The 124,103-nt window shown below is 39.2% G+C and overlaps 6 protein-coding genes across 8 annotated transcripts; 1 reads left to right on the top strand and 5 right to left on the bottom strand.

Annotated features, from left to right (window-relative positions):
• Positions 1–11,283: 11,283 nt before the first annotated feature.
• On the bottom strand, positions 11,284–60,639 carry LOC134616588 (retinal-specific phospholipid-transporting ATPase ABCA4-like). 2 transcript variants are annotated; one of them, XM_063461470.1, is made up of 51 exons: positions 60,621–60,639; positions 60,376–60,433; positions 58,999–59,111; positions 58,638–58,731; positions 58,300–58,441; positions 58,064–58,203; positions 57,292–57,419; positions 56,921–57,118; positions 52,109–52,198; positions 49,256–49,493; positions 48,194–48,333; positions 47,460–47,576; positions 42,496–42,693; positions 40,827–41,032; positions 38,784–38,960; positions 37,637–37,859; positions 36,743–36,964; positions 36,011–36,215; positions 35,804–35,896; positions 35,143–35,340; positions 34,492–34,669; positions 34,021–34,152; positions 33,748–33,887; positions 33,527–33,664; positions 32,959–33,140; positions 32,654–32,759; positions 29,401–29,606; positions 28,804–28,858; positions 28,456–28,515; positions 25,450–25,610; positions 25,060–25,184; positions 24,865–24,963; positions 23,654–23,935; positions 23,392–23,424; positions 23,151–23,256; positions 22,986–23,060; positions 22,530–22,699; positions 20,625–20,802; positions 20,387–20,502; positions 20,043–20,190; positions 17,345–17,468; positions 16,444–16,573; positions 16,183–16,303; positions 15,432–15,494; positions 15,047–15,153; positions 14,208–14,349; positions 13,786–13,920; positions 13,390–13,493; positions 13,096–13,188; positions 12,688–12,937; positions 11,284–12,204 (listed from the first exon to the last, which is right to left on the bottom strand). In XM_063461470.1, the coding sequence occupies exons 3-51, from the start codon at positions 59,062–59,064 to the stop codon at positions 12,088–12,090; spliced, it is 6,951 nt and encodes a 2,316-aa protein (XP_063317540.1). In that variant the 5' UTR covers positions 59,065–59,111; positions 60,376–60,433; positions 60,621–60,639; the 3' UTR covers positions 11,284–12,087. The 2 variants fall into 2 exon arrangements, with proteins under 2 accessions (XP_063317540.1, XP_063317541.1); XM_063461471.1 differs by lacking the exons at positions 28,456–28,515; positions 60,621–60,639 and having other exon boundaries at positions 60,376–60,512.
• LOC134616590 (E3 SUMO-protein ligase ZBED1-like) lies at positions 43,098–45,625 on the top strand. Its single transcript, XM_063461472.1, has 3 exons — positions 43,098–44,351; positions 44,528–44,780; positions 44,951–45,625. The coding sequence occupies exons 1-3, from the start codon at positions 43,234–43,236 to the stop codon at positions 45,365–45,367; spliced, it is 1,788 nt and encodes a 595-aa protein (XP_063317542.1). The 5' UTR covers positions 43,098–43,233; the 3' UTR covers positions 45,368–45,625.
• Positions 60,640–61,161: 522 nt separating the features above from the next.
• On the bottom strand, positions 61,162–94,224 carry LOC134617215 (rho GTPase-activating protein 29-like). 2 transcript variants are annotated; one of them, XM_063462418.1, is made up of 22 exons: positions 94,086–94,224; positions 93,087–93,478; positions 78,590–78,733; positions 74,390–74,489; positions 74,002–74,074; positions 73,690–73,750; positions 72,929–73,078; positions 72,269–72,333; positions 72,050–72,160; positions 71,783–71,863; positions 71,272–71,439; positions 71,000–71,137; positions 69,157–69,344; positions 67,672–67,838; positions 67,034–67,168; positions 66,561–66,659; positions 65,793–65,956; positions 65,462–65,650; positions 64,830–64,967; positions 64,335–64,570; positions 63,475–63,775; positions 61,162–63,130 (listed from the first exon to the last, which is right to left on the bottom strand). In XM_063462418.1, exons 2-22 carry the CDS (start codon positions 93,385–93,387, stop codon positions 61,871–61,873), a joined length of 4,269 nt encoding a protein of 1,422 aa, XP_063318488.1. In that variant the 5' UTR covers positions 93,388–93,478; positions 94,086–94,224; the 3' UTR covers positions 61,162–61,870. The 2 variants fall into 2 exon arrangements, with proteins under 2 accessions (XP_063318488.1, XP_063318489.1); XM_063462419.1 differs by lacking the exons at positions 78,590–78,733; positions 93,087–93,478; positions 94,086–94,224 and adding an exon at positions 75,392–75,669.
• Positions 94,225–95,087: 863 nt separating this feature from the next.
• LOC134617130 (activin receptor type-2B-like) lies at positions 95,088–107,706 on the bottom strand. Its single transcript, XM_063462323.1, has 11 exons — positions 107,264–107,706; positions 103,743–103,950; positions 101,795–101,910; positions 101,248–101,399; positions 100,929–101,072; positions 100,621–100,764; positions 99,784–99,932; positions 99,462–99,576; positions 99,178–99,316; positions 98,808–98,938; positions 95,088–98,500 (listed from the first exon to the last, which is right to left on the bottom strand). The coding sequence occupies exons 1-11, from the start codon at positions 107,313–107,315 to the stop codon at positions 98,306–98,308; spliced, it is 1,545 nt and encodes a 514-aa protein (XP_063318393.1). The 5' UTR covers positions 107,316–107,706; the 3' UTR covers positions 95,088–98,305.
• A 2,512-nt stretch (positions 107,707–110,218) lies between these two features.
• LOC134616259 (gamma-crystallin N-A-like) lies at positions 110,219–112,587 on the bottom strand. The gene is made up of 4 exons (XM_063460989.1): positions 112,549–112,587; positions 112,102–112,350; positions 111,569–111,714; positions 110,219–110,428 (listed from the first exon to the last, which is right to left on the bottom strand). The coding sequence occupies exons 1-4, from the start codon at positions 112,567–112,569 to the stop codon at positions 110,293–110,295; spliced, it is 552 nt and encodes a 183-aa protein (XP_063317059.1). The 5' UTR covers positions 112,570–112,587; the 3' UTR covers positions 110,219–110,292.
• A 3,253-nt stretch (positions 112,588–115,840) lies between these two features.
• On the bottom strand, positions 115,841–124,074 carry rheb (Ras homolog, mTORC1 binding). Its single transcript, XM_063462542.1, has 8 exons — positions 123,777–124,074; positions 122,909–122,980; positions 120,499–120,566; positions 120,301–120,383; positions 120,137–120,193; positions 119,988–120,035; positions 119,493–119,574; positions 115,841–116,857 (listed from the first exon to the last, which is right to left on the bottom strand). Exons 1-8 carry the CDS (start codon positions 123,826–123,828, stop codon positions 116,765–116,767), a joined length of 555 nt encoding a protein of 184 aa, XP_063318612.1. The 5' UTR covers positions 123,829–124,074; the 3' UTR covers positions 115,841–116,764.
• Between the last annotated feature and the right edge of the window lie 29 nt (positions 124,075–124,103).

Raw genomic sequence — 124,103 nt, forward strand, 5'->3', positions numbered from 1 at the left:
GCGATCACATAGCACATTGTTATATACCAGCTAGTCCAACTTCAGTAACCCTACCTACAAACGTCACTGCTGATTAGTTTCTAAACAGTTGAAAGTGATATCAGAGCTGTGCGTTTTAATTTTTTCAGAAATCTCTCAATCAGAACATGGCATATCATGTTTAGGTGGAAACTAGCGAGCTAACTTCCTGCTAACTTCTAACTCCGTTAAATTTAATTAATTCTGTTTTCATGGAAGCCTGGATGTTAAACTTAATTGTTACACCTGGTAAAGCAGCAATGCTGAACATTTTACTAAAGATGAAAGAATTTGGACAGTTTTTACCTCTCAGTGATGCCGCATGTTTGTTTGACTTTGGGACCTGAAGCGGACGGAGCTTTGGACCCAGATTGCTCCACGAGGCTCCTGACTACGATAGCCGTAATGCTTCGACAATCCAGCAAGCGGTGCGGCTTCGTAGCTTACCAAAGTCGTACTATAACATTTTTTTGACAGATTTTTGAGCGCCATGTACCACATAAAATTGCTTCGAGGTCAGTAAGCACAACCAGAATTCATACATAAGGTGCACCGGATTATAAGGCGCACTGCCAATTTTTGTGAAAATTTAAGGATTTTAAGTGCGCCTTATAGTGCGGAAAATACGGTATATATGAATACAGTACTCAGTACAGTACTCCATTATCTGCCATCTAAATGTCTTCAATATATAATCCACAGCAGACAAAATGGGCAAACTTATTTTTTTCTGAATTTAAATTTTTAAATTTTTTTTTTTTGAAGTTAGATGGTAGTCATCTAACTGGTCCTGGGAGGGCACTTTGGGAAGTAAGCTTCTACAGCTGTCAGGACAGGTGCACTGAGATCTTTGACTGACAGCTGAGCATGTCAGGGCATAGACAAACAGGCCCTTCTCGCAGATTAACTTTCAAGCCAGAGAGATTGATCTGCGCCAGCGACTGCCAAGGCCTTCGTGTGGGTATTGTAAAAAGAGATTGGATCTATTCTTTCAAGGAAAGAGCTCCCGGGGTTGTGAGAGAAAGAGCATGATAAAAGAAATATGGCAGTTTTATTAAATCACTTACAATCACTGCCTGAAATTTGCTCTCTCTCACACACACACACACACACACACACACGGGCACATATATATATATAAAATAAATAAAATCACACATTTTGTCAGGGTCAGCCTATTTTTAGTTCATTCAGAAGACAGTTGTCTTGAAAGTTTAAAAAACCCTGAGGAAGTCATAGCTGGAAAAGTTCTGAAGCACAATATGAATTAAGTGCAGCAAAGATCAGTCTTTCTCATATTGACATCCTTTCAAAAATATTATTTTCTTTAATATTTTCTTTATCTTTATTTAAACTGAAAATTGAATGAAACATCAGATGCTATCTAGTTGTATTTCTTGTAGATGAACAGAGAATTTTCCTGTTTCTATCACCTAAAACTAAAGGCGTTCATTGTTTTCGGTGTTTGTAGTGCTATCAGTTGGATCTTGCCTTTTCAAGTAATGAATTGTATTCTCCTGCAGCTGTATTCTCAATGCCAGCTCTGACCTTTCACACACGCACTCAAAGCACTCTTATACTACAAGCCAAATTGACTGGTTCTCACACAAATTCATACAATTTATTCTATAAAATATCTCTCACTCACACACACACACACACACACACACACACACACACACACACACACACACACACACACACACACACAATTAAGATGCAGACTGGGGGAGTCAGGCATCAAATCTTTGGGTTTCTAGTACACAATCTGCTCTAGTACTACACCCCCCTCCCATTAGCATGGGTTAGACTAGACTCACAGATTAAACTCACACTGTGAAGCATTTTTTTAAAGCATTGCAGCCACGACCTGAATCTTGGATTCATGAACCCAGCAGTGACCATGTTTTGATGATAGTGTGGTAAGTTATCAGCTCATGATAACGAGCATGATTAGCAATGTGCAAAGCGAGTGCATTGGACACAGACACAGATACCCAATTAGCAGAAACTAAAAAAAAATACAAATAAAATAGTAAAATTTCACTCAACAAAACTGAGCTAGACACTGCTTGAATCTTCTGTTAGTACAGTTAACCACACAGTAAGACATGCTAACCTTTGGATAATTGCATTAAAATGCTCCATCCATAAATCTGAATATATTCTAATGACCACCATTTCAGTGTTAATATGTTAAAACAAAACGGCTTTCACAGTTATCACACACTGGTTATTAAATTCAGACATTTTCTTAGTTCATGTTTGAGATTTTTTCGTTCTAATAAAAAGCATAGTCTGCTGTGAGAGGAGGAGTGTTTACACAAACTTGTCTAATATTTGATGAAACAGGAGCAACATGCTGAACATAGTCAAGAGAAACTGAAACTAAAGTGCTGATACTAACTAACTAACTAACTAACTAACTAACTAACTAACTAACTAGTACTTATCTGACACCAATACCAATATTGTTATTGACACTGACCATACCTGGCTTTATTTGATCACTGGAGGTTGCGACTTGATTAGCACAGACTGAAGTTAGGGGGCAGCAGTCAGCTTGACTTTCTCTTTAGTTTAATAAAAAGATCACAAATTATTTATGTTTACAGCTCCAGTGTTTACAGTGTTTATGCCAAGTTAGCTTCCATTATACTTCATCCATCTAACTTTAAGCAAGAAAGCAACCAAAAAAAACAAAAAAAACTGTTTATATCTGAAACTTGAATGAACCCTTATCGTTAGCAATGCAGACAAACACTTGACAGGGACCTGCAATAAGCTACAATAAGTATGATGGCGCCCTGTTAACCTTATTGTCTCTGACATTAGAAGACTAATTGCATCATCCTCATTATGCTCAGCTACTACAGAAGGAAGGTTAGGAGGGACAGATTTTATGAGCCTGCTCTGCATCAGGACAGACTGAAGCCAACTGTGAATGTTTACATCTGCTATTTCTAAAAGCTGTCACTCAGCGACTATCACCAGACTGTTATGTAAATGTTAGACTAGACTCAAAAACTACAATCAACATGTGCCATTTAGTGGACATACCACATTTTTTTAATTTAATTTTTTTTTTTTTTTTTTTTTTTTTTTTTTTTAGCGAAAACTGACTTGTTCTGACTTTCTCATTATTTAATGGGCTAAAATTAAATCAATTAGGCATTCATGAGAGATTCACATGTATTCCCCAGGCAAATGAATTAATTATGTTCCGTAAATGAGGTTTGAGTGACCTTTAACAGGGAACTATTCATAGTTCAGTTTCCACAATTGAATCTATGGTTGAGCTAACCTATTATGCACTTTGTGGAGTATCTAATAGAGCATTCAAAATCTGAATATTTCAGAGCGTCCAGTGACAACACAGTCTGCAAGACTGACCTAATTACTGTCAATAATACTATATCATACAGTATCTGATAGTGCAAGTTGTTCCATCCATACTGGAGCCTTTGAGCTATTAGCCAAATGAAAAGGTATGTTTGACTGGTAGCTGATCATTTTACCCCAGATATATCTTGCTTCTTCATTTATTTTCTATCTTGCTTAAAAAGGAAGTGTAACTCTTGAGATTTAAAAAACAAAAAAAAAATTAAAAGTCTTTTGCAAGAATGACCTTACCAAAACCTCCTGAAGCTCCTGGAGAAAACTCCTAGGACCCTCTTGATGTAAGGCTACAGTGCTAACCAGTAAAAATATAAAATAAAATTGGAAACAAATGGGAAAAAAAAACAATGGCTAATGGCTTACCTCCACCAATACTCTCCAACACCACTTTGTTTAATTATAGTAAACAGGAAATGGTCAGCACATACAGACTACCTTTCAACCTAAGCACTACTCCAAAACATTTTAAGAAGTTTGTGATTTACCTATTCAGCCACACACTCACACTTCAGTGGCCACCCACTCTACCAGCTGAGCCACAGCTGCTTCAGCCCATTTTTTCCATTTGCATGACAGTGCCTCCCTTGAGATTTAACTGAATCATCCTTACATCACAAAGACTTGTTTAAAAATACTTCCTTGTGTAATGCTTGCCAAAATATGGCATGAGTGAAAGCAAATTTAGTGTCTTATCAACATTCAGATGAATCATTACAGTATTAAACAACCAAGGAAGCTTGGTAGGTAGGTAGACCTATAACAACAAAGGTGAATCATTTTCCATGCAGTAATATAGTGCATACAGAAGTTTTGAGAAAATTCTACACAGACGTTTTCATTTTTTTATGACCTGCAGGTGAGGCCAAAGAACCCCCCCACTTTCTGAGATTTTTCCTAATCAATAGGCCAAGAACAGCACTTGAAGGTAGCTCTTCCAGATCCATCTTTTTCAATCATCTTCTATTACCCCTGGGGTCAATACCTCTACCTTTTGGAGGCAACAACAAAGTTGTTCACCCCCGGGAGTAACAGCATGGAGCTGAGGTGATGTGAGGAAGCTAATGAATGTATTTGTCATATCTCTAATGGCTCACTACATCACTACGGCACCTTGGCTAGAGATTTATGGTAATCATGGCTGCAGAGAAGCAAACGCATTCTGTCTCAGGATTTTGAGTTTCTGTGTGCCGAGCTGAGCTGATGAGACACCTTGGGAGAACATTAAACTGATGGCACCAAAGTGTTTCCTGAGCCACAGTTGTGAAAATGTTGACAGTGTGCCACAGTAAATGATAGCCTAAACACACAGAGTTTTGAAATTGGTATTCACATCAGCAAGAGTGCAAGAATGGCAAACTAATGATGAGCCAACTCTACTATTGATTAAAGCTGGCTTATTTTTGTCCCTGTGGATGACACAAGCCCACACACCCAGACCAACATTATCTCGCTTGCTGACAAGATGCCTTTAACGATACAAACTCCAGAAACTTTTTTTTTTTTGTCCCTATTTCACCTAACAAACCCAATCCATCAGCATAGCTTCATATTCTTCCGTCAGTCCCACGAGTCCTAAGTGACTTCACTTTGAGACTGTTTTTTATCTACAGTGTGCATTCTGAATGCTAATGCCCTACTGTTTTGGATTTTTGTGAGTGAAGGGCACACCTAAAGAACTCGACAAGATCAAGTTTTCACAAAAATATGACTGATTACGAATAATAAAAGTAATTCACAAAAGCATAATTTTCACAATTATTTCTGTGATAATCATCCACCAGAGCTAAAATTCGAACAACATAAGTTACATTTTATGCAACATGAAAAATATTTAATGTGGGGCAGTTGTGGGAGGGTTAGAGAGAAATATTTGCTCAAAATCTCTCAAGAGCGGCTCCTGCAGCTGAGACAAAAACACACATATAGGCAAGAAGATGCAGGCTGGCTGCACAGTGCTGATGTACTTTAAAAGCACACTTGATCAGCAATTCCTTCTATGAGCCCACACATCCCTCAGACTTCAAAAGACACCTCCTGAAGGTTCAGGGCACAGAACTGAGTCGATAACAGTGGAATGCCTCAGAAGAAATATTTCACTTTGTTGACATAAGACATTGGTTGGATATTTTCATAAAATTATTGCCCTCGTGTGGTTGATTACAGGGCACATTTTTGACAAAAGCATCTTCAAAAACAATGTAAAACTTTCACAGCAGTCACTGAGTTCTCAGAAATATAATACAGAGTGCTCATCACTTGCTGCATTCTGGAATATATCTCGTACCAAACGTTTGACTCGGTCAGTACAGTCACAGATTGATTATCAACAAATGACTGATGATTCATGGAAACGCCATGATTGGGCTAATTTAGGAAACAGCTGAGCCTTTGCTCAGACTGTATTGATAAATGTGTTCCCCCTCACTTGTCTGATTCTGGTCCAATACACTGAAGGTATGAATAGTTTATTGTAAAGGCTGATTTATGTGCTGCTTTCTTTATCCTACTGTGTTGCTCTGAATAATTAAAGCATGTTTTATGACAAATGCCAATTACAAAGTACCCGACACATCGTCCTTAGTAACACACATGGCCACCAACTTATTGTTATTACAATAAAGACTTAATTTCATGATTTTCTTTTTTCTCGTTTCAGAAACAGTCTTATAACATTTTGGTCACACAGAAGACTCATCAACAAGCAGTTACAATGTTAACAATATACTGAGTGATTTTTATCACTCATTTGGTTTTGTGTTTCTGGCCACTTGGTAAATGTAAGTCTATTCACTCTGTTTTAGGTCTTTACCATCCCACCACTATGTTTGGCAAGCAGATACTGAGTCTGCAATTGAGCAACTGGAGCTTCTGGTGTAGCCAGAATATGGATTGCAGATGACAGAAATCCAGTTTGGTGATTATGAAAAACTCAATTATAGCAGCTTTAAATTTTAGCTGAAGAATCAGTCAAAATGCAATAACTGGAACAAAACTAGAATGACTACACTGAACTACATTTGCAACATTTAAAGTTCTTTATATGTAAAGTTGAATTATTGATTCAAATTAAAGCCCGAATAGTTGAGATAAAAGCAAAAAATGCAAATAAACTGAAGGATCTCCGTTAAAGTGAGTTTAAGTTCTAGCTTGGAAAATATATGAATTCTGCTTCAATGTGAAAGTTGTGAAATACTTTTTGATTCAAAGGTAAAGACCTTATGTTTGAGAGCAGCTGAGATATCTGAGACATCACCTGGATTACCACCTAAAGCTGATGATCACTCAGTTTAAGGAATGAAGGCAATGAAAATGCCACTGGATGTGTAAATGCTGACAAACACGGAGTATGTAGAGTCAGATGAAAACTGTTGAAATGTCAGCTATGGAGTAAATGATAAATACAACTGAAATGTCGGTGAGCAAAAAAAATATACTGTCAAATCCAAAAATGCAACACCTGACATTTTATCCACTTACTTTAGGTACAGATGGTCAACCAAGTGTTGCAACACTATATCTGTTATATATGCTCAAGGATTGTGCTGCTCAACACTTACAGATAGTTGCTATCATATATACACTGTTTAAAAAAAAATGTAAAGGAACACTTTGAAAGCAAATTAAAAGAGTGGGAAAAATTGGAAGATGCTAATCCAAAAAAGAAGGGGGAAAAAAAGAAAAACTAGTCAGTAAAATACAGTCAATAATAATGAGGAGGGAAAAATATCAGAGGCCTCCACCAGTAAAACCATTGCTGTTATGGGGGGGTATTAACATGGAAGCAGCTGAAACTGATTAACTAAGGTCCTTTTGTCCACAGAAATCAAGCCCCTATTTCCTCCTATAGGAAGCTGGATCAGGTGAGTCAATCCCAGACTCTTGCAGTCCACGTGCCAAAGTATTCTTGGGTAAGATGCTGACCCCACATTGCCCCCATTGCATTTATGTGAATATCAGAATGTGCTTAGGCATAGACAAAAGTGTTATAGGAATATTTGTGTGTAGGAATTACTCACTTGTAGTAGAAAGTGTGGAATTTGAGTGGAAAGGTGCCGTATAAGTATCAGTCCAATGTCTGGCTCTCCTTTTCCCATTCCTAACTCTCTCACATAATAAAAATAATGTTCACCAACTTCGATACACAATTTTCATCAGCTTAAGACGGAAGCGCTGTCTTTCATCCAGAAGTTTATTCACTCCCCTCTCTGAACACAGATACACCACTAACCTTCTCTGAGTCCATCCTTCAACTATGCTCCCAATTAAACTTGTGACACAAAATAGCTGCCACTCTGACCCACAAGTTTAAAAAAAAAAAAAAAAAAAAAAAAAGAAAGAAAGAAAAGATTAAAAAATAGCATTAAACTCAAAAGGACCCCTTGTCCACTGCATGCAGTGAGACATGACTTAAGCTTTGCATGCAAATTACAAATCATCAATGGATCACTAAAATTTGCTCACTAAAACAATCTGAACGCATGCAGAAGATATTTAAACACTCTGTCCTACACCTTCTATAATCCTAATGGTCACTGTAGCACATTTGAAAACGTCCATTTCATTTCAGGTCCACAGCAGCAGCATGTAACAGTGGCTTCTCTTACTCTTAACTTTCTCAGCGTATCCACTGAAGTGGCAAAGCTCCCTAAGACCCATAGCAGCCACAATACTCACTTTTCCACAGGCACAGTAACACCCCCTGTGACTAGTTAACTAACATTTCAAATTGTTGTTGAGCCCTTTTTCATTTAAAGTGCGTGAGTGCTCCTGATTGCATCACACTGCAGGCAGCTTGAACATCTAAAGATGCCATTTCTACATGTTTTAATGATGCTGTTTGAGAAGGTCTTGATAAGTTCGTCACTGTGTATTTGTCTGACACCAAAGGGTTAGCAGAAATCAGTATCAGATAGTAAGCCTTGTCAGATTTGTTTAAATTGTACATTTATTACCGTGGTGTGTTTCACACAAGAGTATTTATCTTTGTTGCGGAAAATCTTGTGTGGCTGCTGGTGCACATACACAACACTTTGCAAGAATATCTGATAATCAGACGTAAGCATCACATGGATTGAGAGATTTTTTACTGGAAATAACAGGAAACCTCTTTTTCAAGGGCTTGAAAGACTATTAAATTCCAGTTTTAGGCAATTGGCTGACAGGCATGATGGAAAAGAGACAAATTAAAACAAGCATCAAGAAGAGAAGTTTGACATTAACAACAGTTCCAGTAGAGTGATTTTCTTTCCACAAGATCAGAAAAAAGGGCTTTAAATAAGAGAACAACTATGGCATGACCTGATGGTTGATCTGATCACAAAAGAGGATATTTCAATTATGTAACATGTTTAATTTCTTGTAACTCAGTATAATGCTCCCATTTCAATATGCTGCTATAGAAAATACAGTATTTGTTACTACATCATATGGAGAAAAAAAAAGTTTTGTGAAATACAGTTTATGATACCCAACATGACAGAAAGAGGCGGCTGTGACAGATTGGAAACCTGTACCCTGTCTCTTGGCCTGTGACAGCTGGGATAAGATGTATTTCTGGCCTTGAGTTGCAGTGGAGAAAATAAAGATAAATGAATAAAATGAAAGTTAAAATGTAATAATACAGGTTTAAGTTTTCCACACTGTTCTGTATATTCAAAATGCAGCTTCTTGATTCAGCTGCACTGAAGATAATCTCAATGTTTTTTAACTCGGCCTCATTCAGGATTCAACAACAGGCATCCAGAAAGTATTCACAGAGCTTCATTTGTTCCGTATTTTCTTATATTAACACCTTGTTCCAAAATTCTTTTTTTTTAACCTTGAAAGTCTACACACAATACCTCACCATGACAAAGTGAAAACATTTTAGCTTGAAATTCTCTACAAATTTGTAAAACATAAGATAAGATAAGACTTTATTGATCCCACGGTGGGAAAATTCTTACGTTACCTCAGCTCAGGTACTGATAGCAGAAGGAAAATACAAAAAATACAAACAAATATAAAATAAGTAAGATAATACACTATATACAACGGTGGCATACACGGTATGTGATTATGGATATGGTTGTGGAAATATGCAAGACATACATTTAACTATTCTACCACTACTATTCCTATGTAAGTAATAGATATCTATAAGTATAGACATAAAGAAGTAAAATGTAACATGTACATAAGTATTCACAGCCTTTGCTCAGTACTTTCTTGAAGCACCTTTGGCAGCAATTACTGCCTCAAGTCTTTTTGAGTGTGATGCTACGAGCTTGGCATTCCTATTTTGGGGCATTTTCTCCCATTCTTCTTTACAGAACCTCATGAACTCCATCAAGTTTGATGGGTGGCTTTAGTACACAGCCATTATCAGATCTGTCCAGAGAGTCGTGCCGAAGTTACTCCTTTGTTATCTTGGCTGGGTGCTTAGAGTCATTGTCCTGTTTGAAGATGAACCTTTGTCCCAGTTCAAGGTCCTGAGCGCTCTGCAGTTTCATCAAGAATATATCTGTATATTGCTACATTCGTCTTTGCCTTGAGCCTAACTAAGGGCCTTCAACCCCAGTCGCTCAGCCTTAGTTCTGGGAAGAGTCCTGGTGGTTCCAAAATTTGGTTCCATGTAAAGATGATGATCTTCTGCAGATCTGTACCTCAATATAATCTTGTCTCTGATGTACAGACAATTGTCTGTAGACAGGATTGAACTTCATGGCCTGGTTTGTGCTTTGACATGCACTGCGAACTATCTTATGTCGACAGATATGTGCTTTTCTAAATCTTGTCAAGTCACCTGAATTTCCCACAGGTGTACTCCAGTCAGGTTGTAGGAACATCTGACAGATGATCATTTGTCATTTTGTCTTTTATTTGTAATATCCATCCATACATCCATTCAGGGTTGCAGGGGGGCTGGAGCAGATCTCAGCTACCATAGGGTGAAAGGCAGAGTACGCCGTGGACAGGTTGCCAGTCTGCTGCAGCGCTAACACAGAGACATTTGCACTCGCATCCACACCTATGGACAATTTATAATCACCAATTAACCTAACCCCACTAGGTGCATGTCTTTAGACTGCAAACATGGGGAGACTCTGCAAACTCCACACACAAAGGCCCTGACCAGATGGTGGATTTGAACCCAGGATCTTCTTACTGTGAGGAAACAGTACTAACCATCGTACTGTATTTGCAAGAATTTCAAGCAAACTTTTTTTTCCCCACTTTGTCATTATTGGCTATTGTATGTAGAATTTTGAAGTGAAAAATGAATTGAATCCATTTTGGAATAAGGCTGTAACATGATGTGGAACAAGTGAAGTGCTGCGAATACTTTCCGGATGCACTGTTGATGCATGACTTGTTTGCTCTCCCACAGCGTGCTACTCATGCTCATCAGCCTCATCCAGATGACCATATGGGCAGAGAGTGAGCATCAGATCCCCACCAGAGAATTCATTAGCAGCCTTGAAATTGCACAGTGCCATCATCCTTCTGTTTCTTTGAGGTAGCCAATGGAATTCAGACTTGTGGGCGGCCTGAGGCAATGACACCACCACTCGCTGAAGGAGAACAGTAATTGGACTATGTGTCAGATAAATCCAGGTTGTGACAAGCCACTCAGCACAGTGTCGCCTTGGCCCCCGATGTAAAGCTGTCTCATAGCCACTGACTCAACTGATCTGTGTAGTTGCTTCTTTAGCTTTAGAATGGAGGTCAGTGGAGTCACTGTAGGTCAGCAATGTGAAAAGCCTTTCAGTTCCTCTTTTTGAGCATCCCACCATAACACCAAGGAGCTTTGAAAGAAGCACGGGAAGGCTGAAATATTTAATAGGAAATACAGCACTTCACATTTACATTACACCACACTTCATATATAGCTCATGAAACTCCTTTATTTGTGACTGATGGAAGTGCATATCAGCTAGAAGGGACTGCACAGAGCATGTGGAAAGCATGTTAAACAGATGTCAGTTGCAAAATAGATTTCCTCTTCAGCCTTGCTATGCTTCTTTATACTTTTTTTTCCAAGAGGAAAACATTGTGCTATTTTGTACTGACACGAGGAGACAAAGCAGCACGTAGATGTAAAAGACAGCAGAAAAAAGTAATAAAATTACAACAAAAAATACTGACAAGAACAGAAGCAATCGTAAACATGTTTTGCATTTAGACAGTTCAACAATACATTGCATGAGTCTTCATTTAAATATTATATATAAAAGTGACAGTTGTTCATTATAATAGACAATAAAAATAACGCTTAACAGGGTATTTGTTAGTGTATTCATTAAACATACAATATGTACACTTTTATACAAGCCAGTCAGTCTACGCAGAAAAAACTCAATTTCCAGAAGAATCTTTTGTTTAGCTTGATGTTTAAAGTAATTCAGAAAGTGTCAAGTCAAAGCAATGTGTCAGACATTATTGATTTTTAAAAGTTATGTAAGATGAATCTCCACTTGCAGCCAAGAGCTTGTCAAGTTTGACTGTAGCTCGAGAAGCGAACTCTTCCACGGGTCAGTTTGGCAGGGAGCTGGTCACATTCACCTCTACTCTAAAAAAAACCCCAGCTAGCTAGCAAAACATTTAAAGTTGTTGTTGAATTTCGGTGTGTGTGACTTTACAGTATATTACTGCCCTGCAGAGTAACACCTCTACATTTGTATGACTTTTTCATGTTTTCCTCTTCACCGGTGAGATCTTGATGTCTTTTCTTCCACCTGCCGTTCGTCTGTGTAACGTTAACTCCTCGTCCTCTCCAGCCTGTTGCTTAGCAAAGTTGACAAACACCTGAAAAACCGAAAGTGCGCCAACATTTTACTGCAAGTGATAAATTATAATGCATAGGATTGAATCAGAATTTATTTATATCCAGCAATACATAAGTGATATTTAAATGTCAGGCTTACAACAGCAGTTATTAGCAGATTATGAATATATTTATCAACAACTATAATCTCTCCTATGGAGGGGAAGATGTGTATACACAGATGATGTTTAAATAAACCATGGTATTATATGAAATATGTTTTCATAAGAGAAGCTCTAGCTGTTCGTGATAAAACTCCATTACATGCATAATATGTTTAGTTATTTATGTACTCTTTATAAATGACAAAAATTGGAACCTAAAGATTGAATATTTTCATCTATGAATGCAGCGTGTTATTATGTCTGGAGGAAACTGACAGTTATTGCCTCCTGGTCATGGGACAAGTAGCCTTACATTTTATTAACACAGTGTCATTTCTCATTGTTGTATGTCATCCAAACCTGATCCAGTGTTGTCTGGGAAACAGAGTAGTCTTCGATGCTGAGCCTGTCTTTATTGGCCACCACCAGCTGAAATATCCTCGCTAGGGAGGATGAGGCGATCTCGTACTGCAGCGTGTTGTAGTGCTTCTCCCGCTGAACGCAGCCAGGGAAACTGGTCTCCATAAAGCTCTCGACAGGCTCCAGCTCTGGGGACAAGCCTGCTTTAGCTGGCTTGATTTTCATCGTGACCACGTAGCCATCACCAAATCTAAATGAAGGAAACACAGTATCAAAACATTCAACATGTTTCCTTATGTGCTCTTATCATTAGTATGTGACTTTATTGGTTGATATTAGCTAGAAATTGCCACTGTGACTAAATGACCACTTATATATTTAAATAGTAACAGTCAAAATATGTCTTACTTGTATTTGAGATGCTGAATGGTACCCAGACACTTGAAGGTTCCATTGACCATGATGGCCAGTCGAGTGCACAGAGCCTCACACTCCTCCATGCTGGAAAAAAAACAACAATAATCCATCTTTATTTTTACTGCTGCTGTTTCATGTTTATGAGCAATACATCATCATTTCATGGACCTCTGTGGCAAAATCAAGTGAATGCAAATGTAGCCATGAGTTCATCAACAGTTAACCGTTTGGTCAGCTGGTGCAGCAAATGTGTCCAGAGGATTTTAATTTCATTATTAGGCGAACCTGTGTGATGTTAGCACCACGGCCCTGCCATCCCGAATCACACTCATGATGGCATTCCACAGGAAGCGTCGAGAGTGGGGATCCATCCCTGTCGTGGGTTCGTCCTAAACGCACAGAGCCAGAAACAGCCAACTTGAATCTCTGAGCACATAATTCCATGCAAACAGAGACCAAAACCTTTTCTTTATCAGCATATGGCAAAGATCTCAGATTTATGCCAATTTGAACTGATCTGCACAGTTGCTTGCCAGTGTATAAAACATTCGAGGCCAGGCTTGACTGAACCCATATGGCTTCCCATCTGGATTCATAGAGCATTTCATTGATAAATCCCTGCATAAAAATTTAAAAACCCAAACAATGGGCTCATGAGCTTTTCGTCACTGGCTAACTCACCAGCAGCACCAGGGCCGGGCAACCAATCATTGCGATAGCTGTGGAGAGTTTGCGTTTGTTGCCTCCACTGTAAGTCCCCGCACAACGGCCTGCATATTCTGACAGACCCAGCTTCTGAATGCCCCACTCTGCAACCTAGATGGGGCAAAAGATTCATCTTTAGTGGCTACTTGAATCCAAAGCAGTGATCTTTTATAATGGACAACCCACCTATTAAGATAGCATTTCATAAAATATAAAATGCATGAGCAAAATTAGTACAGAAAAGAAGAATGGGCAAATATTTAAAAAAAAAAGAGAACAAAACCATTATGAACAAAGCAGATTTCTACTGCTTTGCTGAACTAAAGTGTCACTGGATTAGCCGAGTGAAAAACATCCTTAGCCTGTTCGATATGTAAAGCAGCTGGAGTCCAACTCACTCTGGGGATCTCTGACTCGGGCACCCCTCTGAGACGAGCGTAAAGGTAGAGATGTTCTCTGCCAGTAAGAAGCTCATCGATGGCATCAAACTGAGGGCAGTAGCCCATGTTCTGGTGCACATCCAGAATCTCTGTCAAGATGCTACAAAATAGGACAAACAATGCAATTCAGTGCAGTGGGCTGACGGAGCACCTAACATGGTAGGAATAACAAAACATCAATCAATTCCAGAAGGGACAGATCTATAATGATTATTTAAGAAAGCTATCCGAAGAAGCTCAGAAGCTGATTCCTCTCAATAGAAAGGGACTAAAACATTGCTTACCTAATCTTCTTGTCAAGTGTATTTAATTTAATGCCCATATTTGTCAGACAATAATTACTATCATTTGACACATCGGTGCTTCACACTCTTTGAATCCCTAGATTTTTGTTCAAAGACATTTTCCACTTAACTGAGAAGGTATTCTGAGGGGAAAACTGTGAATTTTCAAATAACTGGCATGAAACTCCTTGACAAAATGAGAATTTAGACTTTGAAGTCTAATTGTTATTCAAGCCCTCCTAGGCTGCATTTTTTTTCCAAATCAGAGTATCGCAGTGATGAGTTTAATAGTCTGATGGTGTTAACACACAGGTAATGTCAGGTTGACCTTCCCGTATTCAAACTGTCTTATTCAGTGAACTGTTTCTGGTTTTCACCCATCTGGAACTGTGTGCAGGATAAACCAAGAGCAAAGTTTTTCCCTTTTTCTAATGAATTCCATTCGATGCAGGCCTGAACAGATTTTGTGTTCTATTATCCAGGGACCATGTTTTTTGAATAAACTTTATGTACCTGTAACCAGCCACAGAAGCCTCTCCAGAGGTGACATCAGTGTCACCAGTCAGCATTTTGAAGGTTGTCGTCTTCCCAGCTCCATTTACTCCCAAGAGACCAAAGCACTAACAGGAAAAACGCAAACAGGCTTATGAATGCACTTAAATAAACTCCCATTTATATAGAATGAAACTCATATTCCATCATATTCGATCAAGCTTGATTAGACTAACTAGAAGAGATAAATATAGAACTGCACATTGCGAGGCATATTACCATGCCGCTGTAATGCTCTAATGCCATATCAGTTTGTCAGTTTATTTGAAGAGATGCAGAAAGAGAAAACTAACAGCAAATAGAAAAGAGTAGTAGGTCTCAATATAAATGTCCTCAGTGACTTTACCTCTCCTGCAGGGACTCCCACACAAATCCGGTCCACAGCTGCCCTCTTCCTGCCCACATACGTCTGTGCAGAGAAGGCAGGGAGACATTTAAGTTGTGTAGTGCTGCTCGAACAATAAGAAATTATATTTAAAAAAGGTGGTGGATTTTTTTGGAAAATATTTAAATTCATGTTTAGCATTGCATTAAGTTTGCTATCCAGTATTTATTAAGAAAAGTTCTATGATTCTGGTATCAGGAAAGCACTCTCGCAATACTTGAGACACAAACAAAAACACTCCCAGCTTCTTTCCTGCTCCGTCTCCATAAAGGGATTTACTTATCTTATTTGTGGGCTGTTTTGCATTATAATCTGAATTTCACAACTTTTATTTCTTTTTCAGGTACTTGCATGATGAGACCTGTAGCTGGTAGAAACATTGCTAATGAAATTAAAGGGAGCTGTAATTCCAATGTGTGGCGACCTTTTCTATATTCAGTACTTATCCCACTGGAGTTTTTTGAATGTTCCCACGAATACTAACCTTTAGTGCCTTCCCCTCTTTTTTTAATTTTTCATTTAACTGGATGCTGATGTGAATACAAATGAAAGGATGTCTGGAAATAAATTAAATTCTGAAACTGAAAATGAATTAAACAAAACTGGCCTGGAAGAAACCTTGAAACTTCTATTTCATACAGTCTTATAATCCAAAATGCGCAATGAAATATCACAATAAATATGAAATTAGTCGTTTGATTAAAATGTATACCTTAGAGAGGTCCCTGATCTGCAGAATGTCAGCCTTGCTCCCTCCATCGTAAATCCTCTGCCTCTCTGCTGCGACATCATCATCCTCATCTTGTGCAGGACTCTGCTTGTAGTCTGACAACCTGGGAGGTTTGGAAAAAAATCATCAGCACTGAAGCTTCTAGTGCAAAAGAGCTCCTCTGCTCTAAATTCTAACCCTATGGTTAAGTTACTGTTGTTTATTTAAAATTTTAAGCTAGTGTGCTTTTAGCTGTGTTCTTACCAGTGGTCCAGGAAGAATCTGTACTGGATCAGAAGATTAAGAATAAAATAAACAAAGCCTTCCACTGCCATGAAAGCAATATTTTTTCCCACAAAGTCCCATCGGAAAGGGTCCAATGTGTAATCTTCACCTGGAAACAGACGAGGTCCAAACTCAAAATTTGCTACAATTTTCAGTGAGTGAAAGGGTACTTTATGCATAGACAGTACAGATGGTACAACACTACGCTTAATCTAGCCTAAAAGATCTACACGTCATCATCCTGGGTCGGTGACCCAGCCTTTTGTTGTTGTTGTTATTGTTATTATTATTATTATCTCATGTTTTGGGGTATTCTGATTATGTATTTGGGGTTGGATGTTTCAGTTCTTTGGTTACGGTTTATGCTCCCAGTCAGTTTCATGTTCTTTGTTCCGTCAGTGTATACTTCCTGTTTTACTTTGTAGATCCATGTGTGACTTCACTGTGTTCAGCTTGTGTCTTCTTGTCATTATGTGAATTAGGGTCAGCTGTGCTTCCCTCCTGTGGTCACGTCGTCTGTGTAACTCTGTGTTTTCTCTGTGTCCCTCTGCCCGGTTCATCACTCCGCGTTCTTATGGTTTCAGGTTAGTTCTTTAGTTTTCCCCAGTTTAGGTTTTGTTAACTCCCCATTCTGCTCTTCCTGTTTTTGCCACTTTGTCACTCGCATCACAGTCTATGCCTGCATCTTGGGTCCTCCTTCTCAACACCACACGACTGCTACCCCAGCCATGACACTACAGTGTGGTATTAAGAGTACAAACTACTAGAAACTACGAGAACCCAAGTTAGCAATTTTGTAAAAATTTGCTTGAATATTTTCACAAATCACACAGTATGGAATTTTATCAGCTAAAATGATGGATAGGTACACAGTACATACCAAAGCGGGCATAGACATCAGTAACAGCCTGGTTCATGGCCATGTCTATCAGCCCCCGTCCCAGGCAGAAGTGAGGGAACACCAGCAGGACTTTCTTCAGCCCCTCATTGAACACAAGCAAAGACTGGCCACACAAAAACACACATATACACATTGAGTTTAAGTTACCTCAGACATCTAAATATAAAAATATATCACATAATTGCAACATCTTCTCTAAAGTGTTTTGAAATGCATCAGATGTTCTAAGAATGAACAGCTCATATAAATGACCAGGAAATGCAAATATTCTACTTTGGTTTTGAGGGAAAGTTGAGGACCTAAGATATATTCATCCACTTATCCAGGTCATAGGGTCAGTAGTCTAGGCAGAACTGTCCAGGCCTCCCTCTCCTCAGTCATCTCCTCCAGCTTTTCAAGCTAGCCAAGAGACATCTCTCTAGCATGTCCTGTGTCTATTCTAGGTTCTCCTCCCAAAACACCTCATATAAGTGATAATCAGCTGACATTTCACCCTCTTTTCACCCGAGTTCACACAACATACAGCCAGTGATTGATGATTACAAAATCGATCATCTATCCTGGTTTCAAGTGCACTTCTCAACAGTGGAATCCACAGATGGGGTACAAAGAAGGCCCAATAAGGTCCACAAGCTAAGGTCTGGCTGCCACTCTTCCAGGCCGAGGTTCTGGTATCCATAGTCCAGGTGAGGTTCATTTGTTTCTTTTTTCTGTCTTTCTAATTGCTAGGTCTGCGCCTGGACCAATTTAACTTGGGAGACATAACCAGGGGCTCCCAAATCAAATTGGTCTAAACATAGTTTCTCCTTGTTAAACTTTAAAAAGTTGCTGAAATTTTCTTCAAAGTAGACCCACCACCCAGTCATGCTTGACACTGGAGCAGATGTCTTTTCTTATGTTAATTGCACATTTCATATAAGAACAGCCTTCCTCAGCTGTTTCCTATTTTTCTCCCAAAGAACAAGACTCTAGAAACTAAGAAAGCGATACTTTCTTTCAGCTGAAATAAAACCTCTTTCTTTCCAGTGATCATTTTTATGTCTTGCTTTGCCTACACAGATAAGTCTAAAATATAGCAATTTTTTAATGGGTTTTAAACGTATTCATGTAGAAAGCAAACAGTTTTTTCACCATAGAAATGCACAAAGTCTCTGAAATCCTTGGAAATATCAGGCAACAAAAATATAGCCCATTTGACCTTCAGGTTCTCTGATGATTCGTATGTCATGAGAAGCTGTGTACAGATGTGCACTGGACAGAACCATCTGGAGGGAAGGACAATCTCCATTTTTTTTGAGCAGGCAGTCACCTGTCACGATGAGAGCACATCTGCACATATGTGCCCTTTCCCTCCAACTTCAGTTTCCTTCTGCTTCTCTTTTTCCTTTATTTTCCACTTGCCAGCATAGGTGTTGGCAGTTGTTGTGGTCAACTTACATGTTCACACCAAACTGTCAATCAGGAGTCTAAAAGCCCTGCAGTTATTAGTTATCCCCTGCCCTGCAGACCAGCAGCTTAACTTCCCTCATGCTTCCCCAGCTGTGCCAAACAATTGATCAGCTTTTGTGTAAGCACCTACTATATAGCTGTTTTATAAAAGACAATTCCACTTAACTGCTTCAGTGTAAGGCTTCTAGTGCTCTGCGTGGCAGCTAACTGTCACATTGTCCTGACTTAGTATAGATCTGCACCTAATGTCATGAGTAACACCCGTGCTTTCCTGCTATTGTGCTAAAAAGCCATATACTCTCCAACAGCACTCCCCTGACACTAATCCCAATTCTGATCATTCTGTCCCTGCTGGTAAACATCAGCTGCCATGTGTTCAAATCCTTTGGGAGCAGCCATGTATTCAAAAAATATGGTTAAAAATATATTTTAGTCATTCAGCCATCAGGGAGCAAGAATAAAATAACAATAATATTCACTCAGTAATATTACAATACATATAATAATATTATATAATAGATATTATGACACCATAATATTGCTATATTATAATATTTTAGAATATAAACAGTCACTGTTACAAAATACTGTTTGGTGACAGTTTTATCACTGTATTGTTTTATGAAAAAGCTTTTGTGTGAGTTTAATAAGGAACATTTGTGTTCTCATGTCTTTCTGCATTCATGTGTGGGTCTGTTCTTGCTCTTCTATTTATCTCCTTTCCCACTGAAGAATTCTGATCCAATCTTACTTCCAATTTTCAAACTCAAATCACCTCAGTCTTTGATCCCCAGTCAAACCATCACCTGCCGTTTCGTCCAACTCATCCTCCAGTGTCTAGACTTTACAGGTCTTGTCCTGTTTCCTATCTTCATTCAGAATCCTGTTTTGCTACTTCATCAAACCACCATCTATTAACTTTTCATGAATTATTCAGTTTATTTCACAAAAATTATATTCTTTGCTTTCAAATGTTCTCTCACTATTGTAAAACATTTGTGATGTTTTATAAATGTATGCGATTCAGCTGTGGCAAACAGCATGGGCTGCTTCATTCCAAAAGTAATAGCACTGAAAATGTTGCCCTGTAGTTACTGGTGAAGCTGAACTGGAATGTGAGTATAACTGTGCAAATGCAAAACATAATGTAAGATGTAATGATTAATTCAAATAAGCATTAAGTGCAGTGAAATGTTAGAAGGCTACATGATTTTTAATCAGTACATACCCGATTGTTTTCAAACAGCTCCAGGATGAAAGTGATGGCACTGCTGTTGATGCCTATAAACAGGTTGATGCAGGACAGAGACACATACGCTGTACTCGGGATGTTGAATATGTAGGACAAGGGATACATCATGGGTGTCACTGACCACCTAAAGGCAAGAGATTAAAAGACAAAAACCAACATATTTTTAAAAATTCTCAATTAAAAATATTTTCTTCTTTGTTTTTACTTTTACTTTTAACTTTTCTTTTAACTTTTTGTCAATTATTTAGCTATTCAGTTATTGTTATACCATAGCAACAGCACAACAAAACTGAACCAAATTAAATTAAACAACAGCTTACCCATACAGCAAAAGGAGTGCTATTAGTGCTGGCAGGTTGGATGGTGATGTGTAACACTTTTTGTCAAAAGCCATGAAAATGCCAACTACCATTGCAGAGCTGAGAGTGTAGTTCACCTAGATAAACATGAAGAGTGAGTAAGAAGACAGAAATCCAATATTATAAAAAATAACTCTGATATAGGATATATTAATATAGAGTTGTTATATTTCACTGAAGCCATTCTAGCTTCACTTACCATGTCCCAAAAGAAGTTGGTCACCCAGTAAACTACAGGGCTGACCCCACTAACGAACTGCAGGTGCTTGGCTTTGGTCACGCGCTCCTGTATGAGGTAGAGGACGAAGCTAGCAGGGATGAAGGACATGGCGAAAATAACACAGATTGCCACCACGGCATCGACTGAAGTGGTCAGCCTGATGGAGGAAGCAGATGAAGTCAGTTCTGTATATTCGGGGGTTTGTTATTAAGAGACTAAAAACAATGCTGAATCCATGCTAATTCACAAATGGTTTGAGGCTTTAGGTTTTCTCAGAATTAATAATGAGATAATTAAAAATAAAAGCAATTTTGGGCCATAAATATATCTTTACAGTACTGTGCCAAACTCTTGAGCCACACCCCATTTCTTTATCTTTTAGAAAATATAAATAAAAATGGGAAATAGGTACAACAATTTATTGGATCAGACAGATAGGCCAGATGTGTCTCTTTGGTCCTGTGTCAGGTCTTTGCTGGATTTTTTCATAACTCTTAAGGACATAATTATCACATACTATTCATCTGTTGTAGACAGTTTTATAGACTTGCCACTTCTTCTTCTGTCCTCCACTTGTCCAGTTTTCTCTTCTTTTTTTTAGACACACTGCACATCATGTGAGACATGCTGTGATTTCAGCTAACAGATCATTGGGATTTAACTTATTGGTGCAACAATATGTTTTCATGTCTGTCAAACTCTGTTTTCTTTGGCATTTTTACAGATTGAACTAAAGAAATGGGAAAAAATGATGTGTTTTTGTGACAGGCTGCTAGTAACAAAGTGCTAAAAGATGCAACTTAAAATTGGTTCTTTGCCAATTTGTCTGTTATGTGTAAACACAACAATATTCCTTCATCCCTTGAATAAGGTGCATTTTTTATGATTTAATGTTTCATAAGTCAGTGTTAAGTGGTTAAAAAATATATTCCTCTGAAAATGATCAGTTAGCTGAATTGAAAATGACTGAAAAAGAAAATCTTTCAAAGGCCTTCAGAAAGCTTCAGAATGTAGTGCTCAAGATCACTTTTAAAAGAAATTCTGGCTCATTGGAAACAAAATACAAAGAAATGAAAGGTGGCTTGAAACCTTTGCCCAGTACTTGAACTTACTAGATATGTTAAGCCTACCGAAAAGACAGCCCATGTATATTAAGCTAAATCCAAATAATGTGATACTTCACAGCTTAACATTAGAAACACAGACAGTAACTTGCGCCTTTAGGTTCTGATTGTTCAGTTTCTTTTCATAATAAGAGAAACAGGTCCCAAAATGATAGAACAAAATAAAATCCTGGTCTGTACAAATGCATTTTTGCAGTGGACTTCAAAGACTATACGGAGAAGGTGGATTTAAAATCATGTGTGGTTTTTGAAGTCCTATTCTGAAAATATGGACTTGAGCATGTTGGCTTTCACCATGCTGAAACAAGACGTGATGAGTAAGACGTGAATTTGACGGAGCCTGTTCCTAATCACATCCTGATTTAACGTCCAATTTACACTAATGTGACTAAATTAAATGGCATCATAATTTATAAAATGAAAATGAAATTTGATAAATAAGAAACTGAGACAGTAAAGCCACCAGGAAAATGTTTATAGTCACTAGGAAGTAGTAAATCAAGTGAAAAGCGGGGGTCATTAAATATGGTATGTATAATAATATGCTGTATGTGCTAGTCATATATAGGCAATCAGTCTTCTTTTTGCATTTCACTTTGTGGATCATTAGAAAAGATCATAGGTTTAAGGCACTTCCCACAGATTTCTACCTATGTCCATCTTTTATACAGTCTATGGTTGATTTACAGACTACACAAACACATGCATTTAAACACAGCTAAAAAAAAAAAAAAAAAAAAAAACTACAGTTATTACTCACACAGTGACTTCAGAAAGCTGCTCTTTAGTGAGGTTTAGTGGGTGGTTGATGGCAGTGATCCCGAACTCTACAGGGTTGGCATTTGTGGGTAGGAAGGCTCGCAGAATAGCATTATTAGCCACATTGATGAAGGCCACCATGGCGTGCCAGCCTTTGTTATTATACCACACCTGGCAGAGAAGAACAGAACTAATTGAACACATCTCGCAACTGTTTGATCAGCCTGTTATACAACATAGAGCATCTGCAAATGTAGTCTTCAGAATAAATTTACAAGTGGAAAACATTTAAACTAACTTACAGGAATCAATCAATGACATGACAGACAATCAGAAAGTGAAAGCTTTGTAAAACAGAATCAAAGTATTAGACTGTCAAACTGCTTGCGTTTACAGTAATTTCTGCCACTCTGCTATTTGTGGAAAAACCCACTCTTCTATCAAGCTGCACACCTACCTTTATATTGAATTCACTTTCCATATATCGTAAGAAAGTGCCAATGTCCCTCAGGGCAAGTCTGCTATAGTAACCCTGCAGACAGCAGTTCATTATTATTAATTTTTATTGACTTATTTCAAACTTGCATACTCGATCTGTAAATCATAACACAAGAATAATCACCCCAGTGATGTTGAGCATCCGTCCCAGCTGATGAAAAACGTTCCGGATGTCTTTAGGGTCCACATCCAGGATGGGGAGTTGCCCTCCAACTGACAAACCTCCATATCTGAGGACAGAAGATATCCACTCACATCACAGTTCCTCACATCAGCATGTCTTTAACACATTGCTGTATCGTTGTAACAAACGACAAAACAAAAATGGGGGAAAAAAACATTAAACAAAGAAATAAAATCGTTACCTTTGTTCATTCACCCAGTACTTGCTCTTCAAACTGTGAAAAGAAATGTAGTTTTCATTAAGGAGAATGATCATTACTATTTGCTATTTGCCTTTCTTTTTCAGCTCTTTGTTTTTTCTTTTGCCTTAAACCTTTTCTCCTTTTAATTTCCTTTAGGACATATTTTCCAGCTCTGTGAGGGTTTTTAACACACTTGTATTTCTTCTTTAAATCCACCTGGTTTTACCTTTTGAGTACAGCTTACATCTACATTCAAACTCACCTAGTTCTAATAAGGCTGGGGTAGGTTTTGACCAAGTAGTCAGAGATGTTCCTGTCAGTCAGATCCAGCATTGTGTCTCCCGTTGGCTCCAGTCGCTGGCGAGGGGGCAGACCTCCTGCACCATCTGGACAGATGGGCATCATGGTCAGTTTGTTACTTGTGCTGCACTGGCAGGAAGGTGATGGGTTTCTCTGGTTCCATGCAGGACTTTGTAAGATGTTGCTAACCGCTGGGGAGACATCAGGATACTCCCACTCTGGGGTCCTGTTACTGCAGGGAACTCTGGAGGGAGAGGAGTGAAGAAATTAAACTGCAAAGGTAAAATCACTCATGTGGTAAAGCTACTATCTATGTACTGTATATACTTAGTTGTAGTTTTAACCATCCACTGTATATAATTCAGCCATTGGATTATTCTTTTTTAATGAAGCTTTTTTTGCTTTTTGCAGTTCTCCAATAAATAATTTAAATGAAGTTTAAGCAAGAGTTCAATAAGGGTTTTTTTTTTGCTGCCCTAAATTCTTCATTATTTAATTTTTGTCAAAATTCTAAATTTTAATTTTGCAGCTCTTGTCCACTTTACTTATGCTCTCCAAACCTTTCCTGCTTTTCGAATTCATTGTAATATCTCACTGTGCCTTTCATCCCTCCTCCTCCCCACACCCAGCTCATTCAGACTGTCCTTGGAGTCTCATCCTAAGTCTCCATCAGCCATCTGCTCACTCTATTTCAACGCCAGCAGCATCTAGAGATTGAGTGGTCTAGTCACTACCTCCCACCTTTATTCGGGACTCCCCTGTATAATGCTACTTGTCATTGTACTGAAAAAAAAAAGTTCTGTTCTTACTGCTTTTGCTTTTTTTTTTCCTTCCAAACTTCTTGGAGCTGACTGTTATGATTTTGAGTCTTCTGGATTAATAAGTCAAAATGGAAGTATGAATCTTAAAATTAAAATATTTGACAACAAATTTGAATATTTTTTTAAATGAGTTTAATGTTATTCCAGATACAGATTCTGCAGATTTGCTTCTATTAAAAAAATACATATGTTTTTTTTTGTTTTGTTTTTTTTTTGTATCCATATGGATACAGTATAAAGATGTTTGTTTGACTATATCGTTTCCTGGCATGGTATGAGCCCTAAGAAAATAGGCATCAGTGCTCTAAGATGTAGCAGAAGGAGTGTTGTTATCTCTAGTCATAATGCTCACCCTAGGGGTTCTCCTTCCATGCATCGCGTGCCCAGGCCTGGTGGCTTTAGCAAGCGCTCTATAAAGTGTTTCATTTTGGGATCATATGGCCTCTCATTGCTAATACAGTGATGAAAAAATACAAAGAAGAAAATTAAATTGGAGAAAAAATTCCATCCAACATGTAACTGAAAGATTTATCTAAAGCCTTCACACCTGAAGAAGGTGAACTGCTGTCCGTACATCCAGGGGCTCAGAGCGAGACTGGGATACTCTCCAAAAGGAGGGACAATCATGGTGAAGATCAGTGCTATCAAGACAAAACTGGCAGGAAGGACGATCTGGAATCAGACAGTCACAAGCATAATAACAACAGTTTAGAAAATGTTTTGCAAAATAAGCGGACAGTTTTGCAGATACATCCAAACAAATTTGGCTCAACAAATGTTCTCAATAAACATATTGTATCTGTTAAAACCGTCAAATTCATTCAAATGGGTCTCTCAAGAAACTCACACCAGTCTATTCAGTTTATATGCTCCACACAATGCAACCACAAAGCCATTTCACTCATCACGTCATTCCCATGTTTATGAGATCCTGTACCTGTGCCAAAAAGTCTTTCTGGCTTCGTGTGGCATGGTGGAACCTCTTTACCAGCAGAGCATGGAACTGTTTCAGGATCAGAAATCCACCTTTCACCTGCCTGGAGCCCTTTCCTGCACTGCTGTCTGATGACTGGTTGGTGGGGTTCACTCCATTATGTTCTGTGTTCAGCAAGAAAACAGTAAGCAGCACTAAAACCATATCTACAGAAAACAAAGCATTTTAGATGAACAGCATAATCTACATGTGGGAACAGGCTGTGAATGAGTGTTACTGCTAAAATCCACTGAGCAAGGCATCTAAAGTATTCTGAGGATTATGACTATATTTTCTGAACACCACAAATGCATGAATGCGAGTAAATATATGAATCTGATGCAGCACTATAAATAGAAAAGAGCATATAAGCAGCAAAAACAGACACTAAATTCTAACTAAGGCAGCCTGTACCTGGGCCATTCAAACTAAGTGAGGCTTAACACAAAAGGATTTAAATGGTCACAGAAAACATGTTCTGAGCTTGAATAGTGCTTTTTTGCATACTTGTCACACTTAGATGTTTCAAATCATCAAACTAATTTTAATATCAGACAAAGAGTAAATAATAATCAATTGTTGATTTCTTGTTGAATCAAGAATACACTTGACAAAGTGAAGTGGGTTGAAAGATTTTAAAAAACAACACAACTGGGACTCCAGTGAACCACAGTGAGCACCATTATGTGCAAATTGAGTGAACTGTGGTGCACTTTCCCAGGAGTGGCCAGCCTACCAAAGTAATTGCAAGAACTTCGGGCCTCACTTGTTTCAGAGTTCATGATTTAACAATAAGAACGAGAATGGGCAAAAATGGCATCTACTGAAAAGCTGCAGCGTGAAAACCACTGCTGACCAAAAAAGAACAAAAAGGCTGATCTAACACCAAAAAATATCTTGATGATCTCCAAGCGTTTTGTCTGTGGACAGACCAGACAAAAGCTGAACTTTTTTGAGGGTTTTCATGGCGGCTTTGCTACTTCAGGACTTGGATGACCTGCCATAATTGATGAAACCACGAATTATGCTCTCTACAAGAAAATGCTCAAGTAGACTGTATGGCCATCAGTTTGTCCCCTGAGGTTGAAGCACATGTTGGTTGTGCAGCAGGACAACGATCCAAAAGAGCACCAGCAAATCCATCATTGAATGGTTCAGGTAATAAAAATAAAGGTATTCTATGTAAATTTGATTGAGATTCTTTGCATAATCTTAAAGTTGATGCTCAAAACCATTCCAATGAGCTGAATTCAAACAGTTCTGCAACAGCGTCCAGGCCAAAATTCCTCCACAGTGATGTGAAAGACTCATTGCCAGTTATTGCAAACACTTGAATGCAGTTCGTGCTGCCAAGGGTGACACAAACAGTTATTAGGTCAGGGGGCAATTATTTTTTCACACAGGGCTAGGTAGGTTTGGATAGTTTATTTCCCTTAATACATAAAATCATCATTTAAAAACTGCATTTCATATTTAATTGGGTTGTCTTTATATTCAAATTGTTCAGTGGTCTGAAATATTTAACTGTGACAAATATGCAGTAAAATAAGAAATCAGAACAGGGGACAAAAAAATTTCACAGCAGTGTATAACAGTTTTCATCATTTTCTAATTTGATTTACCTCAGGGTTATCATGTCAGATGGACTAAAACCCTTTATCAACAACATTTTTCATTTCATATTCAGGTGAATTGATTTTATAATGTTTCTAATCTGCTTTGAATTTATTATGTCTCTCATTATAATCAGTTACTTGTATCCCCCGTCCATAGCTACTAGGATACTAGTTCAACATTCTGTCTACTATTTTGCTGTTTTAGACTAATTTTCTTGTAAATCAATAACTAACATTATTCTGTACTCTCAGGAAACAATTCCAACTTTTGTACAAGCTTTTATCTTTCCATGTCCAAATATTGTTGTTTAAAAAAACTGTTAGCCATACTTTGATTAGTAATTTTAGCATGTTTCATCTCTTCCTCAACTAAGGCTTGTAGTTGTTAATCCGCAGTCTATGAATTAGCCATACTATTTATTAATAGTTTAGTTAGCCATACTTTTGAAACCGAAGGGATCGCTGTGTGGTTCTGAATCTCTCTGAGCTATTATAAACAGTAAGATGGAGATGGATGTAAGCTTTCTTAGCAGCATGTTCACTCGTCGCACAACTTCCTTGTTCGGACCCCCTGTGACTTCACTAACCAATCAGAAGCCAGGAATTCCTATCCTCAGATAAATGCGGGAAAACCAGCTAGATAGATTCAACACATAAATATTATTGCTTTGAAAGTGCATACATAAAGATTCAAATATGTAAACATGTAAATATCAAATATAAATGGAAATGGGTATATAATTATCTCTGAAAACCTCATCTAACCCATGTAGAATTTATTTCTACACTTTACAATTTTTCTACACCTGCCAAAGAGGTCATGTAATTAGTTTGGTTTGTCTGTTTGCTAGAAGAACTAGACTTCTACTCCAACATATATGTGCACTTGGAAAAAGAAAAACTGCTGTTCTCAAGAAAATATCATAAACTGAAATGGATCCAGATATCTTTCTGGGTCTATGAATTCAATTCATAGATAATATGTATGAAATTTTCAGTGTTGACTAAAGTACCCAGTCACTTTTACATTTTAATCATGTATGCATTCCCTTTGGCTGTTATTTTTACTGCTTACCCATTACCTAACTTTTTGAGGTCACTTCTTTAATTAATGGTTATAGTACCCCTAGCTACTGGAAAGGTACTCCCTGGGGTACTTGCTTCCCTGGTTGGGATAAATGCCTTTCAGAGTGTTATAAATAACTGTCCTTATGTGAAAACTCCCACATAAAAAGTTAGGAATAAAATATTTAATCGATGAAAGAAAAAAAAAGATCTGATTGGCCCAGGTCCAGTGACAAAAAACAGCATTTATATTGCCAGAGTTCAGTCTAATGGTTCTTAACGCTCTGACCTTCATCTCCCTCTATGCCAACTTTGCTGCCATTTTTTCTCCCTTGTAACATCCACTGTTCTAGAGGTAGGACACATAAGTGAAACAAAAAACACACACATATACACACAAACTAGAGGGTTAAAAAAAGACAAATGAAGCACCACACCACACGTGAAATCTAAACAAGTACTTTGGCTGCTTTTATAGTCACAGTTGTATAATCTACTTCGAGGATATGCAACACTAACAGCCTAATAAAAACAGGTGTGAGGCAAATGGATTAACAACACGTTAGAGAGACTGGGCAAAGGGTCAGAAATTCAATTCCAGCAAAAGGCCATGGAGAATATCAGTGGTGGTATTTACCAGGAGTGGTGGCATTATTCGCAGCTTCTCCGTCTGCAGTGACCTTTATGAATATCTGCAGAGAGAGAAAAAGAACTTCCTTAACTTTCAAAACTTTTCATTCATTTAGTATAAGTTCATCCTTTATGTTCTGAATATATTGTACCCTTTTTTCTTTTTTAATTTTTAACTGACAAATCACTAGAACTGTGTGCAGGTAGAAAGCAACAGCAGAAAAGAGAAAAGAAGAAAGAGATGCAGGATCCAAGCCTAATAAAGACATTAGCTGAAATCTTATAGCACTTGGTCTTTTAAAAAAAAACTTTACAGATGTATTAATATAGTTAAAATGCTGCAGAGGCATGTAATGTTTAAAAGTACACCATTTTTCTAATCCATCCAATGAAAACAAATGTTGACCTTTTCAGAGCTTTTAAAAGTACTAAGAAGGGCAAAAAAACACACTTCTCTTACAATGTCTGGCTCTTTATTTCATTTATCAGAATTTTCAAACAGGGTTTATCAAAATTCAAACTTTTCAAAATTAAATATAAATATATATTCTGAAGACTCTTAACTATGCTATCCACAGTATCAACAAACAACAGACATCCGTACCTCCTCTAGTGATGTATCAGAGATGCCAAAGCTGCTTAGACCCATATCAGCAAGTGTCTCCTCCAGCTCCCTAAACAGGCTAGCATAGGCCCGATGTTTAAACCCTTTACTGGGGAGCAAATAGGTCAACTCCTGTCCAATCATCTCAATCAGCTTGGCCTCGGGGACATGGTGGTGGATAAGACTTGTGATGCTGTCTACATCCCCTGGAAAGAGGACAGAAATTCACATATAAATGAGCTACTTAAGAGCAAAGTGTTCCCAAAATAGCAGAAACCAACACAAGGACAAAGGAACAAAAACTGCTTGAGATGCAAAAAAAAAAAAAAAAAGAACCCAACAAACAATTTTATTCAAGCACTAAAACGCATAAGCAAATTTATACTTCACCAGCTTCACGGGGTTGCATCTTAAGTACGTGTCCTCAGGCAGAACAGTAATAGCAAGCTCATGGGTCAATATGACCATTAAATTGGGAATGTGAAAAAAAAATTGTCTGTTTATGTTCTGTTTTACAACTTTGATAAGTGGGTCAGTGATGCAAATTTCAACAAGTCCATACTGAGACGTATAAACAACTCAGCAGGTTGCACACACATGTGCATTTTCTCTGCTACACTTGTGAGGGCGCCCACTTACATAAAGAACAGCTTCTTCCAACAGTAAAAGACTTTTGTGGCCAGATTCAAAAGAAAAAACTTATTATTATTATGACATTATATTATTATCATCATCATCATCATCATCATTATTATTATTATTATTATTATTATTATTATTATTATTATTATCATTATTACTACTACATTTTAATTAGGCAGGGCTCTATTGTAAAAGGGTGATGCTATGCACCAGGAGTTTCACTGTACGATACATTTATTATTTACACCTGTTCAACTGCTTATTAATAGAAATGCCAGTAGTGCATTTAAGCATATATAATTAGCATACAGGCATGGTTGAGACGACCTTCTAGAATGCAAACCAAGCATCAAAAGGGTGAAGAAATGTGATTTAAGTGACTTTGACTGTGGCATCATTGTTGGTGCCAGACAAGCTGCTCTGAGATAGAATCTTAGACACAGCTGATCTACTGGGATTTTCCCACACAACCATCTCTAGGATTTACAGAGGATGATCAGAAAAAGAGAAAATATCCAGTGAACAACAGTTCTCTGTGTGAAAATGCCTTTTTTGTTTTCAGACATCAGCCGGGAAATGGTCAGACTGCTTTAAGCTGAAGGAAGACAACAGTCAATCAAATAAACACTTGTTACAACCAAGGTAGAAGACAATCTCTGCAGGATGCAGAACAGCTTGAACCTGCTGAGCTACAGATACAGAAGACCAATGACTACCAGTCCTATCAAGAACGGGATATTGAGAATGCAATTTGCATGGACCCACCAAAGTTAGACACTAAAATATTGGAAAAATGTTGTAGGTTTGATGAGTCTCAATTTCTGCTCCCAAACAAGTGATATGAAAGCATGCTTTGTGCCGGTGGTTCAGACGCTGCTGGTGGTGTAATGGTGTGGGGATATTTTCTTGACACACTTCGGAACCCTTTTAGTACTAAGTTACATAATTAGTTACTGCCTATTTAACCATATCATGAAGAGAGCAAAGTAAAATTCCTTGTCTGTGTGCACAAACTTGTCCAAATAAAAATGATTGTGGCACCATAGCCTACTCGAGCATTGTTGCTGACCATGTCACAAAGCTCAGATCATCTCCAACTGTACTCACATGACCTCCACAGCCATCAGAGCTCAAACCAGTAGAGCACCTTTGGGATTTGGTGGAATGAGACATTCACATTATAGATGTGCAACCAGTAAATCTACTGCAACTGTGTGATGCTATTACCTCAATATGGACCAACCCAGTCGATCCCAGTACTAGCCAGGTATGCCTAATAAAGTGAGTGAGTGTATGTAAGTCATCTGAATACTGATGACTCCACTGCTGCCAGGATTATAATTATAATCAGACACAGACAGTTCAAACATTTATTATCTGAATTGCCTTTGGCTTTGTTTCTTATATATAACAACACCACAAGCCTAGAGTCAAAATATTATTCTTCACTCTCAGTAAACATAAAGCAATAATTTTGAAGAAAATGCAACTGAAATACATAAAGGCTGATTTATTCAAATATTTAATGCATACCAATCAAATAAACTTCATTTTACCAGATTCTATTAACTCTAACATTTGACATTGTTCTCATGTAACGAAATATATGGAAATTTACATATAATTACATTTGTTGAAGGCAGTATTTTGGGCAATTTTTTTAATAGTAATAATAATAATAGTAATAATAATAATACCCCTGTCCACATTCATTAAGCATCACTTATATGACTCCACTCATAGACACAGATATTGAGTTAATAACACACATATGATAATATCAGCACCAGTTACTTTATGGCTAACAGTTCAGCATTGTGTTGATAGTTGGACCTTGTGGATCTGGTCTTTATCAGTTTAGCTGATTGCCTTTAAACTCTATTTCAGCAGGACAATGACCATGGGCCAATTTTCAAATAAATTTACATCAAATAAAAGCCAAGCATGTGTGACTGCATTACTTTTCCTAAAATATTTTTAAATGTAATATGTATGTTTTTTATACCTCAAACTACTGCGCATTCAAACCAGTGTAAATTAATGCACTTGATAACCCAGTTGCTGCTAATGATAACATAAGTCAGAGCTAGCATGATTTGATCAGTAGATGAAAAGTGTAAAAGAGTCACATTTATTCTAGTGTTAAATGGGACAAGTAGGTTGCTGGTTGAGAAGTAAAAGTGGGTAAAAGCATAGCTGAACCAAGCAGAGTCCTGAGAGTCTTGAGAAACTAGGGCTTTGCTTTAAGCCCAATGCACTAATTTTAAAATGTGCTACCTCTAATGTTGCTCTTAGCCAATAGTATTGTTACAGTGAATTCTCTGATATCCAGTGTGGTAGCCGCACCCTTATCCTCATCCTTACCCTAAAACAAAACTTAACTTGAACTTGAAAACCGAGTTCTACTTTCCAAAACACACCTTGAAGAAGAAAGAGTGAGGCAAAATCCTTTCGTTTTCCAAAAACTGTCTTCCAAAATCTACATTTTGTGTAAACTTTGTCTTCAGTGGAACAGAAAAACAAGAGAACATAGACAGACGCAAAAACAAACCAACTCCTGAGGCGTTGCTCATGAGGAGGAAGATTAAAGGGATATACGATATCCACTTACCATCCAAAACTCTGTCTAGATGCTGAAACTGATTCTGAGACTCATCTTTATATCTGGTGCAGATGGAACAGGAACACGAGCAGTCTGAGGCACAGTCGCAGTTATTCTGACAAAAATAGAAAATAACACCTTGAACAATGCAAAAGAAGAAAAAAAGAGGATTTTCTGACTAAAAAGTGAGCAGACAAAAATCACGTATTCTCTTGCATATGTCTGTGGTAGAAACAGATTTGTTTTCTGTGCAGAAACCTGCTGAGATGAGAAGCATTACAGATGGTTGATTAAGCACAAAAGTTCATCCTCACCTCCTTCTTCCTGAGGTCCTTTATCCTCCGTACAAGCGTCAAATAGAAACCAACTCCAAAACAGTTTTTGAGGAATAGGGGGGACCCACAGCAGTGCAGCTGCCCTTTGGAGATGATGGCAATGCGGTCGCTCAGCAGGTCGGCCTCATCCATGTGATGAGTGGACAGGATCACAGTGCGGCCTGCACAAGGAACGAGCTTTTATCAAAATCTTGGCTTGTTGTACATGAACAAAGTAGTGTGTGATACCAAAGCTTTTCAGTGCTTTTACAGCGGATGCAGAATTTATTGGTTTTATGACTAAAATTCTGTCTTTTGTTGTAGCCACCCAGTTGAATTTTACCCTTTTGATCAGTTCTCTACAAAATTCAAGTGCCTCAGGGGAGCTGTAAAGCTACAAAAGATTTTCTTTCATTCTTCAGTAAATTCTGGAACAGTGAAAAGTCAACTTGAGGATAAAAAACACCTTTTAAGAGTTACAAAATGAAGTTAAGGCAATAAAAAAAATGACTGAGAGAGTTAAAGTGTGGACCAGACCATTAAATGTGACTTTACAGACAGCTTTTACCAGTTCTGTATTTCAGTAAGAGGTCCCAAATGGATCGTCTGGAGTAGGGGTCCACTCCTGAGGTGGGCTCGTCTAAGATGACGACCTTTGACCCTCCGACAAATGCCATAGCCACCGACAATTTCCTCTGCATGCCGCCTTTAATGTGAATAGAACAGATGTTTAAAAGAGATTTTTTTTCTCCTGCTTTCTCTCACACACAAAGAGAAACAAGTAATGACCTGAGAGGTTCTGAGCCTCATCATCTCTCTTGTGAGGCAGCCCAAGGTCCACAAGCATGTCCTCGACCTCCCTTTCTGCCTCCGCCTGGGTCCGACCTTTCAGCAGTGAATAGAACAAGATGTGCTCTTCTACTGTAAGACTGGTACAAAACACAGCAGCAGTAAGTAAGACATTTCTGTAAGAAGGCTGATTGTGAATGATTGAATAACTTAAAAATTATTAATATTGTTGTTGGTTGTTTAGTTGATTAAATTACCTAAAATGGAACTTACTGGTTAAAGAGGATGTTGTGTTGAGGACACATCCCCATTGACGTGCGGATAATGTCTATGTCAGTTCTAATGTCTCTCCCGTTAATATAGGCTGTGCCAGATGTGGGAGGATAGAGCCCGGTCAGGATGGACCTGCAAAAACCAGAAACAGAGCATCATAAACAGGTGTTACCAACCTTTAAGTAGCTATCAAAATTCAGTTTAAATCTAAACCAAACAGAAAGTTCTGAATAGATCATTTTTAAAGACTTGAATATGATATGATTGTCAAGTTTTAATGAAATACGCTTGCAGGGAGCTTCCAAAATGCATAGAGGCTTCTGTGAAAGCCATTCAAATCTGAAATGTTGCTGAATCATTGCCGCTCAGACAGACTACATGAATTCCCTTTACATCTTTTCAGTGTGTGTTTTTTTTAAAACTCAGTGTACTTTCTATAAGAAACACTCATACAACAACATTTCAGTTTACATTGTCGTGGTTTTTCCAGCCCCATTGTGCCCCAGGAAGGATGTGATCTGCCCCTCGTAGAAATTAATGTTGAGGCAGTTGACAGCTGGACGAGAGCTTCCATCAAAGACTTTCACCAGATCCTGAATTTGCACCCCCAACACAAGGCCTACTGGGTCATGCTCAAAGAACAGCTGGTCTGCATGCAAAAACAGATCGAAAATATTATCAAAACATGACAGAAATAACACAGTAGCTCTCAAAGTTTATTTTAATTTGATGGAATTCTTTCTGAAAGAAAGTTTCTGAGAGCACTTAGAGGAAAGAGAGTTTTTAGACTGATTTCTCAGTATTTTACCTACCTAATACTATTTTCCCATCCTTTCACTAACCTGACTGAGGCCCTGTACCAGCAGTTTCCCTCATAACAATATAATTACAGCTTCTATTCAGCACAAATTTGTCATTTTCAGTTTTCCCCTGTGTTTTCCAGTCTGCTGCAGGATTTGCATGTTTCCACCAGGTGCCCCCAGAGAGTTCCTCACATGCAGTGTGGCATCTCTCTCCAACTGTGTCATTATCTAGTATGCCTTCTCCTTGTTTAGTCTGTGAAGTGTAGTCAAAGTTACTGTTTCAGCATTCAGAGCTTTTCTTCTCTATTTGTGTCATCACCTTCATTTCCCGAGTCCTGGCCGTCCTCCTGGTTTGGCGCTTCTTCTTGCTGTTTCAGCAGTTCCCTCTGTCTCTCCCGCTGCTCCCTCTTACTTTGGTGCTTGCAGATTTTCCTGCTGGCTGAGCCGTTACAGGTGTTTGTCTCTGGTGTGCTCTCGATATCCTTCTCTTGGTTCTCTGGTTCAGGTTTCTCAGGAACTATAAGGGATAGACAGTACACCAGCTTACTAGCATGCTTTTTGATCAAAGTTTTACCAGGCCTATAATTAAAAATCATCACCATGAAAGCGCTGAAGTTACATATTGATTTTTACTCTCCAGTTAAAAAGAAAGAAGAAAGAAAGCACCTAATCTTTTCTTTGTTCAAATAATACACTGGCTTTGTTGACCCATCATATGGTTACAAGGACAGTTACTGTGTGCAGACACCCTATTTATCTGTCTTTTACCAAGCTTTAGATTTACTTCCAGCTCTGAAACTGATGGGATGGGCTGGATGAGCCTTAAATTCACCTTATATTGACATTCAATGGAACAACAACACTGTTCCTCTGGTAATAAGTTGCCCTTCTAGCCGCAATTTTAAAGATAAAGAACAAAGGTAGAAATTCATTTCTTTGACTCCTGTTTTAGTCATAGTGCTGGTCTGCTGTTGACTAACCTCTGTCTGCCGTTTCTGTGTGTGAGGGTTTAGGTCTTTGCCAGTAGGAGGGCTGGAACGGGAAGTAGAATGGCCGACCAATGCCATACTGTCCTAATGGGCAGACACAAATAGTTTGATTTTATCAGTAATAAGCTCATAGTATCAATGAATTGCTAAAATACTGTAGAATATAAAGTAAGCTACACAAATTACAGGAAGCCCAACCTGGGAAAACATTATCCAGATACCAGGCCAGGATACCATAGAGAACAGCATCAAAAATCATCATGAGGATGGAGGTGAGAAAGGAGTAAGTGTCTTTCTCTAAGGGGCTGGTCTTAATGTTGTTCCACTGCAGGCCCAAACCCTGCTCCTCATACCGTGACAGGTACTCTGTCCCGAAGCCAAAGGCCACAGGTGACAACAAGCTCTGAAAAACACAAGGGGTAAAAAAAAAAAAATAAAAAAAAAAACAGGGCGATCACTCATTTCAATTGTTGCTAAATATCTGTGTGTAGTCATGAAACTCAGCTGGGTTAAATTTGCTGATGTTTACCATGAGATTTACTTACATACAGTGCTTAACTAATTTATTAGACCTGTCATAAAACATGACAACACAAATATTTTTGAAATTTGTTAAAAACTTGTTTAAAACTTAAAATTTTATTGTTATTTATAATGCAAACAGACTGAATTCATAGAAATTAATCAAGCATTCAACCACTAAAACAATTTTTTCTGTTCAGACATGGAAGTAAATAAGTGTAATTTGACATATTAATAAAAAATACACCATATACTGGTGGATTACCCAGTATATGCAGGGGGAACTGTAGTATAAACTATACAGTAGTAGTTTAATGAATGTGTTAAGCACTGTAAATCATACTTACTATGCTTGAAAAGTATAAGTTCAGGTCTGATTTTGTTCTTTAAACAAAAAAATAAACATACTGCAGCCAGTTTCATGCTCTTGGTGATGCGGTCTTGCCAGGCAAAGCACAGGATGTGAGGTAGGTAGAGGGTGAAATAAATGATGCCACTGCAGGCTGCTGCCAGGTTGGCCTTGTTGAAGAACACGCTCATCAGAAAACACTGCATGATGGTGGCCACAGTGAAAGTCATCAGAAAGAAGAAGACAAGGATCGGGTCGCTGTAATGCAACACTTTGCCGCCCTGAGATTAAAAAGGAGATATATAGAGCATGACTATCTCTGCAGTGAGTTTTACTTTCACATTTAAACATGCACATTTAGGGTTTAAAAAAGGGAGAGAGAGAGGAAAAACATATAAAATATATAATATATATATATATATATGTGTGTATGTATATTAATATCATCCACAAGAGGGCAGCATTAAACCCTGTGAAACATGAACCCTCCAAAACAACCTTTTGGTATGGCAACCTTTACTATTCAAAAGAGACATATTTAGCGATTTTTCCATCTGTGTGGAGCCACAAAGTATTTTTGGGCCCTATAATTAAGGTCACAGTAATTAAGCCTCTCAAGCATAAATTAGTTTATACGAGGATTTGGTATTTAACTGTATTTTGCATTTTTATTACATTAATAACATGTTAACTGAGTTCAAGAACTAAATAACAAATCTACTATCAAATACGTTTACCTCAAAACAAAATAACGTGCCATGCAGGCCACTTTGTGCTGAGGAATCAAATTAAAACTGCTCTGATAGCAAATAAAACATATAGCCCTCCCCACAAGGCCCAAAGGTCAAGCTGCAGGTTTTAATAAACATACTCTAAAGAGCTGACAAAACTCTGCTCAGTCTTACTTTCAGCCTTTTTTCACCTTTTCTCTCCAGCTCTTTGTGTTTTCTTACCATGACAATGGAGGTCAGCAGTACTGTGCTCGCAGTCATCATGAGGAAACTGTCGATGAACCACGTGTACCAAATGACTCCATTGCTGACCCCCATGGCTTTGAGGGTCTCTTTAAGACGGAGCTCCTTTTCCAGCACGATGCTCTTCACTGTCATGGACACAGAGTAGATCCAGGCCAGCACCATGAATATTGGGAAGCAGCGGTTCAGTGTGATCATGAAGCTAGAGTGGAAGTAGGAGAGAGGAAGGAATTAGGATTACACTGATTCTGTGATCTCTCAGCACAGAATACATTAATCTCAATTGTAGTCAGACAAAAGAGCAGCACATATTTCCAAAAAAAGGCTGTATTCTAGTGAGGAAATTCAGTGTAGTGTAGTACGCCTACTAGGAATTTTCACACATTTGGTTCCTCCATTGATAATAACTAAAATAGCACGAATACAGACTGCAATAAACAGCAATACCCAACTCTACATTCAAACAAGAGCCACCAAGATGAATGGCATGAAAGAAACAGCAGACTTTTTTAATTTACCTTTTTACTGTCCTTGGCTTAGCTTTCAACAAACCAGCACTCAAGCTGGCTGAATAGTCTGAAAATGTTTAATTCATAATGTGAGTTTTCATTCTCTTCCTCACGGTTGCATTACTGTATGTCTGAGTCGGCTTGACTGGGCTTTGAAATCTACTGAAATTCAGTTACAAAACCTGTCCACACAGAAAGAAGTTAAGCAGTTAATCACCGAGTTGGACAGTTATTCAACGCATCTATTAATAAATTAAAGCTTCACCTTAACTATACACCAATGTAGGTTAAACTGAATCAGTTTCATGGACAGTATATAAAGGAGCATCATTTTTATTCTGCAAATAATTGTCCTCCAATTTGACATCAAAATACTGTGAAATGGGGCATGTCATTTTCACAGAGTTAAATCTGATAATCCCTTAAAAAGATGGTTTAAATGAAGATCATTTACACTGAAATATTATTCTATTAATAATAGGTTTTGCAGCCCTCTAAAGCACTGTTACACTTTCTGATGTGCAGAAAGTCCTTTATGTATTTCTTTTTTAAAGCTTTTTTAATGAAAAGACATATTGTGAAAAATGCTGCACGACTGCAGTGACTGGTAAACTTACAGGTCATCTACGTAGCATGGATATGGCATCTGCTGGACGTAGACCCCAAGTGGCCAGTCGTTGCCTGTGTGAATTTTAATGATGCCATGCTCAATCATATCCTGCAGGTAAGCAAAACCTCCCCAGATGTATCTCTGGTCCTCCATGGGGTCTGCTCTAGGACCAGGATCCCAGTATCTGAGAGAGAGGACACAGAAGAATGAAAGATGTCCGGATCTACGCGAGGATGGTGTTTGTCATCACATCAGAGTAATACATAAGCTTTTGTTGTTGTAGTTGTATTAAATAATCCCGGCCACAATCTCCACTGGATTTTTTTTCCACCACAAATTATCCTAAAGCCAAAGTCTTTAACGCTGTGCACGCTGATTTTACTTAAGCGGATAAGTCTGACTCAAAGCTCTTTTACAATCTGATTATTCAATTGTATAGAGGCAGGAGTCCCACTGCTTCCATTACAGCCTGCTGGTGTGCTGCAAACAGCTAAATCTGCTTGTTCACCCCAGGGGATATTGACATACTGTCTGCTTATGAATAAGAGATCAAAGAGAAAGGGAAAATGCATGTAAGAGCTACACATGGTTGGATGAAAGGGCAGGTATGGAACAGCCAAAAACCTTTGGAAGACAGCGAGAGATGCTTTTCCTCTGGGGAATGTCACAAATCCATATAAATTGCCTCATTAATGTGGCAGTAACAAGATTTAAAAAAAATCTAGGAGCAAGCTGACAGGGATATTTAGTGCTTTAAATGATGTTGGTTTTGATTTTAAAATGATATTGATGGATCTAATCAATTTTATTTCTACTTTTAATTAAGTACAATTAAAGCCCATGAATGGCTTTTGTTATTTGCCAAAGATGTTTATTATAATTACGAGCTCTTTGTTTGGTCCCAAGATAAATTAATTTAAACAGTAAAGAGGAAGTTTTTCAGATATTTTTTGCATTTTATTCTTTTGAAAAAATAAATAATTACTCCAATGAAACAAAAGCATCAAAAACATGGGTTAGACTGCATAGACGCTTTACCTTTTCACATGTTATGCTCAAAACTATATTTTCTTTAAACTACTGCACAGCAGGAAAAACTGTCACACAAATCTAAATATTCAGACACATTATTTAGCTTGTCGCTAAAGCACCTTCGGCTTTGAAGCACCAAAGGGTTTCCTTGCTATGACACAGTGATTCCTTGGCTCCTCTTAGTTTTTGAGGGCCATTTTCAGGTCTCTCCAACGAACTACTCAGGGACATTCACAGAGCTGTCCCCAAACCACTGCGGCATTGGATTTATGTGTCCTTAGTGTAATTGTTCTATTTGGAGGTGAACCTTCAACCCACCTTGAGGTCTTGAGCCCAGTGGAGTTTGTTTTCATTTAAAGCACAGAGATGGAAGATGTCTCTGTGCTTTGCTCCATTAGCTCAATTCCCTCAACCCTGACCATTCTCCCTGTGTTGGCTCTAAAAAGAAAAACCCACCCCTGCATCATGCTCACCATAGTGCACTGTTTGGGGTGCTTTCTCCAGACATGGTGCTTAGAATTGATGTCAGACAGTCTAATCTTGGTTTAATCAGACCAAATAATCTCATTTCTACTTTCTGACAGTCCTTTAGAAGAACATTTGTAAACTACACGCAGGCTTTCACTTTGTAAGAGTTGCTCACCCAGTTGCTTAGTTTGATCATATAGTCACCTCCTTGAGTCCAAACCTTTTCAGTTTAAGAATTATAGAGATCACTCACTGTGCTCTTGGGAATATTAAATGCAGCAAAGCCTGCGCTACATTTCAAGGTCTGTCGACTGAATGTTTCTTTTTCTTCCATCCTTGTAATCAGTTTAAAGAATTTTCATCATTGTGGAGGGGGACTAAGTGCAAATTGATCACAAAGGAACATCTAATTTGAACACTTTTAGCTTGTCAGTGCAATATAAAAAAAATGTGAAAAGCTTCAGGGATTTGGATACTTTCTGAGTGCAAAAGCTGTCATTTAGCTTTATTTTAGGGGGTTACAAATGTTGAGTAGTCATTCATTACTGACCTGTCTTTGATCTTGTTGGTACGCTCTACCGCATCAATATCCATGCGGATCTTGTACTTGACATACGGCGGAACACTTGTGGTCCAGGGATACAGGTCCATGAAGACCACGCCAGCCCAGAACTTGTTCTCCTCCAGCAGGTGCAAAGCCTCATGGATCATCTGGGACTCGTCTGTGTAGGCCACAAACTTATCCAGACTAACGCACTGCAGACAGAGAAACATGGAGAAGGATGTGGATTTGTGTTCATAAGAAGCAGTGAAACAGGGAGATGATTTAGCATTTAGCAAGTATAAATATTTATGTTTTCATGTATGTGTGGTTACTGATGCCTTTTAAGCAGTGGTGTTATTCTATGTGCTGACAGAAGAAAAAATATATAGCCCTTTCTTCTATAACATCTAAATCGATGTAACAGTATGCAAGTGCATGTGCGATTCTAATTAGATTATGCATTAGATTAGATGCTAAACACTATAACTACCATGAAATACTGGAAGCAAATCTTGTTTCCTTATTTTCTAAGCATCTATTTTCTGAGCTGAATCCTAAATCATTGTCGTTGTTTTTATGGGTTTTTCAATGGAGTAATCTGGTCACATGGGAAAATGTGAGCCACTATATTCATGGTGCAGTGGCAGACATAGGCATGTTCATTCATATATGCAAGCAGGAAAGCAAAATCCATTTAATGTACACACACTAATCGCATGAGTGCAACTCTCATTTTCTCACACACACTTGCTATATTTACCACGTGTGTAATTACCATGTGAAACTCCCACCATGTGCACCATAGATACAGCTCACTAACCCCACTCTCACACTCCCATGTAGACCGTGTCTAATGTCCTCATTCACGTTACTGTACAATACCCCCAGAGCACTCAAAGACAGACAAGAGATCACTTCCCATTCATCTTTATGTGAACACACAGTCACTACACAATGATGTTCTCTCAGAGATGGGCTGAGAAGAAGGAGCCTCACTGATACACATGTTCCAATAGGATGCCAGTGTGAGAAACATACCCCTGACAGAGTAAGAGGACCTCATGCTAACTACAGCAGTTATCCTATGGCCCAGTGATTACTGACAGCTATATCTAATTAGCTAAATCCCCCTGGATTGTTTGTGGAGCTCTGAAGGGTCTTGGCACTACACTAGGAGACAAAGGGTAGATTGAGGTGTCTGCACTGATAGGGTTCTTTCCAAAATCCAAACCCCTATCCCCTTTTAATCAGACACAAGGAGAGAGGGAAGGCGTGACGGATGGATAGAGTGATTTGCCCTTTTTTATGTAGCAAGCACAGGAGTTTGTTTGAATGAAGTGCTATACACTAAAAAAGCACTGAGTTTTGAGGGGGGTGACTCATTCCCACCTACTCTCTACTTTATCACTGAATTTATAATGGAAACAAGGGAAGGGGGTGACAGCAAACATGTTCTTGCCACCTTTCAGTCTGCTGGACAGAAGAGCTATGCTAAGTGGTTGTGCCCTGTGTCAAAAGGCCTGGCACAGTCTCCAGGAAGAAGACCTGGGAGACAGACGCTCTTGTCTGTAGAATTTAGACAAAGCCTACCAAAAAGGCCAAATGCCTTGTCATGGGAATGTGCAAAATTGAGGAAAAAAGTAGAGAGACACAGAAATAGAAACAGGTTACTAACCTCTCCATACTGGTTGAACATGCGTATGAGCTGGTCGGTGATGTTAAAAATGTTCCTCCAGTCAAAGTTTGGCATGCCCGCCTCTCTCTCTCGCTCTGGTCCATTATAGAGGAAGTTGAGAATGTCTTTTGTGGTGAATTCGGTTCCCACAAGACTGTTGTCCATGAAATGCATCACCGTTGGGTTCCTCAGTGTATCCTTCAGTGAGAGAGAATAGAGTTACTGTGCATAATATAAATACAGTACAATACATGCTCATGTAAAAGAAAATGTTTGATTCAGGTGGCTACATAGTAGAGTAAGGAAAATGTCAAATTTAACCTTTTCAAGGTTGTGCTGACCAACCTTATGTTAGAGGCCATAAATATGAATCTCTAAATATCAAGAGTAGTGCACCATCTGCTGAATGCTAATTAACTGGGAACAAATTATCTATGCTGGGTAGACATGATAATAATAATGGGGGTGGACATAATATTCAACTAGCTAGTGCTTTTAAATAGGGGTGTCAAATTATCGCGTTAATTGCGATTAATTAATTACAATGCTATTTAGCGCGTTATGTTTTTTAATCTCGTTAATCTAATTTTTAATCTCTTGACGTCATTGATTTTGTATGAGAGTTGCTATGTTATAAAATCCGTTTTTATGTGCTGGGCTCCTTGTGCTTGACTTGTTGGGGGTGGAGTCACGTCGTGAGGTCAAGGTGAGAAGTGGTGATTAGCTTACAGTGTGGATATGGAGGCGCATCTGAGAGTTGTTGGCCCAATGAACGGGAAATTTGTATTTCATAAACGCCCCGACGGCACCATTGACAAAGGTAAAGTGGTCTGCCTAGAGTGTAAGAAGGAGTTTGCTTACCACCGAAGCAGCTCAAGTTTGGCCTATCACCTCAAGTCAAAGCACCCAGCCGCGAGTGCAGCAACAGCTAGCAGTGAAGACGTTAGCAATATAGCAAGCCAGAGCAAAGCTTTTCGCCAAACAAAACTAGAGAATACCCCTCGTATGAGCAAGTCTGCGACCGACAGGCTGACTAATGTTATTGCCAAGTGGATAGCGATGAACTGTAGGCCGATAAATATAGTAGAGGACGAAGGATTGACAGAGGTGTTGCAAATTGCGTCCAATGACCCGTCATACAAGCCGCCGTGCAGGACTACAGTAACGACCAAAATCAGCAAAATGTACGACGGCGAAAAGAAAAACAAACTTGAGATTTTGGCGGAGGATTCTCCCAACTGTGTTGCTATAACCGGAGATCACTGGACCTCAGCTGGCAACCACAGCTATTTTGGGGTGACTGGACACTTTATTGATAGTGAGTGGAACCTCAACTCATTTGCACTGACCGTCATGAGAACAGAAACCAGGCACTTTGCTGATAAATGCGCCGAACAGTTCCTCAAGGTAGCAAATGACTGGGGTATTGAAAACAAGATATCCACCATTGGCACAGACAGCGCAGCAAACATGCTGGCTGCTATGAGAGCACTTCCATATGAGCACATCGCCTGCAATGCTCACATTCTCCAGAGGACCATCACGGTATGTCTCGATAGCAGTGGTTTTGTCGGTGTACTGGCAAAGTGCCGCAAGATTGTTGGTCATTTTAAACAAAGCCCTGCGAGTACCACAGAACTTAACCAACAACAAGTAGCACTCGGAAAGAAGAGCGATCAACTTATACAGGATGTACCCACCAGGTGGAACTCGACTCTCGCAATGGTCTCACGCCTCCTATGTAACCGAGAGGCTGTCCAGGCTACGTTGGACCAACAGAACCACAGGTTGGTCTTGCCAACCGAAGCTGAGTGGGCGAAACTGCAGAGGCTGGAGCTCCTGCTTGAACCATGCAAGTAAGTTCAAATAAACACCTTCCCATTTTAATTATATAAACTACTGTTACATGTGTAAAATCAAAATTAATGAACATAACAAGGAACTTTTAAGGACAATTAAATTGGGAATCAGTTACACTTTGATTTAAATGAATCCAGCTAGGTTTATTTAGCAAACCTCTCCACCTCTGCAGGTATGTGACAGAGCTGCTGGGTGGTGAGGCCTACGTCTCTTGCTCTGTAGTGCTGCCTGCTTTTCGCCATCTGTACCGTGTCATGGACATTACTGATGATGATCCTGCCTACGTGGTGAAGTTCAAGAATGCCTTCCAGAAGGATCTGGCAGCACGACGAGCTAATGGCAACGAGATATGGTTCGAGGTGGCCACAGCATTGGATCCACGGTTTAAGGATTTGAAATGTCTTCCAAGAGAAAAGAGGGAACAGGTAGGACAATAAGGTTAAGCTGGACTAATGAGTCCAATTCATTATCAAATCAAACTTTTATTTATTATATGGAACACAAAGTTCTTTACAAGATTAAATAAAATTAAAAAAAAAGCACTTAGTTTTAATCACAATCATTCATTCATTCATTCATTCATTCATTCATTCAGGTGTGGACCATTCTGGAGAATATGCTCCAGGCAGCAGAGCCCAGAAGAGCAGATAGTCTCCAGCCCTCCACAGAGGATGATGGACCAGCTCAGAAGAAGAGGAGGAGCGAACTCCTTCTGGGGTCTGACTCTGACTCAGAAGATGGAATTGAGTCTGGAGAGCTGCAGCGCTACAGAGCAGAACCCAGCATCAGTATTGATGACTGTCCCCTGCAGTGGTGGTATGCTCACTCAGGAGTCTATGAAAAGCTGTCAGTCCTAGCACAAAAGTACCTGGCCTCCCCAGCTACCTCTGTACCCTGTGAGAGACTCTTTAGCCTTGCAGGCCACATAGTGCAAAAGAAAAGGGCAGCCTTGCTTCCAGAAAATGTTACCAGGCTGGTGTGTCTTAGCGACTGGCTGAGGAAGAAGAAATGAGACACATGTGGTCAGCATAGCTGCTGTGTCATTTGTAGCCTACTAGAATAGATTGCTTGATGTTCAGCACTTTTTTTTGTGATGGAAGAATACTTTGATGTGCTAACTTGCAGCACTGCAATGTCAGTTTTATTTTTCATTATCTGAAGCAGAGGAATTTCAGTGCTGTATTGCTCAGAAAAGAGCAACTCTGATGTGCTAACTTGCAGCACTTAATTTATTTGATTTTATTTGTATTTATTTTTCCACTTATTTTACAAAAGAATACAACAGTATGTAAATGGTTGCATCTGTTTAACGTTTGTTAAACAATAAATGACTTTATAAAGTCACTTTCTTTGTTATATATCAGTCTTTTGGTCTGCCACAATAAGTTGAGGGCTTTCCTCAGCTATTTTTAGGTGAGATTAAAAAAGAGATTAATTAGATCAATTAATTAAAAATCATAATTAATTAATCTCTATTTTTTTTAATCTCTTGACAGCACTACTTTTAAATGTATCGGGGGGGGGGGGGTAATAATACCCAGTTAATATTGGTTATAAAAATGCTTTAAATTTGCTTTACTAGGTTTGAGGTTGTTGACTGGCAGCCACACACACATAATCACAAACCACTCAGTCACAGAACTGAATCAGATGCTTGATTGGTTCATTCAGTACCTGACAGGTGGAAACTAACACAGCCAGCTGTAGCTGGTAGTCATCTATGAAATATCGCCTGTTAATTCAAGTCACTGAACTCATCCATGTTTGTGGTCCCTTCAGGAGCATTTTTAATGCAAATGTCTGTCTTGCAGTGGGGTTAGGTTAATTGGTGATTCTAAATTGCCCATAGGTGTGAATATAAGTGTGAATGGTTGTCTGTCTCTCTATGTTAGCCCTGCGACAGATTGATGACCTGTCCAGGGTGTACCCTGCCTCTCGCCCTATGGCAGGTGGTATAGGCTCAAGCCCCCATCATGCAGCTGTGGAAGATTTTTTGGCAGCACATCTATGTTGTGAATCTGCTGTTCAACTAAATCCCAAAGGTGCTTGACTAGATTAAGTTCCGGTGTCTCCGGATGGCATTTGAGTACAGTGAAGCAACTGTCTTGTTCAAAAAAACAGTTTGAGATGATTTGAGCTTTGTGACATAGTCAGCAACAATACTCAGGTAGGCTGTGGTGTTTAATTGATGGTCATTTAGTACTAAGGAGCCAAACATGTGTCAAGAAAATATCTCTCACACAATTACATCACCACCAGGAATCTGAAATGTTACGAGGAAGGATAGGCCTAGGCTTTCATGTTATTTATGCCGATTCTGACCCTACCATCTGAATCTCACAGCATTCATCAGAACAATCAGATCAGGCAGCATTTTCCCAATCTTCAATTATAATGTTGGTGAGCCTCAAATTGTTGCCTGGTTTCCTGTTCTCAGCTGACAGGAGTGGCACCCAGTGTGGTCTTCTGCTGCTGTAACCCATCTGCTTCATGGATTGTGCAATTATAGATGCTGTTTTGCAAAATGTATTATTTGAGTTACTGTTGCTTTCCTATTTGATTGAAGTAGTCAACACAGCATTTTCACCTAGAAATGCTGTGAACACTAGAGATGGTTATGTGTGAATATCCTGGTGAATCAGCAGTTTCTAAAACACTCCACAGTAAAATACTACTCTTCTTCAATCTGATGCTCAGTTTCTACTTCAGCAGGTTGTCATGACCATGTCGGCATGCCTAAATGCATCAAGTTGCTGATGTGTTTGGCTGAATAAATCTTTCCAATTACAAACAGCTGAGCAGGTGTACTAATAAAGATGCGATATCAGCAGTGTGTGTATATATATATTTATATATATATATATATATATATATATATATATATATGGATGCAGCTTGCTAAAAAGCTTGCTAGCATTAGCTACTGTTTTTTTTTTTTTTTACTCCACTTTATTATCCAAATAATGAAATGAAGGGCTCAAAATAGAACTTCACAAACTAATGGGTGGCTAAGTCCATCTTTTTATATAATGTCAGTGGAAGTAAGGAGAGTTGATGTGCAAATGTGCATTAAATTAGTGTGCAGGAATGTGCAGTAATCATACCCTGATCATGTTCATCTGAACGCTGTTTTGGAAGAAAGCCCAGAGTTGAGGTCCCACCTCTTCCCAGGCCTTGGCCATATTTTGGAGCCTCTCTAGCTCCTCAAAGGTTGTGTTGGCCTGGACAAACACAAATACACACACCCTATGAAAGTTGAAAAATATTTCCGGAGTAGTACAACAAAAGCATATTTAACACACAGCGGTCGCGTTTTGTGCTAATAACACTGTCAATAATGAGTTTGGTGGAAGTGTCAGCTGTTAAAGGATAGTGTCAGTTAAAAATAAAAAAAGGAGAGATCAAAAAAGTCCACTAACAATTTATCTAAGGTAAGCTGCAACATACAGCGGATAACAAGGGAATGTTACATTATGTAATTTGGCTACATTCAAAATGCCGCTCAAAACACTCGAAACCCCACTCTGTTTTGTGTCAGGAGGATTAAAAGAGACATAACAGATCTGTTTTAACTTCCACTGCCGCGCCCCCACATTTACACTGAATTCTCTCCCTCCTCTTCCCATGCTTCACATTGCATCAGATTACCCCTCACCCCCATCACCGCCACCATCCCTTTGCTTTCCTCTGCTTCTTTAGTCAGCTCATTCCAAAGGTGGGTGGGGGTTTGTATGCATCTACACTGATACTGAGTGTTGAAAGAATCGCAGAAGTGGGGCAAAAGTGAGTTGGAAAAGGGAGAGAGGTGATGGGTCAGGCTGGAGGTGGTCTCACTCACACTCTTTAATATCTTGCGGGCTGCGGGGGAGTCGGGGGTGTAAAGGATCTTTCCCATCAGCAGGGGCTTGACTGAATTCCACACAATTTTCGTGACAGGGTTGGACTCCAGGGTCTGCATCAGGGCATTGCAGAAGGGAGCTAGGGGTAGGGAAAGATGAAGAGAATGAGAAACAAATGATATTCATACATAATCATTTTTCCTTATGGCCTCCATAAGTTTCAAGCATTCAGATGTAATAAATGATCAACTAAAGAATCTTAATATTAAAAAAAATAGCCAATCAGAGCGTATCAGCCAACTTTCTGGAACAAATTTTGCCCTTTGAGGCAAACTCTGTCCACATGATAACTGAGTGATCTAAACATCTTTCTTTATGCTTGTGAAATTAGTTCTGTCCCACCTTCTCATGCTAATGAAAGCAAACGACATGTAACAAATACACAGTAAGCATAGGTAAAGACTGCATTTGCCCAACTTTTGAGTGTGCATAAATAGAAATAAATACGTGAAGTAAGAAGGTGTGTTTTTCTAATATTTAACTATATCTGACTGGTATTTTTTTCTTAAGTCACACTTTAATTACAGCACTTTCTTGGCATTTATTTCTTCCTTCATGTTGAATGAAACTATATGATGAAAAGCACTGAAAGAGTGAAACTGAATGGCCCTTGTAGTATTTTCTTTCCAGGTCAACCAGCCACTTTCAATCTAAACTTTTCAGTCCAAATGAAAGAGAGGTGTTTGCAGGTCGTGTAAGTGTGAAAATGTGTAACTCTGTGACATTTGGACAATCTGAATGTCACAGCAGGCATCAGAGCCGTGACATTTTGATGAGTATGTGTTGTGATGCAAACTTGTGATATTTTTTACTCATTGTTTTAGATTTCAAAAAAGTCATACTATAACTACTTGTGGTGTCTGCAAAAAACTATCATATATAGCGCTATCATATACAGCAGGTACAGGTATATTTCTGTTTCTGTGATTATTATCTGTAACAAGTACAGTCTTAATACTATATTTGAGTAGAATATTTTTTTAAAATCCCTCTTTACTTACTGGTAGTATCATCATAGATATAGTTGTGGTTTTTGGTGCCATTGACCCCCAGAAACACCTTATAATTGTTGTCTTCATACCAGTTGAAAGAGAGGACCCTAGAGCCCCCACCCTCAGGATATCCACAGAAGAGACTTGACACGCTGGACATCAACTGGGTGAAAGAGGAAGGACCCCCAGTTTGGAACAGGGAGGACACTGCCTTCAGGAGCTCCTGAGAGCTCTCCTGCTCCATCATCTGCGCAAGACAGAGAGGCCCAGTTAAACTTTTAAACAATCCGATAGTCTGCAGCCATGAGGCTGTAGCTATAGCAGTACTTCAATATTAGCATGCTAACATGGTCACAGTGAACACACTCTGCAATTAGAACTAATCACAAAATGCAAAATACATAAAAGGTGAGCCCAAATCAAATGGAAATTGGATTTTACTGGTGGAAAGGTCAACAAAGCAGACCACATCCTAAAAAGTGAGTTCCCTGTACACACGTAGAAAATGAGATACTGGTAACACTTTACATGAAGTAAAAATATGTGTAAACTATAAAGAAGATATGAACATGATTACTAGCTTATATTTACAAGTTGGTGACTCGGATAACATAAGTCGGGAAATAGGATTTACTCTAGTCAGAATAAACTAGGATTTAAAGCACCTTTAAACTATAAACTAGAGTTCAATCACCTCTGTCTAATATACAGTACACACCCCTAACACCAAATGGTTTATATGCTGTATCTCAAACCCTGACTGGCTGTTAGTTTTTAAGTTTTATATTTTTTTTTTCTGGCGTGTCTGTTGATCATTGCTGAGAAGTACGACCAAACATTTTCTGGCCTACAGCAGGACGAGTAACTATTCGGTATTGCTGGAAAGTGTAAACAATCCATTTTGAGTTATTTGACCTTCATCAGATAATTATACACAGATCAGGGATATTTATGTTTGTCATACTCATTCATGCCCTGTGAATTTTAAAGTATAAACGGTCACAAGAAAACAATAGCTTAAAGATAAGCAAAGAAGTTGGACAAAGAAGAGCTGCAAGGTGGACTAAATATCCTCCTATTGACAGAACAAAAATAGCTTCAACTAGGACAGCAATTCTCCCTGCTACATGTAATTTCCTCTATGAAGATAATGAAGGAGGCCATCAATAATTGTATTGCATGTTGGTAGGACTGAGTTCCTCCGGGAGCATTTTGGTTCAAATCATATTTGGATTTATTAGCACGGGTCATCACTGATTCATTGGCTCCAGAGGTGAGTGATGAAAATGGCTCTTTGATAGTCTATGACTCCTACTCAAAGCTACCTTTTACATGTGGACACGCGCAGACATAAACATGCTACAACACACCCCTCATGTCTGTCGCGCTCACTCCCTCTTCCTCCGTTTTCTTATGTATTATTTCTCGCACAAAAACATCCACACACACACTGAACTGAAAGGAAGAAGAGGTGGGTAATGAGAGCTTTTGGCTCGCCTTTCTGTCACCACGGTGATACGAAGGTCCCACCTACAGGATGTGTCACCTCAAAAGAATGTCCCTCTTTTCCTCCCTCCCTCTACCTCCCACCCTCCTCTCTCTTTCTCTCTCACCCCTGGCTAAGGTGATGATGGGATACGCTCTCCCTTGGGACAAACCGTGAACGTGCCTAAACACACATCTCAGTCACAGTGATTTGTGTGTATGTGTTGCCTGATAAACACACACACATTATTCTACTCTATTGTGTTACATTGCATTATGCTGTTTTATATTGTTTGTGCTTTTTGTTATATATAAACCAAATTATCCCATTTCATTATGTTCTACCGTATTTGTTCTAGTCGAGTCTCTTAGTTTTAGTCTAATATTTTAGATATGTAATAACGTATCTGTGTTTCTGTGTGCATGCACATTGTGGCTGTGACTTGTTGACACATGGAACAACATGCTCCAACGTACTATGTCTCCTTCTTCTGACTTTAATTGAGTAGTGATAGTACTTGAAAGATGATTTTATTATTTTTTAACATCCATTTTCTTTTTACTTATTCAGTTATTTGTTCTTTATCTTCTCAATGGGGCGATCATGGCTCAAGAGTTGGGAGTTCGCCTTGTAATCGGAAGGTTGCCGGTTCGAGCCCCGGCTTGGACAGTCTCGGTCGTTGTGTCCTTGGGCAAGACACTTCACCCGTTGCCTACTGGTGGTGGTCAGAGGGCCCGGTGGCGCCAGTGTCCGGCAGCCTCGCCTCTGTCAGTGCGCCCCAGGGTGGCTGTGGCTACAACATAGCTTGCCATCACCTGTGTGTGAATGGGTGGATGACTGGATATGTAAAGCGCTTTGGGGTCCTTAGGGACTAGTAAAGCGCTATATAAATACAGGCCATTTATTTACCATTCATTCATATATTTTTTTTCTTTCATTTGCGCAAGTGTGTGTATATGTGTGTTTACATTTCTATTCCACTTGCATTCATCTTGCAGAAAAAAATGTAATCTACACTATCTACTGTATTCTCTTCAATCCTGTTCTATTCCATTGTGGTTAGAGTTTCAGATCCATTCATTTATAATGCATGTGCATGTATATACATTACACGTATGCAGATACACAACAGACATATTTTTAGCTCACAAAGCACTTGCAAAAATGTATTTTTAACACATACTGTACATGTAACCCTCACAGTATTGAGCACATCTTTCAGCTTCTTCTGGGAGCGATTCTTGAACGGGGAGCAACGGAAGAGGCGAGTTTCCTGCATGACTAAAAATACTAGTGCCTTTGGTACTGCGGGCTTGAGAAGAAGAAGAGACTCAAGGAGCAGAAGAGAAGGGATTGATGGCATTTGGACTACTTACATCTTGGATCTTCGCTGATGTTGCCTTAAGAGCCTGGCCCCAGAAATGCAGGTCAATGCCCACGGAGCTTCTGTCCAAAACCTGAGGCATCTGGGGGGGAACAAAACAGGAGATCTATTAAAGTAAAATGAGATGATTACAGATAAAGGGGGATTTAAACACAACTGGTCCTTTGTTCTTTTATGTTATAACCATTACTGCTCTTTTTAAATCATATAATATCTCAGCTTGTGACTTGTAAATTCATATCTGGTCACAAGTGATTTCCAGGAAACCTCCACGAATTTGAAGCAATACACTACTGGGCAAAACCACATCAAATGCCATATTTTTTCTAACCTGTGCTAAACTTGAGATCCACCAATTGTTTGATATGGAACTACGTATTATAACTCCCCTTACACATCCTTCAGTGGCATTATCTTCTTGAGAAACCATTAACAGTAGGTGTTAGGAAATGACTGGTCAGGGCAGGAGTGCTGAGGGTAAGGAAACCAGGAGTGCCAAGACAAACACACACACACATGAGATATCCTTCCTCTCGCATTCCTCGTGCCTGAATTTCAATGAACGAAGGAAGGAGGGAGGCAGTGTGGTGAGGGGGATAGAGAGAAAGCAAGGGAGTGGGAAGGGAGGGCACTGAAAAGTTGATGCAAGAAGGGAGTCAAGAGAGTAATGATGGGAGGACAGCTGCTATAAGACCAAGGTCAGTGTGGTAATGGGCATGACATGCAATGGAGTTAATGGGTTAAATTAAGAGATCAGCAAAGAGAAGGTACAATAATAATTAAAGGGCAAATAAATACTGCACTGTTATTGCGTCCTGTTGTAGTGAATATAGATCTGTGACACAGAACGTGTGCATGGGTAATTAAAACACTTAAAAGATAAAATGATGAATACACAATAATTGGAAAACTAAAGAAAATACAAATAAATGCAAAAAACCCATGCAGTTCATCCAGCATTTGTAAACGTTTTAGCATCACCAGAAGCATAAGGATTCACCCTTTGGGGATCATCTGCCCAGACGTTTTTGCATATACAAAAAACATTTTCCCACACATAAACTGTCTATCCATCCATTCTCTTATGCTTATCCTTGTCAGGGTCGTGGGGGGGCTGGAGACTATTCCAGTTACCAAAGGGCGAGAGGCAGAAATTTAATGTTCTAGGTCAGATTTTTCATCTCTAGGATATTTGACAACATACATCTCTCAAGTCTAAATATAGGGTAGTCTCTAATTGACCCTAATTTGCAAGCTATTTATAGCAACTTCTTCACTATTCCAAGGATTTTCTTCAGAAAATGGTCATTAAAGCCACAGCAACACTGTGAAGATGCACTATTTGTCAAGTTTAAACCAGGTTTGCTAGCAGCTATGTTGACTCAAAATATATGTATGAGAAGTGGCATCCTGTCTTACAGAATACCACAGAGTCTGCAGGCAGGCTCTAAGCCCATTAAAGAAACAGGCCAAGAAGGATAATGCCACGTAAACTCCCTCAGCCAATCACCTGACTCACCCAGGCTGAACCTCAACACAGACATATGATAAAGAGAGAGTACAACATTTACAGCTGGATATGCAGTAAAATAGAGTTTTTGACAGTGATATCATATAAATACGATGCAATTTATATGATGGAAGAGTATGGACTGAATGACTAAAGATTTGATCCTTAGATGTCAATTACAGTGTCAGTTACATATATTCCAATAGCCAGGTTTCCTTTCAGAATCAATGCTGTCTCAACAAACAAATCTTTTGTTACACGTTAGGAAAAATCTTTTTCCTATTGTGTAAGCTAAGACTAGTTATTCACTGTTAGCTGTTTAATAATGTAAAAAAAAGTTCAGGCGCATTTTGTATATGCGAAACTTATCATTTCAGATGAGCGTGAGAGTCCCTGCTGTTGTTTTGTGGATCTTATCTACTCTTTGTTTCACTATTTGTGTGTGTGTGCAGAACAAGGAGACAAGAGACAAAAATGAAGATAACATTTCTTGAGTTGAGGACAACTTGCTCAAATAATCACAGGTGAATACAAGTGTTATTAAAAAAGAAAGGGTCTGTTTTAGTCCCCATATGCTTTTAAGATAATCGAACATCCAGTAAACATTTCTACAGACTCCCCTGCTAGAGCCAGCTACAAGGCCTCACGTGCAGCACTGATATCTATGCAAACCTCTACATACATGTACAGTTTCTACAGAGAAGTTTTACTGGTATTGTAGCACTCACTTTTAAAGCTTTTGAAGGACAGTACCAATTCAGCTCAGTTCAATTCAATTCTGGTTTATTTAGATAGCGCCAAATTTGAACAACAGTCCCCTCAAGGCCATTTATAGAATAAGGTAACAACTGTACAGTATTCTGGAGAAAGCGCCAACAACCAACCCCCTGTGAGCAAGTGCTTTGCAGCAGTGGGAAGAAAATAAATACTGCCTTCTAACAAGAAGAAAGCTCTGGCAGAACCAGAGTCAGGGAAGTGCAGCCATATGCCACAACCCGCTGGCGGGGGAGAAAGAGAAGAGAAGGGCAAAACACACACTAAGGGAGAGAGTAGACCAAAATGTAATGACATGCTGCAGTGGTATACAAACACATGGTGAGTAAGAAGAAATGAGTGGAGAAGTGCTCAGTGTATCACATGAAGTCTTGCAGTTGTCTGAGCTTACAGCAGCATAGATAAGGAATGGTTCAGAGACACCTATTCCAGCCCTAACTGTAAGCTTTATCAAAAGGGACCCTAACCCTAATCTTAAAACTAGAAAGTGTGTCTGTCTCCCAAATCCAAAGTGGGAGATGGTTCCACGCGAGAGGGGGCTGATAGCTCTCCCTCTACTTTTGGAAACTCTAAGAGCCACAAGTAAGCCTGCAGTCTGAGAGTGAAGTGCTCTGTTGCAATCACATGATACAATGAGGTCTTTCATATACGATGAGCCCTGATTATTCAGAGCTTTGTATGTGAGGAGAAGGATTTCAAATTAAATTCTGGATTCATTAGGAACCCAGGGAAGAGACGCTAATATGAGAGAAACATGATCTCTGTATGAAGTATGATCTGTTAGTACAGAGTTTTGGATAAACTTGAGTATTTGCTGGGAACATTTAGAACAAATTGATAATAATAAATTACAATAGTCCAAATAACAATAATCCAGCCTAGACCTAATAAACGCATGAACTATTTTTTTTTTTTATCACTCTAAGACGGGATGTTTCTAATTTAAGAGATATTGCAAGCAGTCCTGCTTTCTTTCACATGTGTTTAATGTCCACACTATCCAACATATCCTGGTCAAAACTGCCTCCAAGAGCTCTCACACTTTTGCTGGAGGCCAGTGTAATGCCATCAAGGGTATATGTCTGGTTAGACACCAGGTAAGATCCATTATTTTTATATAATAACTTTGTTTTGTCTTTAAAAAATTCCCAGTGTTTAGCTAATTGATTTGTGTCACCTGGCTTCACTGAGAAATGAAGCTGGGTATCATCTGTAAACCAATGGAAATGAACGCAGTGGTACTTGATATTGTTATTGCCTAAGGGAACCATGAACTGTATAATGTAAAAACTATTGGTGCCAGCACAGAACCCTGTGGCACTCCATGACTAACTGCCAGATGTGAAGACTTTCCATCTTCCACTACATCAATTTTACTGATCCCGCAGCTAATATTAAAAAGTCCATATAATAGGTTTGTAGATGAGTAACTGTCTGGTCTGCACCGACTAAATCCAGGTTTGAGCTGTATTTATTGGCCAAAATTTAATGAATTCTCTCTGAAAACGTCTTGCAGTGAATATGCCTGACACACTCAGGAAATACACAGCAGTGTGTGACTCTAAAACTGTGTAGGAGGACAATTTATGCCTGAGTTTGTGTTATGGTCCTGGGTCAGTGACCCAGGGTTTTGGAATTTGTATTACTATTATTATGATTACTATTGATCTTGGGTTTATTTATGGTTATGACTTCTAGTGTTATGGTTTCTGTTTTGTACTTCCAGCACTCAAGTTTTTCTCTGTTCTGTAAATTCTAGTTCTTAGGTTTAGCTCCAGTTTATTTTGAAGGTCTTGTTGCCACATTTCTATGTGTTTTGTTTACACTTCTCTGTTGTGTCATTATGGGTAATTGTGTCAGCTGTTTTCCCATGTGTGTTCACTTTCCCAATTACCCTCCAGTGTATTTAGGTCTCGTGTCCCTTACTGTTAGCTGTCTGGTCGTTTGCTTATGTTCTCTCCCATAGTCATAGCCAAAGTCAAAGGTCACATCTCAGTTTGAGTCAAGTCACTGTTCAGTTTTGTTCCTGTAATCAATCAGCAGCTAAATAAACGGTCCACTATTGGTTCGCATCTCAGCTCAGTTTCCCTCTGTGTCTGCGTTTGGATCCACACCTCTCTCTCTCTCTCTCCGCATGATTTGCCTCCACAAATCGTGACAGTTTGGAACCACATTTATCCCTTCAGGTTTGAACTGTGAAGCTATCTGACTTTGATAGATTAAAGTGCTTACAAATATTAAATAATATATAATATAAATATGTACATAACTTAATGCATTAATACATTCTGACATTCTAAAGCAGAGTAAATATGCAAAATCAATACAGTAACACAAGACTGGACAATGAGAGATGCACATCAATATCCATCAGCGAATGTGTGAGTACCTATAATGACCAGTCTTTCAATAGAGAGCAGTGCGTGGATGTGGGAACCAACATCTGCTGTTAGACATACTAGATCATCACCTTGTGATATGAATGATGCACCACTGTGTAAATTAAAATGAGCTACTAACCAGCTTAAAGATCTTGAAGAAGTCCAGATTAGCATACAGGACATCCTCTATCCTCTGGAGCCTTTGCTGGCTCAGGGCACACATAGCATTGCGGACCCCATGCAGTCCCATGCGAGTGGGGAAGATGAGGAAGCGCTCCAAGAGGGCCTGACTACATGCTATGTCTTTCAGCTGCAGGTCTGGGATTCCAAATGCAAACTGCAAAACAGCATAAAAATATTTGTATTCATATTCAGTAAGTTACTATAATGTATATAATGTCTTTTTAGACAAGTGCAATTGCCACAATCCAGGTAAAGCATGGTTTTAATTTTGATTCTCCGCAAAAATTCATCATTAACCTCTGCAAAAATCTTTCTAAAAAGATGTACCTGTTCAAGTCGTATGTGTGCATTGACAAGTTGATAAACTATAGACTCCGAGAGCTCAGCATCTCTTAACAGGAAGGCTGTGAGAACTTCATCATCCTTCAAAATATCATCCACCTTCAGCCCGCGACCTAAACAGAAAATCATGAACAGAGATAACGAAAGGTCAAAACCAGCAAAAAATAACTTTGACCCACTGTGCTGAGGAAATGATTCACAGCAGAACAGATTGACAGAGATTTTCAGGGAAAACGCAGTGAGGAAGGGTGTTTATGCACATTTCCCTGCCAAAAACTAAAGCTAATTTGTTAGGAAGAAATACTGAGAACACATTTTGGGTATGCCTTTGGGCCTAGTCATAAAAAACAGCATGTGACTCAGCACCATAATGTGCAAATTACCCAGGATTAAAAGGCCAAAGTGAAAAATAGTGAAGGGAAGTTTATAAACCACTATGGAGGAATTATTTTTGTGTAGATGTCATATATGTTTTAAAGCAAGTGGCAAAATCTACAATAAAAGATATTTTTAAAGCCCGCATCCATGCAGCACTGAAAATGTAAAACGTAATTTACAGAAATTGTACAAAAAATTTTTTTTTTATAGCTACTGTTTTCTGTTTATGTAAGGTTAAGAATTAATGTCTCTTAAAAGGAAAATTATTAGCACCTTTGGGTTCACATCTGTCCAGAAACCTTGTTCTCAATAGTAAAAAATTTTTTTCAGCTTATTAATAAAAACGTCTACTGGCCACTTTCCTCTTTTTTGACTTCACCTGAGACTGCAGACGGATTGTTGCGTAAAGTTTCCATGAAGTTTGAGAATGATGACATTTCATGCCAAAGCCTGCCAAGTTGCTGGACCTCCGTGTCATTGAGCAGAAGCTTCTGGATGTTGGTGTAGAATCGCGCCAATCTGGAATAACCCCCCCCCCAAAACACACAAAAAAAACATTTTTTATAAGGTTAAAAGTGGTTTTTACCAAGTTTAAAAGAGCTGAGTTATGCTTACACCGAGTTATTATAATTGGAAACAACGCCTGGGGACTCTCCTCGGGTTGGATATCTAAAGCAGGGATTGTTGACGTTGCAGAAGATGCCCTGAATCCAAGGGAGAATCCCTGTAGAGGGCAGCGCCTTGTTGGGGAAATGACCTAAAGAAACACAGACTACATTAGAGGCAATGTGAGAGGTTGTGATTTGATGTTAACAGAACTGTGAAAGGGTAAAGGCATACTATTTTTACAAGGAAAGAAAGGAATTTCAGCAAATACAATTTTGTCTTTTTCTTTTCTTTTCTTTTCTGTTCTAATTTGAAAACTTGATGCATAATTGGCGATTTCTTCCTACACTCATGTTGTTGGTACAGTGGATTGGCTTTCCTCAGCCACACCAAACCAATGAATAGCAACACTGGCCAGAAGATCTCCACCAGGAAGCGGATCTGGATAGACAGATGTGATACAGTCATACACCGTGAAGTATGAGAACAACAGAAACACAACCAAAACAATTGCCATAGGGTTTGAACATTAATATATATATATATATATATATATATATATATATATATATATATATATATATATATATATATATATATATATATATATATATATATATATATATATATATATATATAAATATGTGTGTGTTATATTGAACAGTGTTCTTAAACTTTCTTCAATCAAGTTTATATAAATAGTGTTACCTTCTGTCTCTTTCGAAGAGTCCAGTTTTTCCACAGTAACAGGCTGACTTGAGAGCCAGTCTTCATCGCTCTGCAGCTCAACCCCTGGAGGGGGTCATCAGACTTTAATAAACCTGCAGATAACATAACTCCATTAGTGATGACATTTACTACAGCTATTTCGAAGACATGAGACAAACTAGATCAAATTATTGGAGTTCAGAAAGACCCATATGTGGATCTAGCCCTAAGAGCACGCCTTGTCTTGGGCTGGAGTTTGTCTTGTGCTCATTTCATATCAGACTTATATTTGAACTAGTTTATGAGAGGTTTTACTACAACTGCAGATAATTAATTCACAAAACACACAGAACCCTGACAGGCTCCGCAAAACCACTGAACCTCTATTAATTAATGCAAAAGGACAAATTTTACCTGCAGTGGCAATGGGTGATGTTATTAACTACCATATGTGTTAACAGACACGGTTACAGGATGTATTTACATGGCCTTGTGCGTGTATACAAATAAAGCTTTATACTTGCGATTTGAACCTACTCTCATGCAGATGTATTCCAAAGGCAAATTAATTTTCAGGGAGATGTTAAGGGAAAAATACCAGTGACATATACAGGATATGTGCAGATGGTGCTTCAGAAAATCTCGTACATGAAGAGTAATTTGCTCAGTGCAACGTGTCCAACAGATTACCTCAGAGCGCATGAACACCTGTCTGGAAAACAGGGGAAGCTGTAAGACTAAAACAGGAGAGTAAAAGCTATCATTATGTATCTGACATCTCTGGATGTAATTTTGGGGGGTTTTGTGCTTGTTGCTCTCATCCTTGGGGAAAAAAAGCTGTATGTAAGTAAAGATGGGTGACAAATTCCCCCCCAGCATAAATCACTTTAAAAGGCACTGGTGTGCCATGTCCCACCAGAACAGCTTTAATGTACCTAGTCACCTGTTTCTACTGGTCAGAGTGAACACCATTCGTATAAAAGATATTCCCTCATTTGCTGTGGTGATGGTGGTGAAAACACCCTAACACACCGCTCCAATATCTCCCACAGGTGTACGAACTGGCTGAGCTTCCCCCAAGTATAACCAGTGGCCATGACACCCTTCAGTGAGTCTGGAGTCTTATTTTGTTTGTTTTTAAATTTGTCATTCACCTTTATGCAAGTTATAAAAATAGTCATTTTGGAATATGGGGGCAGTGCTGATACAGTTTGGGTCCACTCATCCCTTTAGAGAAAGGTCACAGCAAATCAATACCAAGTTGTTCTGAGTGAATCTAAAAGCCAAACAGTAATTAGCAGCCATATCTCCTTGTTACACGATCTTCCAAACAACTTAGTCAACAACAAGCTTAAACAAGTAAATTCAGATCCTTACCTGTTATGGAATGATAGAAAAGTAGAACGACATCTAGAGAAACAGGTTCACCGACAAGCTGAAGTATTGGGAAAAAATTAAGCAAGGTAAGAGATCCGTGTGCCTTCTAGCTGCCCACTCCCTCTCCTCTGCCTGCAGGTCAGCAGCACTCCTAATCTGATTGCTCTAATCTCCCAGCTCAACATGGGCAAGCAGAAAAAACACAACCGTCATCCATTTTGAGGCAGAATTAAGGGGATACCTACGGAAGAGGAAAGGAGGAATCCAGGTGGAGAGAAATTTCATCCTATACTGGAGATGTGTTTCATCACGTCGGCAACCAGTGTGCTTTTAGAAAGATAAAGGAGCAAGATTTACCTGCACAATCACTGCACGTCACTCTGGAAGAAAGCCTTTCAGCTAAGCACCTCCATAATAAATCAGTTTGGACTGAGTGACACAGGAGCTGATCAGACTCAGAGACAAGGGGGTTTGTTTCAGTTCTGAAATGACTCATTGTTTTGAGCAGCTCGACAAGGTGGAGTAGGTGACATGGGAAATTAGGTGAAGGGAATCTGAAATCTTGACAGTATCACATTAAAGCTACTGTGTAGAGATAAAAAAGAAGAAAAAAGTGAGTACCCTTATAAGTAAGAGGGAAAACTGAAACAGACACACACCAAATAAATATAGCATAAAGCAATAAATTAAAAACCTTTCAAATATAACCTTGATTCTCCAGGGCGCTGAACAGAAATCTACAAACAAAACAACAACAACAAAACTCAATCTCAAACAGAGTCATTTCAAATTTTTAATTTGCAGCAGGAACTGTTGCGTGTCATTCGTCTTCCGTATAGTCACAATAATGTGAATAAACACAACCTTTGTGACAGACATGGAATATGCATCAATGAATATAAAAATGTACAAAGATACATATGATTTACATGCTGAGAAAAGATGTACCAATCACAGGCTATGAACACATTAAAAGATGTAAATGTTGACTTCTTTATAAGTAAGAAACCTCATGCTTGAAGTACTTACATCTATTCCTAGTGGAATAAGAGTTAAACTAATTTTTAAAAATGAAAGGCAACCCCAGAATCTGAACCTGGATTATTAAGTGCAGTGTGTAAAATATATTTCTGTATAAATCAAATATTCAAGAAGAAATGTGATAGGCTTAAAGTTCGTTTCACACAGAAACTGATTTGTTGCCAGTTTCCTTTGTCATACATTTAATCAATTTATTTATTTAAAAATGTGGCAATAAACGATTGTGTTGGCATCAAAATTTTGAGCGCTTAAACCAGCTGCTGTTGACTTAGACATATGAAAGAATATATTAGCACTTTTATAACACTTTTATGGTTTATTTTCACAGGTCGACATTTCCTTCCATGCTCAGCTTGGTGATAAAAATCTTTTCCCCAGCATTCACTGTGGCAGAGATAAAGTAATATTTACAGATATCATATGAGTTTTTTTGTTTGTTTCTCTTTTTTTGGTGTCACACAAAATGAGCCTCTCTGTGTTCGAGCTCCTGCAGCCGCCGGGGTCGCAGTCTTTGGTAAACAGGCTTATTCTCACTAGGGCTAAGGTCGTCAGGGCTGCTAGGGGGAGGAGACTGAGGGGGTGACATGGGAGCAGAGGTTGAGACCCCGGAGTCTATGGCACTGTCAGTGGAGTCCTGAGTCTGGAGTGGCGTCTGTGTGGGGCTTTTAAGGACAGGGGACGGAGACGCCGCTTGAACAGGGCTGTTGGGGAAAGACGATGAGGTGGTGGTGGTGGTGGTAGCAGGTGATGTGGTAATGATGGTGATGTTGGTGGTGGGTGACAAAGTAATGGTAGTGGTGATGATGGTGGGGGTAGATGATAAGCTGGTGGTGGTGGCGGTAGTTAAAGTAGTATTCCAGTTTGGGAGTGTTGTAGCACGGCCGTTGTTGGAAACAGGGGGCTTGTAGAAAGTTCCAGAAGGAGGGTGCAGAGTCCTCGGTGCCCTGAGTGTTAGTGGAAGGTTTGGTGAGCTGCTAGACTCACGGAGTGAACTCTGAGTGTCATTTTCCCTTTTGGAGGTCCAAACAGACTTGAGTGACGATGTGTAAAGGTTACTGGAGAATACGGTGCTAACGCTACTCGTCGTTGGAACCCCAGACACAGTTGTTGGGGTTGCAACATTGCTAACAGGCCTCGTTGCCTTTACAGGCTGCACTCCAGAACTGGCAGATGGCAGGTTGGCCATTATCATAGCAGTCCTGGGTGTAACATCATAGTGCTTGTACTTCTTGTCCCACGTCCTCCTCTGAGTGTCAATAAAAGGAGTGATGTAGTAGGTACTAACCCTGGATGAGCCACTTTGCCGAGCCCTCTCTGGCTCTGGCATCTCCTGTATAGTTTCAGCAATGGTCTCCCGCTTAACAGAGCCTGAATCAACAACATCGCTGGTGTTTCGATTATTCCTCTCGCCGATTTGAGCTGGTGCGGGCAGGCGTTCCAGTGGCATACTGACTGGTCGAGACGCTTGTCTGGTGCGCTGGTGGCGCAGCTGTACCTTTGGTGCCATGGTGGTGACAGAGGAGACGATGGTGCTGGGACGACCAAACACTAAGGTTGATCTCTGAACATCTCCTCCACTAGAAGCCTGGACCCCGTTGACTCTGTCCAATGTCGAGACCTCTATTTTGTGTTTTCCTGGTCGGACCTCCTGCACCTCACCCATGACGTGAGATGATGGGATGACAGATGAGTATCTTTTGTAGATTTTGGTGCTCTGAAACGATATAAACAGATTACAATAAACTAAACTGTATCTACATGTAACAAAAACACCTGAAACCTAGAGGAGGGAGAACTGTTTGTTTACTGTTTTGTATAGATGAGTTGGGGTTTTTTTTTGTGCCATAGAGTAATTTCTATTAAAAAAATTAAAAATACTGAATCTTTTTGATTACATTAATATACTGTATTAAAGTTGATTGTATTAAGACTGAACTGTTGGGAAAGATAATTTTGCAAGCACATATGGCCTCTTTTCACTTGACTGGTTACACCCTAATCACAGCATAAACAAAATGACTCAAATTTGGTTTTATGATTGCTTTAATCCCTCCTCACCTCTTTGATGTCAATCAGGGAGGTTGAGTGTCTGCTAAGCTGTCGAATCTTCTCCTGCGGGGTAAGTCTGGGGGAGGCCTGGCCAGCGCTGCTTGTGTCAGAACTAGGTAGGAAAGATGCATCAAAGACTGTCTGAAAGTGTTTCACCAGCTGCTCCACCATCAGTGCCTGGTAGGGGTAATCCACCAGGGAGGACAGAGACACCTCTGCATCTGTATGCTGTGGCTTCACCAGTGTGGGGCCAAAGATGATGCCAAGGTTGCTCGCAGTCATCTTGTTCTCCTCGGCCTGCTCTGAGACTCTGTGGGAGTCAAAGAGTGATAACAGTTTTCATTTGAAAAAGACATCTTTCTAGGTATGGTTCAAGTATTACTGTATCTGTTTAATGAAACTACACTGAATCAAAATCAGACATAAAGCAACATTCTGTAGAGCAGCATCGGTCCCTTTATTGTTCTGGATAAAAAGATGTGATAATAGGTTTCAGCGAATCACCTTTAACACTGAGAATCTGAAACAACTACCAAAACTTCAAAAATCATCTACATGCCAATTACATGTTTCTGTCATGTCGTGGTCTAAAAGTCCTGCAAATCAAGTAAGAAAATCAACTAAGTTAAATTGAAGTATATATATATTCTATTTAGAGTTTTATTAATGGTGGTGTAAATTTAAAGTTGCGTGTAATGAGATCAACAGAGAACTAATTTTGTGTTAGTAAGCCTGCTACTTCCGCTATGCTACAGAGAAGTCTCTGCTTCCATTTCTGTTATGAGGAACTACGCATATTATTCTAATTATGAGGAACAGACTGAATTTACACTCTGAAATAACTCGGGGTTTTAGTTTTCAGCCTTTACCTGTGTAGATGTGCGATCAGGTAGCGCAGAGTCCTATAGTTGGCTGGGGGCAGCTGGCGGAAGAGATCTCTGATCTTAAAAATGACTCTGTTCAGCTGCATACTCGGCCCAGTCTTCTCTCTTGGCTGGTTGTTTTGAGCTTTATTATCAGCCTCTTCCACTATCACCCTCTGGCACTCTTTTGCCAAACCGATGACATCATTGTAGAATCGATAATGGATCAGTGGCTCTGGTAACTGAGTAAAACAACCAAAGTGTTTTGAGTTTCTTGCAGTGGAAAATATCAATATCCTATTAAAGTCATTTTACATGTACCCAAAAAACTAAATCCAAATGAAAGAAGCACAATAAAGTAAGGCTAAAATCTAAATGATCGACTTAACATTAACTTAACAATACTACACATCATAGCAGCCTTTAAACATAAACAACCTTTAACTTAAGTGGCATGCTAATTCTCAATAACCTCCCAACAAGTAAGAATTTCAGGCCCACCTGTCTAAGGTAGAGCTTGAGAACATTGCTGATGTCGTGAGGGGAGAGATCAGACAGCTCAACCAAGTCCTTCCCATTTTCAAACGCCTGACAGAGCTTCTCAACGCGGGATTTGGCACCATTCACACGATAAATGCCCTGTGAGATATACACAGACCAATGCATTTTTTAATGTAACTCATAATCACAGAAAATATTTGATACATAAGTCAATGGTATTGTATTTAAGGTCACACATGAACTTTTATAACTTTAACCTCCTAGGACCTGGTGTCCACATATGTGGACATCACATTTTGGGTTATTTAGACCAAAATACTCAATTTTGCTCTACAAGGGCCTGATATCCACTTACGAGGACATTATACTGCTACTGTTCTATCGAAATTTTAAACGAATATCCTCATATGTGGCTCTCATTTTTCTTAGAAACAGAAATTAGGTAAAAAAAAAAAAAAAAATCTGGTAATTCTTTTTTACATTCATTGGGTCCCAATCAGCCCAAATATCAAAGAGAAATTAAAAATGCATGCCGTGGAAGAGTTCGGGTCTTAGGAGGTTAAAACTACAACACAATAAGAGATGAGGTAGTAAATATAACCATCCCTGCATCACAGGGAAAAAAGACTTACTTTGATGTTAAGGGCTCGACTCTCAATCTCAGAAGTGCACTTCTTGATTATAAAGGGGATACCATCTGGACTGTTTTTTGCTGCTTGGGCAAAATCAATACCAAACAGTTGTAGCCTGCCTTGTAGCTTTTTATGACCACACTGGATGGCGAGTGTCTCCAAACACTTTTTATGGCAGGCCAAGGAGCACTGTAAAAGACAGATAGTAGGAGTCAAATGAAGCGACAGAATAATTAACTTGTGTCTTCCCTTGAAGAATTGCAAAATACACTGATCCTTTATAAACACTTAATACACAAGATAATTATCATGATGAGCATATTTACTGTACCTCTTCACACTCAGCTCCATGGAAAACGACCAGACTATCACATTCTCTGCATTTAGACGGGGCTCGAAGTTTTCTTAGCTTATGGGTTTGAGCAGCTTTGGACATCTGAGCATTTCGGAAAGGACCAGGAGAACTGGAGGTCTCTGTCACCATCTCTGCCAGACCTGAAAAACAGAACCGCTGATGAGGAAAGGAACTAACTCGACACGTGACATCATTCAGAGTTATTATTAGAAGGGAAGCTAGCATTTACTTCAAAACAAAAAAACAAAAAAACCCTAAAACTTAAGAGAAGTACACTATCTTTTAGTTAGCATAATTATTTTAAAATCTGCTGTTATGGTGGCGTTTTATAGTTAAATGGGCTTTCTAACCATGCACACTGAAAAATAGGTCAAATAGCTCATTGGCTGTTTAATTTCACAGTAAGAACACAATGACTGGATGAGGTCAACACAGATACAGGAAGTGTTAGCTGAAACTATCAGCCAAAACTAACATGACCTCTATCTGTGCAGCACCACTGGGTATAAAAACATTTGATCTAAGCAAAAACCACCACAGATTTGGACTAGCAGAACACCGCCATGTGTAATACATGATAAAGAATTGTGCAATGGTCGCTAACTATTTCTCCATCCCTTTCTAGACTTCTTTGTCACAAAAAGGTATACAATGATTACCTTTCTATCCTCCTGAGCAGAAAAGTACACAGAGAGCATACAGTGACAGGAACAAAACACACCCACAATTACAAACATATCTCACCATTGTCTGAGGGGGATGGTGGCTCTCTGTCATCCAGATCGTCAGCAGAAGACATGGTCCCAGTGGAAGGAGTTCTGGGCAAACGGCGCTTAAAGTCGCCTGAACAAATGTGTACCAAAATGCTCAGTTACTATATGAAAATGTAGTTTTACCACACAAGAGCAAAATCAGGGACACTAGATAAAAACATAAGCTATACCATGCACGAGTAGATTTACTGCTGAATATTTTACAAGATAAAGTGAACAGATCACAATAAAAGCCATATCTGTTCATCTTCTCAGATCACTTAGACTGTCTCCAACATGATAAAAGTTTTATTTTACTGTCTCGTATATTCATATTTTTATAACCAGATCCTCAAATACTCATTTCCCTGCCTAATGTGATAATTTTCAGTTACTACTGGTCAAACACTCACAAGACCTTTATAATGAATTTATGAGACGTTTTAAAATTTAAAGTCCTCTTACCTGGACTGGCAGTGGGGGAGTCCATGGACCTTGACTCACTGCTGCCTCCAGCACTTTCTGAGTCACTGCACATCCCACCCTGGCTCCCCTGACTACTTGAGCCCCATGCTCTCAGTGGGGCCTGGTTTCTTAGAGCTGCAAAAGCACACACAGACCCGCAGTCACACACAAACAGAATAACAACAGAAAATAAAGCTACATGGCAACCGCTCGTGAAGCGACATTTGTAGTGTCAGTTTTAGTTATTTTCAGAAACAAGTAGTTTACACAGATATTCCAGACTTATGGTGATTAAGCAACACACAACCCAAAGTGTTTTGACTCTAGTCAAGAGAACATTTCCATGACTCAGAACACAGGGTAAGTCCCTGAGAGGTTCATATAAAGACATTCAACCTCCAGCAACAGTGCCAATCATTTTTAGCTTGTTTCTAAAATTGTACAGTTTCTAAAATAGTACATAGCTATGTTGGATAAAGGTTTATTTTAAGACTCCCCATTATAGCACTAATGTGATACCAAGGGGGAATTTCTGTGAATTTGCTTGTACAGACACAGACAACGGCCATTCTTTTTGACCATTATACTTTCAAAGTGCATCAGCAACTTAAATAAACTTAACATGTGTTTGAATGTACCTTGTATGTCTGTGCTGCTGCTGGACCTGTGCTCACTGATCTTTGCAGGCCGATGTATGGTACTGTCCGTTTCCTCTCCGCTCAACACGTCACAAGAGGTGGTGGATGCCTGTGACAGGTTGCCGTGGGAGGAATGATAGCTGCCCACTGACCTTTTGCTGCCGAATCTGAGAAATAAAGTTGGTATTTAAGGCTTTCAATTAGAACTTCGATTATGACTAATTGTTTTTGTTGTTTTTTTTAAAAACGCTATTGCCCTATTCAGCATTATTATATTTCAGTGTGTATCTGTCGCATTTTGACAGGACTGCTGACTCAACTCCTACTTCACCTGGCACATAGGTTTTTTGCTTTTCTGGCTCAGAATAGAATTCCTTAGATATGTTTTTAATGCATTTAAATACAACATTTAAGCACACTTTTATCATGCGTATACAGTCTCAGCAATATTTAGTTAGTCCAACAACTGAAAAGAATTAAGAGATCTGGCAGGGTTTTTGTAATTGCACAGCTATAAATACATGTTGATAAAAGTCATACAATTTTTTTGTGTGTGTGTGCGTTATGTGTAATTATCAAGGCTTTTTTTCAGAAGTAACTTGTGCTCTGGTAAAAACTGAAAGACAACATTAAGGAACAGAAACTGAAATTAGGCCCAGCAGCAGACGGCTACGACACATAATGTCACGTTAAAAATGCCTTTAGAGAAATGGAAGCACAAACGTAGCTAAGTACTAAGTTCACGTTCCAGACAGACAGCTATTTTAGTCTGTAGCAACATCTGTAATTTACTAATAATATGTAATGTACCAGCATCATTAATTGTTCTATTAACTTAGTGTGTATTATTTTCTTTGTAATAATGAGCATTTATCTTATTCAGACAAACTACATAGAATGTTGGGACTCCTCCAAACCAGAGCCATACGCTCATGCTCGCAATCTTCCCTCCTGCATTCAGCCCGAGCCACAGATATTTCCTGAGGAAGGGCAAGGAATTCAACACGCATTCTGTCTCTCCTAGTTTCTTTCTCTCGCTCCAACTCTGACTCACTGTTAACCTTTGCTGAAAGAAGAACTGAGAAACTTCCAAAGGGGTGTGAGCGACAGCAAAAGGTACTTTCAAAATCAGCCGTCCAAAAATGAAGCTTCAGCTACAATGACCAAAAAATGCAACACAACTAATACAGTCTGTGTCAACTCAATTAAATCCAATGATCACATATTATGGCAACATGTACAACATTCTGCTGAATTATGGCAAATTTTAAACTGCAATAAAGTATCACAAAAAAGTGTAACAAGCAGGTCATTCTTAAAAGTACTTGTACAAAGCTAGGAATTTTTGATTTTAAAAATCATGTTATGCATAATCATTTCAAAGTCGTTTTTATTATAAGCTTCCCTCTTAGCTGACCAATAAATCATTAAAAAACTTACAAAATCATTTCTAGAATATGAGTGTGCATTCATAGTCCTTCATACCTTGTATTTTCGGAGGAGATGGAGTCGGAGTGAAGATGCTCTTTAGGGAGATTTTTGGACAGGTTACGCACAAACTCTGCATAGCATTCGCCCGGCTCATACAACTTGGCATTCTCACTCAGGGCCTGGTAGTGTGCAGGAAGTGACACGGTCTGTGTCTGCTGCATTTGAAACCAGTTCACTGTCACCTGAAACCAAAAAAACAAAAAGAAATTTAAACTGAATGAGTCAGCAAATGACACATAAAGAAAGAGAGCTCAAGCAACTGTAAACACTTTAAAAAAAAGCTATCCAAATCGACATGGCACTATGTGAAAAAGTAATTTTCCCTTTTTAAATCATAAATGAATTGTGATTAACCAGAATTTTTGCAAAGCTGAGTTTTTCAAAAGCCACACCCAGAGCTGATTACTGCCAGACTTACTAAATCCATAAATCACTTATTTAGAACCTGTGTTACAAAAAGAGATCATGCCACAATCTAAAGAAACTTAAATAACAGATGGTAAAAAAAGTCACTGGCATCTATCAGTCTATCATCAAATACACAGCCATTTCTAATAATTTGAGACTCATGAGAGCCATTATCAACAAACAGAGAAAAATTGGAACTGTGGTGAACTTTCCCAGTGAGTGGCTGGTCGACCAAAATTACTCGAAGAGTAATCAACAACCCATCCATGAGAGTTTCAATTCTGATCAAAAAGAACATAAAGGCTCATCTCACATTTGTCCAAAAGCATCTTGATGGTAATCAAGACTTTTGGGAAAATATTAAGTTGAAACAACAACATAAACCAATAGTCAAACATAGTGCTAGTATGGTGGTCTGGGGCTACTTTGCTGCTTCAGGACCTGGACATATTTCCATAACTGATAGAACCTTGAACTGTCTACCAGAAAATCCTGAAGGAGAATGTCCAGCCAAAACACTGCATCAAGTCCACCTCTGAATGGCTCAAAAAAGCCAAAGTGAAGGATTTGGAGTGGCCTAGCCAAAGACTTAAATCCAATTGAGATGCTTTGGCATGATATTAAACAGGCCATTCATACTCCAAAACCTTCCAATATGATTGAATTAAAAAAATTCTGCAACAATGAGTGAGCCAAAATTCCTCCAAGACGATGTGAAAGATTCATTGCCAGTTATCGCAAATGCTATTAGGTTTAGGGAGCAATTAGTTCTTCAAATAGGGCCAAGTAAGTTTGGATAGCAATTTTCTATTAATAAAAAAAAAAAAATTAAAAAAACGGCATTTTTTATTTACTGAGATGATCTTTGGGTCTAATACTAAAATCTGTTTGATGATCTGAAACATTTAACTGTGACAATTATGCAAACAGACAAATCAGGAAGGGGTCAAATACTTTTTCATGGCACTGTATAATGATTACGATCATACTTGGACTCATAGTCCAAATAAGAAAACAGCCAAACACTGACTAAACATATATAGAGCAAGCTTTTACTATTTGAGACCTTTCTGAAATTCGATTTGATTACCCAGTACTGTGGTCACAGTCCATATTTCAACCCTCTTCTAAAATGTATATAAAATAATCTTTTAATTCATAATTCTTTTTAACCCCAAACTAAAGAAGGGCAGTTATATAGTATTCAAGCTACTTCTATTTTCAGAGTTATTATGGAGAAACATTGTGAAATGAAATCACACAGAAAGAAACAGAACTCCAGCTTTTGTGAAGGTTTGTCAGTTAAACTGAAAGTGATAACATATTTAAGTTTTACAGTTTCATTTTGTGGTGGACATATAAGTTTTTTAAAAAAAACAGTGATTGTACAGTCTGAATTACTCTTTCAAAAATATAAACTGCTTCTCACAGCTTTTAGTGTGAGGTCACACTGGAAGATCATTTCTCGGATCTGAGTCAGGATAGTGCTCTTCGCATTAGCCAGATCCATTTTCCTGCTCCCTGCGTCAGCTATACAGTTCTCGTACTGGCCCTGGGCCTCCTCCGCCTACCCAAAACAATGGACAGAGAATAGCATAAGGACAGAGAAGAAATGCGCACAGAAAAATTACTGTCCATACCAAATAATGCCACAAAATATTGACACCAGTTATTTTTTCTGTTTTCATTTCTCCTGCCCACCTTTTGTAAAGCCTCCTCTTCTAGCTTTCTCTTCTTCTCCAGCTGTTTGTTCCCAGCATTAGACTGATCCTCCTGAGAGCGACTTGCTGCTGACTGGGCTTTTTGGTATTCCTCCCTCCTCTGGGTCTTCAGTGCCCGTGCCTTTCGCAAGGTTGCATCTGCCTCTTGCTGCCAAAGCCACACAGATCAGCCACAAAGACCATGTGATTAAAATGTGGCATATGTGTTCAAAAGTTATCATAAATTTAATCAGATACGTTTGGCGGACGATCAGCTTTGCATTTAAAAAGGCACACTGATGTTCGTTTGTTGCTATTGTCTAGAAAATTGGACATTTTTCTATAATAGAAACACTACCTTAGTCACTGATGACTAATCTCCTGGCAGGTTGATAACATTGCAAAATGCTCTGTGGAAAGCTCACCAGTCTGTAACACTACAGTGGAGCACTTCTGCTTAGCTAAGAGTAATTATCAAACAACATGTATCTACACAGTGATTCTGTAAATACCATTTTCTTCTGCTCCCTCTGCCACTGCTCCTTGATTTCTTTCCTCAGTTTATCCAGTTCATTTTTGCGAGCCACAAGAGGCTGAGAAGAAATGAAAGTCAACAATTACACTTCAGTATTACTTGTTAATAAAAACTAGGCAAAGAACACACAATTTATAAACTAATGTACTTTTACAGATTATTTTATGCAATGAAATAACCCAACAGATAGTTAGGGACAAGATAAAGTGGTGAAGGGCCATAATTTACTTCTCGTCACTCCTACCTGCATGAATTTATTGGTCTGAAGAGTCATGGAAGTTTGAATAAGCAGCTGGTTGTACTCCATGTCTTTCTTGAATGCAGAAACGTAGAGGTCACTGAATGGCATGTAGTCCTTCAACAAATAAAAAATATTTATACATGAGTCTTTGGGGTTACTGTATAAGACTTAACAACCAGCAAATATAATCAATATTGCTTTAAAGCGTGGCTACTCAGTTACCTTTTGACTGGCCAGTGTTTTTGCAGACTCAGCCATTTTGACGTAGCTTTTAGCATTCTCAATATCTGAAAAATTGAGAATTAGTTAAGACTGCTTAATAAGAAATGACTCAACAAAAATATATTTACATACAGTTCATAAATAGATAATACTTTATTAATCCTTAAGGAAATTCTGTATTAAGTATTAAAGCCTCTAGAACCCTAGTCAATTTGTAGCCCTCTACTGCCTTACTTTTTGTTAATGTAATTGTCCAATATATAATAAAGAATGGCCTATTCACAATAAGGCGTGGTAGAAATTATTTTTTGAATTACTTAAATGTACAAATAATTTTGAGCAAAACATTAAAATGATTTTAATCATTGAGAAGTCTAAATGGAAAGAGTTTTTCTTCTGAAATCTAGCTTTCCCCTGAGTGTGAGGAAGACAAATTTATGAAATATAACAGCGGAAACAGTTTTCCAAGAACTCCTCTAGCTTTGTCCATGGGTCAGTTATATACTTTACTGTTAACTCTATTTATCTGCCTTTTGCAGTGCAGATGCTGTGGACTTATACTGGCAGCATTTTCTTTCTGGAAAAAAAATCTAATATAATGTCCTAGGCCCTGTGCAGTAATCCATTGTTTCCAACCTAATATACTGTCAGTAGTCTCACCCGTGGCTAGCCGTTTTTCCATCCAGGCCAGAAGATCTTTGATGTACTTGGAGCAGGTCTTGGCATAGAGTAGGGCGGACTCAACTCCACTGTCATTCTTCAGCAGGGTCAAGTCAACTTCCTCCTCTCGTGGCCTCGGCACTTCTGAGCCTGTAAAGTCAACAGAAGAGAAATCCATATGAGTTTAGTAGTATGACCAAAATATCTCAATGCTGGATTGATGAAACTCACTTTTACTATCCAGCAGACGTGTGTGTGTGTGTGTGTGTGTGGGAGGTAAATGAAGGGGGAAGAAAAACAACAATGAGGTCAGCCGCATTGTCAGTGTAGGTGGATATGAAAGGACTAGGCATCTTTTAAAATAGTCTAAGAGCAGCGTTTTCTTTTTACAACCTTTTCTAGCTACCCGGATCTGATTCAACACAAATCCCATGTGTTTCCCATCCCACACAGAACTACTCTTTAACAGGCAAGGAATGTCAGATTTGTGGACGGAGAGGGAAAAATGAGGATGTAGTATGAAAAGGGCAGCAGAAATAACAGGGGTGGAAGCAGAGGTTTTAAGGCGGGTCTACCTCAGGAACTCAAGAGTCCAAACACTAAATCACTCTGCTAAAACACAGACTGACACTTCAGGCTGCTCTGACAGCAACAATTAAATGCTTGGTAAGGAAGCCATTAATAGCGCTTACATATCAGTGTGATGTTTTATTTTATATTCATTGCGCAGAGATAAATGATGAAACGTGAACAACACTTACCCACAAGCTCCCTTTTCTCTGAAACATATCCCTCGGGATCCACAGAGAGGTTGTCAGAAGACTGTGAAAAAGACATTTCAGATTATAAGGAGGGAACAGCAGACATACAATCAAAGTCAGACATCAGAGGCAGCTGGGTTTTCAACAGCCTAATTAAATACAGAAAGCAAGTCTTTGAGGCTTTTTTACTTGGGGGCGGGGTAAAATTGCTGCTTTAAGTGCACCCTTTTGAAAACTGTCACCTTCAAAACAAAGCTTTAGAAAAGATATATGGAAACTGTGCAAGCTGGGAAAAGGAAGATAGTGTCTCACCCTGCTTCTGTTTTTCTGGGGGATCCCCAACCCTGGGCTGCTGTCCACATCTCCCATAAGGAAGTCAGAAACTCTAAAGGTATATATAATTGTGTACATATATACATATATGTCAGAATCCAGTTTAAAAGAGAAGCATGTAAACGCCTGTGGTCAAAAATGCAATCTATTCAATAACAAAGCAACTCTGACAGATAGTATTTATACCAAAAACACAAAACAAAGCACAAACCTGCTATTCAAAACACATGACAGAGATAATTATAGCTTCACAAGACCAATAAGTTGCTGTCTTGAGCTCTAAAGTCAGCCCAACTTTCCTGACAACAACACAAAAAGTAATAAAATCCAGTATTGGTTAAAAAAAGTAAACAAGCATTGTACTCACACATTGCCGAATGTGAATGCCAAAGTGTCAATGGATGTGTGTATCTCGGCAAATATAGCTTTTTTATTCTCTGGGTTCACAGCTGTGGAGAAGTTAACAGCTGTGGAGAGTGATAGACAGGAACTCTGGTCAAACAAAATGGAATTACAAACCAGCTTTTGTATACACAATCAATCAACAATAGCACTGATACAACTGAATCTGTATGTGGCTAGATGACAAGTTCATAACCTCCAAAGCAAAAAACAAATGCCAAACAGATCAAATGAGTGACCTGTGAAAAAAATTCTAAAATTAGTATTAAAAAAGCAACAATGGCAAGCACATTTGTTCTTGTTTTACCCGTGTAAGCCTCTAAGATCATAGTTAGGCTTTTGCAGGAAGTGTTTACGCCTCTATAAGTTTAAGTGGTTTCAAGTAAGTGCTGACATTCTTGAGGATGTATAAAAAGTCAGTAACACAAGGTCAAGAGGTTTAACAGAAATGTTACAAGAACAGCTTAAAAACCATGTTAAGAGTAGAAGCAGCCAAACGCAATGACGTGCAGCCTGCATATCTCCCTACCCAATCAAAATGTCTTCCTGGAGCAGGTTCAAAAGTCTTCAGAGGTTAATATTCAAAGAATTTACAGAAACAATTGAAAAAATTCAAAGGTGTTAATATCCCTGGGGCCATCTTCCAACGCTGATCATTCACAAAAAATAATCAAAATACACACATACACACAATCACATTCCTTCCTTTGTGATCTGGTAACAGCAAAATGTCCTTTGACTCTAGAAATCCATCCAAGACTGAAAAATCTTCGATAAAATGTACACAGAACTTTCTTTCTCATAAAACACTTAACTCAGCAAGAACACGCTTGCAGAAAATAATCAGGACAGCTAAAGGCACAGTCAGTGAAATCTGACTGAGCTGAGTACTTCCTGTCTGCCCCACAACAGGAAACACTCACACAGCTTGAGTTCTGTGACATGTAGCGATATATTCAACACTTACCTTTTCTCTCTGCCGCCTCAATTGTCTAACAACTGGGACCAAAAATCTCTAAACAGATCTCGTTTCGAGAACACTTTCTATATTTTGTGCTTTCATTTTCTCATCGTGAGTAATCTCCATCCATGCCAGTTGTAAAAGCATAAACTCCCAGTCCCAGCTTATGAAGAAGCACAGAAAAGTCACGGCATCCTGGCTTGAAGAGGCAACCCCACTTTCCAGGGAGACACTCGAGGACACCAAAAGGAGAGGAGGTGTGGTGCGAACCTCCCTGCCGTGCACCTCACTGGCCCTGAATGCTAGCGTACAACTCAGCGCGGAGTTCTTCCTCAGGACATCCTGTGGGTCCTTTAACAATGATTCCAGAGCTCAGCCCCCCTTGTCATGACTGAAATATGGAAACTGCATCATTCAAGTGCAGGGCCCATTGTTTTCTCATGGTTTAGCTGTAAGTGGGAACATTAGCTCAAGAAAAAGTATGCTAAAGTTGGTGTATCATTCTGACTTTAGATGTCTCAAAGTTTCTATTGGAAGCACATCACCAACGTTACTTGAATGTAATTGGCTCTATTACTAGGTAAAACTAAAACAACAACTGTGTTTAAATCCAAAAAACCAGAATCCATTATCAGTAAATAACACACTTTCCTAAAATCAATTTAATCATTCTACAATAAGGAGCACAGGGACATAAGATCGCCTTTGTCACGAACACACAAGACTGACTCCTTTAAACAAACACGCTCTTTCAGCTGTAAGCATATTTATAGACAAAGGGGAGCAGAAAGCGAGGAAAGAATTTCAATAAGCTGAGGAAGTCAACACTTTTATTGCAATGCCCTGCAGTTTTCAGTAGTGGGAGGGGAAAAGGAACACATAGACGAAATGTGACCAGGAAAGACCGCTTGACTTGGTTTGTTCTGAGCCAATGAAAGTCTGTGAAAAAGATTTTTATCTTTGTGACGACACACAAAGATACAGACAGCAACGTTGGTCTCTGGCTAAAAGTTGAACTGGAGCACAACATGTTTCTGACATTGTCAAGTTTATTACATTTTCGACACAGCGTCAAATTAAGAAAAACAATAGTAAGAGCATGAGCAGATCATATCACACATGAAACAGGTTAGACAACCATGTGTTTGAAGAAGAAAGGAGGAATTTTTTTTTCCAGTGAATTTTGGCAGCTGTCCCAGTGCTCCAGGTGCCATGACCAAGCTTCAAAGAGGAACATGGGCGAAGAGATGACACGGTCTGAAGACAGTGAGGCACACAAGGCCTGTTATCATCCAGACCTTTGACTCTTCATCTGATGTCTAACTGATTCATCCCTCTTTCAACCTCTCCTTTTCGATCCTCTGGCTAGCGGCCTGTGTCAGTATTGTGTTACCTACTGGCCATTAGGGACAGTCCATCCAGGGAGAGTGTTGACATAAGGCACCCCCTTGTGGACAGGCAAACTCCAAACTCCAAACTCAACTACATATGAACACACTGGCTTTAATGTAACACTTTATAGCAGCGCTTTACACATAAGGATCAACACCACACTGTCATGTACAGAATGACACAAGCCTGACATCAGACAGAAGTGTTGATTTCATTTTCATTTTCAATCTTACACTACATGCCCTCTAAATGGTTTCCACATGTCAGCATGCTGGTTTTGCCAGGGTTTTCAGAGAGAAGTGGAGCAATGTAGTTCCCCATGGGCCTCCATCTCTTGTTAAGCAGCCAAAGCAGGTGGGTCACAAATAAATAATTAAATAAATAAGTGGACACTTGCAATTTAAAAAATAACTGTGTCACAGCACGTAGCTTTTAAACCACATTAATCTCAGCAGTGGCATTAACTGGAGAACTGTTAGTCCAACCACAACTGAGCAATTCCTTTTCTAAAGAAAGAAACTGTTGTCTCCAAGTACCAAATGACTCTATGAACTTGGTTAAGGTCTCGATTCAGGCGTACTCTTGTCCAGTTTTAGTTTTACTGAATACTTAAAAATAGTTAAGGTTTTTAAAATTCAAAAATCCATCCATTCTCTTCCGCTTGTCTTTATCAGGGTCGCAGGAAGGCTGGATCCAATCCCAGCTACCACAGGGGGAGCCAGGACTTGAAAAATATTTTGAGAAATATTTTTCTAACTAGGGATCCACCCAACTTAGCTCATATCAGGGTATGGATATGAATTTCACTAGTGCTTACTTTCTCTTCACTTCAGTTCTACTTCATCTTTCTTTTTGAAAATTTCTGATATTTAAAATATAGCTAAAACTGTGTAACTGACAGCACATATTCTAAAATTTAAAATTACATTAACAAAGTCATTTAATGTTTTAATCAATCTGATATGTATAATTTACTCTCTAACTGAGATAAAAAAAATAAATTTTTTGCAGCTCTTTAGATTTTCAGATACATTCTGTTTTGTCATACATGTTTCACAAGAATCTTTGTGCTGTATAAATATGTCTAAACTAAGCTGGTGTAATTCTTTGTCCCTATGACTGATGCCATTCAGTAAAGATCAGTCTTCATAGTGCCTATAATTTCTTTGGCTAATCTGTATATTTAGTTTCCTTTTTGCATTCTCATCATTGTCAAAGCAACACTCAGGCTACAAACAGGCATTCTTGAGTGTTTTTAAGGATTAGGTCACAACACAAATATTGAGATAAGCCAGGTGACCTGTCAGACATCTAGACACCTTACAACACAGGTAAAAACAAAGAACAGAGAAAACAAAAGAAGAAATGCGACTGTAAAGATCGACAATCAGTTCTGTTGAAGGCTTCCACATTAGCTGAAATATGTATATATCCATCTTGAGTTCAAGTCAAGAGAAGAACTACACTTGCAGTGGATCTCAATTCCAGCAGGTTAACCTCTCAGTTGAGCTTCCCTTTGTTTGTGTTCATTTGTGAGACAGGAAATGGATCTGTTGCTTAAGGAATAACAACTTCTTACAGTGTGAGCTTTTAGCAACATTTCTCCAAGCCAATCCTAACCAAACAGAGATCAGTGTAATATTCCTGCAGGGTATTTGCCACACCGATCTGAGAGACTGACGTAGACCCATATGCTGACATCAGTGTTACAATCGTGAGATTCCACGCATCTATATTTGACCATCATCTGGGTGCCGGTGTGCAAGTTCAACTGTGTGTCTCATCCATGCATACTAGCGAGAAACTACTGACCTTTGACCTTAGCAATAACTGTGCCAGCTGCTCCCAGAATGTCAGAAGAGTTGAGAGTCTGATGTTTGCCAATGACAATTTTGAGGATGCGAACTAATTCCGCCAAACGTTGCTGCACCACCTCCTGAAGACCTTCCAAATTCTCTGAGGGAAAAAAAAGAGAACACATGAAAGTATTGAGAACATAACAAGACGAATCACACATTTTCATCTATTAGTCAAAATGAGCACCATTACACTGCATTTTAAAGTTAGTTATGTCACGTTAATTCTTGGCATTCCTTTGTCAGTGTCACAAACAATACTTCACAAATATTTTTAAAATATTTTTGGAAACTGAAGAGTCCGTCATGTTCTGAAAAACTGCATAAAAACCCAAAAGCTACATCTTAGACTCTACAGGCCTCAGTTAGCATATTAAATTCATCACAGTACAATTAGAAAATGACTGAACAAGTATGACCTGTTTGGAAGAGTTGACAGGCGGAAGCCTCTTCACTCTAAAAAGAATATGGCAGCACTGCTTACGTATGCAAAGTTGCATCTGAACAAAACCACAAGATTTCTGGAACGATTTCCTCTGGACAGATGAGACCATACCACAATGTTCAGCAGAAACCAACCACAGCATATCAACACAAACGCCCCATACTAACTGTCAAGCATGGTAGTGGAGGGGCTTGTTTTGCAAGCACTGATCTGACCATGAACTCCTCTATGTACAATGTAGTGTTGCTATGATGCCATTTTCAATACTATAGGGAAAATTTTAATGAAAAAAAAAGAAGCTTTTAAAGAAGCTTTTAAAAGAAAAATAAAGATTACAATACTGGTGTAATTTTTTTTCCTGATCAACAGATTTAGTAAGATAGAAATCAAGGAGAAGGAGTGAAAGCAGAAGCAAGGATTAAATGGAAGAATCCGAAGAAGGAAGAATGTTTTCCAGAGTCCAGGGAAGGAGTTGATACAGGCTCTGTGTGGTAGGGAGGGGTTACCAGATGACTGGGAAAGGACAACTGAAATGGTGAGGGAAACTACCACAAAGGTATCTTCTGTATCCTCTGGATTTCTTAAGGAAAGACAGAAAAATGGGTGGTGGAATGTGGAAGGGAAGGAAAATATTCAAAGGAATGCAAAGAAATAGTGTGAAAGTCAAGTTTATGGCAAAAGCAGACAGGAGTACTGGGAGCCTAGGTGTGGCAAAGCAAAAGGCTTATAGCGAATTATATGTAAAGCTGGACACTAAGGAAGGAGAAAATGACTTTTATCAATTAGTGAGGCAGAGAGACTGAAACGCAGAGCTGGAAAGGATGTGCAGCAGGTTGGAATGATTAATAGAGAGATGGAAATTTACTGACAAGTGAAGAATGTGTTCAGAAGATTTGAAGAAGTCAATGATGAAAATGAGGGAAAGAGGAGGATGTATGAGGGACAGTTAGTCAATCAGGAGGCGCAGAGGATTAGCAAGGAGGAAGTAAAGGTAGCTATGAAGACGATGAAAAGTGGAAAACTGGTTGGCCCAGATAACATGCCTGTGGAGTTATGCAGATGTGTAGGAGAGAAGTGATTATTGAGCAGCAGTATAGCTTCATGCTGAGAAACAGCAATACAAATGTGATGTTTGCTTTGAGAGTGTTGCTGGAGAAATATAGATAAGATCAGAAGGAGCTGCACTGTGTCTTCGTTGATCTGGATTAAGCATATTTTAGGTTGCCAAGAGAGGAACTGAGGCACTGCAAAAGTCTGAATTGTCAGAGAAGCATGTCAAGGTCATGTAGGACACATATCAGGACAGCAAGACAGCAGTGAGGTGTGTGGTAGCAGTGACAGATGGATTCAAAGTGAGGGTGTGATGATATCATAGATTCGCTTTGACGCCCTTCTTGTTTGCAAAGGCGATGCTGAAAAATGGGGTCAGTTTGGAGTCTCCATGGTATCTGTGGACTACAATGGGTGCTATACACTGGGAGAAGAGGATGAAAGACTGTAGAACCAGGACAGTATAAATAGTGTGTAAATGAGAGGGAGGCAGGTGGAAAGGCAAAGATGCAAGAACTAGAGGCAGTGAAGGTAGATGAGTTTAAATATAAATAAAAATAAATATCAGACGCCACCTCTCTGGGGACATCTCAGGCCCTCCAAGGTTTGGAGGCCTATCTCCCCCCACCACTTCCCCTGCCGGTGGCAGACGCCCTCAGACATCGATGCGTTGGTGGTTCTTTGTGTCCGGGGGTGGGCGTCCGGGTACACACCGGCTCACTCCTTGGTGGCTGCTTATCCGGGCCTGGAACCTGGGGCTCGCTCGGGCCACTTCGGGGGTGGGGTGCCCTCGGCCTCTCGGCCTGGGGCTCGGTCACTCAGGCACAGCTGGCTGCCGGCGGAGCTCACGGGCACGTCACTGCAACCCCCCCTGGCTTCTGCTCCGCGGCTGCTGAGTGATCCCTCATCTGGGACTCTCCTCAGCTCTTTCTGGGACAGTGGCGCGGCTGCCCCTCTGTTGGTCTTCCTTGGTCTCTTGTGTTCTGGGGGCCTCTGGATGTCTGGAGTTTTGATCTCCTCCATACCTGCTTCATGCCCTGGAGGATGGGACTGTGGCCCCCCACACCCTCTAGCAGATCATTACATTAAGGAACCTTTTAAATACAAGCGCGCTCATGCTCACAGGTGTACACACAGGTGATCACACACACAAACTACACCCTTTTTGGCTCCTACCTCAAAGCACACTGTGCGCTGTCGATCTTACGTGCTGCACAATAATGTTTAATATTAAGTATTTAGTGTTATATTCCCATATATCATTGTGATGTTGTTTATTCTATTACTCTCGTTTTCTTCTGCTTGTTTTCTTTTTTCTTTCTCAACAGGTGATCCAGGTGATCGATATATGTATTTTTTGTCTGCTTATTTTGTTGGTTTTTGTTTTTTGCCCTTTATCCTCGTCCCTCTTCTCCGCTGTTTTTTTTGTTTTGTTTTGTTTTTTCCCCCCTCTTTCTTTCTCCCTTTTCTTTTCCCCTGTCCCGTATCTAGCAAGTAAAAAAAATAAAATAAAATAAAATAAACAATAAAAGGTAAATCAAATGGACCATTACGGCAAGGCTGGGATGGTCCATTTGGTAAAGTAAATCCGTTGGGCATCTTTCTTCGCCTTTAGACAACAATTCTGATGGCAAAAGAACCAAACGGGACAGGTTTAAAAAAAAAAAAAAAAAGATGAGTTTAAATACCTGCGGTCAACCATCCAAAGTGCACAAGAGAGATAAAGAAGAGAGTGACGCAAGCGTGAAGAGTATACAAGAAGGTGAGAGCTGGTATGACGTATGGTTTGGACACTATGGTACTGACAAAAAGATATGACGCTGAGCTGGAGGTGGCAGAGTTAAATAAATGCTAGGATTTTAGTTAGGAGTAAAAAGGAGGGGCAAGATTAGAAATGTGTATATCAGTGGGACAGGTCAGGTTGAGCTTTTTTAAGACAAACTAAGTGGAATAAGGTTGAGATGGGTTGGAAATGCGCAATAGAAGGTTAGTGGATATACTGGGCAAAGGATGGAACTGCCAGAGAGAAACTGCTACTTAGCTCCACCACTAATGCCATTGTTTTGTTAATTCGCCACAGCTGCTACCTGCTACCTTACTTATAACCTACAACTAATGTGGCAATCTGGTAACTGCTAACAAGTTAATGTCTAATGTTAAGGTGTGCACTGGTCAGATTACCATTTATGATAACTGCTTAATACTTGGATGATGTCAAAACAGGAACTTTGAGATGCTTTGCCCAGTATTCATGCGCTCAGCTGCAAGTTACGGGAAAGAGCTTTATTTCTGTCTGCTCATGCTGGGTAAAGCTGTGTGTCAGGCAAAGATGGGACTGTTTTTTATCTATGTTGTTGTAAATGAATATCTAATCTGATAACAATTTTTAGTATCTGAGTATAACTTTTTTATATGATACCTATGGTACAAAAAAAACTATGCATAAACAATTTGCACTGAATCATGAGGTGTTTTTCACGGGACTAGTTCTGCATTTTGGATTCGTTTTTGTCAAACCAATAATAACAAAGTGTAATGGGTTGTGTTGTTGTTCATCTGATGTTGTATTTATCAAGGGTGATAAGGACTAGATTTTTTTTTTAATGTCCTGACATATAAAACCTTAGAAGGTGTGCTTTCTTTTTCACATAACTGTATGTTGTGTAACTTTTTTTTTTATCAGTGTCTATAGCTGTGTCTCTACCAGTTTAAAGGTGGAAAACAGAAGCTTGTGGTTGTGACAGCAATGATCTCGGTTGCATGAAACTGCTGTGATGCAAGCTGTTTTCTGCTTCCTCCAGGCAGAGTGACAACACGTACAACGGAAGAGGTGTATGTTGTAAACAGGTTAATCTGTCTCAGTCACAACTTTAATATTCATATACATGGAGAGATCATGAATCCTGAAATGATGACGTGTTTTTTGTGTGTTTTTGTAGTCAGAAGTGAGCCAAAAATCCATCTATAGTTTCTGTCACTATTTCAGTCCTGATGGACAGGTAAATCTAATATTTATTATTAGTTATTAGGAATGGCTAGTGCAACAGTACTGGGAAGGACTTTGTGCTCCATACAATCTGTAAAATGAATACAAGTCATAGGGCTCTTTCTGTGGACAAGGATGTAGAAATGAAATTTCTACACAGTGTTAGCAACATAGAATGTTTAAGGGGGTTTCTGCAAGATTTTTTGAATGCCAGTAAAGTTACCCAAGATGACGACATGAAAAAAAAAATGTGCAAAATGCAATCTGATTACTCCTGTACTTTCTTTTTTTTTGATGTTATCACACTGCATCAGTGTATCACTGCTATGAAAGGTATCTCTTTCCTGTAAAACCACGCAAAGCCGAAGAACAGTTTTGCGTATCTAACCAAGAATTTTTCTATCCGCAGATTGTCTTCTTTCTAATTCCATAGCTGCTCTGATTTTTTTCATTTCTACATCATTCCTAAGGAACTTTTCCAAGTGGTCGTAGACAGGGTTTTAACAGACAGCTGAGCACTTTGGGAAAAATAGAAGTCAGCATGAAAAACAATAAATCATGTGACACAAAGAACCTATGCACACAACATAGCAACAACAGGAGAGGAGTCCTGCTCTGATCCAACCTAATCACCAGAAGCCCTGTAAGCTGGCACCACACAATAGGTGAATTCATGTTTAACTCACTGTTTTGGAAGAAGCAGGGGCACCGGCTGAAAAAAGAAACTCATCTGTTCTTCATCAAAGCTACACTAGCAGTCAGGAGGGTGAGGCGAGACAAAATTTATTGGAAATTTAAAAGGAATTAGAGAGGGAGTGAAAAAGAAAGTCTGGGAGTGATTTTGTTGCACTTTCTACTCTTTTTTAAACACACACACCAATCCAACTGGCTGGTGTAAAAAATGTAAAAAAGACCATTTGAAATTTCGACATCTCACCATTGTGAGATTTAACTAATGACTGGAAAAACAGACATTAAATTTAATTAAAAGAAATTCAAAGAGACTAAGGAAGAAGAATGGCAAGGTAAGGTTAGTAACAACAAGACCTGTTTTTTTTATCATTCGCAAAATATAAATGGCTTAACAACATGGTCCATCTTGCCCCTCATACCCTGTCCAAAGGTTCCACCCAAGGATTAACAAAAAGGTGTCCATTACAGCAGGTGGTTCACCTGGTCATTTCCCCCAAGGTGCAAGGCCCCTGTCCTTGCAAGACAGACTTTGAAGTCCACCTACTGAAGATGGGTCTTCATTAAGCACCCTTTCCTTCCTTTTAACCACCCTCCCCCCAACCCCCTTCAGTTGTGGTCACCAGGGATTGAGTGGTTAGCTCGCTGGCTTTTGAAGATTTTCTTATCAAAGGCATGTGTGAGTCAGATATTAGCATATAAGAGCCAGTCCTAATGAGATGGACACCTGAGAATTTTCACTTAGCATGACAGTAGTGGAGCATGACTGAAGGTTCTGTTACAGTATCACAGCAGTAGTGTAGATGAGAATCACCCATTTCCTTTTCCTCTGAAAAGAATTTAATTAGACTAATCTATTCTTCAGACCACTAAAGGGGGCAGAAATTGTGAGGAAATAACAATAGCCATGATGTTGTGGCAGCAAGGACAAATGTCCTGAGCCAATCTACAAGATGATACTTGAAGCCAAAAAAGGCATTTTTTCATCCTTTGTTTACTGCTGCACTGCCAGCTGTCAGAAATGTGGCACTGTGCAGAGCTAAAACACTGCACTGGAACGGCACAAATGTATAAATAGCAGCCAGCAATCTCAATTAATGATAAACATATTGCCAGCGAGCATGAACAAACAAAGACAGCATCTACACTGATGAGAGAAGAGTTTCATGAATCCACTGAAACAACATTTCGCACCACACCTGTGAAACCTGCCGGATTGTTTTGCTGGAATATAAATAGGCAAGCAAAAACAGTTTCCACATTTCAGTCAAGGGTTTGTGAAAAAAAATCTGCATATAAAAATATCAGACATTATACTATTCCATCTTTGCAAAAATACTTAAACTATTTTCTGACCAAGCTACACATACTTTTCCTTTTTTCTGCCAGTATAGTCTGGGCCCAGAGAGGTTACTTAAATTGCAGCTAATTTCCACCCAAAAAATGCAAATAAAAATATAACCAAAAAGACTTTTCAATGTTAGGAACATGAATAAAGCTGCCAAAGCAAGGTCAGTGTTTAGTCTTCAGCTCCCACTGATTACCATTGTTGTTTCTTTTTTTATTTTTTTAAATTGTATGAGAGTATCTTTGCTTACTGCAGCATGAGACAAGTCAGAAAGCTGGTTAACAAAAAAAAAGCAGTGGATGAGTGGCTTTGTCACAACAATGGCATCAAAAAGCTTACTGGAAATTCGCTGGTGATTGTGGGGGCCACTCCATTGTTCTGGTAGAGATGACAGGGTTGAGGCATACAGCCAGGCCACATTGTTTAAAGGAAGACCCCCTACCTACCTCAGTGATTCTCAAACCTCCCCTGTCTTTCTTTACAGTGGTGGGATGAGCTGGTGTTGTCCCAACCACACTTAAGGCTTAGTCTACTTCATTTACTTCCTACATGATCAAGATCTCATTCTCTTTTAGGAAAATATATTTAAACAGAGGAAAAATGCAGATACATATGCATATTTAAGACTACAACCATGAAATAGTTGGTACTGTTGCTTTTAAAATGTCATAAACTGCTAATAAATTAATTAAGCTCTATAACATCATGGCATATTGGGTAGACATGCTTCTAGAATTAGTTCTAAATGTATTGGCCACTTGGATGGTTAAATAATATTCAAACGAACTTGAAACAAATAAAAAGCCAAACCACTAGCTGTTATTGTTTCTTAGTAAAGATAAAGATTTTCCTCAGTGTCCATTATGCTACGAAAACAAGACCATACTATTGGACTTAATCTGAAAGTCCTCTAACATCTGCAGTCTTTTTTCATCTAATGGATTCTAAATAACATGGTTGAAAAATGTAATGGGTGTAGAGTGAAAAGTGGTAAAGGAATTAATCTAAAACTAGTGACCAGGAAAAGAAGGGCAATAAAAAGTTCTCAAACCACTCATTCAGAATAATCCGCTTCTCTGCTGTCAAATCTCTATGCAGTGTGTTGCAAACATCCACATATATAATGCCATTATATTCCTAAATACTCAAAACATGTGCTCCGGAGTACAACGTCTAAGCAGGTCTGTGGTGACTTAACTTTAACGTCATACAGCAGCTCAAACGTTGGGCCTTTAAATTAATGTTGCCTCTCAGATTATTGTGTGTGTGTGTGTGCGTGTGTGTGCCTGTGCACGCGTGCATGTGTGTGTGTTTGGGAGGGGGGTACCCATTGTGTCTAATAAAGCTCATTGTGAGTGTAGTGGTTGGAGAGACCAATCTAATCCAAATCTTCAGGTGGCCTGACAGAGGTTACAGCCTCTGCTCCCCCCACTGATAACAACAAGCTTTCAACTGGCCTGTCTGGACACGCGAGCTGCTCGACATGAAACAAGCCTCAGGATCTCTGGTGGCACAGCGCTGCTTTGGGAAACAGCTGCAGGGCTTTACCAAGACCTTTCGTTCTTTTCTTCAAGAAGGAAAGGTGACACGTTCACACCGCACTGCAGCGGATGATTTTCAGATTTAGTTTCAGATGTATATCTGTGTGCCACATACCAGGTTGATGACACACTGTTCTGATTGGTGAATCAGCCATCACCCCAAATACTCCCCCTTCAACGGCCACTTGTTTGTTTCCGTGTTTCCCACAGATAGAAATAAATAAGCCAAGCAGAGATTATACACAAATGTCTTCAACAGCAAACTGTTAAGCCAGAAAACATCACTGTATCATACTCTGCTGGTATTACTGAGCTGCCTGCAACTTGATATGCAATAGGTGGAATTGTTTTGTCAGGATCCCATCTCTAAACACTAATTTCCCCTTCTGCCTAAACAAACACAGCATTGCTGGGTGCCGCTCCTTCTTTCCCATGCCTTGTTTGGAGACAAAGTGAGCCCCAGACTTAACAAAGACAGTAAACAGTGGGCAGCCCATAAACATCTACCTGCTCTCGGACTAATAGTGAACTACACTGAGTAAGGTCTGGGCATCACTTCATTACATGTATTCTTGAATTTCTCTGATTAGAGACTTGAATTATTACTATTATTATTATTATTGTTAATTTTTATTACTTTCACCCTTATTCATGTTCATAAAACTCTAAGGAAAATGCCAAGCATAATTTCTAAGAGCATAAAGTGACATTTTCGAACTGTTCAAAATCCAAAATCCATGATGATGATTTTTAGAGAAGTGCAGCAAATGCTTGAATTTGAAATATTTATTTATTCATTTATTTATTGTCTGAAGAATGATTCAAGCCAGTTAATGAACTAATAGTGTCATCTTCAAGGCTATTGTTATGATCACAAGAACGATGAATGCCTGGCACTGTTACAGAGGTTTGTGGCACAGGTATGTGATGACCTCACCTAGAGAACTTGGTAGTACAGAAGTGAGAATTAATCTCCACCTACTTGGCTAAATAACACTGTTTGATAAATGCTTGTAGAAACTGTTGTCTTGGGCAAGAGAAATGACTAATGCTTTTAGACATGTAAAACGAATAGACTAAGAACTTGTGGGGACAGGCACAAAGTTTTTGTTGTCTTCCTAAAGTCAGAGCTGGGGAAAAACAACACACAGTAGATGGTTTTGTTCCTCTACAAAAAACAAAAAACAAAACAAAAAAAAAACCTTTATAGTTTGGCCTTGGCTCATTCACTGCTGCAAGCCTGTCTCCTGTCCCACAGCTGTAAATTTCAAGAGTCTGACCCAATCACCAGCAGTAACATCCCCTGCTAGCAGGAGCTCCAGTGCCTAATCTAGCACTCTCCATGACCACTGTCCTACACAAACATCCACAGTCCATAACCATAAATCCCACCCCAGGAAACACACCCCAACCACAAGCTTGCACAAAAACATCCTTCAGCATCACAGGGGAAAGTTACTGCCCAACAATTCTAGCCTTTCTTTCTACTAAGAGCAGCAGGCCATTAAACCATTATGTGGTAGATTTCAGCTTTTCTCTCAATTGAAGGCACCACCTGCAAGTGGCCACTTCAGTTGGCACAGGAGCACTTACGTGTGTGTGTATGAGTGAGGGAAAAAGGATATTTGTGGAAGCTATTGCTGTTTTTTCCCCCACAGTGGCTTTATAATCACTAAATAAATAAAAAATAAAGGTATAGACGTAAAACAAATGGCAGCATTTAGTCTTATGACCCTGCTCAGTGATAAAGACAGAACATTTCTGAGAGCCACTGACAAAGTTTTAACCTTTTTTTAACCTCAAGACAAAACATTCTGAGCAGAAAAACATTCAAGAAAAAAAACTCCTTCTAACTGCTTCTAACGGTCTGCATCAAGGTAAACAAGTCATGCACAACAGTGAACATTTGCTCCTTTAGACAACAACACAGTTACAGGCTGGTACAGTGAGGCACAGAACAATGCAGCTTAACTGGAGTACAGCCAGATCTTATCAGAGTGTCATGATGACACCAACAGTTTTAATAGATGAACATGGGCTTATGAGTCTAGCTGACTCACAGGCCTATGTTCTGTTCAGTTCTTCCTCATTTAAAGACATTTAAATCCTCTTCTTGCAAAGAACTAGATTGCGTGAAGAACATCATCTTTAGTTTATCTTTGGACAAACTCACTGTACAATGAAAACCATACAATGACTAAATAAGCTCTTAAGCTCATGCTTAGGCTCATGATTTAAGATGTCTAATCTACCATGATGTGCAACTGGGTAGGTACTGGTGTGAAATTCTTCTGCACCTGAGGCTAAAATAATAAAATAAGAAACACAGACTCTCTTGAGCAAAGAAAACTGTAAGGAAAGAATATTTTGTATCCTGTTCCAATGCATATCTGCCGTTGTCATAAGAGACATTTAAAATTAAAACCTCATCCCATTAAGCCCCAATATCCCGAACTTACAATGGATACTTCTAAACACACATTCCTAAAATTGTTTTGGCTTGACGAAGGACAAAGTAGTGAGCTCCGTCACCAATTTCAACATTTTGAGGGAAAAAAAAGAAAGAAAGAAAAATCAAGAAACAAAAAACAAAAAACAGATATTTTAGTGTGAAATTCTAAAAGCAAAAGAAAAGATATGAAATGCTATCAAGCTTGTTGCCCAACATGTGACATTCATTCAGCGAAATACTTCTTTACTCCCTTTAAAGCAGGTTGTTATTCTTCCTTTTTTACTATAACTGTAATTTCACAACAAGCTTTGCTATATACTTTATGAATAGTTACCGTGGCCTCAAATTTAAAGTGTATTTATTTTGCAAGGTTTTTATCATTAATGTGCTTTGCACCTTCCAGTAGTCTATTGAAGGCACTATAGCTACAAGTGAACATTTGTTCAGAAGGAATGCAGAGTATGCAGGAGAGCGGGGGGATGGGAGGGGGACAGCAGCTAGACTGTGTGCGGAGGACTCCTTTTTCATGCTGATTAAAACTATTAACCAAACTGTCTTTTGCAGCTGAATACAGACAAAAATGGAAATGTAACAATGAAGAACCTTCCCTGACACTTTCATTGCATTTTAATGTTGGCCCTGAAGTACTGTGCACTACATTCATACTATTAAATGCTCTGATACTGACATAAAGGCCATTCATCCTCACCGGATGTGCATGGGTAAAGGCAAAAGAAATATTCTTTTAAAAGGAAATTGACTCAACACTGACAACAATCACATGAAGGGATTATATGTGATTTCACTATATAATTTCTCAACCTTTCTTTTTAGCAAAGATTTGGGCTAAACAATATACTGAAATTACATGTTAACATTTCACTACTTACAATTTCAGGCAAATCAACTCTAATGTTAGAGTTCAACAATTACATCAGGATCATAACACCATTATGAGTATTGTGTAGAGGGATAACACAATAGGGTTCATTGATTATAGGCTGTGAGATTGGATAGAGGTAATTTAGGGATAAAAGAAGCATGGGGACAGGGGTCACCGACTCAATCAAAGGTCACTCACCCTCACATGCTTTTCTTAGACCATATTCTTTGACAGCTTGATTACTGCTAGCTAACCATTCTTGTGAGCATTGTAACTGAAAGCCCACTTATAATACAAAGAGTAAATGTTCACGACAATCTATTTATGGAGAAACATTAGATGTTAAGTTCATGGTGTGTATGTGGGTGGTCTAGTTAACTCAAACCTATGGCCATGGATAGTCTCTGTGGGTTTCCACCAACCAAATGCTAATGTGTTGCCTCTTGGAAGTATGGTGTGAGCTCTTAGTGGAGAATTAAGTGTATTCCAAACTAACATTTGCTCTGTAAGTGGAAATATGGGACTCTGATGCCTATATGGGATGCCTATTTGCAACAGGAATAAAAGCTTGCAAGATCTCAACAGGTTGCACACCTTTCAGAGAGAGAAAACACACACACACACACGCACACACACAGAGTGCTCAACGAAACAGAATAACAGAAGAGACGACACGCGTTTCGCTAACCTCCTCCACACCTCTCTCAAAACCTTCTTCCTGTCGCTGAGGCTGTATGTCTGTTCATGTAAAGGACACATAGAGCATGCTGCCAATCACACAACAGTAAACTGTTTCAAACTGAGGCAGAAATTACAGTATACATTCCCCTTTAATAACCCTAATGATTTGAATATATTTCAGGATGTAAATTCATGGTTCAGTCATACATATATATATATATATATATATATATATATATGTATATATATATATATATATATATATATATATATATATATATATATATATATATATATATATATATATATGTATATATATATATATATATACATATATATATATATATATATATATATATATATATATATATATATATATACATATATAAACAATTTCCTGAAAATGAAATAGAAACTGCTGTTAATATGTTAACTCCAATCAAATGTAAGACTTAAAGATTAAGATGATAAGATTAGCAATTCATCACCAAGTCAACAAGGGATGCTACAATGTAGTAGACAAACATAGATGATGACCAAGAACCTTTGTGAATGCCTGATGTCTATGCATTTGTTGTGACCCATTGTTTTATAGTCCCCAAATTTTCAAAAATATGTATGATTAAACTGATTTAAATGAAAAGCTGAGCCATCTTCCTACACTATAAAGGGCTACTGTAAACCATTCATTCATCCATCTATATCATTCATTTCATTTAAGAAATGGTCTTAAGACTTTGATTGTAAGATTTATTAAGCTTTAAAGATAGTTTTTAGTTCAAAGTACTATACCTGTTGGATTCATGTTTGCTAGAATTAAAATGAAAGGGCATTGTTTGGTTTTGTCTTTCTTTAAGTCTCCAATCATAGCCTCTACTTAAACTAGAACTATTGACTAAAATGCTTGATTTCTCCTACCATCTTTCGTCACTTTTTGTTGCTTAACTGCTAATTAAAAATGACTCATTGTTTACATTTGCATGAGCAGGAAACCACACTGCAGCAACAGCATCTTGCACGCGCTGGTCTGCCATTCTGCTTATGTCAGTGTCTCGGCAATAATAAACACTAATTCAAATGACATTATGGGGTCATACGGTATGATTTCATCCCACCTGATGAATAAGCACTGCTGTTCTTGGGGAGGTAAATACCCCAAATGTTTTTGTGACGGCTCAGAGTAACACTCAGCACGACAAGAACCAAGTCTCTCTCTCTCTCTCTCTCTCACAGAGGTTTCACCCCCTCCCCCAAGACAGAGGAATGGCTAAACAACTCACTCCTTCTTACCAGAGCTACAGTAGTACTCCAGCATATGTGTGTCTTTTAGGAGTACAGTAGGAGATAAGGTTAACATAATCTTACACTTATAATCTGCAATTTAACATTAGTAGTCATCAATTATTAAACTGACAACTTTAAACTTTTAAGTGCTGATTATAAAAAAGCTCTAACAGCCCTTTCACAGCAAGCTACTATCAGTATTTATAATGTGTGAAATAATGAGCATTTGTGTGGGCAGAGTGTTTGTATATGTCTCCAAACAAGTGCCAAGCAATCAAAGCCAAGTGAGAAAAACAGAAAGAATGTAAACCCTGTTTCTGCTCTAATCTCTGCTCGTCTTGTATTCTTCTGTATAAAGTATGTAGTCATGGTGTAGCTGACGTGAGGCTGTTATCACACTAACATGCCACAGGTGGTTTTGGCTGTTATGGTGGCAAACTTTGGGAGGTAATATCACAAATGAAATGCACAGAGTCTTCCTGGGCACTTTGTTTAGAGTGTTTTACAGTGTCGTGTGCCACTACATGTTGTGGTTAGTGAAGGTGTGATATAGTAATAGTGATTCCAAAACAAGATTTTCACTACAGTCTGCTATAAAAAGGTTTAGGTGTGTGGAATTTGCTACAACTGGCCAAACAAAGAAAACATGATGCCACATAAATTGGTGTTCAGTGGAATTTGCTGGCAGAGAACTTTTAACTATCAGGTTTTAGTTTCTCAGTTCAAAGAGCAAGGATTTTATTTCTAGACCATCGGTCAGCACTGCTGCTTGATTTCAGATACTTAGGTAACTGGAAAAACTAACTTTCCTGCTCTTATTTTTCTTTTCATGCTCTCTCAATTATCACTTGAATGTGACTTAGGATATCAAAGAAATCATAACTGGTGGATTAGTACCTGTCAGCAAAGCAGGTACGGTGCTAACAATAGTACGTTATCATAAAATAACCTCAAGAATGTCCTTGAATCTGATATTAATGGCGCATGCACTACCGCCCAGGGTGCATTTTCTTTCATCATCTGTCATTTTATGGTTCCCTGACCTCCAAAGCCCCCACACAATCCCCCACATTCCAGCTCTACCTGAACTTACCTTTATACTGGAAAGCTTCTTTGAGGTTGTGTAGCACATCAGCAAACAACCGCACATCATTCACCAGCTGCATTACATACTCGGCATCCACTCCGGGTGCCCCCATCAGGCGGGAGGTAAGGCCCATGTTGCTCAGAGGGTTTGGGTTCTTTGAACTGCGCCCCATATCCAAGGTCTTACTGGATCCAGCTGATAGAGGTTCTGTAGATGTCTTGGAAAGGTTCTGTGGCAGTCTCTGGGTGTGCTTTGTTCCACCGCCTCCACCACCACTACTGCTGCTGTCGCTGCCCTTCCGTAGCATCCCAGCATCCAGTGCAGCTGCGACCCTTTACTGGGGGTACAGTAGGCCAGCTAACCCCTGAACTCAGCACGCTGCCCTGGTCCGTGGACAGCTGAAAGACAGAGAATGACGCGTGGACTTGATGTCTATCTGTAGGTCGGGCTATTATTGTTATTATTTCAATTTACTATATTACAAAAAAACTATACAGTGACCACGGAACTCAATCTATATCATAATTATTATTATTATTATATCAGGGAAATATATATAATTAAAAAAACTATTGAGTTTCAGCACGTATAACGTTCATAAAAGTAATGGGGGGTTTTCTCACACTCTTTCATTTCTTTAAATTACTTTTGCTTTTCCACTTTTAGCTAACACTTTTACTTAATTAAGTTTTTTGTAAAGTTTTGTAAAGCAACGTTTAGCTCTTAGCTAGTTAAGGTAACGTTAAGTTCTAAAAAAACAGCGTTATCCTTTAGTAACACACATTTTCACACAAAAAAATATCCCCAAAAAACAATCCAGTTAAAAGAAGGTTAACACAATGTAAGCTTGCAAGAGACGTTTGAACTCTAGCAACTACTAAAATGGTGCTGGTTCTTTGCATACAGTTTACAGTAAAAAGTGATGCTACTTCCCCGGTAAAAACAGTCGACCTCGGGTCATAAACTGCATTCCTGGCACAGCCAAAATACGCTATCTAATCTCACCTGTTTGGCTCTTTGCTGACATAATGGGAACAATATCCAAATAAAACGTTGCTTATTGAAGACGGAGAAGGCAGCAAAGTATTTCCGTGAGACACGAACAAACTCCAACAAAGGCAAAAAGTTGTCAGCTTTGCCTAACTGTACATCGAGAAGTAGCTGACTATCGGCAACTCTCCAGTCAATCGTAATTTACTAGTCGGCTCGTCACATGACAATCATGACGCGTTTTGATTGGCTAGATTCCTCCGGAGGATAGCTCTGTGATGCCTTCATGTGCTGGCGGACGTTTTATTTTGATACCAAACACAGAAGCGCAAACGGAGGTGGCTTAATTATGTGAGGTATTGTAATGTATCTTTATCGGATACAGGGTAAATTTGAGGACACAATAGCCAATCTTTGCCATTCTACTTTGCCTACAATATGTAATAGCTATCAGGCATGTTTTCTCTATATACGAATGAGCTGAAGCCAGATTATACGGATGACTGAATGCGGTAGTGACTTTCTGGCTTTTCCTAGAATCAGATACATGGCAACATTTGGTGACGTTTAACGCTTTGTATTTACTGTTGTATTATAAAATATTGCAAGAGTTACAAATCATGTGAGCGTCCATTTATTAATTTCTTCCACTATTCTTTGCCGCAAAAATAACTAAACTGTACGCCAATGATTTAACGGAAAGCGATACCAGCATTCACTGTGATACACTGAACTCAAGCCAGACTGTACTCTTGAGCTTGAAATGTTGCAAATGAACCAGTTCAAACTAGTAGCACCATTGCTGCCATCTAGTGGATTTATGCAGCCACAAAAAACCCTGAACGGTCTTACAGTCTTTAGGCATAGTGCACGTATTTTTTTCCTTCTACCATTAAATATTCACAGCACTTTTATTTGATTTTAATCTTTTTGTTGTCTCAAGTGACAGACAGTATTGAAAGCAGTGAGAGACATGCAAAGAACTCCATTTACCCAGTAATGGTTAATCAAGATTTGTCTTTATTTTCATATACAAAAGGATGACTATTCTCATCTAGTTTATATTTCTAAGCATTTTGTTTCACAGATAAAATTACCATTCGTACTGTTTTAGTGAAATCATCAACCAACATACACCCCACACACACAGTTCACATAAACAGGGAAAGTCACACAATTCAGTCAAACATCCAGCCACACGACAAGAAATGAACAATGTTGACTGTGAACTTTAAAAAAACAAAACAAAAAGATTTCTTTCACAGGATTCACACATGAAAAGGAAGAAAACCTTTACATTTGTCAAATATATATGTATATATAGATATATACACACGCAATAATTGATACATTTTTTCTTTTCTTTTTGTTGAAGATGAGGCTGACTCCATGTTAGTGTTACTAATGAGGTACTGCATGAGGTAACTGGTTTTTCTGTTCAGAAGAGCTGGGTGTAAGACAGCATTTGGAGGTAACAACAGACCGCAGCAGATATCCCCTACGCGACTGCTGTTTTATTTCTGGCACAATTCGTGAAAGCACCTGGGCCATGCTCAGTTCACATTAAAAATGCAACCGTCAGCATTTCCCCCCCCAACTTATCAGGAGACTTTAGCGCGTCCACGCCATCAGGACATGGTCCAGGTGTGATGAGATGTAGTTTATTGATCTGCAGAAGAAACCTGCTAAGTCACAGCTGAGTTTAAATGTCTTAAACTATGATATTCGAATGACTATTGCTGTATAATAAATATTGCTGGACCCTCGGACCATGCACATGCCACCGCTCACATGACTCCCAATGGTGCTGCATCATCAGTCGATCAATGTAGGTACAAACACGATGATCTCCAAACACTTTAAAAATGTTAAGTAATTGTTCCATTTTGACTGATTTTTTTTTCTAGTGTCCTTTACCAAAACTGCACATCGGCAAGCATTACAGATCACTGTTAAAAATCACCATCTTTCCACAGCACTAATCAACGTACAACAGATGAGCCCGTGTGTTGTCCAATGTGGCTAAACTAGCACTAAACAGGTCTGAACATCACATCAGCAGGTTAATATTGAGGCAATACTGTTCAAAACAGGAAGCCAAATCACAAAAGGAATCTGTATTTTTTTTCTGTTTGTTCTTGATAATATACACACTGAGCTCTATAATGCAAAGTGCAACCCACACAGCTTCTGATCCAGAGGGACCGATACCATTATTCACTGAAATTCACTGAAATCAGTAACCGCCACTCTCTACCAAAAGAAAAACAAAATTATTATGCAGGGCTAGTTATAAAAATTATTTAAATATATAGAGGTGGAACTGAGAAATCTCTTCCATTTCTGCAAAATGAGAACATTAATGCCCTGATTTTGTGTTATTAAAAAAAGAGAGAGAGAGAGAGAGAGAGAGAGAGAGAGAGAGAGAGAGAGAGAGAGAGAGAGAGAGAGAGAGAGAGAGAGAGAGAGAGAGAGAGAGAGAGAGAGAGAGAGAGAGAGAGAGAGAGAGAGAGAGAGAGAGAGAGAGAGAAACCCACCCCAAAAAACACTGAGCAGTGTTCGCCATCTGTGTGTACACCCATATTTACATAAATCTGCCCATCTTCTTTTAGATTTGTAGAGAATTAACACCATGAAAACTGGTCAGACTCCTAAAAAAAAAAAAAAAAAAGAAAAATCAAATCTCAATCTCAACAGACAAGAGGCCCAACCAGCAATAAAATATCTCAACTACCAAAAACACAATAAAATACATAACACAATTTGATATACATGTAGAAAAAGCCTGAGGTACTTTTCAGAATATCTGAGGTCAGTCTGTAGGAGTAAGCACCTGACGGCTTACCCAGTCAAAATAAAAAACACACAAAAACAGAATATTAGCCTCACATTATATCGTGGATAGTAATCACATGTTAGCGTTATATTAACAAAGAATGCATGTACATCTACAAATCCTTGAGTATCCTGGAATAGTCACAGCAGCATAACGGACATTCAATGTATGGTATTCATGTTATGGTACAACTATGGCATTGCATTTGAGACAAAAGGCAACCATTTGAGCTCTCCTTGCATGACATACAGTGACTGAGGTATCTGGGAACTGGTGTCCGACTGAGTCTATTGAACACGCACTCATGGAAATTAAAAAACAGACATGTTGCTTACTCAAGTATGGCCCATGACTCTCACTTTAAAAACTTTCTATCCATCTCACATCATTTCATTTTCAGATTCACTCACACACTCACTCACACAGTTCAAATTAAGAATGTGTAACATTGCAACTTCAGACAGCATCCAGCAATGCCCCTGGCACTGGCAAAGGAGTAACTCTGAATTCAAACAAATTAAAAAAAAAAATAAAAAAAAAAAAAATCCAGGAATATGTCCATGATAGCTAGCTCGATAGCTCGGCTCTTAACTTAGAGAAAATGTTCCAAAGAAGCCTACTGAATACCTGAGAGGTAGTTCCCCGAGGACAAGACACTTGCCCCAAATCCAAGTCCAAAATGTCCAAAACAGCTCCCATTTAGCTCCCTCCCTTACAATAAAACAGCTGTGCTCCGGTTTTTGTTTTCTGAAACTTTTTTTTTCCGTTTTTCATTTTGAGGAAATCACAGGTTTAAAATAAGGGAGCGCACTCAGAGTTTCAAAATCGAGAAGCTTCAACCCCTGAGGAAGATGTATTTATGTTGTCTAACAGTCTCAAAACGGTTCCTCCGAGGTGTGCAGCACGTCGTCTGAGGTTTGGAGCAAAAAGGTTCATTTCATTTGGCCGCAGACGATCAGGACCACGACGCGAAATACGACGATGACAACTCATGAGGTAATTTAAAAAAAAGAAGAAAAAAAAGAAAGAAAAAAAAAAAGAATATAGACTAACACAAAAGAAACACATGAGGTAATGACAACATTTAAGATTTGACACATGGGTGTTATCAGATGTGCCCATCGCATAGCTTATTACTACTTCAACTACAGCAGATGGATGTGTTAGTAGGATCCGACTTGAAACACACACACACGCACACACACTTTAAAAACAGGAAAAAAATACCAGTATTGGGATAAAATAGCAGCTGCATTTAAGTTGCTAGATGTATTTTTTTGTTGTTGTTTTTCTTTTGTTTTTTTATATATATGTTTTTTTAAATATTCACGAAAATCTGCTGAGTTTGGGTTTGAAAAATAAAAAGTCAGGAGCTCAGGTGAAAGATGGTGTCACCCATTCAGGTGCTGGACTCTTTGGGAGGTAGGTCCTCGTTGATGAGAGACGTGACTAAAGAGATGGGGCTGTCTGAGGTAGTGCTGCCTATTGTCCTGGAGATCTGGCCGATGCGCTCCTCGACACAACCTGCAGACAGTCGAGCCTCTGCGTCGTGGTCCCAGCATTCCTCGATGGTCTCACACATGTGGCTCAGCCCCTGTACGCACAAAAGACAAAATATATAAGGATTTTCTTTTTGGCAGTTGCATTTGCTTATTTTTACTAAAATTGTCCATCTTCTGTTCATAATTTTAATATAAAACCCAAATCAGAGAAATCCCTAACTCTATTAGTGACCCCAAATTTAAGCCATTCATTTTAAAGTTACAAAGCCACAACAAATTCAAAGAACTTTAACCTCAAATCATTGAGCTCTTCACTGGGGGAAAAAAAGAAAAAAAAAAGGATGCACCACTTCCTGGTATTGCTGCTGAAACTGCAGTAGCTATTATTCTGTTACTCACAGGATGCTTGAGCCAGGAGTCCTTGATGACTGGACGCATCTTCTTGTGCACCACCACATCCTGCAGATCCTCCAGGGAGGGATGCTGGCCTATTTCATCCTCAAATGGCAGCATGTACTCGCCAACTGTTCCTACAAAGGGACAGCAAAGCAACAGAGTGGAAAGTGTTACGCAGGAGAAGAAAATACTGCAGTACTTTGACTTCTGAAAATTCAAAACTATTTAAAGAGTAACTTTATCCACATTGCAGCTTTGCCCTTCATTTGCTTTGCAGACAAAACAAAAACGAATCTTTACTGGCCCGGGGTCAAGCAATGTGACCTTTTCACCTATGAATGTGAAGACACATTCCTTCACCATGTTGACTCACCATCTGTGTCGGAGCAACGGGACACCAGCTCCCACAGCACCAAGCCCATAGCGTACATGTCTATCCTCAGGAAGGAGTCTCGCTGAAAGTTGATGGCTCCCTCCAGCACCTCTGGGGCCATGTAACGCCTCGTACCCACCTAGACGGATAATGAATTTGGGGTTTTTATCCACTTAAGAATAAGCAGAAGGAAACTCCTGCAAACAATTGCATCACAGAGCCAATGCAGACAAAAAAACAAAACAAAAAAAAAAAAACACAACAGCAATGAAGTTATTACATACCTGTCCATGAGTATCCCCAGGAGGTTTTCCTGGCTCGAATCTTACAGCAAGCCCAAAGTCACCAATGACTGCAGTTAAGTCATCTCGTAGTAACACATTCTTGCTCTTGAAGTCCCTGGGGAATTAATTTCACATTACAATGTCTTAATTAGAGGGAGGTTTAGTCACAGAAGTCAGACAAAGACTGTCATAGTAAAGATATTAAATGAGGTACAACCAGGAGAGGGCAGCAGTAAATTAAGATTTCTGTTCAAATCAAAAGCAACAGTTTAATCTTTAGTGAACTAACAAGAGTTGAGGAAATCCAGGCTGATTTTCCTACCTGTGTGCAATTGTAGGTTTAGGCCCCTCTCCCTTGTAACTGGGAATGTCCTCATGAAGGTAAGCCAAACCGCGGGACATGGTCTCTGCTATGTGACACAATTCTGTCCAGGTCACAGTGTTGCCCTTCAGGTGGTCTGTCAAGGATCCCTGCTCACACACAAACACACAAAGGATTATGAAACAAGGATTAGCAACTGCGCATGAATCCAGGCGTAGGCATAACAGAAGAGCTGTTGCTGAATCCACCAAGGAGCAGGAATTGGTTTCATTTCCATTTGACAGCAAATACTGTAGTCTGGGAGAATATAACAGAAACCCAATTTCATACTTCAAAACATCAAAAATAGTAATTTAAACGTTTACCCTGAAAAAACAATGACACATGCACTGATGCCTCCAACTAACCACGTTTGTATCAATACCAAGAATAAAAAGGTGCTGCAACAATCAGTCCCACTTGTGTTCATAATTATCGTGTCCTCATATATCAGCATCACTGCAAACGCACAACATCTTGCAATATCTGACATCAAATACAAACTTTTTAAGCTACAAGCTTAAAAAACAAACCATCTTAAGTTTAAGCAGCACTGCCTGATCTATTGCTTTTGGATTTACTGGAACAGCAGATCAGACATATGTGGTGAAATCTTCTTTTTAATAAAGGCTGCGATTCTCTTTTCTTGTTTTGAGGTAAACAGAGAGGCTCGCTCAATATTGGAAAACCTCCAGCGGTACTAGTCAACATAAAAGCCGTATACCTCACCATAAACTTGCTTTGGGGTTGATGTATCGGTCTGTGTGTATTCTGTATGTAGGCAGAATATGTTCTCACCCTTTCATGAAACTCCGAGATAAGCCACAGCTCCGTCTCCATGTTGGTTCCGTGCTTCTCTGCAGCAATGTAACGCAAGATATTTTCATGTCTCATCCCCGGAGTCAAGAATATGTCGCGCTCATTTTGCCATGACTGCTTATCCTGTAAACACAAACCAGAGTTATTTTTAGAGCTTGAAGATGCAAAGAAGCATTCTGGCGGTCAAAAACAAAAAGGCGCACATGGAATCTAGAACAAGAAAAAAGGCATCTCTTCATACACTGAAGCATATGACGTATATTTTTAAGCCAGAATTAATGACATACCTGAACTGGGAAGATCTTAACAGCAACATATTCATTCATTAACTGGGCCTTCCAAACGCAACCAAAGCGCCCCCTAGCTTTGATTTCTAGAAGCTGCAATGGTTTCAGACCCACCAAGGGAGATGGCGGAGCTGGCCCTGGATCCTGAACAGAAAAAATAAAAATAAATAAAAACGTCTTATTCTACTGCTGAATCCACCTCAAAACATTAGCAATTTCAGTGCTACAAAACAAAAGTGGCAAGCACTCCATCCTTGTCAGGACTACGTTACTGATGGCCTTACAAGTCTCACACTAAGATGAGCATAGCCCGTCTCACCTCGCTCAGGTCTACATGGCCGTAGGGAGGTTTGCGGTGGCGGTACATCCACAAGGCCAGAACGAGGGCCAGGGACAGCACACAGAGAGGCAGCAGGGAGTACACCAGCACATTGAGCAGGGACGGTACTCGGGGTGGAGGCTGGATTTTCACTGTCAAGGAGGTACAGAATAATTACGGCATGTCAGCTTTATGACACATAAGATATGTTAAGCATCACGTTTGTCCCTCACAGGCTGTGAGAGCTGATTTTAAATTGGCAGGGTAATGAGATTGCCTGACATCAATTCTAAGCTGAGAAATTAGTTAACATAGAGGTTAATTTTTGTTTTATCCCACTCGATTAAAAAGCCAGAACCAGAAGAATCACACATATACATTCCCAATAATCAAAATCGGTCAAATCCAATAGCCCCTTCTTAAATATGGCGTCATTTATTAATATTAATGAGATTTGTAGTCTCATTGAAATGCACAGATTCACTCCTACTAATCACAGTGGGAAAGAAGAGATCTTTACTATCTATACGATGCATTTGCCACTCACCTCGGTTGCCACTGCCAATCAAGTCGGGAAGGTGGGTGAATCGTTCATTGCAGTAGTTGCCCTCGCAGCAGCAGAAGAAGACCTGAGGGTTTTCCTCCATGGAGACGCACTCTTGCCTAAAAACAACAGATGGCGCATCAACGTTACTGTTCTAGACCCAACGGACAAAAACATTTTCTGATATTATCCTTGGTTGTTAAAGTTTAGTAGTGTCAGTCTACCGTTTTCATGTATTTGCTGTATATTAACTCTAAGACAACGCAATTTAATCATTTGATCGGATATTGCCACAGATTAACTAATGCACATCTTTGCCTTGGTTACTTGTACTGGTATCAACAAATATAAGGCAGCAAAGACTACATTTATAGAGTTTTTGTGTTTTGGGTGGGAAAAAAACTAATTTTACAGCCAATTTTTCATCTTTTCACTCCTCTTAAGACAGCAGATGTTCCCAGTTCCGAGGAATCACAGGATTTCTCACACTTTATGCATCTGCATATTCCTCCCATTAACCATTGACACTAAATGTTCATGTACTCAAAATTCCCCACCTGCTCCACTGCTCTTCAATTACTACAACCATTTTATGGAGCTTTTCACACAGATTAAATTGACCAGCAAATGTATTTTTTCCCAGGTTCTATTGTAATTACCCTCAGCAGCTCATGGGTAAATAAAGATTTCAGCATCTTGTACCTAAACCTACAATTTCTACATATGCCACTCTAGCTTTTAGTCACATGTTGGTAATGCCCAAATTTCACACTAACACTCAGTGAAATAGTCACTTAATTGCCATTTGGCAACTCACAACATCTGCACATTAATCTAGCAAATTATGTCAAAGTATTAGAAAGGATAATAAAAGCCACATAAAATACACATTTTAAACCACACACACACAGTTGTGTCATGTAGGATCAATTATCGCAGCTCTCTTTTCTCCAGCTCCCCTTTCCATGCCACAAGAGGACCCCAGCTTGTTGGAAAGGCTGTGGATAGCATGTTAATAACTGGAAAGTTTGAGTGCGGCACTCAGTTCAATGCCGACTTCTGATAAAGGCTGGTTTTAAATTCTCCTCCTCACGTACAAAATCCTGAGTGGCCTCGTGTCACAGTATGTATCTGCCATCATTGGGCTGAACTGTGTGCTGCACTGCTCACAGAGGCTATCTGGCTATTTGCACAAATATGTGTTGGCTGCAGAGAACTTTCCCCGACACAAACACCCATACTTGGAAATGATTTGCTAAAAATTACCTGGCATCTGCTTCTTAATATCTATATTTGCCACTGCTCTCAGATTTATATCATTCTACAGTGAATGTGTTTTAGGTTTTGCCAACTAATCAAACAAAACAAGCAGTCTGAAGATGAATATCTGTGAGTCTGAATTGGATAAGTGGCTAATATAAATATCTGAATATATCTTATGCTTCATGCACAAGAAAATTGTCTCAGTATACCTGTATGGTTGATTGCTTGACAGCACCTTAAGCAATATGAAACTGGACCACAGTTAATCTCCTTTTCTTGTTATACGTGGTTGCTTTTATGGCATGCAACTGATATTTTCCCATGGTTTCTCTCGGTTATTCACCTTTTAAAACATCACAAGGCTAAATGAAAAAGATCCTTTAAACATTCAAAGAGCATGAGATGGTTGACTGTTCTGCGAGATCACGAGGCCAAATGGTGATGTGAGAAAAAGAGATTACTCTTCCGTTTATTAAACTAAAGGCAGGCAAAAACATTTTTTAAATTTGTCTTTAACAGTGCAAAGTGAGAGAGGGGCACAAAAAGATGCACTGAACTATATGCAGGTACTGAGGGAACCTTTTCTGTTGTCCTCAATGTCAGTCAGTCGTCAGTCTGGGTGCGAGCCAGGTACATGAAATATAAATGCAAATTCGCAGCAGCGAATGACCTCGCACGGTTATCCGACCTGTCATAGCAGTTGAAGTCATCCAGCCAGCAGCCTTTCTTCACCAGTTTGATAGTCCCTGAGGAGTTGAGCCAGGAGGCATAACAGTGCAGACGCTTGTCCTTTTCCCCCTCGCAACGCTCGAAGCCGCTCTGGTTGGTCCTCTCCGAACGCCAGTTATCGTTGTAGTACACACACTCCCGGGTCTCCGCTTCGCCAAGACTGTACCCTGAGAATGACAGAAAAGCCTCAGTCAGCTCACATCGTAATGAATCGTAACTCAATGGCGGAAGCACAGACATATGGCGCAGGCTCCGCTCTGTGCCACGACGAAACATCGCTGAGCAGAGCCTCCATCGTCACTCTGGCACGTATCCAAGTTTGGGAGCTCTCTGTAGTAAAAAGGGAGTTCCTGTGGGCTAAGAAACTTGTGCTGAATACAAGTTCGGCATAATCACATTAACTAAGATCTTTTCAGAGAGTAAAATGTTAAAAAAGAAGAAGGGGAAAATTACAGAATTCAATTAGCTATAAAACAATGATATGCCCTGCTGTGGTAAAGAATCGCAGCATGAATACGTCGGCATTCTTTTTCTATAGATAAAGACTACAGACGCATCTGGAAAGACCGATAAGACATTCTTTGAGAGCTTTGACAGGAAACACTAAAGAAAAAAAAACTACAGTAATTTTTTTTTTTACAATAGCTGTCAGTCTCCCAGTGGTGAATGATTTAATGAAAAGGCATTATTCTCATTTCTCTTCTTGGATTTCATGTTAGACGTGTGCAATCAGTTTGTTCCATGATTATTTGGATGGTGACTTACTTTCAGTAATTATGTCTGAAAGGAAGCAATCTAGGTGTGGCTCAAGTGTGAACTCTCAGATTTTCAGGGGGTTTAATAAAATATTGAACTAACCTTTTATGAATTAAGTTTTGTTTTTGTTTCTAAACACATGGTCTTGATTTTCAAGTAGCTGAACAAACAATTATAACATGTAAGGATTCATTTTTACCAGTACTTGCACAAAAATTCTTTGTACTCATTGAAGTCTGGAATCCATGGACAACACCAAATACTGAGCAAGTTTCCTTCCTTAGATGCTTCACTTGGCCTTGACTACAGCCACCTTCAGTTGTAGCTTGTTTGTGGGTATTTTGGCCTTCAGTTTTTATCTTTAGTGAAAAGCACACACAGTTGGGCTGAGATCATGTGAATGAAATCAAAATGAATCTTAAGGAGCTTGCTTCTGCAACACTATTCAGCTCAATGTTATTCTGCATTGTGAAACACTACACAATGACTTCCACAGCACAAAGTCACTTGACTGAATTTCAGTGTAAAATATATTTATATAGTATATTTATGAACAAACACAAACTCAATTTCACTGGCAGCATGATATGCCCACTATCTCCACCATATTTGACAGATGCCTCCTTCTTCTCCATCCTTTTCTCTTACCATCATTCCAGTAAACGTTTGGCTTTATCTGTCCAAAGAGTTTTGTTCCAAAACTTTCCAGGCTTTTGTTTAAAGCTGGGAAATTTGTCATGGAATTCTCAATGACCTTTCTGTTCTTGAGTCCTACACCCAGCTTGATGGCTGGATGTTGGAAAAAAAAATCTTCAAAAACAAAAGAAGTCAAACACTTTAACTGTCACTCATAGTCTTGCATGACTTTTTCCTGTTGCCTAGCGCATCCTTTCTTTCTTGACCCAATTCTCATTCCCACCCACAATTCTTCAAGTTACTCCCTGTTGTATTTATTTATTTATTGTCAGCCAAATTATGGGCTCCTTTATTTGCATTAACACCTCTTCGGTTTGTGAATTGAGAGTTCCTCTGAACAGCTATACTATAACTATGGACATCAAAAGTCTTACCAGTTAATTATTGATTTACTTCTGAGGCTGTGAAAATGTAAAAAAAAGAAAAAGAAAAAAAAAAAAATCAAATAAAAATTGTAAACCCTTTTTAAACCCCTTGATTTAAAGTTGACATTTTAACTCCAGCTGTATCAGATTGCTTCGTTTCAAACTAACTGTGGTGCTGCAAAGAGGCAAATTTTATAAAATATGTGTCCCGTGTCCTAATAATTGTTTACCTAACTGGGTTTGTGGCAAACACAAAAGCAGACAACATGGAGTACATGTTAGTCACAATTTAGCTTGGACATCCATGCCTAATCTTTGTTCAGAGGGGGGAGGGTTTAAAAAAAAGGTGCCTGTCTCTTTAAATCCCTGCCTATAGGAGCCTGCCCATCCCCCAATATTACCCCCACTAACCCATTACACACACACTCAGAGGCACGCATGCATACATATAGCTGTTCAGCAGCACACAACTGACTTCATTATAAGAAAAAGGCAATGCACACAGTGGCCAAAGATCGCAGTCATTATAAAAAAAAGGTTGGAAGTAAGCAAGGTAGCAAAGGATAAAACACACAGCAGCGATGCTCAACGCTTCATTGAACCGAGATGGCATTTCTGATATCTGCGGTCACATGATCCGCGAGGACTTTTACTACAATATCATTCCCCAACCCCCTCCCTCTGTCACTTACTGAGCTTTTACACCACAACAACATGAATTCCGCAGAAGCAGCTTACTGTACACCGCCAGTCCTAATCTATTAACCATAAAGACATTAGCCACAGCGCTGCTGGCACAAGAGAAAGCTGTGCCTCAATTAAATTTTTATTACAGTTCGAGGAAAAAAAACTAAAGTGGAAATTATTGTTTCAAAGCCCTCTGTTCAGTCACAGACGCGAATACCTAGCTTAGGAAGAGGGGTGTACATGCGTTTCGGGACGTAAAAAATTATCCACATGGGCTTAAAAACGCTGGCCAAAAAAACGACAAACAAAAGAAAAAAAACAACCCTCATGCTCAATTTCACGTGGTACCAAGTCAAACCCTATGGAGACTTCAGCAGTGGGAGACAATAACCTCGATTCACGACAAAGACCTGACTTGTGACAACAGCTGCCGTCTCTCCAAATCAAACGCCAACGATTCATACAAATCCTTACAGAGGAAAGAGTGTTTGGAGAAGGTTCTTGTTGAGCCCGTAACCACAAACAAGAGTGCAGACCTGAGAGGTAGCCTATAAGGTTTCAGGATGTTGATGCAGCTGCTGCCTTCTATTCCTGCCACAGCGAAGGAGCAACAGTTTTAAATTTGGATACATGTACAATAATAATAAAAATAATAATAATAATGATAAGATATATTCTCCTGTGAAAATACTACGTGTGATTCGAGCGTTTAAATGAGGGAAAATCCCGAGTGTGACATATTTGTCTTTAGGGGGGCTAAACGGAGAAAAGGCGATTATGGTTGTAGAGGGGAAATAAAAATCCCAGCTGAACGAGCTGCCAACAAAGTTTAAACAACTCGCAACCGCGGACTCGTTCGCGGGTCGAAATTTCAAACGCGAACAAATTACTCACACTCCCACAAAAAAATGAAAATAATCGCGGCGAACTGCTCGACTAAACTGTTGCAAATTCGGGACCAACAACGGCGGCTTACCTGCGCATAAAGTTCCCAGAAGAAGTGAACAAGTCAGCCATGAAAAAGACATGTTCCGCTTTAAATACAGGGCAGAGATTTCCCCCGCTTTCCGTCGCGAACATTAAAACTCAGGTGGCCCAAAACATCAGTCCAGGATCAAAACGACCACAGGCCTCCGGTCCCTCCAGCAGCCTAAACCACCACAGCCACAGCGCGTGTCAATAGCCGCGACGCTGCAACAATGTTGCAAGAAAAGATAGGGGCGATTAATTGACTGCCAGGTTGTTATTCCATTAATAGGTGCTTCATTTCGCGTCGGAAGTGGATCCAAAACCCGAATAGGAAGCCGATAAAACACCCGAGACGGAAGCTCGTTGTTTTTTAAGGTTATTCACTTGAATAGTAGCACCGCTGCGTCGGGAGGTCGGTCGGGGTTTACATGCATGTTACTGATCTGTGTCCAAAATGGCTTCTAAATGGGGAATGGGCTGCAAACAGGGAAACCCGGATGTATAAACACAAAGAGGGGAATTCAGGCAGCCAGCGAGTGACCTTAACGCGACACCGCAGATACACGCCTGAAATGACTTTATTCTTGCTTCCTGTCGATAACTATCACATTTTTTGTTGGTTTTTTTTTACACATATCACGTCAGAAATACAAATGCCGGAGAGAGGTCTGTTTTCCACGTCGGTGTGTGTCCCGAATCGAAGCCGATACAAGACTTGCACTTTCTGCGGTCGGGGTTTGGTTTAAACCCACCACTCTTTGGTTCTTAACAAACAGCCTCGCGTTTAAACCATAATCATAATTATTCCAAGGCTAATTGATTAATGCAATCGAAGGTATAGGTGAGAATGCAATGTGTGTGGACTTTTTCAAAGAATTTTTTTTTTAAAATTGAGGGTTAATAGCTAATGCTTATGAATGTGAAAGGAAGCTTTTACAAATGCAGAATTATCTCTTTTTGCTGTATGCATAATACACCACGTCGTCCTCTGTGTCAGTGTGACAAATAGCTTTTGCAGCCCCACAAGTACTTAAATAAATTCTGTCTGTATGATCTTTTATGCATAAGTTGCGGTGCTAAAAATAGCTGACCTAATTTGGAATAGCACGTTACCATAAATGCTGTTTAAAATGCATTCGTTCTAATTACTCATTTTACCATCACACAGTATTAAATATAAGATATATAATATATAGAGCTACCAAGACAGAGCCAAACCGTGCTACATAATGTACTGGCAAGCCTTTTTTTTTTTTTTTTTAAAGTGTGTGACAATAATCTCCCACAGTGTTCAAATCTGATATTCTACTAATAGCTCATGTTAAAATGTTATTGTTTAACACCATCAATCTGTGATCTTACATGTTTTTGTGTCAAAGGATTAGTCAGTTCATTAACTTTCCCAGTCAACAGACAGTTGAGAAGTATTTCCCTCATAAGGATTAAAGTTCAATGCTTATCCAGCTTCTCTTTTATGAACTCCCTACTTAAAAGGAAACGTGTGCCTCCATTAGAGCAAGGTGTATTTATCACAGAATAGTTACCAATTGTGACACAATAGTAAGGTGCATAGTTTCCTTCCAAGCCTTTAAGGCTCACTTTTTTAAAATTGAGGTCTTTTGTGCAAAATAAATAGTCCCGTCATCACAGAAAATCAACAGTGACATTGTTAAAATGCCATTAAGCCTTCCACGGCGGCCCCTCCACTCTTTCTCCTACTTTGACATTCTGGCTAATGGCATGTTGGTGACACTCAGCCAATTTATGCAGCAAATGGCTTAGGAATAGGGTTAGCCATAGGTAATCGCCCTTAAACTAGTCCCATTCAGTGTAACTCAAGACAAAGCATTTCCTCATTAAGCTATCCTGTATTGACCCTGTAACTCAATAGAGGCCAAGAGCGAAACCTTGTAAAGATAGATGTTCTGTTGTCATGACAGTTGGAAGAGAAAGCACATGAGTGCTCATTAAAGGTCCAGCGGCCACAGCCCTGGTGTGACATTTGTAGAAGAATGAGAACATGTGGGAAATGATGCAGTGGCACATTAAAAGCATGAAACTATGAGCTCATAGTGTTACAAAGGACTGTTAATTACATATACGTTTAAGTATACCAGCCTTTCACCTATTGTGTTGCATTGTAGATGGCATAAAATACATTGGATATGTGATGTGCATTGTCAGATTAAATTACAAGGTTAAAAAAAAGAGGTTTATACAGGAAATTGTGTTTCCTGTTCAGTTTTTTTTAATTTGTAGCATACACATCATACAAAGCATGTAGCAGATTAATTTCAGGTGTTAATTATGCCATGATCCTTAGATCACCCTGAGCGGAGTGTCAATACTCCGCAGTAAAATAGATAGATGACACTAGGTGGTAGCAGAGCTCCCGAGTGCAGGCACAGCTGCTCTGTCGCCCTGTGCAGAATCTCTCTTTCTCTTTTGATTTATACACTGTATATGTAGGAAGGACACACAGTTTCTCCTGTTCAGTGCTGACTCTGCAGAGCATTCACCTGTGTAGGTGCCAAAAGACTGGACATTTTCATTAGAGCGTTTTCTATAGTTGATTATCAGGCTGTAAGTTCTTTTTTTCAAACTATTACAACAATTTAATTGCCCCCCTGGATAAATAAAATTCACATACATCTATTAATCTGCGTGGGAGTGGTATTCAGGATATCTTAACTTTGCAATGGATCCATTAGTATATGGGAAAGCACAGCACTTAAAGCAATTACCTGAATCATAGCCTGTAGCCATGTCTACAATGAAATGCGATGGTTAAGTTGGGAGCTGCACAAAGAGTGTGCATTAATAGGAGAAAACAATAAATGGAAGTAAGATTGAAGATGCTGTAGGATCACTACTTTATTTGAACCTTTAAATAATTCAGTACAAAAATAAAACAACAAGCAGTGCCAAACATTTTCTTCATCTTTATTATCGCCCCACAGGGCCACGTGTGAGATGACTTGACAGTGTAGTCGATCTGTTCCCTGCAGTCACACTGACAGCGATAGTGAGATGGTTTTAAAAGTAGTTTGCAACCCTGCGAATAGACTGGATGTTGGGGTTCTCAGCCTGCCACTCTATGTGGGTGCAGTAGTTTCCTCTTTCCACGACGTACATGCGACCACGGTAGTTAGGCTCCTCGTACAACACCCACCTGTTCAGTAGCAGTGAATAAATAAGAGCAAATGCATCAAAAATGTAATAAATTAGTGCAAAGAAAGTCAGCTTACTAAACATTTTCAGGCAGTACTCTAATTTGGTTGATGTTTAAAGATTAAAAACATAAAAACACATTTTCTTCTTTGCTTTTGCTGAGATCAGTCGGTATTGATAGTTTTGCTTGGATTTGCTGAGGCTTCAAGAAGTCTGGCTTTGAGATAGACTCTTTCTAATGTAATACTTGTTGTGTAATGGTGCCTCCAATAAAGCACCAATGCTGAAGAGACAACTGGCAGCGTGTAAGTAGTGGGAGAAACAGAGACCCTAACTGGTCTTTATCAAAGGCACTTTTGCTGACATTGAACCTCAGAACATTGTTGTTAAAGCCCCAGAATGCCCCACCTCTGAGACTTCAGAATTTTGTTCATGCCACTAACAATATTGACCAATTACATGTGAAAATCCAGTGAAACATTGCTCTTTTTCTGATCGCCAGTAAATACATTTTCTCTCTCTCTCTCTCTCTCTTTAAAGACTGGCATTCAAGATAACTATGTTCACATTTTCTTAAACTTATTTCCCACCTTTACTTTAATATTTATTTTATTTTTTCTGTATTTAGTCAGTGTTTTTTAACAAGTCTGCTTTCCGCCAAAGAAGTAGTCCCTATTAAAATGATGAGAGTGCATCTAATTATTTAAGGTGATGGCACATCTGTTTTGCTGTTACACTGTTAAAGACTGTAAATTTTTTATGTGTGAGGTTTAATACAGCGCAACACATTGGTCATTGGTCTGGCACCTAGAAAAGTTTGCCCTGCACATAAGCCAGACTGAACTTTCTCTGAATGCTAGCCTTTGTTTTTCTTTTAACCCAACCTGTCTGCTTTCTACGCCTACAGAAAATTAATACAGATTATATGTATTTGTGCTTACATCTGTTTATGGAACTATCCGCCTTGTTAAGTACAACAAAAGGCAAGTGGGAAAATATATATTGTGTGAAATGACCTTGTAACAGGTCAGTCGAAAGTGGCCAGTTTCACAAAGGTTTAGTTCATTACTTAAGGATAATGAAGGAAAATGTTTTAGGGCATGTCTTATGCGCTCTTATATATGGCCTCAAAGATACGTACGCCCCGTCTCCATAAACCTTGATAGAGTTGATGCAGTTCTTGGTCAGGCCTCGTGCTTGGAGAAATGGGCAGTCGTCACACAGCTCCACGCACTGGCCAGAGAAGTTGTCCCCCTCGAACAGCTCCATCCTGTAGTGCTCTCCATGCTGGGAGGATAATGACATGCGTGATCGCTGAGTCAACAGTGTTTGACTTCAGCTCTCTGCAAACGACCAAGGCTTTCTCCTTTATGTGACAGAGGCTGTATTGTGGGCACAAAACACTTGCACCTATAGAAATCTAAAGGTTAGTACATGTGGAGGATGAAATATAAGTGCAGTTCTTTAAGCTGATTACATAAGTATCAGATGTAAAAACCTGAAAGTTTCTTTGATGATGTCTGTTATGCAAAAGTAGCTCCAACATTATTACTTTGAACAAACAGAGGCGCACAAATGAGGCCACACATGTGCCCATCTGCCTGTTTTTTTTAACCAACCAAATATTTGTCTGTCCCTGGGGTCTCTATCTTTCGCACACACACACACACTTACCATCCTGATTGGTTTGCAAGATCCCATGTGATCATTGTGGGCATTCCAGCGCTGGAATTCAGGGTACTCTCCATGCTCCAGAATATACTGTTGGCCCTTGAAGTCTGGGTGGTCGAAGCAGACGAAGGCCCCGCTCTCCACACGGACAGAGTTCACTCTGTTCATGAACCCTCGGTCCTGGAAGTTGTCACAGTCGCTGCAGATCTCCAGCTTTCTCCCAGTGAAACATTTCCCCTCATAGAAGACAATCTATATTTATAACAACAGTGAGGATTTGAGTATTTCCTCCTAATAAACAGTGAAAATGTTGCATATCAGTTTAGCTAACTGATATGCAAAAAAATCATCTAAGTTTGGACCGGTCATCAAGATGAATGTGATTGTGATTAACTTTTGTTGTGAAACACTGGCGTAAATCTGTGGCTGCATTCTTGTTGTGGTACTCACCTTTCCTGAGTACTGAGACATTTTCCACTGTTGGCTGTTCCAAATTACTCACACAGTATAGGAGTGGACAAATTTGGACTCCCAGATATATATGGACAGCGCAGAGTGTGGCGGTATCGCGAGAGAGAAGCAACAAAAGCACAACAATGGGGGGTTTAGATATTTTGCCACATGGACAGTTTCCCTTACATGTGCCAGTGCTGATATTGGAGTTTGGCTCGGGAGGACGAAACAATAGCGGGAGAGAGATTTTGCTTTGATTGGGCTTTGAGAGTGATGTTATACTGAGGCGGGGGGTTGCAGGGTAATATTTGGGCTGTGTCCAGATGAGGGAGGAGATGGGGAGGAAAACAAACACAGAGAGGGAAAGTTAAAGCAGAGGTGAAAGGTTGGCTCAATGGAAACAATAAATCTGTCATCTTGTTTTGAAGTGCTGATAGAACCTATTTTAAAATGAATATTAATGGCAGGAGTGTGTGCAAAGCAGCCCATGTGTTTTAACCGAATGAATGTTTCCAAGAGTTAGACCAGGCAGTCTATGCATGCTATGCAAGTTATTGAATAGTTGTAAAGCACGGTTGTCACCAGTTTTTCAACTATGAATAGATGTATTTTGATGTGGAAATACTGTAGGTAGAAGTGAATGTGCGTAATACTTTGCACTATGTAAAATATTTTAGTTTCAATGGCAGCAGCTCTGAAGGACTTAAAGGCATTTCCTTTCATTGTTTAACAGCAAGTGACTGTTCCACCCTTTTACTTTCCTTTCATTAGATTTATATCAAGAGCAGATTCATGTCAGGGCCTTGGTAATGTTTTGATTCAAATCAAATTGTATTTGGTCAGTGCTGGTTAAAGAGCACTTACACAAAGGTATTACACCTCTTATAGGTCACACATGATCCACCTTAAGTAAACACAATGTACATCTGACTCTTTCTGATTCTTTCTTTCTCTTATTCCCCTGAGGTACAAATGTATCTTATAGAAATAAATATATGAGGTTGAACTGAATGCATACATTGCTATTAGCAATTCTCATGAATTATAGACTGTACAGTGGATAAAAGGTGGACAGCTCGTGCTTAATGAGGGGATCTGAGCATTGGGAAACTATGACCCCTGAACACAGTGTAATCGGGTGAGTGAGATGCTAAGTATATAGACTTAAAAGACCGACAGCACCTAATGGGATGTTACCATGACAGTGCAAAGTATGAAAGGGTATATATAAAGAGGGAAAGCCGATGTCCTCTCAGTCACTGGGAGAAACCAAGACAGACATACAGCAAGGTATGTATGTATATATGTAAAAGACTTTTTTCAGACAAATGCAGTTTGTCTTTTAGATCTTGACAGCAGTTTTTTGGGAACATGTTTAATAACATGCATATAACATAGGTAATAATGTGGTTTTGGGATCATATATGATCTGTCAAATTTAAATTCTGTGCATTGGCATATATGGACACATTTATATATAAACTATATACTTAAACTATATATACTCACTCAAGAGTGTGTTACTTTCTAGAGTCTTATCTGACCATTAAACAATACTCAGTACAGGGAAAAGTTTAAAATACATGGTAAATTTCATGAATTAAAAGTGCTGGAATTTGATGTTTTGAAAGCACTTTGTGTCCGTGTTATCAAGCCTGTGCTTTATCTTGCATAGGCTGCAGTGCTGAACAGAACAATGAAGCTGTTGGTCTTGGCTCTTGCTGTCGCCCTGCTATTTACAGCTGGTGAGTCTGTCACTGATTCTCCACTCTATAAACATAACCTCTGCTGCTGTGCAACAGTGAGCACCATTTTCTTCATTTTAAAGTCTTCCCTGCAGTGAGCTACAACCTAAACAAACCACTCAAACTCTTTAACATCTAAATTAAAACTTCTGAATCCTTGGCAAATGCTACTTTGTCCCAAGATACATTTCGGCCACATTATGACAGAATTTATTCTGTAATTTTCTTACTATTTCTTGGTTTTCAGGTGAAGCCCTGGACTGCCACCGCTGTGTCCCAAAAAGGGCTGGAGGTAGCTGTGAGCTCACTGTAGAAACATGTAAACCAGAAAAGAATGGGTGCGCTGCCGCCAACTTCCTCAGAGCACCATGTGAGTTCCTCATCTTATATTTATTCCAGTAGGGAAAGGGGCAAAGAGCACAAGAAGCAAATTATGTTATATGAAAAAAGTATGACTTTGATAAATTTTCTGCAGGATAAGGTCACATAGAGCAGAGATACTATTCCTTGTATAATAATGGAGACTGTCAAGTGTATGTGAATTGTGTAAATTTTAAAAAAATGAAAGATAACCTTTTCATCTGGCTTTGGTAGATGGCCATTACCAGAAATGCATGGATCTGGACAGCTGCGAAATGCTGAAGATGAACGCCTACATTAATATGAAGTGCTGCAGCGAAGACATGTGCAACACCTTATAAAATTCAACATCAAAGAAAATTACAATTCACTGCAGTCCAGTGTGAGTAAGGCACTTCACCCCCAGTGAATCCTGCAGACTGCAGCTGCTTCGGGGAGAACCCAGGTGTGAACACATTAAAGCAGCTATTTTTAGAAAAATATACTCTGAAGTTCCCTGGACTGAAAAATAAAATACTTTGAAAAAGCACCTATGCTTGTCCTTATTCTTGTGTATTGACACTGAGTTTCTTTTTTCTTTAAGAGCCAATCACAAATCCCCAAATAGGTAAATGTTAGAAAATCTCATCATGTTATACTTGCAACAGATTATTGTCTGGGATATTTCTTGTAATAAAAGCTTTTCCAAGTAGCTCAAGGTTTTACTTTAAATACCTCAATTTACTTAAAAATTCTTGCACTACTATTAAAGGAACAATAGCTCACTGATTATCATTAAATTGGACTTATTATGCTCATATCCAGCTATATATTTGTATTTCTGGACTAAATTAAATGAAACTTTCATGAATACCAGTTCATAGAAATTCTTCTTCTTTTGTAAGAAAGTATTGTAGCCTCCCACTTCATGTTCTAGCCATAGTCATATAGCTCCCTCCCCCATCTCTTTAAGTCAGCCTGCATTCGATTTTGGTACATCTCACAAACAAAAGTTTGAACAGCAGATGGCTAAAACTCCTGTTCTCAGTCAGTGCTGGATTCCTTAGATGTGCCTCTAAAGTGTAATAACTGCTCCCTGGGAAAAAAAAAAGAAAGCATGGAAGCAGCATTTAGTTATTATACTGCAATGAGGTGGAACAAACCTTTATTACTTTGCAGTAAATCATTACATCATTATTCTCCTTGTGCTTGCATCCTGCACCCTTTTCAATTTATTTCATCTTTTACGAAGAAGCACAAAGGATTCAATAAATCAAAACGGCTAAGTACTTCTCTCTTCTTTTAGCCCAAACATATCAATTATCATTAAAAGGGTGCAAACAAAGAGAAACACCCTGCCTTCCTAGCGACAAAACTCATTAGCTAACAGCCTCTGCAATAATTCAAAAACACAGCCTGCTTAGATAACCACTTTTCGCTTTAATGATTACAATCAAAAACATTTGTACAACATTTTCAACATTAGAAAATGAATGCAGATTTTTTTTTCTTTTTTTCTTTTGGCTGACAGTATCTGCTATGAAAACAAACCGAGGGACAGAGAAGTGGGTACTGTGTGTAGATGAAGTAGAAAAAGAGATGCATATGGATGGGACCAAACAGCAGGTGATGTATCAGAAAAAATGACTGTGTTTATCTAACCATTTTCCAGGCATATGCATGGCAGATAGATATGACAATCCTCTTATCTCATTTTATTTAAACAGGGAAGGGGCTAAATGGAAGCTGCATATCGGGAAGCAAAGATTCATTGAGCCACTGCTAACTTAGTTACAGTTGTCATCATTTCCGATATAGGATTTTTCCTGATACATCTGTGATATTCTGTGTTTTGCATCAGTGCCGAGCCCAGAGACGGAGGAGCGGGTTGTGGAAAATGCAAGACAAGGAACCACCACTTGTCCTTTTCTTTTATCAAACACATGAAGAAAAACAAGGATGACAAAAGGGAATACTGATAAATAACAGTGGAATCAGAGCCATAAATAGACAATATTGGATATTTAGGACCCTGGGGGTGGAGTCAGTTGAGGTGGAGGAGAACTGGCAGCTAGCCTTCAAGTAACGGGATATCCCAGTGCAGTGTCCTGTGTGTTGATTGGGCGGCTCTACATCATGGAGCAGGATGTTTTTCCTGGCTGCACGCCACCGTCCATCTTTTCTGCCTCCAGGATCATCCTTCGGAAAACCTCCACGGCCGTCTAAGAGAGCGCAAAACACACACACACACACACACACACACACACACACACACACACACACACACACACACACACACACACACACACACACACACAGAATGCTGTCACATGCCTCAGTGCACCACGTTTGAATTTGCTCCTCATCCACTGGAGCCTCACAGACTTTAGTCACAACAGAGATCTCATTGTGTTGAAGTTGAGCACTATTGCCTCTAACTTAATTTGAAGCTGGTTAACTGACATCCTGAATATGAACTTTGCTACTCTATGTTGAGAAATATATCCAGCAGAAAACAGAAGGAGGGTTTGTTTTGTATTTCACATGTAGCTAGTTTGCTGTTGTCTACTATTAGGGTATGTTGGCAAAGCCGCTGGCAAAAACGGTTAGCATCAAAAGAATACCGAATAAACACATTTTTGTCTAGGGAGGATAAACTATTGTTAAAAATACATTAGTGACATTTAGTCTACTTGGAGGGAGGAAACACAGTGCTGACATATTGGTCTACACTGCAATGCAGGGGCCGTGAAAAGTGCCAAATGATAGGTCTCGGAAAGGCAGACTGTGTGGGCGCTTCAAGCACACCTGCTATTTTGGGCTGGCTTAAGTGGAATATAAATCAGAGGTTGATTGTTGACTACTAAATTCACTCTTAGCCAGTCAAATCACTGGGCTCATCGCTGTGAAACAGCTAATGCACAAAAAGCTAAGGGGCTCCTGTTCAGGTTTCATATTGGTGTAAAGCAGCACAATCTCACTACTGAAGAATATTACCTGATAACCACATTTTAAAGCACGATTGGGAAAGACAGTAAAGCCCAAAATCCCTCTGATATAACCATCAACATATGAGCGTGCTTATGATGGGTAAAAAGCCTTTAAAGCCACAAAACAAAGTGTTGTAGGGGAGTGTGTGTGCAAAGGGATAAATGTGGCTTGCAGCATAAAAATGTTTTGAGGGCTCAGTAAGAGCAGAGAAGTGCTATATGAGTACTAGTCCGCTTAGCATTTACCATATGGTACTTTTTGCAAAAGAAAGAAGGCAGTGACAGACATGACTGACGAGCCACTGTGATCCTACATCTCCCACGTTAACAATGCCAGTGCAATACATATCATAAGAGACCCAGTCTGATGTGTGTGCTATTGATTGGACTTTACTCTGAGGTCATCTGTATGTAATTCAATAAATAGAAAAATAGTGGAAGGTCATGCAGTGGCATTGCAGCTGCAAGACTGTAATAAAACGAAGAAGCTTTTCATACTGTATAAAGCAACTATAGGCGACAAGTTATTATCTCCTGGACAGATGTAAATCAGTGCAGACTGCTTTATTGATCTGGTTTCCTGATTTTTTTTAAAAGACATTTTATGCAGATTTAAATCCAGCTGTATAATATGCCTTTAATCACATTTCAATTCCAATGTCACTTCATATTTTCTATATTTGCTCTTGACAGTAAAGAGACTGCATATCAGAACCAGATCGTCCTGGGGTGTCTGCTTTAATGAAGTGGAAGACAAACATAAACATGTCACTTTGCATTGTCTCGTTTAAATGAACCTGTCACCTGATTGTGTTTTTAGCTACCAAGTATAGCTTATGTATGAGGCCGTTTAGCCTGTGGCTTAATAAAGACTGATTATTAAAGATTAATAAGTACAACTACCATTGAAAAAATGCTGCAGGTCACAGTTTTGAAGTAAAAAGCAGAGTCAAATGTTAGTTTGAGACTACAAGTGACACCTTTTACAGTCTTCGATGACGTGTAATACCGTGAGGTAATGGCATTAAATGCAAGTTTTCACAAGTTTCACACATCATCACAATGAAGATTACAACTTTACGATCTTTGTCAAGCCAGTCATACTAAACTGCGCTGGATGCTTGACAGAAGAACCACTAAAAAGTGTCGAATAAATGCCAGTCATAACTCACCTGCTCCACAATTTCTAATTGAAACCAGCTTTATTGTTCTTTTGCAAATCTTTCTTGGTGTTACAAAAACATACCAGGAAGTCCATGATGAGGCTGTCTTCACGTTAGATTACATTTTTTCAGGAGCTCTCACAGGTGTCAAGTCATACTAGGTCACCTCTGATTTTATTAAAGTAACCTAGACCTTCTAGGAGTGGGCAACTCGATGACCTGATTGAAACACAATCCGGCACCAGAAACTTTGTAAGCTTATCTCCACTGAGAGAAAATGGAAAGTGTGAAAATGAAGAATCCTGTGGATGTGTACCATCACTGTGCAATGAGAGCAATTCAGTAATTTTCCATCCACACATCCATTATTTCTACAGGCTTTTGCTCTACAGGGTTAGGCAAGTAGGAGCTGATCTCACTTGACACTGGGTGAGAGGCGTCATATGCAGCGGACAGGTTGCCAAATGATGTCAGGGCTGACATACTAAGACAGGTACATTCATGACTGTGGGCAATTTAAAATTCATTCAAACTTGAATGTCTTTGTACTGTGGGAGGAAACCTACACAGTCACAGGGAGCATGTGTAAACTTCACACCACTGCCACCTTTATTTATTTATTTTTTTGGTTTTTGAGTGAAGAATGTAACCATATTTGTCTATTTTTTTTCTCCCACACTGATAGTTAAATAAGCCTTTCCTACCTGGTTCTCTTTAGCTGAGGACTCCATGAAGGCAGCGTTCCAGGATTCAGCTAATGCTTTTCCCTCTTCACAACTGATTACTCTAAAGAGCGCAAAATCACAGGGATGACAGCAGAGTCAGACCAAAACACAAATACTGTCTTTCAGAATAAAGCCACAGTCTCTGCTTTAAATATCCCACAGTATTAAATTCCTTAGAAATCTGCTTGTGTATGTTAATCCACTGACTCTGTGTTGTGTACAGTGAAAGCACAGGGCTAAACAAGACAATGTACAGCTTCCTGGCTTAGTGCAAATGGCTTCTGTCTTCATTTGGGACATGTGTGAACTAAATATTAAATACTCAGCATTTCAGTGTTTTACATGAAATTTTCATTTTTGCTAGAAAATAATAAGAAACCAAATATAAATTTCTACACAAACCAAAAAACCCTGACCCATGTGCATACCTATAGTCTCGAGGGATGTACAATTTAGGTGTGTGCTAGCGCTTACCGCTCCATATGTAGGTCATTCTTGTTTCCGACGAGCATAATTGGAACTCTGCATTGAAGGAAAAAGTAAATGCCATGTTGTCATTTATGCATGATTTATGTTATATGGCTTGGAATGGCTTTAAGAGCAAAATGAAAAGTTGTACTTACTGAACTTTTCCCACCATGTCCAACAGTTTTTCATGGATAACTTGTACAACTTCAAAGCTGGAAGAAACGACGGGAAAGTTTATTTGCTTTTCTTCAGTCCACCTCATTATGCAGGACACAGGAGATATTTAGGTTGGTTTTGAGAAGTGGAGGGAATTCTATACCTTTTATTTGATGTAACTGAATAGACCAGTATGTAGCCATTGATATCTATGGAGTAAGTCTGTGGGAAGATTGAGTATTCATCCTGGAAAAAGGATTTGAAGTGAAGGAATTAGCATGTAATGTTACGACACACATTTAAAAAAAAGAAAAATCAATAAAACCACTGGCAGGCTCATAAACAGCGCATTGAGTCATACCTGCCCTGCTGTGTCTACAAGCTGGAGATGGTACTCTTGTCCATTTATTGTGATCATCTTAGTAAATGCTGCAAATACAAAAAAAACCAACAATTTTTTGTAGATATGGCAATACATTTCCTTTCTCTTATACGTATGACAAATACAACACAGTTGTGCAACTATGCAGTACTATCCAGCTGAGTGTATCTTTATTACTCTCTGCAGGGCATACAAGACACAATCCAGTTATAGATCCATCCCGATGAGCACATTCAGGACAGGAATGTCAATATTTGCCTGGAGATGGGTCATATTATCTACAGCGGGCATGCACAGTCTGCAGCATCTCACTGATAACGCTGACACTTCATTTTACATTAACCATCCAGGGATTATTTATAGATACAGACAACAGATTTAAGAAGCGTAGGGTGGGACAGCATGTGAGCGAACATGTCAGGGAGAAGAGAAATAGCCTACAGATACAACCTACAATTCAGACTCAAATCTCTGGGGTGGCCGGGATCAGGTTTGTTTTGGAGGTTATGAATAACTGCAAGTTCTCCTGCGCTCCAAAATAGTGCTTTTAAATTGTCTGTAAGAAAAGTTCCCTTTCTTAACTAGAGAAGTCCCGCTGCATGCGAGTCAGAGAGAGACGTTTATCTCAACCAAACGGCACGCCGGCTGATATCTCATAAGAAAGCTCTCTCTTTCTGGTTGAAAGTGTGGAAAGTGGTGGAATCAGCTGTTGCGGTGTTTAAACGCATTTGCTTAGAAGGAACATCACACCCTGCTGGGTAACAGCAAAGTCTTGCAAATCATTATCTTTCAATCAGAAGTCACTTAGACCATAGAGCTGTCATAATATAGAATTTAGATTTTGAGAACAGATCATACAAGTTTTAAAAATAATTTAAACATTTAGACACATTTAGAAAAAGTTTTCTCTGATACTGCACTTTAAGTTCAAAATGTAAAATATAAAGCATAAGCTTTGTACTGTTACCACATTTTTATCACATTGAATTACTGTATTACAGCTGCAGTGATTCATTAGTAAATTCAATCAAAATTCTGTAAACAACAAACTTGCTTTTGATCTCATAACAGGGTTTCTAAACCTTGTTAAAACCCACAAAGATAAGGTGGAATATACACAGTGCGTACAAATGCATTCCACTTACTGTCATGTGTAGTACTACTACGACTCAAACAGCAGCGATTATAAAACTACCTTGTGTTTTACGTACAACAGTTGCTGTGTGATATCTGCGTCCATATAAGTGCAGTTTAAAGCTCTAATAGAGCCCAACTGATATCGGTCCTGCAGCTGTATCGGTGGGAGCGTATGAAATTGGCAAATAGCTAATAAAGGCAAACATGAACTATAATAGCTATAATAATAGCTAATACTTTCCCTTATTAGCTATTTTCTGATATATAGGTATCAAAAGACAATAAATGAACATTTAAAGACTAAAGAAGAAACGGGAGAAACACCCTTCAAGATATGAGTGTTGATGTTGCACATTTTGTCCACCAGAGGGCTCTGTGACTTTACTTTTGCCAGCAGGTGTTTGGATACCACAAACAAAGCAAACACCCGATCTGAGCAGTCTGACAGAGCACAAATGGGAAATTCCGGACTAACTGTGACAATAAGACAAATTTATTTTAATAAGCACTGTCATGTTTTTAAAAAAAAAATAAGGACTCATAAATAATAATACAATTAATAAATGTAAATCTGTTTGTGCTTCACATCTGAAAGAAAAAAAAAAAATATGATGATAGATCTGATTTTTAAAATCACCAAATGTTGAAAATCCTATATTGGTCAAGCTCTAATATTTAATGTTGCATCTGACCAAAAACAGTGGATGTACTCCTGATGTAGTATAAATATAAATCAGTTATGAAAGAAAAACAACTGTCACTCCATGAAATCCTTTGGTGGTTAACTTTTTCTGTCATGAGGTGTTGTGAACAACCTTAAAGCTGGAAAGCGTAAGCTAACACATCCGCATTCCAGCTTTTCAGGTGTGAGAATTGGCTGTAAGCAAATCCGAGTGTGGGGCTTACAGTAAATGACAAATAATGAGGAACACGATGTTCTGACCTTACAGAAGATGCACCGGTAAGGATTTATTCATTGCACTACGAAGAGCATCTAATGACAAACTGACACATTTGTAGTGCTGGGATGATAAATAAGGATAAACTTGATATTCAGCTTTGCTGGTGCACACTGAGCAGCAATGCTGAGGATAGGATATTACAGGAACAGCTATTTTGGAGCCAATACATGTAGGCCTCACCTACTGATTCACAAGAGAGACAGGGACCTGAGTTGTGTGCCACCTCATGTAAACAGTTTCCTGGGGGAAACACGGTTTTTGTATGAATTTCAAAAAAAATCCCCACTTACTGTTTTCTATTGTTGGGTCATAGGAATCAACAAACTGGCCTTCCACAAACTGGATGGTCAAAGAGGACTTTCCTGTAAACACAGAGACGATAGTTACCCTCAGATAAAGGAAGTCAGAGTAGCAATTAAGGGATAACATCTATAGAAGTCATCATTATGATTGTTTTTGTCGAGATCAGTCTCTATGAGTGAATGTAGCCATACAATGATACAAAAAATACAAATATAAGGCTTAATAACCGTGAACAAACCTAAAATGCGCCACATGAAGCACGCTGTAATACTGATGAACATGTTTAGAAATCGTCGAGGTTACTACAAAGCAGGGAACCATAAACACATCACGCGTCTCTGTGGGGATATTACAGGGTTGCAGTTGGTGCTGCCTGGGCCTCCAGTCGTGCTATCTGTGTGTGCCATCTTGCCATCCTCAACATCCTTTCACCGCACATAATCTGCGCTTCTTTGCTTTTACACATCACTAAATAAACCGCAAACTAAATGCGTCAAAGCCGTCGATGGTGTTTGCGTGGCATGGCACTGCCTAACATGGCACCGGGGTTAAGGGCTAACGGAAACCTATCAATAAGATCGATTAAAATCTCTCTCTTGCACACGTTATGGAAGGCCTCTTGCGCTCACACCGCAGAGCCACGTCTCACCTGGTGGCGCTCATTCGCCCGCCCTGAGACGCCGCGTGTCAGATGTTACTCCCTATAATTTAAGTCTATTATAGGAGGCGTAAAGCGCTCTCACGCTGGACTTGTACTGGCCTGAAAGGCCGCTAAAAATCTTGGGTCTGCGTCCCACTCGAAGCCGCCTTTGGGTCCTCTTTCCCCGCAGTACTCAGCTTCCGTTCCATACTCACCTACGGATCTGTACCCGAGGATGGCGATTTTTCGTGATTTCGGCTGCGGCATGTCTCCTTATGGTTATCGCATCTAGTCCTCGGGGTTTACCGCAACCTCCTCCCGGAATGGCATCCAAATTCAAGGGGCGCAGAGAATGGTCATGCAGCTTGCAGATGACAGTGGGAATCCCTCTTCTTTGCTGTGTTTATGTGGATTTAGTTTTTTGCGTGAAAGCTTGAAAAAAATTTAATTTCAGGTCATATGAGAAAAGCATGGAGTATCTATACATCTACAATAACTGCGTCACTCCCCTTTGCGAAGTAATGAATTAGTAATTGATCCTG

This window comes from Pelmatolapia mariae, linkage group LG18 (genome assembly GCF_036321145.2).
Source record: "Pelmatolapia mariae isolate MD_Pm_ZW linkage group LG18, Pm_UMD_F_2, whole genome shotgun sequence".
NCBI lineage: Eukaryota > Metazoa > Chordata > Actinopteri > Cichliformes > Cichlidae > Pelmatolapia > Pelmatolapia mariae.

Coding starts and splice junctions, on each gene's coding strand:
- LOC134616590 (XM_063461472.1), top strand. CDS start 43,234: ATGGAGGCGCATCTGAGAGTTGTTGGCCCAATGAACGGGAAATTTGTA. Junction 44,352..44,527: donor CTCCTGCTTGAACCATGCAA/GTAAGTTCAAAT, acceptor CCACCTCTGCAG/GTATGTGACAGAGCTGCTGG. Junction 44,781..44,950: donor CAAGAGAAAAGAGGGAACAG/GTAGGACAATAA, acceptor TCATTCATTCAG/GTGTGGACCATTCTGGAGAA.
- LOC134616588 (XM_063461470.1), bottom strand. CDS start 59,064: ATGAAGACTGGCTCTCAAGTCAGCCTGTTACTGTGGAAAAACTGGACT. Junction 35,341..35,803: donor CACAGAAACGGCAGACAGAG/GTTAGTCAACAG, acceptor TATCCCTTATAG/TTCCTGAGAAACCTGAACCA. Junction 23,061..23,150: donor GGATGCTCAACATCACTGGG/GTGATTATTCTT, acceptor TGCTGTCTGCAG/GGTTACTATAGCAGACTTGC.
- LOC134617215 (XM_063462418.1), bottom strand. CDS start 93,387: ATGCTACGGAAGGGCAGCGACAGCAGCAGTAGTGGTGGTGGAGGCGGT. Junction 74,490..78,589: donor AGTTATTGCTAAGGTCAAAG/GTCAGTAGTTTC, acceptor CACTCTCCACAG/CTGTTAACTTCTCCACAGCT. Junction 65,957..66,560: donor ACCATCCCCCTCAGACAATG/GTGAGATATGTT, acceptor TCTGTTTTTCAG/GTCTGGCAGAGATGGTGACA.
- LOC134617130 (XM_063462323.1), bottom strand. CDS start 107,315: ATGTCTTTTTCATGGCTGACTTGTTCACTTCTTCTGGGAACTTTATGC. Junction 98,939..99,177: donor CCGTTGCTCCGACACAGATG/GTGAGTCAACAT, acceptor GTCCCTTTGTAG/GAACAGTTGGCGAGTACATG. Junction 98,501..98,807: donor ACTCCTGGCTCAAGCATCCT/GTGAGTAACAGA, acceptor TTGTGCGTACAG/GGGCTGAGCCACATGTGTGA.
- LOC134616259 (XM_063460989.1), bottom strand. CDS start 112,569: ATGTCTCAGTACTCAGGAAAG. Junction 112,351..112,548: donor TGTCTCAGTACTCAGGAAAG/GTGAGTACCACA, acceptor TTATAAATATAG/ATTGTCTTCTATGAGGGGAA. Junction 111,715..112,101: donor CTTGCAAACCAATCAGGATG/GTAAGTGTGTGT, acceptor TTATCCTCCCAG/CATGGAGAGCACTACAGGAT.
- rheb (XM_063462542.1), bottom strand. CDS start 123,828: ATGCCGCAGCCGAAATCACGAAAAATCGCCATCCTCGGGTACAGATCC. Junction 122,981..123,776: donor CCTCGGGTACAGATCCGTAG/GTGAGTATGGAA, acceptor CTGTGTTTACAG/GAAAGTCCTCTTTGACCATC. Junction 120,036..120,136: donor GACATGGTGGGAAAAGTTCA/GTAAGTACAACT, acceptor CCTTCAATGCAG/AGTTCCAATTATGCTCGTCG.